This window comes from Symphalangus syndactylus, chromosome 4 (genome assembly GCF_028878055.3).
Source record: "Symphalangus syndactylus isolate Jambi chromosome 4, NHGRI_mSymSyn1-v2.1_pri, whole genome shotgun sequence".
In the NCBI taxonomy this organism is placed as follows: Eukaryota; Metazoa; Chordata; class Mammalia; order Primates; family Hylobatidae; genus Symphalangus; species Symphalangus syndactylus.
In genome coordinates, this window is record NC_072426.2 from 159,602,350 (window position 1) to 159,746,528 (window position 144,179).

The window sequence follows — 144,179 nt, forward strand, 5'->3', positions numbered from 1 at the left end:
ACTGGCGACAGACGTAGAAAACTGTTGCAGTGTGGTGGTGCCAGCCAAAGACCTACCTAACAAGCCAGCTCCCGGGCTCCACTGAGCAAATTCATATAATAACTAAGACCTCCACTGTATCTTTTTCTCCAGGGAAAGAAAACAGTGATCAGTGATCACAAGTCCCCTGTTGGCCTGGGGGTTGTACTTCTCACTGGAGTGGAAGGAACCACCTTTCTGATTTTCATATCTCAATTCTATGAGGTGATTATATCCACTGAGTACAGCTCTGATCTCTGTGCTGTCAGATCAGGTTCTCGATCCTGCATTCTGGAAAACCCAAACCTGGTCTGTGTTGAATTTGCCAAGGTAAAGCCAATCAGCTTTTTCCAAGTGATATTTAGCTTTCTTACAAGCACCCGTTCTTCAGACTGCAGCACACACACACCTCCCCCAACACACACACACCATACATTGGTCACAACTGGAGAATGCAAAACTCAATATTTTGAAAACTTATAAATAAAAGAAAACATTCAAGCATTTATGATGTCATTTTTTACCAACAATTTTAGGGAGTAACCAAATATGAGATGAGGAGAACAGTATATGAAAAGAAACAATAAAATCGAATATAGCAATTTAGCAACTTATCATGAATTAGTGAATGCCACTGATATTTAAATGGCTACTGACACAATTTTTAAAAAGATAACCAGAAATACATGATTCCTGATGAGAAATACATAACTTCAGAAATAGTCTTGTCCTCCCAGAATTAAATAACCCAATCAAGGAAAATCTTATCAAGGCTTTATATTCAACTACCAATTTATTTAAAAAATACTGAAGATGGGGGAAGACATTGTAAAGCAGACCAGGATGTAATTTGGAAAATCCAGACCGTGATTGTCAAAAGTTCTACAGAAAAGATAATCTATTTTCTTCAATAAATAAATTGTAAGAGGAAAAGAAAATGGATGACAATCTAGACAGCAAAATAAATGTAAGCCACATTTTTCTTTTTTTTCTTAGACGGAGTCTCACTCTATCACCAGACTGGAGTAGAGTGGCATGATCTTGGCTCACTGCAGCCTCCGCCTCCTGGGTTCAGGTGATTCCCCTGTGTCAGCCTCCCAAGCAGCTAGGACTACAGGAGCGTGCCACCATGCCTGGCTAATTTTTTCTATTTTAGTACAGACGGGGTTTCACCATGTTGGTCAGGATGGTCTCAATCTCCTGACCTCATGATCCGCCAGCCTCAGCCCCCCAAAGTGCTGGGATTACAGGCATGAGCCACCACGCCAAGTCCAGTGTAAGCCGTGTCTTAACCAATCATACCAGGAGACACATTTGGATCCTGATTTGAACAAATTATTTTTTAAATGACATTTATAAGATGATAGAAAATTTTAATATGGACATGATATTTTATAAGTTAAGAAATTGCTAAATTTTTATATGAGATAGTCATTTGGTGATTGTTTTATTTAGAGTTCTTATCTTCTCGAGATATCCTAAACATTTTCAGGATAAAACTACGTAATGTCCACGGCTTGCTTACTAGGGGGGCCAGGAACTGGCAGGGTGTAGATGAAGCAGGATCATCTTCAACTGATGATTTTGGAACCTGGGTGATGGAAACACAGGTATTGGTATGCTATGAAGTCAAATTTACACATATTTGAAATGATTATTCAATATGAAAATTGAAAATACTATTTTTCATAATAAAAAGCTCATAAATTCACAATAATAGCAGCAATCTGGAAATCCTCAGGTGATATTTGTCACAGAATAATTGATTCAAGGTAGAACTTGTTGGACCCCGTGCTGTGCTGTGTATGAACAAAAGCAGTGTTCATTTTGTAGTTGTCGGATTCTTTTTATAACCTCAGGAAAAAAAAGTGGATAACAGGACTGAAATATAGTGGTGTTACACTGAGAACCATTGAATTTTAAAGGTAGTAAAGAAATTATTAATGACGGTTTTAAGAAATTCTACATACCATATGCTAATAAGTCGTTTTTATGCATTTTCTAGGGTGGTAATTCAAGCAAAATTTGTTAACATTAATGAAGACTATAATTTTTGCCATGTACGCACAAACATCTTACATATCAAGGAGAAATATAGCAATAAGAAGACATTAAAACAGCAGAGAAAAGCTTTCAAATTTATTGTTTATTGGGTACAAAGAGGTATAATTTAAAATATATTTCCAGATTTCCGAAATACATCACCATAACTGAGTTAACTAATACACTCTACTTTGGCCAATGGTATGTATTACCCTAAAAGATCATAGAAAGGAGACTTTGAAGAGACTGATCATCATGGCGGACGGGAGGCAGGACTAGATTGCCGCTCCCGACAGAGCAGCGCGCGGGGCTCGCATTGTGAATTTTAGCTCCAGATCGACTGCAGGAACAAACCAGCAATCCGGAGAGGACCCACAGACCCTCTGAAGGAAGTGGACTGCTCCTGCAGGACCCGGGAGACCCCTGCAAACGTGTGAGTGCCCCGACTGCGGAAGTGGGAAAGGGAGACCCTCCTCTCCCAAACACACCCCCCAACTGGGGAAGCTGAAGGTCTGTTTGCGGGAGAATTTCCAACTTTACCTGGAGCTGAGTCTGTCTGGAGAGCCCAGTGACGTGCAGGGGTAGAGGAAGCAGCGGAAAGGCCAGCCCATTCCTGCTGGCACCGCAGGGATCCATCGGGAGAGGAGGCGGGTAAAACTCCACAGGGAGAAGGAAATCTCTAGCTGAGCTTTGTAACAATTTGAACTGGGTGAGAATCCTCCTGGCCAGAACTAGGGGAGGGCACGAATCCGGTGTGCAGACTCCACAGGCCGGGGAAGAACCAAGCCTTTTTCTCCCGCAGCTGGGAGGCGGGTAGCCTGGGGCAGGTTTTCAAGCCCATATCCCTCTCCAAAACGGACTGGGGGCTGCTGGGGGTTGCACGGTGGGAGTGAGACCGGCCCTTAGGTTTGGGTGGGAGCTGGGTGAGCCCTGTGACTGCCGGCTTTCCCCCACTTCCCTGACAACCTGCATGACTCAGCAGAGGGAGCCATAATCCTCCTAGGTACACAACTCCAGGGACCTGGGAATCTCACCCCCAGCCCCCACAGCGGCCGCAGCAAGGCCCACCCAAGGAGTCTGAGCTCAGACATGCCTACCCCACCCTCACCTGAGGGTCCTCCCTACCACCCTGGTAGCAGAAGACAAAGGGCATATAAACTTGGAGTTCTAGGGCCCCGCCCACCGCCAGTTCCTCTCCACACTACCACAGCTGATGCTCTCTGGAAAGCGCCGCCTCCCGGCAGGAGGCCAAACAGGACAAAAATAGAGCATTAAACCACCAAAGCTAAGAACCCTCACAGAGTCCATTGCACTCTCCCTGCCTCCCATCGCCACCTCCACCAGAACAGGTGCTGGCATCCATGGCTGAGAGACTCATAGACGGTTCACATCACAGGAGTCTGTGCAGACAACCCCCAGTACCAGCCTAGAGCCAGGTAGAATCGCTGGGCGGCTAGACCCAGAAGAGAGACAACAATCACTGCAGTTTGGCTCACAGGAAGCCACATCCATAGGAAAAGGGGGAGAGTATTACATCAAAGGAAAACCTCGTGGAACAAAAGAATCTGAACAACAGCCAAATGAGAAGGAACCAGAAAACCAATCCTGGTAATATGACAAAACAAGGCCCTTCAACACTCCCAAAATCACACCAGTTCACCAGCAATGGATCCAAACCAAGAAGAAATCCCTGATTTACCTGAAAAAGAATTCAGAAGGTTAGTTATTAACCAAATCAGGGAGGGACCAGAGACAGGCAAAGCCCAACGCAAGGAAATCCAGAATATGATACAAGAAGTGAAGGGAGAAATATTCAAGGAAATAGATGGCTTAAAGAAAAAACCAAATCGAAAATTCAGGAAACTTTGGACACACTTTTAGAAATGTGAAATGCTCTGGAAAGTCTCAGCAATAGAATTGAACAAGTAGAAGAAAGAAATTCAGAGTTGAAAGACAAGGTCTTTGAATTAACCCAATCCAACAAAGACAAAGAAAAAAAGAATAAGAAAATATGAACAAAGACTCCAAGAAGTCTGGGATTATGTTAAACGACCAAACCTAAGAAGCATCTGTGTTCCTGAGGAAGAAAATTCTAAAAGCTTGCAAAACATATTTGGAGGAACAGTCGAGGAAAACTTCCCCAGCCTTGCTATACATCTAGACATCCAAATCCAAGAAGCACAAAGAACACCTGGGTAATTCATTGCAAAAAGATCTTTGCCTAGGTGCATCGTCATCAGGTTATCCAAAGTTAAGCTGCAGGAAATATTCTTAGGAGCTGTGAGACAGAAACACCAGGTAACCTATAAAGGAAAACCTATCAGATTTCTCAGCAGAAACTCTACAAGCTAGAAGGGTCTGGGGCCCTATCTTCAGCCTCCTCAAACAAAACAATTAATAGCCAAGAATTTTGTATCCAGCGAAACTAAGCATCATATATGAAGGAAAGAAATAGTCTTTTTCAGACAAACAAATGCTGAGAGAATTCTCCATTACCAAGCCACCACTACAAGAACTGCTAAAAGGAGCTCTAAATCTTGAAACAAATCCTGGAAACATATCAAAATAGAACCTCTTTAAAGCATACATCACACAGGACCTGTAAAACAAAAATAAAAGTTAAAAAACAAAAACAAAAATACCCTAAGTACACAGGCAACGAAGAGCATGATGAATGCAATGGCACCTCACATTTCAATACTAACATTGCATGTAAATGGCCTAAATGCTCCACTTAAAACATACAGAACCACTGAATGGATAAGAACTAACCAACCAACTAGCTGCTGCCTTCAGGAGACTCACCTAACACATAAGGACTAACATAAACTTGAAGTAAAGGGGTGGGAAAAGGCATTTTATGCAAATAGACACCAAAGACGAGCAGGGGTGGCTATTCTTATATCAGACAAAACAAACGTTAAAGCAACAGCAGTTAAAAGAGACAAAGAGGGACATTATATAATGATAAAAGGCCTTGTCCAACAGAAAAAGATCACAATCCTAAACATATATGTACCTAACGCTGGAGCTCCCAAATTTATAAAATAATTACTACTAGACCTAAAAATGAGATAGACAGCAACACAATAGTAGTGGGGAACTTTCAATATTCCACTGACAGCACTAGACAGGTCATCAAGACAGAATGTTAACAAAGAAACAAGGGATTTAAACTACACCTTGGAACAAATGGACTTAACAGATATATACAGAACATTTCATCCAACAACCATAGAATACACATTCTATTCAACAGCACATGGAATAGACAAAGATAGACCATATGATAGGCCATAAAATGAGCCTCAATACATTTAAGAAAATTAAAATTATATCAAGCACTCTCTCAGACCACAGTGGAATAAAACTGGAAATCAACTCCAATAGGAACCTTCAAAACCATGCAAACACATGGAAATTAAATAACCTGCTCCTGAATGATCATCGGATCAACAACGAAATTGACATGGAAATTAAAAAGTCATTTGAACCAAACAACAATAATGACACAACTTATCAAAACCTTTGGGATACAGCAAAGGTGGTGCTAAGAGGAAAGTTCATAGCCCTAAACACCTACATCAAAAAGACTGAAAGAGCACAAACTGACACTCTAAGGTCACACCTCAAGGAACTAGAGAAACAAGGGCAAGCCAAACCCAAACCCAGCAGAAGAAAGGAAGTAACCAGGATCACAGTGGAACTAAATGAAATTGAAACAAACAACAAACAATACAAAAGATAAATGAAACAAGAAGCTGGTTCTTTGAAAAGATAAATAAAATTGATAGACCATTAGAAAGATTAACCAAGAAGAGAGAAAATCCAAATAACCTCACTAAGAAACGAAACAGGAAATATTACAACTGACACCACTGAAATACAAAAGATCATTCAAGGCTACTATGAACATCTTTACATACATAAACTGGAAAACCTAGAAGAGATGGATAAATTCCTGGAAAAGAATACAACCCTCCTAGCTTAAAATCAGGAATATTAGATGCCCTAAACAGATCAATAACAAACAGTGAGATTGAAATGGTAATGTACAAATTACCAATGAAGAAAGTCCAGGACCAGACAGAGTCACAGCAGAATTCTACCAGACATTCAAAGAAGAATTGGTACCAATCCTTCTGACACTATTCCACAAGATAGAGAAAGAAGGAACCCTCCCTAATTCATTCTATGAAGCCAGCATCACCCTAATAGCAAAACCAGGAAAGGACATAACCAAAAACAAAAACTACCAATATCTTTGATGAACATAGATGCTAAAATCCTTAACAAAATACTAGCTAACCAAACCCAACAACATATCAAAAAAATAATCCACCATGGTCAAGTGGGTTTCATATCAGGGATGCAGGGATGGTTTAACATACACAATCAATAAATGTGATATACCACATAAACAGAATTAAAAACAAAAATCACATAATCATCTCAACAGAGGCAGAAAAAAGCATTTGACAAAATCCACCATACGTTTATGATAAAAACTCTCAATAAAATCAGCATACAAGGAACATACCTTAATGTAATAAAAGCCATCTATGACAAACCCACAGCCAACATAATACTGAATCGGGAAAAGTTGAAAGCATTCCCTCTGAGAACTGGAACAAGACAAGGATGCCCACTCTCACCACTCCTCTTCCTCACAGTATTGGAAGTCCTATCCAGAGCAATCAGACAAGAGAAAGAAATAAAAGGAGTCTAAATTGGTAAAGAGGCAGTCAAACTGTCACTGTTTGCTGACGACTTTATTCACCTTACTCCTGCAAGAATGGCCATAATCAAAAAATCAAAAAACAGTAGATGTTGACGTGGATGCGGTTAACAGGGAACACTTCTACACTGCTGGTGGGAATGTAAACAGCCACTATGGAAAACAGTGTGGAGATTCCTTAAAGAACTAAAAGTAGAACTACCATTGGATCCAGCAATCCCACTACTGGGTATCTACCCAAAGGAAAAGAAGTCATTATGCGAAAAAGATACTTGCACACGCATGTTTATAGTGACACAATTTGCAATTGCAAAATCGTGAAACCAACCCAAATGCCCATTGATCAATGACTGGATAAAGAAACTGTGGTGTGTATATATATATGTGTATATGTATATATGTGTGTATATATATATGTGTATATGTATATATATATGTATGTATGTATGTATATATATATATATGTATGTATATATATATATATGATGGAATACTATGCAGCCATAAAAAGGAATGAATTAACAGCATTTGCAGTGACCTGGTTGAGATTGGGGACCATTATTCTAAGTGATGTAAGTCAGGAATGGAAAACCAAACATCATGTGTTCTCACTGATATGTGGGAGCTAAGCTATGAGGACGCAAAGGCATAAAAATGATACAATGGACTTTGGGGACTTGGGGGGAAGAGAGGGAGGGGCGTTAGGGATAAAAGCCTACAAATATGGTGCAGTGTATACTGCTCGGGTGATGGGTGCACCAGCATCTCACAAATCATCACTAAAGAACTTACTCATGTAACCAAATACCACGTGTACCCCAATAACTTATGGAAAAATATAAAAAAAGAAAGGAGACCTTTATATTTAAGTATGTGTAGTGTATATATCTATATCTGCATATACATATCTGCCTCTTTATCCATATAGCTATATTTAGCCATATATATATATATAAATAGATCATAAAAGTAAAGGGTATATATTTACTTGCACTTTCTATGATTTTAGCAAAATATATAACACTGATATATGATTAGGCTGATGCTATTATTTTAAAAGAATCATGGAGGAAGTAAAAGTAAAACCAAAAACTACATAATCATCTCAATAGATGCAGAAAAAGCTTTTGATAAAATCCAACATCCCTTCATGATAAAAACCCTCAACAGACTAGGCATTGAAGGAACGTACCTCAAAATAATAAGCACCATCTGTGACAAAACCACAGCCAACACCACACTGAGTGGGCAAAAGCTGGAAGCATTTCCCTTGAGAACCAGAACAAGACAAGGATGCCTCCTCTCACCAGTCCTATTCAACATAGTACTGGAAGTCCCAGCAAGAGCAGTCAGGCAAGAGAAAGAAATGAAGGGCATCAGAAAGGAAGAAATCAAACTCTCTCTCTTTGCTGGTGATATGATTCTATACCTGGAAAATCCTAAATACTGTGCCAAAAGGCTCCTGGAACTAACCAACAACTTCAGTAAAGTTTCAGGATACAAAATCAGCTTACAAAAATCAGTAGTGTTTCTATTCACCAATAACATTCAAGCTGGGAGCCAAATGAAAAACACAGTCCAATTCACAGTAGTCACATAAAAAATTAAATACCTAGGGATACAGCTAACCAAGGAGGTGAAAGAGCTGTACAAGGAGAACTACAAAACACGGCTGAAAAAAATCAGAGATGACACAAATAAATGAAGAAATATTCCATGCTCATGGATTGGAATAATTAATATCATTAAAATGGCCATCCTGCCCAAAGCAATGTACAGATTTAACACTATTCCTAACAAACTACCAACATCATTTTTTTCACAGAATTAGAAAAAACTATTCTAAGATTCATATGGAACCAAAAAGAGCCCAAATAACCCAGCAATCCTAAGCAAAAGAACAAAGCCAGAAACATCTTATTACCCGGCTTCAAAATAGACTACAAGCCTACAGCAACCAAAAAAGCGTGATACTAGTACAAAAAAGACATGTAGATCATTGGAACAGAGCAGAGAATCCAGAAATAAAGCCACACACCTACAACCGTCTGATCTTTGACAAACTCGACAAAAATAAGCAATGGGGAAAAGACCCTCTATTCAATAAATAGTGTTGGGGTAGCTGGCTAGCCATATGCGAAAGACTGAAACTGGAGCCCTACCTATCGACACATAGAAACATTAACTCAAGATGGAATAGAGACTTAAATGTTAGACCTCAAGCTGTAAAAATCCTAGAAAAAAAAATCTAGGAATAACCCTTCTTGAAATCAGCCTTGGCAAATAATTTATGGCTAAGCCTTGAAAACCTATTGCAACAAAAACAAAAATTGATAATCAGGACCTAATTACACTAAAGAGCTTCTGCATAGCAAGAGAAACTATCAATTGATTAAACAGACAACCTGTGGGAGAAAATATTCACAAACTATGCATCTGACAAAGGTCAAATATCCCAAATCTATAAGGAACAGAAATGAACAACAGAAAAACAAATAACCCCATTAAAAAGTGGGCAAAGGACATGAACACTTCTCAAAAGCATATATGCAAGCAGCCAACACACATGAAAAAATGCTCTACATCATTGATCATCAGAGAAATGCAACTCAGAACCACAGTAAGACACCATCTCACACCAGTCAGAATGGCTTTTGTTAAAAAGTCAAAAAATAACAGACGTGGGCAAGGCTGCAGAAAAAAGGAGATATTTATACACTGTTGGCAGGAGTGTAAATTAGTCCAGCCACTGGTGGAGAGCAGTCTGGAGATTTCTCAAAGAACCAACAGTTGATCTACCATTTGACCCGGCCATCTCATTACTGGGTATATGCAAAGAAAAATCAGTCGTTCTACCATAAGGACACATGTGTGTTCATCACAGTACTATTCACAATGGCAAAAACATGAAATCAATCTATGTGCCTATCCACAGTGGACTGGATAAGGAAAATGTGGAGCATATCCACCACAGAATGCTGTGCAGCCATAACAATGAGGGAATCATGTCCTTTGCAGCATCATGGATGCAGCTAGAGGCCATTATCCTAAGGAAACTAACTCAGGAACAGAAAGCAAATACCGCATGTTCCCACTTACAGGTGGGAGCTAAACATTGAATCCAAATGGACACAAGGATGGCAACAACTGACACTAGAGGCTACTGGGGCTCGAGGCGAGTAAGGGCTAAACTACCTACCGGGGACCATGTCCACTACCTGGGTGATGGATTCAGTCATACCCCAAACCTCAGCATCATGCAAGATACCTTTGTAACAAACCTGCCCATGTTCCTCCTTTTTCTAAAATGAAAGTTTTCAAAAAATAAAATTACGAGGCCAGGCATGGTGGCACATGCCTGTAGTCCCAGCTACTCCAGAGGCTGAAACAGGATTTGGAGTCCAGCCTGGGCAACATAGCAAAATCCTGTGTCTAAAAACATAATAACAATACTATAAAATAAATAATAAAAATAAAAATAATTTTGGGTAAATCTTCACTTAGATTTAACCCTTGTTTGTTTATGTGGCTAGGCGTCTGGAAAGCGGGAAACACAGGCAAGTGTTGATGCTGCAGTCCCGTGTCTGAGATCTGCAGGGTAGGCCAGACCGGCTGCAAACTCAGGCAGGATTTCTATGTTACTATCTTGAGGTAGAATTCCTTCTACTCCCAGAAATTTCAGTTTTTGCTCTTAGGGTCTTCAGCTTATTAGAGTAGGCCCACCCACATTATTAAGGGCAACCTGTTTCACTTTTTACCAGGTCAACTTATTGTAAATGTTAATCCCATTCACAAAACACCTTCACAGCAACATCTATAATGATGTTTGACCAAAGTGGGCACTTGAGCATTGCCAAGTTATACATAAAATTAAACATCACAGGCATATTTTTTCAACCATAAGATTTTTGATTGACAGAGACATTTGGGATCAAAGATTATTTGTGCTATATAATTGAAATAGGTTAATAAACATGGTTTTCATTTTTTAGCAATAAGGAACCATATTTCTACTATGCTACAGAAACTTTGATTACATTAAATGGTTACTTACTGAGCACCTACCACATGCCAGAGACTATGGTAAGTGCTGGGCACATGGCAGTGATGAAGTTCGATGCTGCTCTGAGAAGGCTGTGAGGGGGGAATTTAACCTGGCTGCAGCTGCTGGCTTGCAGGTGGATGGGTGGCCTTTTGATGAGGTGACATTTCAGCTAAGACTAGAATAAGTTAAGACTTTGTCAGGTGAAGATGGAGATGGATAAGAACATTCCAGGCAAAGGAAAGAGCATAAACCAAAAGCTAGGAGTTAAGGAAGTCGTGGAATGTTTAGAGAGCTGAATGGAGTCCCGTGTAGTACATACAGCAAAGAGAAAGAGGTAGAAAATCAAGCCGGAAAGATGAGCTGAGGCCAGACCCTTACAAGCTACACTAAGAACTTCTCAATTTTATCTTGAGGGCAGTAACAAATACATGCACTAATCTATCCTGTTATTTTCTATTATGTCAAAGAATGAAAGAGTGTAACTTATTAGAGAGGGAATGAATGCAGTGTAGAACATTACTTGCTGTCATCTTCATTGTTTCAAAACAGAGCATGTGATTAAACAAATCAATGAAGTATCACTTTATCTTTAAAAAGATGATTCCATTAAAATACAACTTCAGTCTAAAGAAACAGATCCATGTTTAATGTGGTCCCGGTTATGACATTTTTGTTTGTGATTCTGATCACTTCAAGAACCCTGCAGTACGTGCACTTTGTTTTGTGAACCAAAATTATGTGGTTGGCTATTCTCATCTAAAAACCAAAAACTCCTGGAACACCATGAGCACCATGGGTGGGAGCTGGGGTTCAGCTATGTCTTCCTGCTAAAATGACCTATCACTCCCATGCTGGTGCTTAAATCCATTTATTTTTATAAGGGTTCAGAAGTCTTCCGAGAAAAGAATTCGGGGTAGGTACAAGATTGGGGTTCCGATATACAAGCAAGTCTCATAAAGAAGGGCTGGGAGTGGAGAAACAAAAGGCCAATTATAAGGAGTCCTGTGTGGCCCAGGAGTGTCTTCAACCCAATGGAAAAACAAGTGTGACAGTGACTCTGCGGGAGTCGCCAGACTTCAGACAGCAGCAGTCGTGGCTCTTGAGGAACTGGACTCAACCCTGCCATGCTGGCAGCATGCAAGCTTGGAAATGAGCCTAGCAGAAGTGTGGCCTTTGTGGGGGGATCAAAGCAATGGGCTCAGGGCCCGAACTCAGAAGAGGCTGCAGAAGAAAGGGGAGCCTCCGCAGCCAGCTCTGTCCTGCAGCAGCAGCAGCAGCAGCATCTTAGAAGTGACCCGGACAACACGGCTGCAGCTGCGGCATGAAGAGCACGTACTGGCCTCCAAGGGCAATAGGAGGATCGTCCGGAATGTGCAGCGATGCTATGATTTGCTCGAGAAGGGCCTGTGTGCTTGAAGCAGGCTAGTGGTGTGGGTTATTTTGTCTAGGCCTGCCTTGCCCTGAGGCTATTTAACAGAGTGTGGAAAAGAGAGCAGCGAAGCTGTTCTGGGAGAAACGTCATGACTGGCAGTTTGAAACATCTCCTGGAGTGTCACTGTCCCAAGCACAAAGCTCAAGCGTTTGTGGCAAGGCCCTATACTTTATGAAAGCTGGAGCAAATGATAGCAACCCAAACCTTAAAGGAGGCTTCACTCCCCAGTATTTTACTCGCCTTGGATGCTCCACATCAGAGCAGGCCTGTGCTATCGCTGTGAGGACCCGCCTGCGGAGCCAGGACGGTGAGGTGAGGAGGGGACCCAGCCTGGGCCGGCCTCTGTGCCAGAAACAGCCTGTCCCCATAACCACCAGCCATGAGCTAATCGTTGGAATCCCAAAGGAAAACTGGAAGAGAAATCCCAGCGGGTTCCTGGGAGCTCCCCCTTCTCAGCAACTTCTAAACTCCATTTTGCTTATAATCCAGAAACCCAGAGGCTTACCAAGGCAAAAAAAAAAAAAAAAAAAAAAAAAAAAATTGTCTATCTATGCCATTGCCTAAAAGAGTGGATGGAACCTTCCTTATATTCACACCACTGCAGTGCCATTCTAGTAATTTGCCAAGGGAAGTGGACTTCTATAAAGAATGGCTAAGCTACTAATCTAAGAGAGAAATAGTAGCCCCTAATGGTTGCATTCTTATTTAGCTGATAACTGGAATATATGTCCCTTTTCACCAGGCCCCCATGATAGACTATGTGAAGATCTGAATGTTATATACAGTTTCTTACTGTGAGTTTATCATTAGGCTCAGCAGAAAACGAAGAACCCCCCCTAAGGGTTGAGCTGTGGGCACATGACATATTCACAATTGTGGGGAATAAAAAAATTAGTGGATTGAAAATATCAAAATACAGTGGTCAAGAAATTTAACACATTAAAAGAATCAGGAAGAAACTTCAGAAACTTCCCTCGTTACAATTGTCATATTTAATTGTAAAATAAAAACTTCAAATTGACTGCCACTAATTCATCTTTTTGGATAAATTGTGAGGAATTTTTGGTGGAAAAATTATCTAAACCTGGCCTGATAATTATGAAAAAAAATTAATAGAGAAATTTTCTTTCTTTCTTATGTTACCCTATTGTAATCATGTTAATTTCAATTGTACTTATTTCTGCTTAAGATCATATTTCATTTGCGTAAATGAAAAACAAAATCCAATAACTGTAAATTAATTTGCTAATCTTAAGGAAATAACCAGTTCCTTTAAACATGAATTAGACAACGGTTTCACACTATCATATTGCTAGACAGATGAGACTTAAAGAAAGAAAGCCAGTTGCAAAAGACTGTATTTTCTAAATATCTAATTCCTCATGGCATAGTGTGCTTCTGAAAGCAAGTTTTTAATTATTAAAAAAATCAAACGATATCAGACCTTGACTTTATAAATTAGACTATTGATAAAGTGCCTTTTCCGCTTCATTACTGTGAAGAGAATGAGTGTGATAAGGCCCCAGAAGTGTTACTTCTCTTTTGTTAGATTTATTACTTCTAAATCAATTCCGTTGCCTTCTCATGTGTGTTTTCAACTCCCTGAGTGGCCAAAACAAACTTTTTTAAAGTTCTGTTCAGAAAAGCAAATGAGTAATAAGTTACAGTTATAAGCATCAAGGTACAGATGGTTTAAATCTAGAGAGTATTACTAACAGGGCTATGAAAAGAAAATGTTGGGATGATTTTAAAAATTGAAGATCACAACCTGCCATGAATATGTATAAATGATTTCAGTGCCATGCATTATATCCTATAGGGAAGAAAATAGAGCACACACATGAAGCTTAATATTTAAAATGATATTATAGCATGCATGTAGAGAAGTACACGTATCTTAATTGAATGGGTCAATGATTTTTACATATGCACTATACATATATACAATTCCATATTGCTAGCACTCAAAATATTGAACGCTGTATTAGATCCTAGAGCTGACATAAAGCACCACACGCTAGGGGTGTAAGCAACAGAAACTTATGCCTCACAGTTCTGGAGGCTGGAAGTCCAGGATCAAGATGTTGGCAGGGTTGGTTTCTTCTGAGGCTCAGAGGGGGAATCTGTTCCATGCCTCTCCCAGCTTCCAGTGGTTGCTGAGAGTCTTTGGCTTTCCACAGCTCAGAGATTCGTCACCCCAATCTCGCCCTTCATCTTCACATGGACTTCTCCTATCTCTCTTCACAGTCTTCTCTCTTTGCATTTCTGTCTGTATCCAACTTTCTCATTTTAATTAAAACAGCAGTCATACTGGATCAGGGCCCATCCTAGTGATAACATTTTAACTTGATTAGTTCTGTAAATATAATGTCCCTTTCTGAGGCACTGGGGGTTAGGAATTGACATATCTTTTTAGCAGGACACAATTCAACCCATGACAAATGCCTACAACACCTCATATGGATCCTTCCTGCTTCTCAGCGTAGACCAAACCCTCCCCCCAGGGAAGACCAGCGTTCTGACTTGTATCACATAGATTAATTTTGCCTGTTCTTTAACTTCGTGGAATCATACACCGTGTACTCCTTTTTGGGGGCTTCTTTTGCTCAACTTATCTGTGACATTCAGCCATGTTTCTGTAACAGCAATCACTTGTTATTTTACAGCTGTGTAGTATTTATTCTCTTGAACATTTTGGTCGTTTCCAGTTCTTGGCTATTACAGATGATGCCGCCACTGGCTGTGGCACACATTGCCATTTCTCCTGAGCATATAACTGCAGAATAGACGTGCTTTAGTAGATACTGCCATACATTTTTAAAGGATATTGTACCAAACTATGCTCCCATCAACATTTAAAGCTATAGCTAACATTACACTTGTTTTTCTTTTATGGTTGATGTATTTCTTGGTCCTATTTTAAGAAATTTCTGCCTATATTATATCATGAAAAAATTTTATGTATTTTTCCTAGAAGTGTTATCATTCTTCTTTTCATATCATTCTTCTTTTCATATCTTAAAATTGTTTTTTGTGAATGGCAAGAGGTAGGGGATTAAAGATTAAGGTTCATTTTTTGCTTTACAAATATTCAATCGCTCCTGCATTATTTAATGAAAATACCATTTTCCCTTATTAAATTGCATTGGCAACTTTGTTGTAAACTAAATGACTTTACTTATGGAGGGGTGTATTTCTAGACCCCCTGTTCTGTTTCAATTGTTTCTTTATTTTTGCACCAATACCATATTGTTTTAATTACTGAAACTTTATAATAAATCTTGAATATAGTAATGTAATTCCATCAACTTTGAGCTTATTTTTCAAGTTTATCATGCCTATTCTAGGTCTTTTATACTTCCATGCAAATTTTAGAATCAGTACTCAATTTACATAAGAATTAGTACTCAATTTACACAACTTAGACAAAACCTTAATGGGATTTTTCTTTGTATTTCATGTAATGCATAGATTGACTTAGAAATAGTTGACATGTTAAAAATATTGAGTCTTCCTATCCATGAACATGGAATTTCTCTGTTTATTTAGGTTTCTGTAACTACTGTTAAAATATAAACCATTAATGCTGTAGCTGCTTTGGCTGAAATAAAACGAGGATTCTTTGTAATGAGGCAGAGAGGGTAAAACATGTGAAATCCATTGATTGCTTCATTCAAAGGCCAATGAATGCATTAAATAGGTTGAAGCCAGAAGATATTAAATTGTTATACTCTATATATCATTAACATGGTTAGCTTTATTAAACATGAATGTATTCAACATACATGAGAATTATTATATGGAACCATAAAATAATACAAAAGGCTCCCTATTTATCTTGAGGCAGGTATATTTAAAAGAGAACTTTTCTTGTATAAAAAGACAAGTGTTCCAAATTTGCTGTCTTCTTCTATGAGGACAAGTAGCCAGTAGCATGCTGCCTAGCGTAACATTCTCAAACTCAAAGTGTGCATCAGAATCACCTGGACAGCTTGCCAGATACAGATTGCTGGGCCCCACCCCTGCAGTTTCTGATTGAGTAGGTCTGGAGTGTGGCCAATGGTTTGCATTTATTACAGTTTGGAGTGTGGCCAAGGGTTTGCATTTATTACAGTTTCCCATGTGAGGCCTATGCTGCCGATCCAGGTAGGGTACTTTGAGAGCCATTAACTTAGAACTTAGGGATATTTTTACACACACACACACACACACACGCACACACACACACTTAATCTGTACCTTTTAGACAAATGTAACCCCTTAAGAATAAATAAAAATGTAACTGCTTTTTTAAATTGTGGTGAAATATATGCAAAATTTACAATTGTTAAGCGTACAGTTCAGTGGCACTGAGTACATTTATGCTGTTGTGCAACCATCACTACCATCCACTGAACACTCTGTATTATCCCATACTACATTTCTACCCACTAAATAAGAACTCTCCACTCCTGTTTCCTGCCTCCCCTAGTAATCACCATTCTACTTTATCTCTATGTATTCGACTACTCTAGGCACTTCATATAAGCAGAATGATTCAGTGTTTGTCATTTTGCGTGACTTACTTCACTTAGTGTAATGTTTTTAAGATTCTTCCATGTTGTAGCATGTATCAGAATTTTACTCCACCTTATGGCTGAATAATACAGCCGTCTTTTTTAAAGCATGTGTTACCTAGAGAATATTTTGAGTGAATGTGTTTTTGTGATGTAATTTGAGTGCGTTGATAATAATGTGAGTCACATATAGATACTCTTTTATCTTCTCCTTTAAAGTTGAAAACATAATTTACAAACTTGTTTTAAAATCTGTCAAATGAAAGTCTTAAGTAGATTTTAAAATCATTTGTCAAAAATACATCAGCTACCTTATAGTCTGCAAGGACAACTGATTAACATCAGGCAAAATTGAAAATTTCTAAAATCCTCTCCCAATTATTGAATGGAATTGCAAAATGAATGTCAGGATTTTTAAAAGGAACCAGTTTTGATTTCTTTTTGTTAAAGCTCTTCATAAATGATCTTTCTCAGTTACAAAAACTATTAAAATTGAGTAATGATTTTATCAGATAAAGTGAATGTAGGTCTAATTCTTTACATTGCTGTGTACAGAATATTAAGCCAGGATTTTTTAAATAAGGTATTTTCTAACATACTGTTCTTTCTAAATTATTGATCATATTTTTGTGAAAGCAAAAAGTATTTGCTATTATTTGATAACAAATATTTTTAAACATATAATTTAACCTTCATTTCACACTTTTCAAATTTTTATTTTTGCATGTTTTAGATAATAAATAATGCATTAATAGAGTAATACTGTAAAATCCCCACAAGTAAATACATATGTATATATCATAAAGACTCAAACATTCTTATTAATAAATGTGTACAATCAAAAATATATGGACAGAGGTACGTGTGTGTCCCTGCGTATTTCCCTGCTCTAGTATTGAAGGTGTCAAAAGTTGTCTTAGTTTCACTTAAGATGACAACTTTGAGGCACAGAAAATACTTTTCTCCTGAGGGTTAAGGGTAGAGTCTTGAGGCTGTGAGGTCACCTACCCTGAGAGTAGCTTTTATCTTTTGTTGTCTAAAGTATTCAGAATTCAGATACCGCCTCCCTCTCCCAGGAAACAAATCAAGGAGCGCTGTCAGACTGGGTATGTGAAGTGCTGGAGACAGGAGCCATTTCTGCACCAATATTTGAGGTCACATTCTCAATGGGAACAATTATCTAGTGACTCGAAAGTTTTCAAGTAACTACTTGAACATGTGAAGAGCTAACTAACAGCATTTCAGCATGCTGGTGCTTCCAGTAAACCCATAAAGATGAGGATACACATTTATTTTATCCTTCTGAACTTACGCAGAGACATTTTCACTAGCTACAATAGTTACGGTGCGACTGGAAATATGAGAACAGGTAATGTCTATATGCTACCTGGACAGGCCTGGCCTCCAGCCTCCTGTTAACGTGAAACTAGTGAGGGGAAGTGTCAGTGAGGAAGCTGGGCTCTGGAACCTGGGCCTGGGGTAAATGAGGAGCACACACAATGGGAGAAGGCCTAAGAATAGCTTCACAGACTTTGGAAACAGAAGTTATGTGCATTTTCACACAGGCTTCCTGAGAGTAGCCAGCCGAGATAAGGACATTCAGAAATCCGGTGGCAGAGGTGAGGCTCTGTGTGAACCAATTCTATGTTGTTCATCACAGGGCTGGGACTTAGACTATTCTGTCCCCTCCCTCTGGATGTGACTGAATTCTGGCCAAGAAGATAGTGGCAGGAGTGATGGCCATGACAATAGCCTGCCACAAAACTTCTGCATCGCTGCCCACAATTTTTCTTCCCTGTCTACGTGGAAGGCCATGGGATTAGAACAGCAGCTCCGGGAAATGGAAGCAGCCTGGAGTCATTGCTTTCTGGAAAGTTGCCAGGGAAAAACCTAAGGAGGACCTAAATGAGACCATCTTATGAGTTTATTTTGTTAAACTATTGAGATCTGGAGGATTTTTGAAAATTATTATTACTGAAGCACAGCTTAGTTGTTCTGATTCAAACGACACTCCCCTTAATAAGTGATCAGTGTGGCAGCTCCACAGCACACAAAAGGGAGTGTGAGCAAAAAAAAAAAAAAAGAAAAAGTTTGCCTTTCCTGTCTCAGAATTCAAAGTGCAGGTGAGAAACTTCAAAGGGACCCTGGACATGAGGCATTCCCGGGACTTGCCAGAATAGACTCGACTCAAGCCACTCCACTACTTATCACATGCCAGGACTAACGTCACCCTAGGTGCTGACAGTAAGGACACAAGAGGTTTGGAAATGGACAAGTAAAAAGAGTGGGCGGGAAGTTGCCCGAGTTTTGACATCCTTCTATGACACATCTTAGCCATCGACCATTATGAGAATTGAATGAATAAGGTCTGTAGGATTCAAGTGTCTGCATCCACCCCTACTTCGGTTATGTGATTACTGAACTTGAGGAGTAAAGGGAGGAGAGGGCCAGTGGTTAATGTCTCCGTATGTAACCCGGTATTGCGTGCCCCATATGCATACAAAGTATCCATGTTCTGCCTGCAGAAAATCCTGGCAGATAGTAGCAAAATGGGGACAAATGGCATTATTCTATGGTTCTTTGCCTGGGGTGGTTTTATCTGGAGATCCTTACCCAACTCCACCCTCATATAAATCCTTAGAGCTTTACTTTTATTTTTTCCTCATGCAAATTTATAGTATATATGAGAAAACTTGTGACATGTATATAATGCATAGTGATCAATTCAGGGCATTCAGAGTGTCCATCACCCAAGGACAATACATCTTTGTTAGCTTATAGTCACCCTACTCTGCTATCAAATGTAGGATTTATTTTCTTCTATCTAATTATATGTTTGCACCTCTAACCACTTCTCTTTATCCTCTCCCTTACCCCTGCCCAACTCTCCCAGTCTGTACCTATTTTTCCACTCTCCACCTTCACGTGTTCAAATTTTTTAGCTCTTACATGTAAGTGAGAACACATGATACTTGTCTTTCTGTGCCTGACTTATTTCACTTAATGACCTTAAGTTTCATGCATGTTGCTGCAAAACACACGATTTCATTCTTTTTCTATGGCCAGATAGTATTTCATTGTGTGTATGTACCACATTTCCTTTCCTTCCCTTTCCCTTTCCTTTTCCCTTTCCCTTTCCCTTCCCTTCCCTTTCCTTTCTTTTTTGAGATGGAGTCTCGCTGTGTCACCCAGGCTGGAGTGCAGTGGCGCATTCTCGGCTCACTGCAACCTCCACCTCCTGGGTTCAAGCGATTCTCCTGTCCCAGCCTCCCAAGTAGCTGGGACTACAGGCCCACGCCGCCATGCCTGGCCAATTTTGTGTTTTTAGGAGAGATGGGGTTTCTCCATGTTGGTCAGGCTGGTCTTGAACTCCCAACCTCAGGTGATCCACCCACCTTGGCCTCCCAAAGTGCTGGGATTAAGGCGTGAGCCACTGTGCCTGGCCATACCACATTTTCTTTTTCTTTTTTTTCTTTTTTGAGACGGAGTCTCGCTCTGTCGCCCAGGCTGGAGTGCAGTGGCGCAATCTTGGCTCACTGCAAGCTCCGCCTCCCGGGTTCATGCCATTCTCCTGCCTCAGCCTCTCTGAGTAGCTGGGACTACAGGCACCCGCCACCATGCCTGGCTAAATTTTTGTATTTTTAGTAGAGACGGGATTTCACCGTGGTCTCGATCTCCTGACCTCGTGATCCGCCGGCCTCGGCCTCCCAAAGTGTTGGGATTACAAGCATGAGCCACCACGTCCGGCCGTCATACCACATTTTCTTAATCCAATCATCCACTGACGGCTACTTAGGTTGATTCTATATCTTTGCTATTGTGAATAGAGTTGCAATAAATATGCAATGTGGGTAACAGAGTCTCGCTCTATTGTCCAGGCTAGAGTGCAGTGGCGCGATCTCGGCTCACTGCAAGCTCCGCCTCCCTGGTTCATGCCATTCTCCTGCCTCAGCCTCCCGAGTAGCTGGGACTACAGGCACCCGCCAACATGCCCAGCTAATTTTTTGTATTTTTAGTAGAGACAGGGTTTCACTGTGTTAGCCAGGATGGTCTCGATCTCCTGACCTCGTGATCCATCCACCTTGGCCTCCCAAAGTGCTGGGATTACAGGCGTGAGCCACTGTGCCCGGCCTGAAATACTGATTTCTTTTCCTTTGGGTGGATACCCAGTAGTGGAATTGCTTAATCAAATGGTAGTTCTGTTTTTAGTTTTTTTGGGAGATCTCCATACTGTGTTCCATAGCAGCTGTACTAGTTTACATTCCCACCAACAGTGTGTAAGAATTTCCTTTTCTCCACATCCTCACCACCATCTGTTATTTTTGTCTTTTTTATTATAGCTGTTTGGACTGAAGGAAGATGATATCTCACTGTAGTTTTGATTTGCATTTTTCTGATGATTAGTGTATTTGTCTGTTTTCATGCTGCTAATAAAGACATGCCTGAGACTGGGCAATTTACAAAGGAAAGAAATGTATTGGACTTACAGTTCCATGTGGCTGGGGAGGCCTCACAATCATGGCAGAAGGCAAGGAGGAACAAGTCACATCTTACATGGATGGCAGCAGGCAAAGAGAGAGCTTGTGCAGGGAAACTCCCATTTTTTAAAACTATCAGATCTTGGAAGACTTATTCACTATCATGAGAACAGCACAGGAAAGACCCACCCCCATGATTCAATCACCTCCCACTAGGTTCCTCCCATGACACATGGGAATTGTGGGAGTTACAATTCAAGATGAGATTTGGGTGGGGACACAGACAAACCATATCATTCCTCCCTGGCCCCTCCCAAATCCCATGTCCTCACATTTCAAAACCAATCATGCCTTCCCAATAGTCCCTCAAAGTCTTAACTCATTTCAGCATTAACTCAATAGTCCACAGTCCAAGATCTCATCTGAGACAAGGCATGTCCCTTCCACTTATGAGTCTGTAAAATCAAAAGCAAGTTAGTTACTTCCTAGATCAATGGGGGTACATATATTGGATAAATACAGCCATTCCAAATGAGAGAAATTGGCCAAAACAAAGGGGCTACAGGCCTCATGCAAGTCAGAAATCCAGTGGGGCAGTCAGATCTTAAAGCTCCAAAATGATCTCCTTTGACTCCATGTCTCACATTCAGGTCATGCTGATGCAAGATGTGGGTTCCCGTGGTGTTGGGCAACTACGCCCCTGTGGCTCTGCAGGGTACAGCCTCTCCCCTGGCTGCCTTCATGGGCTGGCGTTGAGCGTCTGTGGGTTTTCCAGGCCCCCAGTACAAGTTGTCGGATTCTGGGGTCTGAGGACGGTGGCCCTCTTCTCACAGCTCCACTAGGTGGTGACCCAGTAGGGACTCTGTGTGTCGGCTCCGACCCCACGTCTCCTCTCTGCACTGCCCTAGCAGAGGTTCTCCATGAGACATGCTAGCCCAGCCCCTGCAGCAAACTTCCACCTGGATATCCAGGCATTTCCATACATCTCAAGATTTTTGAAAGTTCTTCCAGTAGTAGAGGAGATGAAGCATGTAGTTCTGACAGGGTTAGGGTTAGAGCCAAAGGCAGCCCAACACTTCAAAGATAAAATGTCTAACTTAAGTAACATGATTCACTTTAAAGATTAATGTGAATTTTTCAATCTATTCCATCTCTTTTTCCTAACCTCAATTTCCCAAACCTCAATTCTTGACTTCTGTGCACCCGCAGACTCAATACCACAAGGAAGCTGCCAAGGCTTGCAGCTTCCACCCTCTGAAGCAACAGGCTGAACTGTACCTTGGCTCCTTTTAGCCATGGCTGGAGCAGCTGGCATGTAGGGCACCAAGTCCATATGAGAACACACTTGAGTGCCTGTGCTTTAAGATTCTAAAGGAGGCCGGGTGCAGTGGCTCATGCCTGTAATCCCAGTACTTTGGGAGGCTGAGGTGGGCGTATCACCTCAGGTCAGGTGTTCAAGACCAGCCTGGCCAACATGGTGAAACCCCGTCTCTACTAAAAATAAAAAAATCAGCCAGGTGTAGTGGCATGTGCCTGTAGTCCCAGCTACTTGGGAGGCTGAGGCAGGAGAATCACTTGAACCCGAGAGGTAGAGGTTGCAGTGAGCCAAGTTCGCACCACTGCATTCCAGCCTGGGCAACAGAACAAGACTCTGTCTCAAAAAAAAAAAAAAAAAGACTAAAGAAAACACTGTTGAAGACTGAAGACTTTGGATTTTGGGGTGGGAGCAACAATGGTCAGAGGTCTAGGTCAGTGAGGTCCAGCTGCCTGAGGCAGTCCTGACACGGGTGGCTGCCAAGCTTGTGACCACAGCAAAAAGTTGCTGCAAACATGCATCCTGCCAGTGCTCACATGGCGGCCTGACCATCTGAGTCTGGACACCTGCTGCGCCCTTTGCTTATCTTTACCCATGTTAACATTTGCCACCAAACTGATCATAAGAGCTCTCTGTGTGAAAACTCTTCAACTGCATTTCATGACGTAGCATTGCTTCCCAATATTTTTGAAAGTTCTTCCAGTAGTAGAGGAGATGAAGCATGTAGTTCTGACAGGGTTAGGGTTATAGCCAAAGGCAGCCCAATACTTCAAAGATAAAATGTCTAACTTAAGTAACATGATTCACTTTAAAGATTAATGTGAATTTTTCAATCTATTCCATCTCTTTTTCCTAAGAAAAAAAATCGCTGTTTTAAGTAATGCTTTAGCCGTAAGTAAAATCATGCTCCAGGAGGATGTGTTGCATGTATACGTGGTTTCTTGTACCGTTCTAAGTATGAGGAAAGACATGGTCTGGTTAGAGAGGCATGGGCCTAAATGACAAAGCCCAAATGTCTTTGTGTGACGTGCGTGACTTTGTGACTCTGCAGTGTGTCTCCAGTCTCTCTGACCAGTCCTAACTTGTGCTGTGCCCTGTGATCCAGCCTTTGACGCTTTGACCGTGTTCTGAATGCCAAGTTCTTTCATTCCTCCATGCCTCTGTACACATTGCTTCCTCGGCCTGGGTTGTCTTTTCTTTGCTTATCCAATTATTAACTTGGTATTTGGTCTTCAAGATTCATTCACATTTCACCTTCTAAACAAAGCCCTTTCCCACCCTAGACACTCGCTCCTTTTCGCATTCTCTCCATTCCTCTCTGTTGTCATGTTACACACCGTATTTCTTTCTATTTCCCCTTATCATACTGGACTTCTTGAGGACAGGGCAGTAGCTCATTTATCTTTGTACCCTCAGTGCAGAGGAAGATGCCTGGCGTATACTGCCTGATCAATAACCAGCTGAATGAGTGACATTTGTTTCTTTTATGCATATATTCCCCATGCAGGTGTTTTTATCTTTCACTTTATTCCAGTATTATTTTTCCAATGTTTTTTGACATCATATTCCTCACAAGCCTACTAAGATATTCATTAACTACATGAAAAGTTTGTTCTTGTGGCAGTTATGTAATGATTCAATGCTGCACACATATAAACAGCACACACTGAGAAATACGATCTCCTTAAGAATTGTTTTCTGCTGCTGATTTGATCTGTATCTCTCAAGACTGCGTTTTCACTTACTTAAATTGAGTGGTTATCCCAGACAGATGGCCCTTACCAATCACAGAAACCAAGTTATTATAAACAAAATCTAATTGCAAAGACAATTTTTGCTCTTTTATTGCATTTTTTAATATCTTTGTGTTATCCATCTTTCAAAACACTGGTGGAAAATCATATGGTTCAACCATTTCAACTATCTCATTGTCTGTGCCCAAGAGATTTAAGGTGGGAAAGAAAACATTGTGTGATTTCCATTTGGAGAAAACTGTTCTGTTTTCATTATGTGCTAGTATTGAAAACATAGCTTCAGAATATTTAGTTATAAATTTCCTATTTAATAAGCTCAGTTTGCTGTCAATTTTTTTCTAGTTACATAGCATAATATTTCTCAAATTTAGATCTAACTGTGTTATTCCCCTGCTGAAATCCTTCCTTGGATGGCCTTGAGAATGACAGTCAAACTCCTGAGCATGGCCTCAAGGTCTTTTCAGCCAGGCCTCATCTGTCCCCCAACTCTGGGTGCACACACCACTATCACCACTCAGACCAGACCACTTATGCATCCCCACATATTCTCATGTCTCTCTACCTTTACACGTGTCGCTTCCTCCACCTATGTTACACACACACACGTGTGCAGTCTCACACACCCATCACACGCACACCCACACCCACACACATTCACACCCACACTCACACCCACTCACCCACACACGCACACACACCCATACTCACACCCACTCACACCCACATGCACACACTCATGCCCACACATGCACACTCACACCCACATGCACACACGCCCACATGCACACACCTACCCGCACACACATGCCCCCACACACTCACACCCACATGCACACACTCACACTCATGCACACACACGCCCACACGCTCACACCCATACAAACTTACGCACACACGTGCACACACAGCCCCACATACTCGCACACACATGCCCACACTCACACACACAAACACACTTATGCCCACAGTCACACACTCACACCCACACTCACACACACACACACAGTTACCCTTGCCCCGTTTATGGCCTATTCCTTCCCAGCTCACCTAAGGGTGGCCTCTTTCTGGAAGCCTTGTCTTTGTTTGGATTTTCAGTGTAACATACAGAGAAATAGATGTATATGGTCAATCCTGAAATTGGTTATTACTGTCTGTTAGTTAAGTCGGCAAATGAAAATACACATTTAGAAATACGCTTATTCGGCCAGGCACGGTGGCTCATGCCTGTAATCCCGGCACTTTGGGAGGCCAAGGTGGCCGGATTAACTGAGGTCAGGAGTTCAAGACCAGACTGGCCAACATGGCGAAACCCCGTTTCTACTAAAAATACAGAAATTAGCTGGGCGTGGTGGCAGACGCCTGTAGTCCCAGCTACTCTGAAGGCTGAGGCAGGAGAATCGTTTGAACCCAGGAGGCCGAGGTTGCAGTGAGCCGAGATCGCGCCACTACACTCCAGTCTGGGCAACAGAGCGAGATTTCTCCTCCAAATAAAAAAAAAAAGAAAAGAAATATGCTTATTTGAATGATTTCCCTTGGCTACACACAAAGCCTAAAGTCGTCAGAATCCCACGTGCTCCATTCCTGTCGTTATTCTGTTAGCTAGGACCTTACATTCACCATCTGTCAGACACGAGGTAAAACCAACCCTGGATCATTTTTTCAATATGAAAGAATTAAAAATAGTGTCATTTTCACCCGCAGCTTGGTTGTTACTATTCCTTCCTGAATAGGGCCATTTGCAGACAGGACTGCTCTCCTGGAGACACTTATGACTTGGTGAGAAAGTAAGTCTTAAACCCGTGTAAGGAAAGGCGAGCTATGCACACGTGTGTGCACGCGTGTAATCACGGCATCAGTGAAGATGCACCCGCAGCGGGGCTGAGGGATCGTCTGTGCAGCTGTGAGTAGCCATCAATACTAGTGTGAAGGAAGGAACGAGGTGGAGTGGATGGGGCAGTTAGAAAGTTTTCAGTGTCATGTCTTGAAAGCCAAGTTAAAGAAGAAAAATACCCAAAGAGATGGGACATCTGTGAAAGGCTCGTTAATTTTCCGGATAATAAATCTGCTGTAATAGATGAAATATGCTGCGTAAGGGGAAGGTGGAAAGGGGAATATAAGGTCGGGCCCAGGTGGTCTGTGTGTGGGGGAAAGGGGAAGGACACAGGGCTGTGAGAGGAAGTGGTGTCAGGCTCCACACATTCTTTGACCAGCCTGATAAATATGGCCGGGAGAGCAGGCCATGCTTGCGCTCAAAGCCAGCCATTCAGTGACATCCCTTCAAGCACAGAATGAGATCAAAATCCATGGTGTGGCATGTAAGGCCCTACAGGCTCTGGCCTTTACCTACCATGTAGCCTACTGCTAAGTCTGCTTCAGCTACAGGGACCTCGGGTTTTTCCTGGATCATGTCGAGCTCTGTCCTGCCACACGGATTTTGCACTTGCTTTTACCTCCGCCTGGCACTCTTTCTCAGCTACTCATGGCTGGCCCTCTCAACCCTTCATGTGGCCACCCAGTATCACCTTGTCGGCAAGCCCTTCTCGACCATTCTCATTCATCCAGCACTGGCCCATCTCCATCCATTTCTAGCCACGGAGACAGATTTATTTTCCTACATCGCACTTGCTCCTACCTGACGTTGTAACAAACGTGTTTGGCTTGTTTACTGTCTTTCCCTCTAATTATACTGCAAGCTTTCTGAGGGCAAAGACTCCCTTCTGTTTACTGATGTATGACCAGAACCTAGACAAATGCCAGCCTCTGAGTGGTGCTCAGCAGATCCATTCTGGAAAATGGCCAGGGCAGCGAATGAGCAGAATGAGTATGGGAGGGGAAGTCGTAAGAATTATGAGAAGTTACACCCAGAGGACTGTAAACAAGGCATAAAGTTTTGGGGGACAGAGGCATCTGGTCTAAGATTAAGATTGGAGAAGTCACCTCTATAAGTCAAGATGAGACTGAAATATGTCTGCTTTTATTCTCAGTTTCTAGCTTCTTCACTCAACAGCAATTTATTCTTTTTTTTTTTTTCAACACTGTGTGAAGACAGGACTGTCTCAGCCTTATTTCCATTGAATTGTCCATATGATAGATATCAGATACCAAAGTGGGTTTGAGGCAGACCTCCATGTGCCAATTCCAAAGGGAAATTGTGAAAAACACGGACCTCTCAGCCAGATTTGAGATATAAAAATGACCAGGATACAGGAGTTCGAGACCAGCCTGGCCAACATTATGAAACCCCATCTCTACTAAAACCACAAAAATTAGCCAGGCGTGGTGGCAGGTGCCTATAATCTCAGCTACCTGAGAGACTGAGGCAGGAGAATCACTTGAACCAGGGAGGCAGAGGTTGCAATGAGCCGAGATCGCACCATTGCACTCCAGCCTGGGCGACAAGAGCGAAATTTCGTCTCAAAAAAAACACAAAAACAAACAAAAAACCCAGGATATGCAGAGAACAGTAATGTTTGGAAATATATTTCTTTGCCAAGAGCCACCTTCTTCATCTCAAGGCTAGTGAAGAGAATCTTCCATAGGAACACCAGAGAGCTCTGCATGTGTTCTTCACAGTCGGGAGGTGCAAAAGATCAGTGTCTGACTCCCATACCAGGTACACAGAAGTTGAAAAATATGCCCACTCCACACAGTTCCGTGGACATTTTCCTCTCCCAGGACTTACTGATCCAAGAGATACATCTGGGGACTAAATGTGAACGACAACAAAACTAGAGAGATGGAGCATTCTGAGTGTTTCCCAAGGGAATTTCTGCAAAAGAGCGAGAAGACCCCAACACTGAGATTCTGTTAAGGGTAGGGTGCTGCAGGAGTTTAACTGAGGGTGCTGGAGGTAATGAAAAGAAAGGACTGTCGCCAGTGTCATAGGAATTGCTATTGGAGGGAACACGTGAGGAATCTTCTAAACATCCCCCAACACATCCATGGGAGAGAAGATTTAACCATCTACCAGCTGCAGGGACGATGAAGCCATAGACAGATAAAGAAATGTCTTATCATCTTATCTCTGCCCCACCACCTTGCCTTCCCCACTTCGACGTAGGCAGCCATAAAATCGGTAGATAGTGATGGGGAGGAAATGAGGGAGGAGGGATGGCGTAAGCCAACAAGCTTCCTTTCTCTTCCCTCTCTCTCTTAACCAGAGGCCGGTGACCACGCATTTCTAGCCTGAGCATAGACGAAAGGGAAGTTCTACTTTAAATGGAGATGCAAGGATGTAGAATTCTCTTCCTCTTTCTCTTCTCATCACTTTCCTTCCTGAACAATTCAGTGCAGGAGGTGAGAGATTGATTATATGCAGGAGAATTGATCAAATAAGCAAACCTATTTTTAATGATTCTTAATACAAGGATTGTTGTATTACTATGCAGGGAGTTACAAATATGGAAAAGAAGATGACTCGAATAACCTGATGATGGTGGATTGGAACTGGAGATACCTGTGTGAACTCAAGCCTCAGATGGACAGATACACATAGATGTAAACGTCTGTATACTTATAGATATTTTCTAGATCTCTGCATTGAGAGCGTCTGGGAGCAGTGTCACCCCAACATCAATGAGCACACCTAATACCCAGGTCTTGCTTCTAAGTAATATTCTCAACTAACAGAAACCAGACCTTCTTGGAGAAATGACTGATTCCAAGAACGGAGCAAGGAAGTCCAAGATGAGGCTGGAATTCTTTGTGTCAGAAGAAAAAGAAGTGCTCAAAAAATGTTGGAGACATGTTAAAAAAAAAAAAAAAAGACAGAGAAGCCAGCTTTAACGCACTCCTACCTGGCAAATTGGAGATAATTTGATCATTAAAATAAATTATAGTAGTAATAAACTATAATCCATTGAATAAAATAGGAAATAAGAGTTAAATAAAAATAAATTAATATATTGAAAATTTGGTGAGGAATGGGATATTTATACAATCTTGATGTACTGTACTACAGAATACATATTAATTACAAAGGGCAGTTAATCAAGTGATGAAATGACTCTCATTAGTTCTGTGCCAACCGACAGGATGCACACGTGAGAACACAGCACCCAGGCAGAGACCAGAACCAGAACCTAATCACGCAGAAACATCAGAGAAGACAAACGGAGATAAACAGTGAAATAACTGTAATCCTCAAATATGAAAGTCAAGAAAGAAGACTGGGGAATTACTCCAAACTTAAAGGCTAAAGAGACATGAAGCATGCTTCTGATCTGGATTACTTTGCTAAAGCAGAAACTAAAAGTTTCAGTGTTAATTTCCTGATTTTGATGGTTGTATTGGCATTTTTAGGTACAGACGAGAATATGCTTGTTTTTAGGAAATACAGATGGAAGTATTGAGGGCTGATGGGTCATGAGGTCAGCAATTTGCTCCCAAACGGTTCAGGAAAAATTTTCTCTGTGCTGTATTTGCAATAATGCTGTAAATTTGTTATTGTTCTTTAAGAATGAGAACATCATATAACTTTCCTCAAGGATCAAAGTTTTCTTTTACCCATCCTAACCCCAAATAAAAGATCTAGAACCTCTGGACAGCCAAGTTACTAAACCGAGCCAGTCTATTACATTAAAATAGAGAATTCATGGAGCCTGCCATGAGATTTCATCCAGCAGCAAAGGAGTTGTGTCTCTTTTTAGATAAAGCTTATCAAAGTAAAAGAACAAATGTATAATAAAGCTGAAATTTGATTACAATTCATGCATTTTCTGCATACCAGTTGCAAAACCATTTATCCCTTCATTTAATACAAATTCTGGTGGATGTTCCATGCCCCAAGTTTGCTAGTTACTGAAGTTAAATAGGCGAATAATAAGCTTGAGTTGATCAGAACATGGTGGAGAAGACTCATGTAAAAAAAGCAACATGGCATATGTGTTGTTATAGAAATATAAAAATATATACATCATATATGGCAGTTGAAAGCCAAGGGAAGGAATAACGAACTCTAAATGGGTAATCAGGAAAGGTTTCACCAAAGAGATGAGATTTTGATCTGGGTCTCCTAATTTGAAAAGAAGTCGGCCAGCAAGGCAAGACAACAGCAGAGGGATGTTGGCAGTGGGGGGGATTCTCAGCAACTTGTGGCCTCTTGAAATGGCTTTTGATGTCTGGGAAATAGGGAAGAGTTCAGCATGAGCAGAAGGTAGTTTACAACACATGGAATAGGGTGAGAAAGAGATTAGGGTGGTGAGGTTTGATTTGTAAGGATACTCCATCCCTGATTCCACTTCTTTCCAAGATACGTATTTCACGTCAGAAAAACACACCAGTGAAGAATCCGTCTCACAGCCATGTATTCCCTAAGGGTTTGGCGCGCTGATAAAGGAAAGCGGTGAGTTGGGGGTGGAGCTTGTCCTCCCTGACTTCAAATGGGACTTCTGGGACTGCGGTTGGAGGTCTTGATGAATTGCCATTTACTCTGCCAAATCACCGCTTGGGTAAAAATTCAAATTGTTTTCCAGAAATTATTAAATGCTGTCTTAAACTCGTATTGCAAATTGTCATAGAGAAAAAAAGAATTACATTCTCCAAACTGGGAATTTATTCAAAAAATTCCATTTTCTCATGTTGTTTGGTTACATATCTCCGAAAGCAGACTTAGCTTTCTCTTTGCTTTTCCTGAACTGTAGCTAAGATGATATTTTACATAGAGATTTAAAATTTCGATATGATCTGAACCAAACAGCTTCCAGCTTTGGGGGTTTTGGGTTTTGTTTTTGTTTCGGTCTGAAGGGGTTGAATCATCTAAGTGTTTCCTTTGTCAAACACGCACATGTAGACAAAGAATAAGAGAAAATTAAAAGTAGAAAGATTTATTACAACCTAGATTTCTTCCATTCTACTTCCTCTAGTTAGCATCACCCACATAGTAACTTAGTTATCTAAGAGTCCTGAAGATAAACTGAACATTATAAGCATTATTTAAAATATTAAACATTGTGAAAACATAGATATAGAAGTTTATGAAGACAATGTTTTCAAACAGTTACATAATCATTTGAATATAGGAATCCTAGGAATTTAATCTTTTCTGACACCAAATACTTTAACAACACCAGGGTATTTGGGTAATCATAGTCCCTCTCCCTCAGGGCTTTCAAATATGCACATTTGGTGAAGTATAGATTGGGAAAACTACAGTGAACACGTTGACATTAATCAGCATATTTAAATGTTTCCTATTGTTGCTGTAATTTGTGGTGCTTTGCTTTTGAGGTGACATGCCGCCCTTGGATTGGAGCACCTTTAAGTTCTAGAAATAGATCTAATGATTGATACATCCAACCGAACTGAAATATGATGTCCGTGCTTGCCGGAGCCTCATCAAAGGTGGTTGAGGATTTCTGTTACCCTTTCAGCTTGTGAAGCACCTGCCATGTGACTCTCTAAGATGATTCTTTATCTGACACAACTGAACATGAGGCTAAAGTGTTAAAACAAGCTACTCATTTCCCCTTCTTTTCTCCTGTGCATTTCATTCTCCCTCCCTTTGAAGGTGACTGTGCACTCACAAATTCTTTTTTTTTTTTTTTTTTTGACAGAGTCTTGCTCTGTCTCCCAGGCTGGAGTGCAGTGGCGCGATCTCGGCTCACTGCAACCTCCGCCGTCCAGGTTCATGCCATTCTCCTGCCTCAGCCTCCCAAGTAGCTGGGATTACAGGCGCCCGCCACCATGCCTGGCTAATTTTTTTTGTGTGTGTATTTTTTAGTAGAGACGGGGTTTCACCATGTTAGCCACACAAATTTGTAAATAGTAGAAGGGGCACTACTTGAATAGGCAGAAGACAGTGTCCTGCAAGTGTGTCTCTCCCTGGGCAACTGGTGTGATTGAGGGAAGAAGTCCAGCATCTGACTAACTTCGCAGGGAGGTTTGCTCAGCACAGAAACTCTAAAGGAAACTGGGGAAGAGACGGCAAACGGCTTATTTCCCACATACAACATCCTGTCATAGTAATAGTATAATAATGGGGGATTTATGAAAGAATATTGTCATGATTTTCTCCTTTTGGGATCAAAAGGAAAGAGAAAAATTGTGTTATACAACATCGTTCTCAGGAGATGTGAATTGGTCTTTAAACTTTTCCGATTTAGTGCTTTCTTGAGCGCTACATCAGGATCACCCAGATCTGCAATGGTCAAGCTACAGAGCAAAGACATCCACTGGGAGTGATCACACTTCACACAGAGGCACTCTGGGCCCTATGAAGCCATCTGAAGAGAAACGTGGGAGGATGCGACTGTGAAAACAGGGACCCCGCAGCACTCGGGAGCCACGGCCGTTTGCAGTCTGCACATTTCTGTCTGGGCACCCAGCGCCATCTCTCCCAACCTACCTGTCTCCCTACTCAGAGTATGATGATTAACCCGGGGCCCTAACCAGGGAAGCTGTGTTCAAGGAGAAGCCAGTGCCTCCGCATCCAACCTGGAAGACACACCAGTGGGTAAAGACAGGGACATGGCTTCCTTCCATTCCAGGACCTTCAGAGCCGGGATGTTGCGTGTGTTCAGCTGGTTTGTCCCCCGAGGGGAGAGGGAGAAGGGAGAACAAATGAGCGGTTGTTAACACACATACAGTGTGGTCTTTCTGTGAACCTGATAAGTAACATCTAACTTCGTGCATAGGACGTGTTAGGATGGACAAGGCCACAGTCCCTTGAGCCTGACCTGTAGAAAGTAACCATGGAAGGGCATGGTTGACCAGTGCTAATGAGTACGGCTTGTGGGGCAGGGCAGGGGTGTAGATCTTGGTGAGACAAGCATGGAGTGACTCAAAGGTGAGTAAAATTACATCTTCGAAAGAAGGATCGCTTTCTCTCATCTCAAGTTAGGAAATTAAAGTTATTGCATCTGTACCCAGCATTAAGCCTAAATTCACAAGAAGGGACTTTAAATATACCATTTTACAGCAGGCATACAGAATGGGTCTCGATGGTCATTAATGAACCAAAATAAAAGGAACTTAATTTAAATGCTTGAAAAGTGACCTGGAGGAAATCTGCTGCCTGCTACAGCTCAGAGCAAGTGTTAATCATCTGAGATACTAAGGTACGTACCTTTGTAAAAGGAAGCAGGTGCAATCTGGTGTGCACTTAAAATTCCCACTTTGAAGAGGGCAAGGTACAGATCATTCTGGATTTATATAAAGTAGTAAGAGTTTGGTTGGGATGGGGGGCAATGAATGAGAAATAAAGTTAGAAAGAGTCCTTGTATAATCTGCTGCTGCTGATGTGCCATAGACCTAGTGCTGTGATTGATTAACTGAGCCCTTTGACCCTAAGGAAAGGAAGGGAGGGAGGTGGGAGGCAGGGAAGGGAGAAGACATGCTTCACCCAATACTAAATTCTGAACCAGCTGAGGGATTCACCGAAGATTCCCGCCAGTGGAGATAAAGCCAGCTTTTATCACTGACAGGGCTGTTGAGACTATGGCTTGATTCCAGGGCACAGTAACTCCCTATCCCTGAATTCTGGGGCAAGACAGGCTTGTCCACCATTCAGAGGCAATGCTGACCAACCATAGGTCTGCGACCCTAAGTTAAAGGGGTGGGAGAACAAAGCAGAAAACCAGGGTGCTCTCAGCAGGAAAGAAGGGGCTTCCCCCACCGCCCATAGGGTTTAGGTTTGTGTCCCTGCCCAAATCTTGTCTCTGTAAAATACAAAACTCTCATGTCTCAGTGTTGGAGGAGGGGCCTGGTGGGGGGTGATCAGATCATGGGGGTGGATTTTCCCCTCACTGTTCTTGTGATAGTGAGTGAGTTCTCACAAGATCTGGTTGTTTAAAAGTGTAGCACTTCCTCCGTCTCTCTTCCCCCTCCTCTTTTCCAGCCATGTGAAGATGTGCTTGCTTCCCCTTCATCTTCCACCACGATTGTAAGTTTCCTGAGGCCTCCCCAGCCATGCTTCCTGTACAGCCTACAGAGCTGTAATCCAGTTAAACCTCCTTTCTTTACACATTACTCAGTCTCAGGCATTTCTTTATAGCAGTGTGAGAACAGACTAATACATTCCCCAAACCACATATCAAATAAGTTCCTCCCCTAACCTGGGCAAAATAAACAGGATGCTTTAGGGGAAAACTCTCCTCCTATAAACTAAAAGATCATGGAATAAAGGCACTTCTTCTCCCTTTCCCCAATAGTTCTGTTGGCTTCCTTCAATTAATATTTCTTGATTTAGGCTGGGTGTGGTGGCTCACACCTATAATCCCAGCATTTTGGGAGGCCAAGACTGGCCAATCTCTTGAGGCCAGGAGTTGGAGACCAGCCTGGCCAACACAGTGAAACCCCCTCTACTAAAAATACAATTAGCTGGTCACGGTGGGGCCTGTAATCCAGCTACTTGGGAGTCTGAGGCAGGACAATCACTTGAAACTGGGAGGCAGAGGTTGCAGCGAGCTGCGATTGCACCACTGCACTCCAGCCTGGGCAACAGAGCGAGAATCTGTCTAAAAAATAACAATACTTCTAGATTTAGTATTTAGCGGTTTGAGAGCCCAAGCAGCCTATAATAATAATATTACAACCACCTGTAGAGAAGTGAAACTTCACCTCTGCCTTCTTAGGTCCTGGCTGGATCTGAGAGCGAAGTTGACATAGGTAGATTATCAGGAGAAAATCATACAAATTTAACAGAGGTTTTACATGACACAGGAGCCTGAATAAGAAAATGAAGACCCAAAGAAATGGCAATACCTAAATGCTTCTATATTAGGTTGAGCAAAAAGAAGCAGCTGTGGAAAAGTAACTAAATTATGTGGGGAGGCTGCAGGAAGATAAACATTATTTTACCACGGTCTGTTTCTATAGAATTCTCTTCGCTATGGCTCCTGGCCGCAGAAGGCTTCTTTTCTCCCGGTACAGGGAAGGGCATCTTTCACATGAATGTTTTTATCTCCTGTTTTTGAGGAGAAAAGGGGAGAATGGCATGCACTTCTTGTATCGGCTGTTCTTCAAGTGTTTCTAACTCAAAATAATCCTTATGCCAAAGTGACATATTTTGGGGTGCACATTCTGGCATCCTTTACCTGTAAATGGATTATTTATTCCAGTGGTCCTCAAATTTTTACAGAACCTTGGCACCATTGCGGAGTGACTGTAATAGCACTCAGGTGTTTGAGTTTCACCCAGTATTACTAAATCAAAATCTGCCAGCAGGAAACCCAGGCACTGAGAGCCAGCCCATAATGCCAAAGGCTTTGTGGAGCCCTTGCTGTGCCCTCGGGATGCAGAATTAAGGTAGAAATGGGCCCTGTCCACAGTCTTGAAGAGGAAACACACAAGTAGGCAAATAAATTCTAGCACAGTGGGAGGCTATGACAGCAGGAGGATGGGAAATGGGCGGAGGAAGCCAATCGCCGGTTTCACAGGGGCTGGTTCTGGCAGTCACGTCTCAGACCCGGAGGATCCTGGAAGGACTGCATTGATTAATGGGCTCCTTCACTTTCTGACTTTGAGTTCTGTTCAGCCAGCAGGACACCTCCACAGGAGACAGAGAAGGAGCCTGGGTGTTCTCCCCATGGCTCCTGCCACAGGGTGGCGTGTGTCAAGGGGGCCTGAGTAGGGAAGCTCCTGACAGCGGGACTCTTTCCTGGTGGCAGCACCACGGGGACAGAAGAACAGGGGGAGGCCCCAGCTTCCCTCTGGACCCTTCAGGCTAGGAGTGGTAGGGGCTCCCCACCACCTGAGCTAGTGAACTCTATACCCTGTCCATTCCTATGCAGACAGCTCCCTTATGAAACTCTCCTAACATTACCCCATCCACATGTGCCAACGATTAGCTGATTTGTACAGGAATCAATGGCTTGGAAGAAGATTCTGAAATCAATCATGGGGGGCTTAGGAACTGCTGCCCTGCCCGTGCTCTTGGTGGCACAGAGGCTGACATCATGCTGCCCATGCTCTTGGTAGCACAGAGGCTGACATCATGCAGAAAATTATGGACATTAATGAATTTGAGTTAACAATAGACTCAAATGAACTGTCACTGAAGTGGAGAATTTCTGGAAGCCATAAACCAATGTGTTTTACTGATATATTCCTCTTCATGAATGTACAATAGTGATACATCATTTTTTAAAATCTTTGTCTTAATAAGTCTACCTATTTCGGTAAGTATAAAGTAAAAATCTTGGGTGATAAGAAAGCACTTTATCACAATTTAGTTGACCACCTACAGTGCTTTAATGGAACAAAGTAATGATAAATCATACAATCAATGGCATTTTAGATTCAATAAAAAATGACAATGGCTTTTGGCATGAGTTCTGCCTAGCCTGGTGTTAATACTGTGTTCCCCGCTTTCCTTCTGCAGAGCCTTGCCTACCCTTAGCTATCCTTTCATTTTCAACATTTCTGAATTACTTTATTTTACACGTGTGTCTTTTACATAGCTCAGGGTTTTGCTTTATGAGTGGCATTTGTTTGTCTTATTTCTACCAAGAATATATTTAATGATTTTCACAAATCCTTTTGTCATAGTTTCCTTTGTTGTCTCTTGGTTGACTGAAATTTATTCTCCAATGGTTTCCTAAAGGAAGAGCCCATGAGAATGGTATTTTCTATCTTAATGCATGTTTAATGGTGTTTTATTGACTTTTTTTTTTTTTTTTTCTGGAGACGGAGTCTCGCTCTGTCGCCCAGGCTGGAGTGCCTGGGGGGTGATCTCGGCTCACTGCAAACTCTGCCTCCCGGGTTCACGCCATTCTCCTGCCTCAGCCTCCCGAGTAGCTGGGACTACAGGCGCCCGCCACCACGCCTGGCTAATTTTTTGTATTTTTAGTAGAGACGGCGTTTCACCGTATTAGCCAGGATGGTCTCGATCTCCTGACCTCGTGATCCGCCCACCTCGGCCTCCCAAAATGCTGGGATTACAGGCATGAGCCACCACGCCCGGCCTTTTTTTTTTTTTTTTTTTTTTGAGACAGAGTTTCACTCTTGTTGCCCAGGCGGGAATGCAATGGCATGATCTCAGCTCACTGCAACCTCCATCTCCCGGGTTCAAGCAATTCTCCTCCCTCAGCCTCCCTAGTAGATGGGATTACAGTTGCCTCCCACCTCGCCTGGCTAATTTTTTTGTATTTTTAGTAGAAATGGGGTTTCACCATGTTGGTCAGGCTGGTCTCAAACTCCTGACCTCAGGTGATCTAACTGCCTCAACCTTCCAAAGTGCTGGGATTACAGGTGTGAGCCACCGCGCCCAGTGTTTTACTGACATTTTTACACAAAAGGACAGTTTGCCTTCAACTTTCCTCTTTTCAGTATTTTGCTGGTGTTGCTTTGTTACCTTTTAGTTACATTTTGCCAGGAGGAAACTAGAGGCTAATCTTTTACCTGCCTTGCAAGTAATTTTCTTTTCTTTTTTTCGTTTTTTTATGTTGTTGTTTTGGCCGTGCTGACTTCAAAACTCTTTATCTTCAAAGCACAGTGATTTTACTAGAATCCATTTCAGTGTTTACGATTCTAGTTCTGTTTTCCTAGGGCATAGTATGCCTTTCAGTATGTTGCTTGTTTCTAATTTCAGGAACATTTTTTGAATTAACATGTAAATAATCATTGTTATTTTTTCTGTAGGATTTTAATTTGTTGTGTATCACAACTCTCATCAGATTTCTGATCTCTCTTTTCTCCCTAGTCCTTTTAATTCTTCCTTTGTTCCCATTTCATTGAATTCGCTTTTCTCATCTGGCGTCTTTATCCATTTGTGCATCTTCAATTTCTATTCTTCCTAGTGCTCCTTTCGATTTCATTTTCTTTTCCTTTTTCTTAAATAATAATTCTGAGTTCTCTACGCTCATGTTTTCTCTACTGTTATTTAGTCATCATTTCCTTAAGTTCTCAAATATCTGATTTGTGATTCTCCTGCATAGAGGTTATTTATTAAGATTTCTTTTCACTTTAAAAATCTGTGCTGTGGCAACATGTTTCTGGTGAGTGTTATTCCTCTATTGAAATTTTGTTGCTTTTCTTTGATGCCCCAGCTCCTTCCTACCTGCTATTGTTTTTTTCCCCATCATTGAATGACTTAGAATTTGTGGAAATTTCGTATATAAAGGAAGGGTCAAGGGAATCCTCAGATTTTTACTGTGAAAGATTCTGCCCTCTGCTGCCATAGAAACAGTTAGATTCCTGCAAGTGTGGCCAGTTATTGTATTTCCCTCTCTCTCCTTCTTTTTTGATATCTCATTTCCTCTAACTCTTTGAGCTAAGCCAAGTTCAAGAAGGCTTCTCCCTTATACTCTGTGTCTCCATCCATTGTTACTAACAAGGAATTTAGCAGTATGTTTCAGTTCAGCTGTATGTTTCCATCATTTTCGGGAAATATGTTTTTCCGAACTTTTCCAAAGATCTGCTACAATTTAGCTCACCTTCAGCTCTTCATTATTTTACTCTTCAATCTTGCTTGCATGCTTCTGCAAGATCTTAGCTGTTTCTAGTATCCTGTGCATACATTTTGTACTAGAGGGAATACATCTATCTCCTAGTTTTGCTCAAAATGGAGGTTTTCCTTTTACGATTTCCAAGAGGAGAAAGGGAGAGATGATGATGTATGCAGCAATGCTCATAGTGTAAATCTACTTAGAAATGTTTTAATTTGATTTATTGGAAATATTTTCTGTGGGAATCAGCTTTTGGTTAATATACTATACAGAGATGCTCCTCGACTTACAATGGGGTTACATCCCAATAAATCCATTGTAGGTTGAAAATATGATAAGTTGAAAATGCCTTTAAAGAATAAGATGGTCAAGATGGTGAAATGCAGAAGTCCTGACTCATGTGCAATGGCCACTACTGGTTTGCAGCTTCATGCTGGGAAGTTATCTCGAGTTTCATCTCAAGAATAATTGCCTTCTTCTCATCAGAAGCAGGAAACACAGAGGAGTGTCTGTAGAAATGAAGAGATGGGAAAACATGATATCCAAAAAACCGCAGGCAACACAGTCCACTGTGCAGTATTGGCTGTTACCCCGATGGTCATGGGGCTGCCTGGGAGCTGCGGCTGGCTGCCCCTGCCCAGCAGCAGGAGGGAATATTGGACAGCACGTCCCCAGCCCTGGAAAAGATCAAAAGTCAAAAGTGGAAGTATGGTTTCTACTGAATGTGTATCATTTTTGCAGCACCCTAAAGTCAAAAAATTAAGTCAAACCATTGTAAGTCAGGGAACATCTGTCTAGCTGTAGGACAATTCTTGAAGAACTAATTGCAGTGCTCCCAGCATGGTGCAAATATTAGGGTAACATTCAGTTTAATTAAATGTCAAATCATAGGATGGAAAATGACAGTAACTTTGTCCAAAAAGCAGATGCAGAAGCAGCATAATCCACAGAAATTTTCCATTTCATTTGCTACCCAGCGGCTCGAAGCCGTTATCTGTTAAGTATTGTTCCAGGGCTTCAGCCTCCCCAACAGATTTCTCCTGTTTTTGCTGTTGCTGCAGAGACTGGCCCCGTCTTCTGAGGGCCAGGCCTCCATGGCGGCTGCACACCTCTGCTTTAAATACTTTTACACTTGCAGAAAAGGACCTTCTTGAAGCAAAAAACACACCATCCTCTTCTGCATGGGCCAATGCTCAACATACAAATGCATGGAAAAAAATTTCCAGGAAGTGATAAACTAAGCATGGGGCAAATAAAACAACACATGACCTAATTTCATCTCTAAGTTTGCTCTTGTGTAGGAAAAGATAAGCATTTCTTTCAATGTTAAGTTGAGGTGGTATCTAATAAATCAGAATGAAAACTCGGCTTTCGTAAAAGCAGTGATTTCTCTTCAAGGAAGGGCTCTGAATACATTGTTACTACTTGAACATGCTGTCCTTCAGGTAGGAGCTGAGGCAGGGCTCACACCTGTAATCCCAGCACTTTGGGAAGCCAAGGTGGGAGGATTGCTTGAGCCCAGGAGTTTGAGGCCAGCCTGGGCAACATAGTGAGACCTAGCCTCTACCCAAAAACAAACAAACAAACAAACAAAAAATTAGCCAGACATGGTGATGCTTGCCTGTAGTCCCAGCTACCTGAGAAGCTGAGGTGGGAGGATCACTGGAGTCCAGGAGGCAGAGGTTGCAGTGAGCCAGGATCACGCCACTGCACTCTAGCCTGGGCAACAGAGAGACACCCTGTCTCAAACAAACAAATAAAATAAAGTAGAAGATGATATCCAAGCCATTTGTGATTTGTTCTGACCTTCCAATCTATGATTTAGGTATTGATTTAGAATGCATCTTATTCATCCCATAAAAATCTCTGCCAATTATTCTTTTTTTTTTTTTTTTTTTTTTTTGAGATGGAGTCTGGCTTTGTCGCCCAGGCTGGAGTGCAGTGATGTGATCTTAGCTCACTGCAATCTCCGCCTCCTGGGTTCAAGTGATTATTCTGCCTCAGTCTCCCGAGTAGCTAGCTGGGATTACAGGTGCCCACCACTACGCCTGGCTATTTTTTGTATTTTAGTAAAGACACAGTTTTGCCATATTATCCAGGCTGGTCTTGAACTCCTGACCTCAAGTGATCCTCCTGCCTCGGCCTCTCAAAGTGCTGGGATTACAGGTGTGAGCCACCACGCCCTCACAGAACAATGTATTCCTTAACTTTTTGTATGCTTTTTTTAGATTGAAAAATTTCAAAATTATAAGCACATTAAATGGTTGAAATTGGACATCAACGTTGAGCTAGAGAAAAATCAATGGTTCCTTCTGATGAGAAAGGAAGCAACAATATATAAATACAGGTCTATGTCTTCATTTCTCCTTGTAACAAAAATGGGGTATTCAGTGTTGAAAATTTGCTTAGACAATTCCCCAAACAACTACTTAAAAAGACCCAGAGGTGGCCACTTGTTCTGTGCCTACATCAGACTCCAAAAAAGGAACAAACACTTTCAGCAATGGTGATTGACCCTCCTATAAGTTTCTCTCATTTTAAAACATGGGAAAATCATCACTTCTCACTCAATAGAAGACGTTAGGTTTAGGGCCGGGCTATGTTTATTTTATCGCTACTACGTAAGCCAACTTTGATTCTGGCCAGAACGATCAGCTTACGTTTATATCAGCTTTAACAAGATCCATAACTGTTTTCCCTCTTTACTAGCCTGGCTATATGTGGGATACAAACTTCTGTGCTTCTCACAAGGAAAAAAAATCCAATTTCAAAGACTCAGGTCTAACCACTCAGGTGACTTTAAAATCAAATTATTCTATAGAATTGTACAGGGTGACAGCAAATTTGTGGAATGATATGATATTGATGTGTATATGAATTTTTAGTTGGAGACTAAACTCTGTTTTAGAAATAGATCCAGTGTTTTTAGAAAATACTTAAATTTTTCCCATTGATCATATAGTTCCCTAAAGTTTTAGCTTCTTAAAAAATCTAAATGGCATTATGCTTTTAAAGAAAGCAAAGTGGAACGTTTGATTATGAAATGTAGGGAATGCTAATGTTTTATAGTTTATGTCTTCAAGAATCAGTTTCAAAGTTGTTTTTTTTTTTTTTTTTTTTTTGAGACAGAGTCTCATTCTGTCGCCAAGGCTGGAGTGTAGCGGCGCAATCTCAGCCCACTGCAAGCTCCACCTCCTGGGTTCAAGCGATTCTCCTGCCTCAGCCTCCTGAGTAGCTGGGAGTACAGGTGCCCACCACCACATCTGGCTAATTTTTGTATTTTTAGTAGAGATGGGGTTTCATCATGTTGGCCAAGATGGTCTCGAACTCCTGACCTCGTGATCTGCCCACCTCTGCCTCCCAAAGTGTTGAGATTACAGGCGTGAGCTACCGTGCCCAGCCCAGTTTCTAACATGTTTTATAACCATCATACAATTGAAACAAGGTGTAACTGGACTCATGAGGTCATGGGTCAATTTCCTGTGAGTGTGGGCTTAGACGATCCAGCTTGTTCTCCTGCTACCCACTCTTAGCATGGAAGGATGAAGCGGGTGACAATCAGCCAACATGTGCTCAAATAGCTAGATGTTCGATATTGAGTAGAAAAATCCTTACACATCAGCTGAGTTTTTCAATGTTTACCCATATATTTTGGCATAGAATAAACTAAATCTGTGATTTTTCAGCATGTTACGGTTGTAGAGTTCATGAGCTATTATTCCACCTCGGGAATACTTTGAGAAGTAAAAGTAAATTTTATTATTGCAGAAGATGCAGTAATATGTAGTATTTTGTTTTAAAACTCAAAACTTACTCAGCAAATGCATGGCATAGAGATGGTGAAGAGGTGATTCAGTAAAGTTTTGGTTTCAAGAAACCCTGGCCCACCTAAATAACCTCCAGGATAGCAAGGTTTATCTTAAAGATAAAAAAGGATCAAAAGGCCCTTGAGAATTAGGCAGCCAGCCCCTCTGTCCCCCTCTCCCTCGTGCAAGATTATCTGCTCCCCACCTATGACTGCTCTCTCCCTTCCCTCAGAGTGGATTCTTCACCACAGCCACTTGTGCTGGCCTCATATGGTCACTTGTGCCCCACTTTATCATAGCTCACTGGCCCCCTTCCCATTTTCTCAGTCCCAGATTATGGACAGATGAATGAGATTTTCACAGTTTACCTTTTCAATGTGGCTCTGAATCCTTAACAAACCCATGGATTCGCTGCCTGTGGCAGAATACAGACGGTCGCAAACTCTTTTCTTCTCCCATCGAAAGATGAAGTCTGATTCCCCTCTCCTTAACACTGGCTTTGCCTTTGAGATTTGCTTGATGCATAGAATACAAGAGAAGTAACTCAGAAGAAGAACTTCCAAGCTTAGGTCAGAAGGAGCCTTGCAACTTCTATCTGGGTCTCTGGTATAACTACATTCTTGCCCTGGGAACCATGAGCTGCCACTTTGCTAGAAAGACCTTGTGAAAAGGCTCTTGGACAACATGGATAGGACAGGAGTCCAGCTGAGTCTTGCCTTCCGATGCCCCCGCCAAGGTGTCAGCTACAGGAGTGAAGCTATCTTGGACCCTTCAGACCAGATCAGCTATCAGCTGAATACCATCCACCATCCTGAGTCAATGCCACGTGCAGCAGCATCAGCCACAGGAGCACTACCCAAAACTCTGACCCACAGAACTATGAAATTTCATACAATAGTTGTTTTAAGCCACTAAGTTTTAGGGTAGTTTGTGATGCAGCAGCAGATGCAACGCCTCTGTTCACAGCGGCTGAGACTCAAAGGGACGCAAACCAAGCAACCTACGTCTACGCCAGCAAGGGCAGTGGGTGGAAGTTTCCTTACAGAAAAGACTGCACGCCATCAGGAATCATAACTGAAATCTCTAAGTTAATTCCTATCCTAAATTTCCCTTGAGGATATAACAAGGAGAAACAGTATTAAGTTACAGCTAGACTCTGGTGGGATTTAGATTAAAAATATAAAAGCACATCTAGACGCTAGATGAGACTAGTGACGTCACGAGCCAGACTGAAACTTAATCACATTAAGAAGCAGGTAATCATATTCAAACGAGATTTGTACTTGGTAACTTAAGGATAATTACATCTCAAAGCCAAGGACTATCTTCGTCAATCTCATGTTTTCATGATCAGCTGAAGCAGAGAAATTAATACATTTTAATGATAAAACTTAGCCTACATGTATTTTGTAGATACTCACTTAAAAGTGAAAAATATTACGCAAAATCAGTTATGCGTAGACATTTTTGGAGGAAAAAAACCTTAAAACTTAGAAACCAGTTACACAGTCATTATTAACTCAAAACAGATCATACTGATATATTTCTCATATTTCATGCCCTTCCTTAAAGACAATGATTTTTTCTCAAACATGAAACATTTCAGCCTTTACATATTTCTCCAGAAACCACCACGAGCATCCATATAGTGTGTTTACTGTCGGGTTTATTCTGACTTGCCTTCATAACCATTGACTCTCAGTTTAGCTTGTTGATTCACAGAAAAAAAAACCTGAATGCCACCAAGAAATTTCCATGGATTGTTAAAAAAATTAAATGTGAAAAGAAGAATCTCCGATCCTTGCTCAATACATTGTCTATTTTTCCCTCGGACTAATTAAGAAAAGCAGGTTAATTATAATGGATTCCAAATGTGCTAACCTCCAGTTAGTATTTTTAAAGTGTTGACTATTTTGGCCAGTCCAAGATGGCCTATTAGATTATAAGCTCCCCTGAGACCCAGAGGCCATGCGTTTCCTGTCATTGACCAGAGACGGAGAAACAGTAAATCTCTGTTCACTTTGGGGGATGTGATAACTCACTTCAGGTGCCAGTGATTGACATTTGCTATTTTTACCATCTAGCATCTGTTTATTGCTTTTTTCTTTTCTTTTTTTTTTTTTTTGAGACAGAGTCTCACTCTGTTGCTCAGGCTGGAGTGCAGTGGCGTGCTCTCGGCTCACTGCAAGCTCTGCTTCCTGGGTTCACGCCATTCTCCTGCCTCAGCCTCCCAAGAGGCTGGGACTATAGGTGCCTGCCACCATGCCCGGCTAATTTTTTTTGCATTTTTTTTAGTAGAGACGGGGTTTCACCGTGTTAGCCAGGATGGTCTCGATCTCCTGACAGGTGATCCGCCTGCCTCGGCCCCACAAAGTGCTGGGATTACAGGCGTGAGCCACTGCACCCGGCCTGTTTATTGCTTTTTTCAAACTGGCTTCTCCTTGAGGAGAACAGCCTCCCCTATTTCATCCATCTGATTTGGGTGGACAGAAGACCCACCTCCAACTGCAAATATGAGATGTCACGGGCTTCATTTGATCAACAAATCTCAACACCTTTGCAGACAGATTTGCTTAGAAATGTCCAAATAGTCTACAGCCAAGGTGGCATGTTTTAGGGCTTCTGGATAAATAAGAGCTTTTATTCTCTGGCTTGCAGGAGCTCCTGAAAAGCAATCTCTTTCTTCTCCTGAGTGTGATGTTGGAGATCTGAAACTACAGTCACCAGTTTGCTGCCAGGTGGGAACATCATGGGCCTGCAAGGGATGCAGCTGAAAGCAGGAAAGATTAGTGACACAGACACAAGCTGGACAAAGCCTCACCTCAGGTGTACATCTGGGCTTTGCAATTTTATGAACCTATAAGTTCTCCTATTCCAAAGATGAGTTGTATTTTGGTTTATGTTTTGCAGCTAAAAGATTTCTAAGTTCTTTTTCACCACAGAATCTTTGACGGATTTAGATATAAACTTCAAGCTCTATTTAGGTCAGTGATTTTTGTCTGTATTGTCCACTGATGAATCCCACTGCCTTGGACACTGCCTGGCAATATTAGGTGCTCAGTAAATATCTGTTGATAAAATGTGCAAACTCAGTTCAGCCTTTAAGAAGATGAATATTGTTAATAACACATGCCTAATGAAAGAATCTGAGTACAAATTCCTAGAATACACACATAAAATTTAAAACACCTAAAAATGCTTAAATACATTTAAAAAAACAAAAAACAAAACTATAACGATTGGTGAGATTTAGCCAATAGTGTGTTGGAACTGGCTTGTCCTGGCTTTGGAGACTGAGCTGTATACATCTCTTCCTGATTCCGCATCCAGTGTCCTCATATTGGCAGCCTGAAATTGACCAGAGGGGCATTTATACCATGGTAATCGGCAAACACTGCAAATGAGGGGTTTATTTCCTCTCCTCTGCCTCACCCTCCCAGAGAGCCAGTTCAGCATTATTTTTCCTAGAAAACCTTTTAGTGTAGTGAACACTTTCTTTTAAAAAATAAAATCTTGCAATTTCAGAGCTGGAAGGAAACTTTGAAGTTTTCAACTTCAGTATCCTAAGTTGACAGGCGAGGAATCTCTCTGTGAGCTAAGTTACAGAGGTGACAGCACACCCCGGACCCCCAATTTGCAAGATCCAAATCACACAGCCACTCCGCAAGAAAAAGCATGGAAAATAATCCAAACACATGCATCTCTAGCGAGATGCCAGGCATTTGTTGGGGAAAATATGTCCCTCCAATTATGCGATGTCAGGGATCACTCTAGATGGGGTTTGTGTGGGTCAAATGTGGTACCAGGACCCCTAGATCCAGCCAGGCCTCTCCCAGGATCACTGTCCTGCAGGGACTGAATACCCAGCCGCAGCCTAGTGTGCTATCTCTGCGAGATGTGTGACATGACTCGGCATTTCCCGCTCTTTCTCAGAGGTAAACTCACACTGGCCCTTGTGTGGCAGGCCAATTCTCCTTGACGATCACAGACAGGCCTCCTGATAGTCGCACAGACAGGCCTCCTGACGGTCACACAGACAGGCCTCCATGACGGTCGCACAGACAGGCCTCCATGACAGTCGCACAGACAGGCCTCCTGACGGTCACACAGACAGGCCTCCATGACGGTCGCACAGACAGGCCTCCTGACGGTCACACAGACAGGCCTCCATGACGGTCACACAGACAGTCCTCCTGACGGTCACACAGACAGGCCTCCATGACGGTCGCACAGACAGGCCTCCTGACAGTCACACAGACAGGCCTCCATGACGGTCGCACAGACAGGCCTCCTGACAGTCGCACAGACAGGCCTCCATGACGGTCGCACAGACAGGCCTCCTGACAGTCGCACAGACAGGCCTCCTGACGGTCACACAGACAGGCCTCCATGACGGTCGCACAGACAGGCCTCCATGACAGTCGCACAGACAGGCCTCCATGACAGTCGCACAGACAGGCCTCCTGACGGTCACACAGACAGTCCTCCTGACGGTCGCACAGACAGGCCTCCATGACGGTCGCACAGACAGGCCTCCATGACGGTCGCACAGACAGGCCTCCTGACAATCACACAGACAGGCCTCCTGACGGTCACACAGACAGTCCTCCTGACGGTCGCACAGACAGGCCTCCATGACGGTCGCACAGACAGGCCTCCATGACGGTCACACAGACAGGCCTCCATGACGGTCGCACAGACAGGCCTCCATGACGGTCGCACAGACAGGCCTCCTGAGGGTCGCACAGACAGGCCTCCTGAGGGTCGCACAGACAGGCCTCCTGACGGTCGCACAGACAGGCCTCCATGACGGTCACAGAGACAGGCCTCCTGACGGTCACACAGACAGGCCTGCAGAGCGCTGCAGTTACACAGACAGATTTCCACAGCACAGCCATCACGTGGAGCAATTAGTTAAACCTAGGGAAAGCAGTGCCCAGACATCAAAGCTAGAAATGAAACATACGGTCAGTAGGAGCCTTACGTGGGCTTCTCCCTAACCTGGAGCAAGCTGAAATAATAGACAGTTTCACATTCCTAGTGCTGGGACCCGTCTCGGGTCCACAAAATCGGAGATGAGTCAAGGTAACAGAGGCAGCTGTTTGAATAGATTCACTGGAGGGCCTAGGGCAGCAATCTGGGCCAAGCTGTAAAGGAGATGAAGTAGAAATGATCACTCCGGTGCCACAGTAGACAGGCCTTGAAGGCACTGGGGCCTCACAGCTCAGTCGGACTTAGGAAGCATTTCTTTGCTCAATCGGACTTAGGAAGCATTTCTTTGCGCAATCGGACTTAGGAAGCATTTCTTTGCTTCTGACCTTCTAGTTGAAACAAAATTCGTTACCAATAGACTGAGGCAATGCTATACTGCATGCGGGCACATAACCCCTACCTATATCAGCACTAAGAAAATTGTAACACTTTGAGTTGGTCTGGTGGAATTATCTCTGGCCTTCTTCCTGTATCCGGTTACAGCAATAAATTCCCTTCTTTCCTAGTTCGTCCGCTTCTTATTACTGGGCCCCGAAACGCAGCAAGAACCGGCTTGGTTCCGCGAACACTTGTGCACCAGAATCGAAGGTAAGGCAATAAAAAACCTTGATCTTTATTATATTCTGTGAGCCAAGAATAATGACCATTTGGGCTTTTTCTGGGAAATAAAATCAATGAACACACATAAGAAGAGATGGAGAAAATTATCTCAAATTTATGACAAAAAAAAAAAAATCTCGTTTTCCCACACCTGAAGATGATAAAACAAGGCATTAAAGTAAGCACAGACTGATGATCCTGGTGTAATGCAGGCTGCGTCTCTTGGTTTTCCCTGTAAGGTGCCCTGCCAGCTCCCAGCTAGGACTCCAGGCATCCTCCACACTCCTCCCTGCCCCAGGCACGGTTTCCTTGATGCTGCGAGGAGCACGTGGAAGGAATAAGGGCACTGAGGTTCACTGCCGTCCCAGAAAAGCTGCTGTCCCTGTTGCTGACGTCTAAGAGTAGTCTGGCACTGGCTGGGAGTGGTGGCTCACTCCTGTAATCCTAGCACTTTGGGAGGCCAAGGCAGGTGGATTGCCTGAGCTCAGGAGTTCAATACCAGCCTAGGCAAAACGGTTAAACCCTGTCTCTATTAAAAGACAAAAAAAAATTAGCTGGGTGGTGTGTGCCTGTAATCCCAGTTACTTGGGAGGCTGAGGCAGGAGAATTGCTTGAGCCTGGGAGGCAAAGGTTGCAGTGAGCCGAGGTTGAGCCATTGCACATTGCACTCCAGCAGCCTGGGCAACAGGCTCAAAAAAAAAAAAAAAAAAAGAGTAGTCTGGCACAATTGAAAAAGCAGTGTAACCCTGATTATGTCAACTTTGTGTGGATAAATCAGGTGTTATTTTCTTTACAGGATTTTCTTTTTTTTTGAGGCGGAGTCTCGCTCTGTCGCCCAGGCTGGAGTGCAGTGGCACAATCTCGGCTCACTGCGAGCTCCGCCTCTTGGGTTCACGCCATTCTCCTGCCTCAGCCTCCTGAGTGGCTGGGACTACAGGCGCCCGCCACCACGCCCGGCTATTTTTTTTGTATTTTAGTAGAGACGGGGTTTCACCGTGTTAGCCAGGATGGTCTCGATCTCCTGACCTCGTGATCCACCCTTTTACCCATACTTAGTTTTTGTGTTTTCCTTCCAGAGGAAAAAAGAAACCAATGCCAATCTAAAAACATGTGGAGTTTCTATAGTCAGTCTATGTTTTCTTGGCGGATCGATTGATCAGTAAGAACTCTGCACTTAGCATGACCTAGGTAATGACATTATTTCCATCATTATTGCATTTTCCCTATTTGGATAATCAATTAAGTCAACAGTATTTAGAATTTTGCTGCTCAGACTGAGTCACTGGAAAAACAAAAATAAGCCAGTGAAAATACAGACCCCAGATCAGAGGCCCAGTCGGGATCAGGCCGTGGCTGACGGAGTGGAGTGGAAGCCGCAAGAACAGGGAGAGGCTCCTGCGCTGGCCCAGGGAAGTGTGCTCTGGCAGGTGCTGCATCTCTCCTTCACTCAGACACCCTATGCTTGAATGCCTGGAACAACTGTCTTCTTCTTTTTCTTTTCTTTTTTTTTTTAGAAGGAGTTTCACTCTTGTTACTCAGGCTGGAGTGCAATGGCGCGATCTTAGCTCACTGCAACCTCCGCCTCCCGGGTTCAAGCGATTCTCTAGCCTCACTCTCCCGAGTAGCTGGGATTACAGGCATGCGCCACCACGCCTGGCTAATTTTGTATCTTTTTTTTTTTTCAGTTGAGACGCGGTTTCTCCATGTTGGTCAGGCTGGTCTCGAGCACCCGACCTCAGGTGATCTGCCCATCTCGGCCTCCCAAAGTGCTGGGATTACAGATGTGAGCCACCACGCACGGCCTCTTTTTTTTTTTTTTTTAGATGGAGTTTTGCTCTTGTTGCCCAAGCTGGAGTGCAGTGACACAATCTCTGCTCACCGCAACCTCCACCTCCCAGGTTCAAGTGATTCTCCTGTCTCAGCCTCCTGAGTAGCTGGGATTACAGGTGCCACCATGCCCAGCTAATTTATTTATTTATTTATTGTATTTTTAGTAGAGATGGGGTTTCACCATGTTGGCCAGGCTCGAACTCTTGTCCACAGGTGATCCACCTGCCTTGATATTTAAAAAATATCTACTGTAAAAATGTGCTTAGTGAGGAACACATATGCACGCTGGCTAGAGAGAATTGAAATAGGCTGTGCATTAATTACTCAAGTTAGTCCAGAAACTGTTCTACAAATGAGCACTGGACTTGGAGAAGCCCACGCCAGCCCTTGACATCCGAGTTACTATAGGAAAACTGCCTGCCTCCCAGGGCTCTTGTTTTCTAATCTTGAAATGAGGAATTGGAGTAAGAAACTCTAATACCCATTTGTATTTTAACATTTATTGGTTCTGAATGTTCTTACCTCCTTGTAGTGCTGAGCTAGTTTCTGCAGATAATCTAATATGCATATTTCCATCAGCTGCAAAAGGCAGGTCTGCTGGAAGAGGGGAGGAAGGACAGGCGCTCACTGAGTAACTCTCCAAGGAGAGTCCTTCAGATATTCTGGCTACTTAACTTAGAAAATTAATATTAAGTATCATTAGCACTGGCATGATTGTTCAAATGACATTATCAATTTCTAATACATAGATCAACAACTCATGCATGGATTCAGCAGTTATTCAGTAGGTGTCAAATGGTCTCTCTGTGTTCAAATATTTGAAGTCTAGTGGTGGGGGTACTATTTAAGCCATCATAAGACAGTACTGCATTAATAGCAAATAAGCTGGTTACATCAGGGAGGAGGAGAGTTCATCTGGACGTGCGTATTTCATAAGGTCCCGAAGGGGAGAGCGGCACTGATACTTGGTATTATAGAATGTATGTGGCTTGAACAAGTGGGGGAGCGTTCAAAGGACATTCCCTGGGGGCTGAGATAGCGAAGGGGGACAAACCTTCTCGAGGAAGAGTGTGCCTGCCAATCTGAACACAATAGAAGCTTCCTCTGGGCCAGTGCAATGGCAGTGTGGGAAGGGAGCCTCGGCACCCACTTCTGGAGACAGGACATGTCAAGCTAAACTGTCAGTGATGACCCACCCATAACTATCATCATAATTCCCAATGCTGTGCACACACGGCATTACCCACGCATAACTATCACACTTCCTAATGCCGCACACACGGCATTACCCACCCATAACTATCATACTTCCTAACCATGTGCACACACGGCATTACCCACCCATAACCATCATACTTCCTAACCATGTGCACACACGGCATTACCCACCCATAACCATCATGCTTCCTAATGCTGCACACGCAGCATTGCCCACGCAAAACCATCATACTTCCTAACCATGTGCACACACAGCATTACCCACGCATAACCATCACACTTCCTAACGCCGCACACACGGCATTACCCACCCGTAACCATCATACTTCCTAACGCTGCACACAGGGCATTACCCACCCATAACCATCATACTTCCTAACCATGTGCACATACAGCATTACCCACCCATAACCATCGTACTTCCTTACGCCGCACACACATGGCATTACCCACCCATAACCCTCATACTTCCTAATGCCATGCACACATGGCATTACCCACCCATAACCACCGTACTTCCTAACAATGTGAACACAGGGCATTATCCACCCATAACCATCATACTTCCCAATGCACTGTACACACAGCACAACTGCAAGTGTTCCCACCTAGTTTCAGTATCATTTTAAACGTTTTCTAGTTCGACTTGGTCATAAAAATAAAGTTTAGAAATCTCTACTTTGTGCCCTTTTTGTAGAAAAGAAATAAAGCATTTCGAAATGTTAACACAGTGGGCTGGGTCCAAAATATTAAACATGGAAACGTTAATGAATAGTAGATACACAGCAATCTTCCCAGCTATGATTCCTGGAGATTTTTTGGACTGAATTCAGACCCGGCATTCTAGACAAAGGAGGGGAAAGAAAGTATGAATGGACAAAAGGCCAAGCTAAGAAGGCTGCAAAGCTTTTTAAATTCCAATTGTAAGAAATAATTTGTTTCAACAGAATGAAGGATAAAAACCATATGATCATTTCAACTGATGCTGAAAAAACATATGATAAAATTCAACATCATAACAAGATAAAAACCCTCAAAGAACTGGGTATAGAAGGAACATAACTCAACATAATAAAAGCCATATACAACAGACCCACATTAGTATCATACTGAATGGGGAAAAACTGAAAGCCTTTCCTCTAAGATCTGGAACATGACAAGGATGACCACTTTCACCAGTTATTCAACATAGTACTAGAAGTCCTAGCTAGCGCAATCAGAGTAGAGAAAGATGTAAAGGACACACAAATTGGAAAGGAAGAAGTCAAATTATCCTTGTTTGCTGATGATGTAATTTTATATTTAGAAAAACCTAAAGACCCACAAGAAGACCATTAGAACTGATAAATTCAGTAAAGTTGCAAGACACAAAATCAACATATAAAAATCAGTAGCATTTCTATATGCCAACAGTGATAATGTGAAAAAGAAATGTAGAAAGTGATCCCATTTACAATAGCCACACATAAAATTAAATACTTAGGAATTAACCAAAGAAGCAAAAGATCTCTGTAATGAAAACAGTAAAACACTGATGAAGGAAATTGAAGAGGACACCAAAAAATAGAAAAATATTCCATGTACATGGATTGGAAGAATTAAAATTGTTAAAAATGTTCATACTATCCAAAGCAATCTACAGATTCAATGCAATCCCTATCAAAATACCAATGATGTTTTTCACATAAATAGAAAAAGCAATCCTAAAATTTATATGGAACCACAAAAGGTCTAGAATAGCCAAAGCTATCCTAAGCAAAAAGAACAAAACTAGAGAAATCACATTATCTCACTTCAAATTATACTACAGAGCTATAGTAACCAAAACAGCATGGTACTGGCATAAAAATGGACACATAGACCAATGGAACAGAAGAGAGAACCCAGAAATAAATCCACACACCTACAGTGAACTCATTTTTTACAAAGGTGCCAAGAACATACACTGGGGAAAAGACAGTCTCTTCAATAAATGGTGCCAGGAAAACTGGATGTCAATATGCAAAAGAATGAAACTAGACCCCTATCTCTCACCATACACAAAAATCAAATAAAAAGAAATTAAATAATTAAATCTAAGACCTCAAACTATGAAACTATTATAAGAAAACACTGGGGGAAAATCTCCAGGACATTGAATCTCCAGGCCTGAGCAAAGACTTCTTGAGTAATATCCCACAAGCACAGTAAACCAAAGCAAAAATGGACAAACAGAATCACATTAAGTTAAAAGGCTTCTGCACAGCAAAGGATATAATCAACAAAGTATAAGAGATGATCCACAGAATTGGAGAAAATATTAGCAGACAACCCCTCTGACAAGAGATTAATGACCAGAATATATAAACAGCTCAAACAACTCTACAGGAAAAAAAATCTAATAATCTAATCAAAAAATGGGCAAAAGATTTGAATAGACATTTCTCAAAAGAAGACATACAAATGGCAAACAAGCATATGAAAAGGTGCTCAACATCACTGATCATTAGAGAAGAGCAAATCAAAACTACCGTGAGATGTCATCGAATCCTAGTTAAAATGGCTTATATCCGAAAGACAGGTAATAATAAATGCTGATAAGGTTGCGGAGAAAAGGGAACCCTTGTACACTGTTGGTGGGAATGTAAATTAATACAACCACTATGCAGAACAGTTTGGAGGTTCCTCAAAAAACTAAAAGTTGAGCTATCATATGAGCCTGCAATCAATCCCACTGCTGGGAATGTGCCCAAAACAAAGGAAATCAGTATTGTAGAGATATCTGTACTCCTATGTTCGTTGCAGCACAGTTTGCAATAGCTAAGATTTGGAAGCAACCTATGTGTCCATCAACAGATGAATGGATAAAGAAAATGTGGTACATATACACAATGGAGTACTATTCAGCCATAAAAAAGGAATGAGATCCAGTCATTTGCAACAACATAGATGTAACTGGAGATCATTGTGTTAAGTGAAATAAGCCAGGAATAGAAAGACAGACATCACATGTTTTCACTTATTTGTGGGATCTAAAAATCAAATCAATTGAACTTATGGACCTAGAGAATAGAAGGATGGTTACCAGACGCTGGGAAAGGTAATGGGGGATTGAGCAGACATAGAGATAGTTAACGGGTACAAAAAGATAGAAAGAACGAATAAGAGCTACTATTTGATAGCATAATAGGGTGACTATAGTTAATAATAACTTAATTATATATTTTAAAATAACTTAAAGAATGTAATTAGATTGCTTATAAATCAAAGGATAAATGCTTAAGAAGATACATACCCCTTCTCCATGATATGCTGATTTCACATTGCATGCCTGTATCACAAGATCTCATGCACCCCATAAATATATACACCCACTATGTATCCACAAATTAAAAAAAAATAGTTTGTGGATTAAAAACAAAATGGAACCCTAGAAATGTGTAACAGTAGCTGTTTTACAGACAGGAATACTAAAGTAGAATACCTCTGCAGTAGGTAGAATACCCAAAAATGTTGAAGTTAATGAGAAAAGCAATGGGGAAACAGCAGACACTGTCTCTTCCCCAGCTCCTGGGCTAGAAGTAGAATTCTCCATTGCTTTTATGATCGTGAACTACGTTTGTAGAGTGCTTTGTAGTCTAAAACTTACCTATAATGTGAATTAATTCTTGCAACAAGACTATGTGGTCTGATTCTCACTTTATAAGTGAAAAAACTTAATCTGGTCAGAAAGTGGTAGTCGAGGCAAGACTTGAACCAAGCTTTCTGGAAGGGATGGAACATGCAGCACAGAGCATTGCTGTTTTCCTCTAATTTTGCAAGCTCTTGTGGGCTATTCTGCTCTGTGGAATTCCACTGTGGGACACAGGGAGGGTGAATTTGATGTTCTGGAGTAGTGTGACTCTCAACTGGTTTGGTGTAAGGACACCTACAACCAAACGATTTCAAAGGCCTTCTAGTTAAAGATAGTGCAGAAAGAGGTTTCCTTTTTAAAAATCTTCGTATCCCCAACCATTAAAGAAAGAATGGATGAAAGGCAAACTCATCAATGAAAAGGGACCAATGCAATCCTGAACCCGCCTTTTGAAGGATACCCTTCATAGGCTCGGAAATCTGAACGCGGGGGATGCTGACGGTCAACATAACCTCTTCAGAGCCCAGTAAACACATTCCCCAAAGGCCATTGCTGAAAGTGAGCCCCAGGGGGAAGCAGGGGGAAATAATGAGGGAATCAGTGATCTCCAGACCTCAGCACTAAGGAGGTGTGGCTAAGAGCTATTATAGCAAAGCGGGTACACCTCCTGAGTGTTGAAAGGGAGGGGAAGGCTGGACACAGTGGCTCATGACAGTAATCTCAGCACTTTGGGAGGCTGAGGCAGGAGGATCACTTGAGCCCAGGAAGTCGAGGCTGCAGTGAGCTGAGATGACACCAGTGCACTCCAGCCTGGGCAACAAAGTAAGACCCTGTCTCTAAAACAAAAACATAAACAAAAACAAACCACAACCAGAAAAAAGAAAGAAAAGGAGAAATAAGTTACCAATATAAAAAAAATGACAGATTTACTAAAAGTATTTTGGAGATGGCAAATCCAAACAGAACTGCTTCACATCACTTCCTCTCCCTTACTCCCCTCCCCGTCCCTGCCTTTGTTATTCCCATTTTTGTTTAGTTAATAATTTATCCAGTACCTGCATGATAAATAATTAAAATGAATAATGAAAATGAACCAACATGGAATCTACTGCAGAGGTTTTAATTGGAAAAAGAATAAAAGCAAAAGGCAGATGAAAAAAATACAATGCAAGATAAATTAACCAAGGAAGCAGAAGAATTCTAATAGCTCTTTCCTTTCAGAGACAACTCTTCCCCTCCAACCCCATGAATTCACAAAGCCAAGGGCTTAAATATATATTAAAATATAGTAGAAGATTATCTAGCAGGCCCCTTGGAAACAATAGAAGATTTTAAAAAATAATAGAAGTTTAAATGAACTGACAGAACTCCAATAATAAAGGAAAGCAAAATATAAAAACTTGATAAAGATAAAAAGCAACATAAACAACAAAATAGAATTTAAAAACTAAAATATGAGGAAACAGTTAACAGCTGTAATGAAGTCATATAGAATAAAATGTAAAAGAAAAACTACAAAAATAATTAGTAATAAATGTGAAACAAAGAGTTCAAATATATTTTGAGTGATGTTCCTGAAAAATAAAGCATTTTTTTTCAAAAATGGAATAAAAAAAAGGATTACACAAGCATCCAGATACAGAAAACAAGTCAGGTTCTTGAGGGAAAAGATCTGAGTAGCCTCAAAAACGTGCACAGTAAGACTAAGTGCCAGAAGGCAGGTCAGCAATGTCTAGAGTTTATAATCATGAATTCTATAGTCAGTTTAGCTTCCTTACAGTTACAAAGAGAACAGACATTTTTAAACATTAAAAGCTGAAGGAAGATAATGATAGTTATTGCTGTGTAACTAAACATCCTAAATGTGGTGTCCTTAGAAACCTCAACTTTTTTTTTTTTTTTTTTTTTGAGACGGAGTCTCACTCTGTGGCCCAGGCTGGAGCACAGTGGCGCAATCTCGGCTCACTGCAAGCTCCGCCTCCCGGGTTCACGCCATTCTCCTGCCTCAGCCTGAGTAGCTGGGACTACAGGCGCCCGCCACTATGCCCGGCTAATTTTTTGTATTTTTAGTAGAGACGGGGTTTCACCGTGGTCTCGATCTCCTGACCTAGTGATCCGCCCACCTCGGCCTCCCAAAGTGCTGGGATTACAGGCGTGAGCCACCGCGCCCGGCCAGAAACCTCAACTTTTATTTTGCTCATGAATCAGACCTGGCTGGCTGGGATAACTCACTTCTGCTTTACTCAGCATCAGCTGAAGAAGCCTGGAGCTAGGGGCTGGGTCATCCGGAGGCTCCCTTACTCATGTGTCCAATGTCTGGGATGGAAAGTTTTGAACATCTGTGAGCTGGAACTGCTGGGGCTCATCTGTTCTCTCTCCATGGTTGCTCCGATATGGTTGCTTCAGAATAGCCTGACTTCCTACATGACAACCCAGGGCTCCAAGTAGCAGGTCATGAAGGAGAGAATCGGGAGGACGCTGCGTCAGCCCTCGTTGTCTACCACGTCATCTTTCCATTCAGTCACAGAAGACCACCCTGACTCAAGGGAATAGGAAATAGATTCTGCTGGATAGGGTATGCCAAGGTTCTGAAAGAACATGTAGGGCTTCAAATATGGATGCAGTCTACCAGAATAATATTGAAAATTCTCAACTGTACAGTGAAATTCAACCAAGAATCAAACTGAGTAGAAAATCCACAGTATAAAAAATGCTAATGTGAATTTTTAATGCATTAGATATTGGATCAATGGTCCAACATCTGGCTCTTCTACCATCTACTTCGTCTGAGTCTTCTGTCCTTGATTCATCCTTCATCCAATCGAGACTCCCGGGTCAACCACCTCCATGAACCTCTTAAAATATCCTCAATTCCTTTTTTCCCTTCTTTTCCAGATGTCACACAAAATCTCAACCCTGCGTCAATTTAACTTTCCCCTTCTCCACTCCTCCCCCCGGGATATCAAGAACTGTTGGTAAAAATCATGAATTTTGGGCCAGGAATGGTGGCTCATGCCTGTAATCCCAGGACTTTGGGAGGCTGAGGTGGGCAGATCACTTGAGGCCAGGAGTTCAAGACCAGCCTGGCCAACACGGCGAAACCCCATCTCTACTAAAAATACAAAAATTAGCTGTGTGTGGTGGTGTGCGCCTGTAATCCCAGCTACTTGGGAAGCTGAGGTGGAAGAATTGCTTAAACCTGGGAGGCAGAGGTTGCAGTGAGCCAAGATCGCACCACTGCACTCCAGCCTGGGCAATAGAGCGAGACTCCGTCTCAAAAACAAAATTATGAATTTTATAGCCAGTTTAGTTTCCTTACATTGTTTTATGTTTACCATAAAACATAAAATATTTTTTTCTTTTGAGATGGAGTTTCACTCTTGTTGCCCAGGCTGGAGTGCAACGGTGTGATCTTGGCTCACTGCAACCTATGCTTCCTGGGTTCAAATGATTCTTCCACCTCAGCCTCCCGAGTAGCTGGGATTACAGGTGCACACCACCATGCCCAGCTAATTTTGTATTTTTAGTAGAGATGGGGTTTCTCCATGTTGGTCAGGCTGGTCTGGAACTCCTGACCTCAGGTAATCCGCCCACCTCGGCCTCCCAAAGTGCTGGGATTACAGGCGTAAGCCACCGCACCCGGCCTATCAAGTCTTTTATACTATACTTACACCTTGTAGCCCACACCCACTCTCAGTGGACATCACACTCAAATTCACAGAGAAAACAGAGACCCTCAGATAGATGCACCCTTGACCCTCCTCCATTATATTTAGAATCTTGGCTGAAAGTGGCAATGATGAGGGTGAGGAACAAAGGTCCATGCCCCCTCCAGACCGTGCTGTAAACCACCTCCACTGCTTCTCAGAGTGGGTGCTATTGGCATTTTGGATAGGGCAATTTTCTTGTTAGATTTTCCCACACATTGTAATACTTTTAGCATCTCTATCCCTAGAACAACATAAACCATTAGCAAGTCAAGTCATTGAAATATGCAGTACATATCCTGAGATATTCATAAAAGCCCCTCAAGGATTGGGACTTGGTTGAGATTTTCAGACCGGTAAACCCTTCGTGTTACAGATGAAGAAACCGAGGTCCAGAGCACTCAAATCGGTTTCCCAGGAGCGTGGTTTAATAGCACTGGGACTGGCAGCCAGGTGTACTGGTGTTATGCCCCAGGATCCTTCCACTAGGCGACAGGCTCTGCTCAACTCCACAGCTGAAACTGTTTATGTTAAAAATTACACTCAAGCTGTAATGGATGTCAAAATAATACCTGATCCAATGAAAATGAGCAAACCTTTATAATAATAAGCAAATAAATAAATATGTCTGTAAGGAGAGGTGTGCATGAATTAAATATTAATTTCAAATAAATATTAATTCTAAAAATGTCTATATTAATGTTTTCTCCTCAAATAGAAAAACTTATACCGGTTAATAAGCACACTATATCCACTCTGATGCTTTTAAATGTCAAAAAATATCATATTCAGTAAAAAATGTTTTCTTTAAAGAATTCCTTATTGCTCTTTCTGCACCACTTATCAAATATCTTATTTTTTTGTATTTTATTTTAAGGTATAGTTGAGTTATTTATCTGAATAGATAAAGTAATATTGAATCTTCTACTCTCATTAGTAACCTAATTCTTCAATTTCTCTAATTTTTCTTGAAGGGTGTGTCATCAAAGTGACTATCATTTTAGCTAAATACATCATCATATATGAGCAAAATTGCATATTGATGGAATTTCTGAAATTTCTTTTACTTTATTTGACATATTTTACACTAAAAAAAATCAATGCAACTGATAGGACTTCTTCTTAAATTGCCTATTTTAAAAAATGTATTAACCCTACAATTGTAAGTAATTTGGAAACCCTGGTACAACCTATACAGTGTTTTTGAATTTGATTCTGAGTGGACAGCTGTAGGATGGAGAATTACTGAGTCACAAAATGAAACATCACAGCACTGACTGGGCCCTACTTCTCATCAAAAGAGGCTCTTCATACACTTAACTCAGCAAGTCACTGCTGAGCGCTGGAAATTGTGGAGCTAGGTCCATCCTCACTCCTCTCCCTGTCCCAAATGGGAGGAGGAAATGCCCAAACTACTTTCTTTCCAAACCTGAGCCGTCTTTTTGTCGCCTCCATCACATGATCAGATTTTTTGTGTGCTCCCTGTACTCATTCTTCCCCCTTTTTCTATCATGGATACATCCCAGCCTTTTACATCAGAAATGTGCTCAGTTTTTTTCCCTCCCCAATCTTCTACTACCCTTTGTTTTCATTTATTCCTTAAACGACTATCCCTTTTCTTTTCCCTCGTTCATTAACAACGTTTTGAGAAAGTCCAACATGAACTTCAAAGCCCAACTGATTACAAACGCTTCCCTCTCTCAATGCTTCCCTGGTCACCATTCAGAATCGGTGCGCCACCAAGAAAACTATCTTTTAGACAGTTGTTACTGAGGGATTGTTTTTGAAGTTAGTAAAATAAAATATACTCCCTGGTTCTCCTGATAATCACGGAAATCATTTGCTATAAAGCTATTTCAATAGAGCAATAATAGAAAAACAAACATCAGGAAGGAATAATGAGCTCTGAGAGGACCCAGGAACATTAGGGGTAGGAAGATGAATTTAAACTGTGCCTCGAGGACAAATAAGGATGTTGCTGACGGTACCAAAGGTGGGGAGAAGAGGACAACAAGACAAACAGCATGAGCAAAGGCATTCAAATACGACATCCATGACTCACTCAATGTATTTAAAGATAAAATATTTAAATGTATTTTGCAGGTGTTACATGGTCCTTAATGAGTTTTCAAATCCTTCAGTATATAATATGCAGGCTTATCTGGTTTTCATTTACACACTGTCTCTGTAATTCTGTCAGATTTGCCTCAAGTGACTTTACCATGGAAGAGGGCCTGCAGGGAAGCACATAGCACAGGTTGCAGGACAGCTTCGTGGCTCTTGGCTAGTTCAAGAATGTATGAGTGGCAGAATTCCATATATTTATTCTCATCCTAACATACTGCATGGAAGCAAGATTGTAAAGAAGGAACACTTGCCTACCTTTAAATACAAAAGGTGATCAATATTTACCAAAAAGAATCCTGCAGTTGCTGTGAACAACCAAATTCATGGAGAACAGTTTGCAATAACAGCTATTAAGAAAACAACTGGTCTGTTATTCAGACCAGAACTCCTGTTGCTCTTTAGAAGATGATAAATGCATGACCCTTTAAATGTATGTGCAAAAAATAAATCTTTTAGAAGACTTTCAAAAATACTTCTAATTTAGAGTTTCTGATCAGCCTCTCAACTTTCATTCCTTCGTAATTCGCTCATCCATAATAATATTTATTAGAATCTACCTCTGTATAAGGCCCTTTCTAGGAGTCAGGGATGAAGTGGGGAATAAGGTAGACCAGGTCCCTGCCCTCAGAGCAACCATATTTTAGGGAAGCTTTTCAAGCACTCCAAGATTGCTAATTATTTTCCTGGCTTCCCACTTGGTTGTTGAGAAACCAAACCAAACTTGGTCTTGGCGTACATTCTTTCTATTCTTTAAAGATTTCGTACATTAGCAAAACACATTCGCTAAAGCAAATAATTTTTCTTGGTTAAGTGACTTGGTTATTCTTATCAAAGATATAGAGACCTTCCTTCAATAAACTATAAACATTTTCAACAAGCAACTAATCACAGTTTATGGTTTTTTCCAAATATGCACAACTTATAGTAGCAAAATATTTGCAAACTCAGTAATTATAAGTTAAACCATAATGATGATGACATATTTTGAAACATTTCTTTGTTTAGTACCTTGAATATGCCACAGACTATCCTAAAAGAAAAAAAGTGAAGATTCAAAAGCAGTGAGAGAAAATTTCCCTGTACAGTACACAAAGTTTTACTTCAGTGGGGTTGGTGTTTTTCTCCAGGAGGCATCTACCAGCACAGCTTTGATCCCTTCACCAACAATATCCTAAAATTCAACCCTTTTATGGTTACAATACTGCCTTTCCAAAGTCATGCCAGCTGGATCTAGCATACAGTTTTTGGCCCAATTTATTTCCTTCCCTCCTTCCTTCCTTCCTTCCTTCCTTCCTTCCTTCCCTTCCTTCCTTCCGCCTGCCCTCCCTCCCTCCCTCCCTCCCTTCCTCTCTCTCTCTCCCTTTTTCTCTTTCTTTCTTTCTTTCTTTCTTTCTTTCTTTCTTTCTTTCTTTTCTCTCTTTCTTTCTTTCTTTCTTTCTTTCTTTCTTTCTTTCTTTCTTTCTTTCTTTCTTTCTTTTCTTTCTCTCTCTTTCTTTCTTTCTTTCCTGAGATGGAGTTTTGCTCTTGTTGCCCAGGCTGGAGTGCAATAGTGTGATCTTGGCTCACTGAAACCTCCACCTCCCAAGTTCAAGTGATTCTCCTGCCTCAGCCTCCCGAGTAGCTGGGATTACAGGCATGCATCACCACGCCCAGCTAATTTTGCATTTTTAGTAAAGATGGGGTTTCTCCACGTTGGCCAGGCTGGTCTCGAACTCCCGACCTCAGGTGATCTGCCCGCCTCGGCCTCCCAAAGTGCTGGGATTACAGGCGTGAGCTACCGCCCTGGCCTCTCTATTTTTAACTGTGCAACAAAAGATATTCCACAAGAAGGTAACTTCAGTTTCAGTTGTTTGTTCTGTGAGAACTTGGTCTAGAGATAGGGTTGGTAAATTGTTAAAAGTGTGTGGTATTTTTAGTCATTTCCCAATTTGCTAAATTACAAAGGACGAGCTTTTTGATAGATTAATGAGTGGCCAATCTGATTGATAAGAAGCTCAAAGACAAGTCTGATCCTCCATTACACATTTTTAATCTTCGAGGCCAGAGGGTTAGTCTTTTCTTTAACTTCTTTTTTAATTAATTTTATTAATCTGTTGCAGATGTTCTTTTGATATATCCACGTTGGTCAAGGAAGATGGACATGAAAGCTAATGTCTTGGTACAAGATTATGTCTAAAGCCCACAACTTAAAATCAGACAGGGTAAACTTCACATAAACTGCATACACCTTGGTATCACTCCTCCTCAAAACTATCACCTCACTACTTACAGACATTCCAGCTTCAGAATCCATGCCTTATACAAGGTGACTGCCACCTCCTGCTCTCTCAAAATACTTCCCCACTTTTAGGTGTCAAAGGAGCAGTAAAGGGTTTAATCTTATAAAAATTCATTTCTGCTAATATGCTAGCCCCTCAGGAAACAGTCTTAAACCATTATAAAATTTGCATTTCTTAACATTTTAGGCGCCATTTAGGTCAGTGGGGGGAAATCTCTTCAGGCCAGCCTTTCGTTTTTGGTGTCACAGATTGTTTCACAAAGATGATAGCAGTTCCAACCAAGAGCGCCAAGGGGCTACTTCCCTCAACACATCAGAATGCACAGGATTAAAAGAAGAGTTTCCCAAAAACATTGTATCTGGTAAACTTAGATTAGGTCGAATCTTCTAACCCAAGCAAAAAGGCATTATCTTGCTTCCATCCTTATTAAAATCTTGGTGTTTGTTTTATAGTTTTAGTCTTTAAGCTCACAAAACCCAAAGGATTTTTGAATAATTCCCAGTAGTTTTACCATGTATAAAAACTGCCTTCAATTTTATAAGCTTCTTTGATCTCTGCTAGGCCAACATGCTGGGGGGATAAATATCAAAATTTAAAAAGAAATTCTCAGCCAGTAAGAAAAGATACAGATTAATTCACTATGTTACTGTACATTCAACAATTCACACAACTCTATTATCACTTTAACATACCATCTGCTGACCATCATTCTTCCTTCTAGAAAGGCTTTAGTGGTAAGAAATTAACTAAAAGAGAAAAGGAACTTTTAACTTGTCCTCACAGAGATGATGGGTGGGAAAGAAGATAAAGAAATTTATTACTGAAAAATATAAACTGGATCAACATTAGTCACACTAAATGGATTGATGCTTGTTTTCCCGAAGTATTTCTTGGTATTTAGAGCTGCATCCCTGTTCTCTGCTCACCCTGAGCTAGGCCCAGCCTCTGGGGTTATGGTTTGAGCAGGATCAGTGCTCCACTAGCCACCTAGTTTCTTTGAGTCTTGAGCATCCTGTTTTTCCCAGGAAGCCAGAGTCCCCTGATTTCTTTTCTGCTTTTTTGTTGTTGTTGTTTTCTAATTTAGAAACAGGGTTGCACTCTGTCACCCAGGCTGGAGCACGGTGGCACAATCATGGCTCACTGCAACCTGGACTTCCTGGGCTCAAACAGTCCTCCTGCCTCAGCCTTCTGAGGAGCTAGGACTACAGGTGCACACCACCTTGCATGGCTAATTTGCTAATTTTTTGTAGAGATGGGGTCTTGCTTTGTTGCCCAGGCTGGTCTCAAGCTCCTGGCACAAGTGATCCACCTGCCTCAGCCTCCTAAAGCTCTAGGATTACAGTTGTGAGCCACCACCACCAGGCCCAGAGTCCCTGATTTCTGGGGCTCCTTTTCAAGTCTCAATAACAGATGACTGTGACAAGATGGATATGTAATCACCTGATTTATCCCTTAACCCTGCTCCCTGGAGCAGAGTCAGCTGGAGAATTCAGAGCTGCAGCGCCCAGGTTTCTCAGGTAGGCAGGCTCAGGTTCCCCCTTTGTATGTGGTTGTTCTTTCCTTCATGGCATGATTCCTTGTTTGTGGTAAGCTCCTAAACTAATATAAGGTTTTAGAAATCATTTCACCAAAGTGGTTGCTTTGGTAAAGGAGAGAGAGATATATATCCAGAAGAGACACAAGGGTGCTGAAAATGTGCTGTTTCTTCGCCTTCTTAGGCCAAGAGTTACACTGTAACATTGTAGTTACAATGATGTGCCTACTTTGTGACAAATTCATAGAAATGTGCAGTTATGATTTGTATGCTTCTGTGTTTTATTTCCATTTTAAAAGTTTAACAGTGAAAGAATGCCAATGCCCCTGTAATCCCAGCTACTAGGGAGGCTGAGGAAGGAGAATCGCTTGAACTTGGGAGCCAGAGGTTGCAATCAGCCAAGATCATGCCGCTACATTACAGCCTGGGCAACAGGGCGAGACTTTACCTCAAAAATAAATAAATAAATAAAAGAAAGCTACACAATGGTATCTGTATGTTATCTTCTGTGATTTGCAAAGAGTTTTCTCTGTACACTTTTAAACACACAGAACATTTCTGGAAAAACATACAAGAACTTTGTATTAATGGTCAATAGTGGGAGGTCAGGAAATAATTATGGGATCTTAAGTATAGTAGAAACCTAACATTTTTATGTAAACCTTTATGTACTCTTTAAATTCCTCAACATTTGTATGCGTATATGTTCGAATAAAGAAATCAACATTTACAAAATAAATAAACTAGAACTGAACTGAACTGAAAAAGCAGGCAGTGTATTAAGGGACAATTTCTTCGGTGTGGACGAAATATTCAGAAATGTAGTAATGGACGTATGTAGCAAAGCAAGGAACAGATTGCAGGAGGTCCAGAACGCCCAACAATGGGCCTAGACTGTGTATTTCCCAAACCGACACTGAGCCTGTCTCTCCCAGCCCGACGCCTTCTCCAGTCTTCCCCTTCTCAGTATTTTTCATCACAAACCAGCCAGTTGTATAGACCGCACGTGGATTACGCAACCACAACCTCTCCTTCTTCCGCGCCGTCACAGTCGTCACTAACTCCTTTACAGTCTAACCCGAATGTCTACTTTTAATACTAATTTTTCTATTTTTTTACTAATTTAGTACCTTCCTTGACGTCCACAGATCCTACCCTCCGCCAAATCACCACCACCTCTCCCCGATATATTACAGTATTCTTCTGACTTGCTTTCTATTTGCCCCGTTGTGTGCCTAAAGAAAGCACTTCAGTGAGTTTACACTGCACGCTGATACCCCCTGAACCTAAAATAAAAGTTGAAAAAAAATGAAGCCATGCTGGTCATGGTCAACAACACCCTAGGGGATGTGGTCCTGCCTCCCTCTCAGCCTCACTTGGAAGCAGTCCTTCGCTCTTCGTGTTCCAGCCACTCTGCTCTTCCCAGTACCTTGAACTTAACTCACTCTGTCCAGAACCCAATTCCAAACCATCCTTGTGTGGTTGGCTCCTTCTGTTTATTTAAGTCTTGATTTAAAAGTTACTTCCAAAAAAGAGACTTGCTCTGATTACATTCAGCTTTCCTGCCTCCCAATCGTCTGTACCACAGCTCCCTGGTCATGGCTTTCCTCTTCTTTCTGCCTCACATATTACAAGCCGCTGTGGGGGTGCAGCAGGGAAGCTACTGCAAAATCCATGGGATCGGCTGGGCGCAGTGGTGGTGGCTCACGGCCTGTAATCCCAGCACTTTGGGAGGCCGAGGAGGGTGGATCACAAGGTCAGGAGATCGAGACCATCCTGGCCAACACAGTGAAACCTCATCTGTACTAAAAATACAAAAAATTAGCCAGGCGTGGTGTCGGGCGCCTGTAGTCCCAGCTACTCGGGAGGCTGAGGCAGGAGAATGGCATGAACCTGGGAGGCAGAGCTTGCAGTGAGCTGAGATCGTGCCACTGCACTCCAGCCTGGGCGACAGAGCGAGACTCCATCTCAAAAAAAAAATCCATGGGATCACTTAGGTACTAACATATTTCCCCCATTTAAATTAGTCCTGAAATTCTCAAGAACAAATGTGCAAGTTAATCCCTTTAGCTCTGTGCCTCTGAAAAAAAGACAAAGAAAACAGAAATGAAAAGAGTAAGTGAACTGAAGCTGTGAAACTGCTAGGCCCTGGGCCCAGAAACAGATAGAAGCACCATGATCTTATTCGTGGGGAAGGACCAGTAGCTAGGCTCACTAAGACCTGGCCAGGTGCTGGGCTCCCAGCCCCAGGAAAGCAGCCTGATGAAGCTGCTGCCTCAGACTTGTGTGAAACTGCACATGTGGGAAGGTGAGAGTTCACACACAGCCTCACTGTCAGCACTGGAGCCCGGCACCCACTCCATGTGCAGTAAGCTCCCAGCACAGTGGGGTAGTCGTCCTGGGTCACCAGGGACAGATGAACAGGTTCTTGAGTTGAGCCTTGGGAAGCACAAGGAGGATACAGGAAAACATTAAGCAGAAGACAGAAGAGATAGAATTATTCTGCTGAAAAATGAAAATTCCAGCCTGGCATGGTGGTGCACACATGGAGTCCTTGTTACTCAGGAGGCTAGGGTGGGAGGATTGTTTGAGGCCAGTAGTTCCAGGCTGCAGTAAGCTATGATCTTGCCTGTATACTCCAGCTTGTGCAAAATTGTGAGACCCTATCTCAAAAAAAAAAAATAATATTTCCCAAACCAAATTCAAAACCAACATTTCAAAACACATGTAAAGAAATGTCACACAAAATTACTAACAATTAGGAAAAAAACAACATCCCATACAAATAAAGCAAGCTGAAAGAAAAACACTTTAAAATATGGACATGAGGATACTCAAAAATGATTATTCTATTAAAAGAAAAGAAATTATGAATTAAGAAGCATGACGTGTTGGCAAGAAAAAGAACCAACTAGAACTCTTGGAAATGAAAATATTGCTTATGGATTTTTTAAAACACAAAAAGCAGTACTTCTAGTTAAATCTGGTAAATTTAACATATATCTTCCTCTGTATTCTCTGCTCACTAAAATAATGAAAAAACAATTTTTAAAGGCATAGTGAAAGACATCAACAAAATTTTTGAACTTGGAAAGTGGATGGACTTATTAAGGCAGAGATATAACTGTGCAAGAAGGAAAGTAACAAGAAGTAAGCCAACATGTGACAGAACCCTAAAAAGTTAAAACATTTGGGTCACAGTGAATTTCTGGAGGATGGTGTGTGGAGTGGGGCTGGGACAAAGTTTATAAACTAAGTGCAGGCACCTTATATCCAAAACGCAAGCCAAAAAAGAGTGGCTTAATTTCTAAAGAGGCGGAACCATAGAAGGTCTGGCCTTGGAGGGATACCAATCTCCGCTGAGGGTCTGTTAAAATGATGTACTGAAAACAGCGATGTTAGGTAGACATTTGCATACCAAATGGAGAGGTCTTCCATCCCCAGCTCACTTCTCCTACTTGGCTCTTAGAATACTGGTCTTAGGTTTCTAACGTACCTCCACCCACCCCACCTCCACAACAGCAACAGGAAACTGGGAGACTCCTCTTGAGAAAACTGAGGAGCTCAAGAAAAAAAGACATTTAGATGCTCCCAATGGAAATGTCAGCATGCCAGATTTCCAATGTTCCTCTAAATTCATTCTGTCTTCTGCACCCTCTTCTCTGCCCTAGGACTCTGAGCTGTAAAGGCTACATAAGTGATCCTCATTGCCCTCTGGCTTTTTACTGGGTTCAACTACTAGGGAGCCCAGCACTAGATGTAAGGGTAGAAGGAGAATATGTCATGAGCACTTATGCACTGGCTCCCCTACATGCAGGATTGCTTTCTGCTGACTGAGCTGTTGATCAGGCATCTTGGTTTCTCTTCCAAGACTCTCATTTTCTAAGCTCTGGTAATCACTTCTTCCCTCCATCCCTTTGATCCCAGGAGTGACAATAAACTCAGAGTATTTCCCAATTCCTTGTGTGTTTTCAACACTCTGTAAATGCCCAACAGGTTCTTTTTGCCTGCTGAACAGATAAAGCCAATTCACTGAGACAACAGTATTGCAGTAGAGAAAGAGCTTAATGCTCACAGGGCTAGACAAGTGGTATGATGGGAGTTAACTACCCAAGTCAGCCTCCCTGAGAACTCAGAGGCTAGGATTTTTATGGATACTTTGGCAGGCAGGGGGCTAGGGAATGGGTGCTGCTGATTGGTTGGGGAGGAAACCATAGGGGTGTAGAAAATGCTCCTGGTGGGCAGAGTCAGCCTCTAGGTGGGGGTCATAGGACCAGCTGAGTCATGAGTCATGGGTCTGGTTGGGGTCAGTCTGTTACCAGAATGTGAAAGTCTAAAAAAACATCTCAAAACACCAATTGTAGGTTCTACAATAGTGATGTTATTTAAAGGAGTAATTGGAGAAGTCACAAATCTTGTGACCTCTGGCCACATGACTACTGAGCAGCAAGATATCATAGGAAAGAAATCTAGGGGACAACGGCTGGATATCATTTAACTACACCTACATCTTAGCAGAGTTCAGGCCCCTCCCATCATCCTAATCTTGTGGCCATTCCTTTATCTTACAGTGGTGGCTTCAGTTCTCAGACAGTGGCCTTTCATTAGTCTTACAAAGGCAGTTTCAGTCCCCAAATAAGGAGGGAGTCAGTTTTAGGGGGGAACTTTTATCATCCTTGCTTCAAAGTTAAACCAGAAACTAAATTCCTCCCATAGTTATTGTATTAGTCTGTTTTCATGCTGCTGATAAAGGCATACCCGAGACTGGGCAATTTACAAAAGAAAGAGGTTTAATTGGACTCACAGTTCCACAGGGCTAGGGAGGCCTCACAATCATGGCAGAAGGTAAGGAGGGGCAAGTCACATCTTATGTGGATGACAGCAGGCAAAGAGAGCTTGTGCAGGGAAACTCCTCCTTAAAATACTGTCAGATCTCATGAGATTTTATCTGCTACCATGAGAACAGCAGGGGAAAGATCTACCCCCCTGATTCAATCATCTAACACCAGGCCCCTCCCACAACACGTGGGAATTATGGGAGCTATAAGATGAGATTTGAGTAGGGACACAGAGCTAAACCATATCAGTTATCTTGGCCCATGCCTAGGAATGAGCGAGGACAGCCAGCCTATGAGACTAGAAGCAAGATGGAATCAGCCATGCTAGACTTACCTTGCTGTCGTAATCCTTGCAAAGGTAGTTTCAATTCCGTCTACATCATTGTAAGTTCTCATTTCACTCAATTTTCCTAAAAATTGTCCTAATTTAAACACTGCCTTTTTTTTCACCACGACTCTGACACTACCAGTTCACTACATTGTCGCCTTCTCAATGAAATCCTCAAGCCCTCAAATTCAGCTCTCACCTACAGAGCATCCAATCAGCTTTTTAGTGGTTCATTTTCAACCATGAATGGACAGCCAAGGATCAATCACCAGACACGTGAAAAATCTTCCAGCATGAAAGATAGACCAAAACGAAGAGGAAAAAGGTACAATGAGATGACATGAGAAGAAAGGAAGAAGAGAGCCAACATCTCTCCAACAGGAAATTTAAAAATAAGAAAATTGAAGAAAAAATAATCAAAGAAAGATTTCAAGAAAAAGTTCCCAAAGTGAAGGACCTCATTGTAAAAACAGCAAAAATAGAGAGATGCTGCTAAAAAACAAGTCACATCACAAATCAGGAGGATGGCCACCTTCTCAACAACTTTGGAGAAATTCCTTACATTTATGAAGAAAAATGACTTGCAACCTAGAATTTTATAATTAACCCAACAATTAATCCAATGTGAGAATGGGATTATAACATTCATAGACAGGTAAATGCTCAAAAATCTGCTGCAGTAGACAGCTTCTAAGAGATGACCCCAAATGTCCCGACCTCCTAGCATTGATGCCCTTATAGGATCTCCTCCCATAGAGTATGAGTTGGACTTAGTGACTTACTTCTAACGAATGGAGTATTCCGCTCTAATGTTAGGCTATAAGAAGGCTGTGACATCCATCGTGGGCACTCTCTGATGTTCTCTCTTGGTTTGCTTCCTGTTGGGGAGGTCGGCAGCCAGGCCATGAGACAGCTCTCTGGAGAGACCCACACAGAAAGGGCTCAATGCTTGCCAACAACCATGTGAGTACGCTTGGAGGAGTCCTAGTATATATTTTTAATATTGCATAGTTTATCAGTTTATTGTAACACTTGTAACCATAATAGGTCTGTTGTCCAATTCACACAGCAAGTCAACATACCGAGATATGGGGCTGCAGCAGAGAAAGGGGTTTCATCAGAGGGCTGCTGAATGAGGAGATGAGAGGAAACCCCAAATTCATCTCCCTGGGAAGTATGAGGGTGGGTTTTTTAAAGAATTTTGGAGTAGGCTGAAGTGTGAAGATCATGGATTGGTCAAAGAGTGCAGGGTGAAATACTGGGACAAGAAGATGAAGAAACAGTATTCCCATGTTGATTTGGCTCCTCTGTGGGGTCTTCGAACTGGTGGCATCAACTATTCCCTTGGAATTCAGAATCTGCTTAAGCACTTCTTAAACACAAGCCTTATGATTCTAAGGTCAGAAATCCTCCCTATAGAAACAGTGGGGATGCGAGTGCTCAGTGCCGGGTGCAACAGCCCTTTCAGTTACAAGGAAGTGGGTCAAAGCACAGCCTGATTAATGCTTAATTACAACAACATTTCTGTCCAGAATTCTTGTTAACACTGTCAGGACAGCCTTATTGTATTAAGTATAATAATCACATTGAAAGTTATTTAAGCTTTCCTCAAAAAGACAAACCACAGATCAGCAGACCATTTGCAAAGCATATAATTAATAGAGGGATAATGTTCAGGATTTGTGAGAGTTTCAAAAATATATTAAAAAGATAACTGAACAGAAAAATTCTCAAAGAAAACAAATAGGCAAATCACAGGAAAAAAACACAAGTGGCCAGTGAAGAGATACCAAAACTTCACTAATAACCCGGGAAATAAAAATTTAAACGAAAGCTGACACCATTTTTACCCATCCATTTTGTACACATTATGAAATCTCTTTTCACCAACCTGATGATAAAAAAGAAAAAAAATATAAAGTCTAACATTATCAAGTATTGTGAAAATTTTGAAAAATGGAAATACTCATCCATCATTAGTGTAGGTATAAACTGGAAAAACCATCCTGAAAGTATTTTTATTATGTCTATGAAAGTTACCCCCCAGAAGTACAAGTTCCACAAAAGAACGATTTTACTTTTTACGTACGTTATATTAATACCTTACACATCTGCACAGTGAGACATGTAAAATAATCTTGTAAGGATAAATAAAGATTAAAAATGGGCCTGGCGCAGTGGTTCACACCTGTAATCCCAGCACTTTGGGAGGCCAAGGCAGGCAGATCACGAGGTCAGCAGTTCGAGCCCATCCTGGCCAACACGGTGAAACTCTGTCTTTACTAAAAATACAAAAATTAGCCGGGCGTGGCGGCGGGTGCCTGTAATCCCAGCTACTTGGGAGGCTGAGGCAGGAGAATTGCTTGAACCTGGGAGGCAGAGGTTGCAGTGAGCAGAGACCACGTCACTGCACTCCAGCCTGGGTGACAGAGCAAGACTCCATCTCAAAAAAAAAAAAAAGAGATTAAAAATGATAGCCTAATTCTTCCTGTTGAAAATAAGGTAAGAAACTTCTCCCCCTCCCTTTTCTTAGAATATTTACTTTAGAAAATTTGTAATTGTAAGTTCCTTTTCTGTCTCCTTGAAAGGTACCTAAATATTTTTGAAAGCCCAATAAGCCTCTTGCCAGCATTATGACCCAGGAATGGCTTTCTCAAGCACCTGGAAATCACCTCTTTGTAAACATCAAGTGAGACAGTGCCTCTGTGGCCCAGTTTCTGGGGGCCTATCTTTGGGGGATGCCTTGCTCCTAGTTGCAAAACTACCTCTTGTCATAAAAATAAATGTTTATTTTTCCCTCATTTAAAAGTGATTACCAGGTGAATTTAGGATGAACCATGTGTAATAAATAGTGCTATCACATTCTCTCACTTGAGGGCTAATTATTATATACCTTGAGAGCATGTATGTAATGAATTGTATCTGCTTGGTTATACAAAGGGGTGAGATTTCTTTCTGTCTTTGCAATCTCTTTGTGGGTTGTCTGTGATGTATAACACATTCTGATTTAATGCCTATTCAATTTTTAAAAACTGTTTTCTTTCTCTGCTACCTTTGTGAAGAGGTTTTCTAGGCTGGGAGAAGATTTCAGTTTAAATTAAATTTCCCCAGCAATGTTCATTATAGCATTCTTTGTAATAGTGAAAAACATAGGTACTTTAAATATCCACTTGTAGAAGAATGATCATAAAATAATACAATGCACTAATATATAGCAGCTAAATAAATAAATTAGCACACTATGTGTCAAAATGAGTAATCTCAAAAACATAATATTCAATGAAAACATAGTTGCAGATAATAGAGGTATGATTTTGTTTCCATAAAACTGAAGATACTAAATATATTATGTATGGTTATATGTAAAAATAGTAAAGATATAAAAATAACAGTAGGGCCAGCATGATGGCTCATGTCTGTAATCCCAGTGCTTTAGGACACTAAGGTGGGAGGGTCACTTGAGCCCAGGAGTTCGAGACCAGCCTGAGTAACACAGGGAGACCCTGTCCCTAAAAAAAAAAAAAAAAAATCAGCTGATTGTGATCGTGTGTGCCTGATGTCTCAGCTACTCAGGAAGCTGAGGTGGGAAGATCCCAGGCGTTCAAGACTGCAGTGAGCTGTGATTGCCCCATTGCACTCCAGCTGGAGCAACACAGTGACACTCCATCTCTAAAAAAAAATAAAAATAAAAGCAAATAACAATAGGAAGCATAACCACCAGTCTGCAATTACCATTACCTGTGGCGCAGAAGGGAGGTTAATCGTTTTGGGAATAAGAAAAAAGACAGTTTGACTGTATCTGTAATATTTTATTCATATGAAGCAACATACAGGTAGATTGCAACATATAGGTAGTAATCTGGCTTTTAGATACAGAAAATAATATGACTTAGATTGGTGGGTGTTCATCATATTATTATCTGTATGTTTTAAATTTTCATGACAATAATATTTTCATAAACAAAAACAGAGTTCCTGGATCAAAGAAAAACCATTTTAGAAGACGTTTTCTTCCAAAAGTTCTACCAGTGAGTGGGAAGTATTTCAAACACATTCCCTACACACAAAATCTGCAGACCTAACTCTCTTTACTAACGAAGAGGAAAGCTATCTCTCATTCTCAATTTGGCAGGGCAATCTCATGATGGGAAACATTTCCTGTGGGTTTCCAGGGGCCAATGAAGAAGTAGAACAAAGTCCTTGCTAGCTGGGTTACCTGTTAAGACCACAGACCCTGCCAGAGCATATGCTGGTCTCCGTGATGCCACGGAATCCAGTAGTCAGCCTGGGGCACCATTCCTGTTACCGGAAAGGGGTCCCGATCCAGACTCCAAGAGAGGGTTCTTAGATCTTGCCCAGGAAAGAATTAGGAGTGAGTCCATAGAGGAAAGTGAAAGCAAGTTTATTAGGAAAGTAAAGGAATAAAGAGACCAAAGTGGGCAGATCATCAGGTCAGGAGTTCGAGACCAGCCTGACCAGCATAGTGAAACCCCGTCTCTACTACAAATACAAAAATTAGCCGGGTGTGGCAGTGCGTGCCTGTAATCCCAGCTACTCGAGAGGCTGAGGCACGAGAATCGCTTGAACCTGGGAGGCAGAGGTTGCAGTGAGCCGAGATCGTACCACTGCACTCCAGCCTGGGCGACAGAGCGAGACTCCATCTCAAAAAAAAAAAAATGAAGAATGTCTCCTGCATAGGCAGAGCAGCAGCATGCGCAGCTGCACTGGGTACACTTACAGTTATTTCTTTATCATATGCTAAACAAGGGGTGGATTATTCATGCGTTTTCCTGGAAACAGGTGGGCATTTACCCCAGAACTGAGAGTCCCTCCCGTTTTTGACCATATAAGGTAACTTCCAGACATTGCCATGGCATTTGTAAACAGTCTGGGGCTGATGGCAATGTCTTTTAGCATGCTAACTCATTACCATTAGCATATACTGAGGATGACTGAGATGACCTTCTTGGTTTTTAGTTTTCGTTTCAGGTTTGGGGGTACCTGTGAAGGTTTGTTACATAGATAAACCTGTGACATGGGGCTTTGTTGTACATAATATTACATCACTCAAGTATTAAGCTGAGTACCCAGTACTCCTCTTATATTTTCTGCTCCTCTCCCTCATCCCTCCCTCCCCCCTCAAGTAGACCCTGCTGTCTGTTGTTTCCTTCTGTGTGTTCATAAGTTCTTATCACTTAGCTCCATTTACAAGTGACAACATGCAGTGTTTGGTTTCTGTTCCTGTGTTAGTTTGCTAAGAATGATAGCCTCCAGTTCCAAAGACGTCATCTCAGTCTAGAGGTCACTTTCATTGCCATCTTAGTTTTGGTGAGTTTTGGCTGGCTTCTCTACTGTGTCCTGTTTAATCAGCTGGATCTTTGTAACCTGTATCTTGTGTCAACCTCCTCTCTCATCCTGTGACTATTCCTCCTGGGAATGCAGCCCAGCAAATCTCAGCCTTATTTTACCCAGCTCCCGTTCAAGATGGAGTCACCCTGGTTCCAATGCCTCTGACATTCCTATCTTTGTTATTATTGTGAATACTTTTTTCAAAGTGTAATATATTTATGATATCAGTTATTACGTAGCCCGGACACTGAGATAAACCTTGTTAGCATCTGCTGCTCACTCTGGATGCCTGCCCTGGTAGGACAGCCCTTATGACTCCCATCCTACTCTGCTTTTCTATTGTCCTGTAACACATTGAGGAGGCCAAAGAGATCCTAGAGATAACCCATCCTCGGTCAACACATTTTCCTCTCCCCTTTTCTTCTCTCCTCTTCTTTCTCTCTCTCTCTTTCTTTCTTTCTGACAGGGTCTCACTCCGTCACCCTGGCTAAAGTGCAGTGGTACAATCTCAGCTCACGGCAGCCTCGACCTCTTGGGCTCAAGTGCTCCTCCCACCTCTGCCTCCCAGGTAGCTGGGACTACAGGTGTGCACCACCACATCTGGCTAATTCTTTTGTATTTGCAGAGATAAGGTTTTGCCATGTTGCTCAGGCTGGTCTTGAACTCCTGGGCTCAAGCAATCCACACACCTCAGATTCCCAAAGTGCTGGGACTACAGGCATGAGCCACTACACCCAGACTCCTCTTTTCAAAGGTTGTCCTAAAATGTTCTCAAAAATAAAATAACTATCAATAAGCTGCAGTCTTAACCCCTATTTCTTGCAGCTGGAAGGTACCAGAATATGCCATCCCAAAATATGCCTCATTGGCATGTGGATTATATTGAGCCAAAGGCAACTGAGAACCAACAGAGGAAGGAAAGGCCCTTTACCTTCTCCCAACTACCTGCAAACAGAGTATACATTTCCCCCTTTTGTAACAGAAATATCCATTTATAAAGGACATTTTTGTCTCTAAAGGTGTTGCTATATCAGGAAGAGAGTCTCTTCCTGTTACCTGGAAACAACACTTACCCGCACAGCAAGACCACACTGATTTACCAGGAATTTCCCCTCCCTACCTTCCAGAATTCCTCCTCCCACCCCTCCAAAGCCCCATGTTCTTTTTTTAAGCCTAAAATGGTATAGAAACCTCAGTCATCTGACCACTTCCTTAAGTGTCAATTTTTTGTGAAACTCCCATGCACACATATATAATTAAACCTTTTTTCTCTTGTTGAGATGTCGTTTTTCAGTTTAATTTCCTGGGCCCCAGCCAGAGAACCTAGGAGAACAGAGGGAAACGGTTTGCTCCTCCTCTACACTGCCCCAAGATATTAACAGGATGTAAAAGCATATTCTCAAGCCCTCATGATATAGGGTTTTTCTTCTCGGTCACTTTGCAAGCCGGGGATCCCCAGCCGGCAACGCTCCAGTTCACCTGTGTTATAGCTTGTACCTGCGTTTGCAAGTTCCCGAGCTCTTGTATTGCGCTCAAGAAAAATGAGGAAATGCTGGACACTGAAGTGTAAGGAGGGTGGAGAAGAATTTTATTGAGTGATGGAGCAGCTCTCGGCAGAGAGGGGACGCGGGAGTCGTTCCTGACCTCCACAGTCGAGTGGTTCTTGTGTGGCTGGGTCCAGAGCTTTGTATGGACTCAGAATAGGGAAGTGCATGCTGATTGGTTTGTGAGTATGCAAAAAAGGTTAAAGCAAAGACATCACTCAAAGGTGGGCGTGACAGTGTAGAAAACCAATTAGGAAAGGGTAGGTATAGGTAAAATAGGTGAAGGGTGGGGATTAATCAGAGGAAAGCGTGCCAAATGGGAAAACAAGTTCTCAGTCTAGTTTGAGGATTGAACATGTGCTTGGCCTTTAGGCTTTAAACTGTCTTCAGCTTGGAGGTGAGGTTTCACGGGGACCTGCCCCTGTTGACTAGGCATGTGACTGCCTCCTGCCGCTCTCACTCACATGGAATTATTTTCTTCAATGTTTAAATGTTTTTCACTTCTACTTGGCAGCTTTTCCTTTATCTAGTGTTCATTGTTTTAGTAGTTCTTTCAAAACAAATTGATTGTGACCAACTTTTAGAAGCATTAAGGGAAGAGTGGGACACATCTTTGTCTATGATCCTTAATATAATACTGTTTGTGTTAGGGCTTCATGGAAACTGAAAAACGAAGATATTTATCATGAATTTAGATATAAAAGTTCATCAAAACTTTGTCCTAATGAGTACAGTACTTCTGAAAAACATTCTCCATTCTTCGAGCAAGCTTGTACTGCGCATACACTGTTCTCAGGGCTGCCAGCATAAAGTGTAGGGGAGAAAAACATTCTCTGACTTTCTACCCATCTTAGTTTCATGGGCTAGGGACTGACAATTAGACAGACAAAAGATAGATTAGCAAGAGAAAAACAAACAGAAATTCATTAATGAGTGCATTGCCCATACACACAGGAGTACTCAGTAATGAATAGGTCAAACAGGTGGCTAGAACCTGGGTTTATATTTTACCATCTTAACAAAAGAACAAGAATTTTATAGAGAAGTAGCAACACAGGGGAAAGAGGCCTTCAGTTCTAGGGCCAGCACATTGTGGAAAGGTACATCGATGGAGTAAAATAAGGGAAGACAAGGGCTATTAGTATGGTTCATTCTGTAGATTCCTCTCTTACACAGATTCTCTGGGCTGGGAAGGGTCTCTAGACAATTACCTCTGGCCATTAAGTTATCCTGCCCTTCCTGGTAGAGAGGGGGAGGTCAGAGAGCTTTTCTCGCATCTGTTCTTTTTAATTGCTTTCAGCTCAAAATAATCCCACTTCAAAGTGGCATATTTTGGGGTGGCACATTCTGAACTCCTTCAAAACAAGGGAGAAAAACATAATCCCTGACTCGGAGTGTAAAGTACAATGAAATAATTCATATTCCAAAGGAATTCGATCCCTTTGATAATCAGACTTGGGTTTCCACCAGAAACTGATACAGCTATTAGTTAAGAACTGGTTGCCTGGACTTACAGGAAATGACACTGTGGACACTCAGGCAAGAAACTCCAGATTCTCTGGAAAGGTGACTACCACAATGTTCCATTTAGAGTTCAACCATTTGGAGATGTACATGACAGACTTCTGTGCACTCTCAATTTTTGCAAATATATGAAGAACCACCCCCTGCTGAGCTTTTCCCTCGGTAGAGTGTGAAGGTAAACCCTCACCCCAAAATATGGCTCCCTGATATCACAAGTATTTTGAATTAAAGCCCCTTAGAGATCAACAGACACTGGAAGAGGCTTTTCTCCCATCTCTATAAAGACCAGATGAACCTACCAAGAAGAGCCTTTTTTTTAACTTCTCCTCCTGTTATCTCAATTATTTATTGCAGAAAAGATTAAGAATGAAACCACAGGCCGGGCCCGGTGGCTCACGCTTGTAATCCCAGCACTTTGGGAGGCCGAGGCGGGCGGATCACGAGGTCAGGAGATCGAGACCACGGTGAAACCCCGTCTCTACTAAAAATACAAAAAATTAGCCGGGCGTGGTGGCGGGCGCCTATAGTCCCAGCTACTTGGGAGGCTGAGGCAGGAGAATGGCATGAACCCGGGAGGCGGAGCTTGCAGTGAGCCGAGATCGCGCCACTGCACTCCAGCCTGGGTGACAGAGCGAGACTCCGTCTCAAAAAAAAAAAAAAAAAAAAAAATGAAACCACACCTGAACTGACTCCATAAGCTATTATCTGTCTCTTGGGTTTATTCAGCTTCCAAAGGGAACCATTTCCAGGTTAGTCTCCATTGCCCAATCCATTCATTCTTCCTGGTAATCATTTATTGCCCCTGAACAGTTATGTCTATTCCCCACCCACCCATCTCCTGAAATGAGGCCATACAGGTATCTGGACTCCATTGCGATACTGGGCAGTCACCCTGTGAATCTCCCTGTGCACATGTTAATAAATTGGTATGCCATTTTTCCAACTGATCTTCCCTTTGTCAATTGATTTTTCAGGGAACCTTAAGAGGACAAAGGGGAAATTTTCTCTTATCCCCTGCAAGTGGGAAGGGTGAATATTCACAGCCAGCTAACTTAAGGAAAAATCTCACAGAAAACATGACTGGCTGAAGCCTAAAGCAAAATAAAATCTTCAAGGGGTCTCAGAGCCACAAAAAGTAGTAGGAACGTGGTGATATCTCTGTCCTGACAAGCATATGGCCTCATCATTTCTCTATGAGGACGTCAGAAGAGGCTCCCTGATGATTCGATCAGCACTGCTGTCAGGCACCATGTTCAATTGAGTGTTCCTGATGAATTAATATTTTAATGAAGTTAATATAAGGGTGGCATTAATAAAAGGGTGCTCTTGCCGGGCGCGGTGGCTCACGCCCATAATCCCAGGCAGGTGGATCATCTGAGGTCAGAAGATCATCTGAGGTCAGGCCAGACCAGCCTGGCCAACGTGGTGAAACCCTGTCTCTACTAAAAACACAAAAATTAGCCAAGCATGGTGGCGGGCACCTGTAATCCCAGCTCGGGAGGCTGAGGTAGGAGAATCACTTGAACCCGGGAAGCGGAGGTTGCCGTGAGCCGAGATTGTGCCACTGCGCTCCAGCCTGGGCGACAAGAGTGAAACTCTGTCTCAAAAAAATAAATAAATATTTTTAAAAAATTAAAAGGGTGCTCTTACCTAAAGGCAAATCTCATTAGCATAGACAGACACCAAAAATAGTTCTTTATGGTCAAGAGATGTTTATATTTGCCTGTTATCTATATAATTGTTGGCCTGCTTAGACATAAATTTCCCCTTCATTTAGGTACATTAAAATTATAAAGAAAAATTTATCTTGGAGATTTCCATTGAAAGGGAGAAAAAAACCTTTATTCCTCTACTCTCCTAAATTCTCTGGCTAGACCTGCAAATCAAACTGACAGATTAACAAAAGAAAAACAAAGTTTTAGTTACACACATATGTATGGATGTTTCACAAAGAAATGAACTCAAGGAGGTGGTCAGATAATTGACGCTTATGTACGCTTTAGGCCAAACAAAGCAAAAGACATTTGGGGCTTCTGAGTGAGGGAAGGCAAGTTATGGAAAGAAGAATGAGGAAATGCAGGTAAACGCAGCCTGTCTTGCTATGCAGGTGAGTGTCTGAGGTGGAAAGAGTTGTCTCTGTGGCCAGATGCAGTGGCTATGCCAGTAATCCAGCCTTTGGGAGGCCAAGGCAGGAGGACTGCTTGAGCCTAGGAGTACAAGACCAGCCTGGATAACATGGTGAGAAACTGTCGCTACAAAAAAGAAAAAAATTAGCCAGATGTGGTGGTGTGTGCCTGTAGCCCCAGCTACTCAGGAGGCTAAGGCAGGAAGACCACCAGAGACAAGGAATTGGAGGTGTCAGTGAGCTAGGAGGGTGCCACTCCTCTCCACTCTTTAGTAACAGAGGAAGATCTTCTCACTAAAAATAAAAATATAAATAAAGAAAAATTATTTGTAATTCCAGCACTTTAGGAGGCTGAGGCGGGAGGATTACTTGAGCCTAGGAATTTGAGACCAGCCTGGGCAACATAAGCAGATTCTGTCTCTACAAAAATTAAAATTAAAAAAATTAGCCAGGCGTGGTGATGTGCTCCTGTAGTCTCAGCTACTCCAAAGGCTGAGGTGGGAGGATCACTTGATCCCAGGAGGCCAAAGCTGCAGCGAGCTAAGATTGCACCACTACACTCCAGACTGGGCAAGAGAGCAAGACCCTGTCTTTAAGAAAAAGGATGGGGCTTTTCTCCAGGAGTAGCTGTCTTCCGGGTACAGAGGCCCCTTTCCCGATGGAAATTACCTTCGTTAAGTGTAAATTCCCTTTATAAAAGGGGAGGTTGATTTTTCACGCAGACAGGGAAGGTAAGGAGCTTTTCCTTCATCTGCTGGCTCTCAATTACTTAGTCAAAAGAATCCCTATGCCTAAGAAGCGTATTTTGGGGTGGCATATTCTGGTACCTTTCTCCATCCTCCCTTTCAGAGCCCCATATCCCGCTGGGCAACAGCTCTTCACCATTAGGATCTGCTCTTGGTTCCTTATTTGAGACCAATCAATCATTTGCTGTTATGAATGCTTCATGGTGAACCTCTTCTCTAATGATGGAATGAAAGACAAGTTATGGAATTCTAAATCTTAACAGGCAGCTTTGTCTTGACCACTGAGATTCTACACAACCCAGTGTGTGGCTTACTGATATCCAATTCATTCATTTGGTAAAAATCAATTATCTTAATTAACACTCCATAAGTATTGCCAGTATCTACTAAATCTAACTTAGGTTTTATTTATGAGTTTGAATGGAAGTAATTCACCTCAACATGTCCTAGAATTTCAATTTTTCTGCATGACATCAGAGAGAGTATGATAGAATTTATTCTTTATTGCATTAAGTCTGGCAGAGTATCACTGGAAAGTCATTCCTCCAGAAATATTTATTGAAGATTCTCGATATGCCAAAATTTTTATGCATGGAAGATAGGAGAAAGGCTGCATGAGGGTCTATAAAATCTTTTGAAAGTTAGTTATTTCATTGGGAAATGAACCATGGGACCATGTTAATTAGCTCGGATGACATTCTTTAATGGTAGAGTCAGTGCTGATAAAAAGCAAAGGACTGGAAAATGTAAATACAGCATTTAAAATCTAATTCCATGTCAGTGCTCTGGGACTCCCTTTCGTTAGGTTCTCTCTCTAGGGGAAGTCTTTAATAAGTCTTTATCAAGTACATTCTGAGGGGCCACATTTTCTACATTTGCATTAGGAGATTGAAAGTAGGTTTATAAGTTTTAAAGATCAAATTACTTCTATGCATTTTATGTGCCCCAATTTCAAGTGTAAAGGGCACATACAAAACTGTGAAGAGGGAGAGATGGCAACTGGACTTTACATAATGCTTGAAATAGACACACTGATGATCCTGAAGACATTTTTAGATATCTAAAGGCAAAAATCATTGAAATAGAATTTAAGTGAAACAAGAAAATTTTTAATTTAATTTATATTATATATATTTAGTACATATATATTTAAAATCATCTTGTTTCACTTAAATTCCATTTCTCATATATATATATATATATATGTATATATATATATATATATATATGTATGTGTGTGTTTTGGTAGAGACAGGGCCTTGTTTTGTTGCCCAGGCTGGTCTTGAACTCCTGGCCTCAGGCGATCCTCTTGCCTCAGCCTCCGAAAGTTCTGGGATTACAGGTATGAGCCACTGTGCCTAGCCAGGCAGTTTTTTAAAAGAAATTCATCTTCACATTGTGACTATCAATGTATCATACTAATATCTGAAAAGCTCATACAGATTCAGAGTTCAACCACCTCACTCCCCTAACTGCCCCCCTACAAAAAAAAAGAATAAAAAAAGAACAGTGGTCTCTTCTATTAAAGAAAAGAAAAACAAACCTAGGAGAAACTAAGTTTGGAGACAACAGATGATCTCTTGCTACTGGAGGCCATATCTTCCTAAGGAAAGAGAGCATTGCCACTGCCTCGGGCTCCAGTCATGCAGGTGGCCCTATCTGTAAGTTACTCGGTCTAACTGAAGCAAACTGCTCCTCCCAAAACAGTGAGAAGAGTGCCTGGTAACCAAATTACACCTTGCTGCTTTTTCTGCTCTCACTCTTTTCTTCTGGTTCACATGAGAAGAGAGGATTCTGAATCATAAACTAGATCTAGAAGACGTACTGGCTGTAGTTTTTGGTTAGTGAAACATAAACAGAAATCTATTTTGATTTGTATTCTCATTCTTAAATCAACTTTCTCAGACATATCAACACTTTTTTTTTTTGGCCAAAGTACAATATGGCAAATATAATTTACTATTTCTTATCAAATTAAGATTGTGATCTATCTCAAGGTCACAATTAAACATGACATGTGCTTTTTAAAGAATAATTTTAGTTACAAATATATAAATAAGGCCACCTGTAATCCCAGAACTTTGGGAGGCCAAGACTGGCAGATCACTGGAGGTCAGGAGTTCAAGACTAGCCTGGGCAACGTGGCTAAACCCCATCTCTACTAAAATACAAAAATCAGCCAGGCATGGTGGCACGTGCCTGTAATTCCAGCTACTCAGGAGGCTGAGGCAGGAGGATCACTTGAACCTGGGAGGCGGAGGTTGCAGTGAACCAAGATGGTGCCACTGCACTCCAGCCTTAGTGACAGAGTAAGCCTCCATCTCAAAAACAAACAAACAAAAAAAGAAATCACAAATATATAAATAAAAGAAACAGAACTAGTGAAGCTCAGCTCGTTTCCTAAAAAGTAACAGTGAAACTGGAAAAGGGAATCCCAGATTCACCCACAGCACTCATTCCCACAGCTGCTGGGAGGGTCAATGGATTCAATTCTGCTTCCTCCAGCCTCTCTCAGGTGCAAGAGAGGAAAAATATCTTCCATCTACTGTTCTAAGTTCTCAGCTGGGAACCCCTTCACAAAAGACAGATTAATAAGAGAAAAAGCATAGAAATTTAATTAATATAAGTTTTACATGACATGGAGATGTCCATGAGAAAATGAAGACACAAAGAAAGGGTTAAACTGGGGTGTGTTTCTGCTGTTTGATGAAGAGTGGAAAGTCCTGGGGAAATGTGACAGGACAGAGTATGGGCTAAGAGCATGGGCTAAGAGTACGGGCTAAGAGTATGGGCTAAGAGCACGGGCTAAGAACACGGGCTAAGAGTACGGGCTAAGAGCATGGGCTAAGAACACGGGCTAAGAGTACGGGCTAAGAGCACGGGCTAAGAGTACGGGCTAAGAACACGGGCTAAGAACACGGGCTAAGAGTACGGGCTAAGAGCATGGGCTAAGAACACGGGCTAAGAGTACGGGCTAAGAGCACGGGCTAAGAGTACGGGCTAAGAGCACGGGCTAAGAGTACGGGCTAAGAACACGGGCTAAGAACACGGGCTAAGAGTACGGGCTAAGAGCATGGGCTAAGAACACGGGCTAAGAGTACGGGCTAAGAGCACGGGCTAAGAGCACGGGCTAAGAGCACGGGCTAAGAGTACGGGCTAAGAGTATGGGCTAAGAGTATGGGCTAAGAGTACGGGCTAAGAGCACGAGCTAAGAGTACGGGCTAAGAGTATGGGCTAAGAGTATGGGCTAAGAGTATGGGCTAAGAGCATGGGCTAAGGGCATGGGCTAAGAGTATGGGCTAAGAGTATGGGCTAAGAGCTATGGGCTAAGAGTACGGGCTAAGAGTATGGAATAAGAACACGGGCTAAGAGCATGGGCTAAGAGTACGGGCTAAGAGTACGGGCTAAGAGTATGGAATAAGAACACGGGCTAAGAGCATGGGCTAAGAGTACGGGCTAAGAGTATGGAATAAGAACACGGGCTAAGAGTACGGTCTAAGAGTGGTAAACTGGGGGACACTCGGCAGGGCTCATTTGTTCTAATTACTCTCAATACCCCTCTGTCTTTGGAGATAAGAATGTTGTCTTCCAGGTCTAGGAAGGCACCTCTCACATGAGGGTCTTATCACCTGCTTCAGGAAAGAAGGACAGAGACAGGTCAGAGAGACCTTGCCATTTCTCGAATTCCTTCAGCTTAACATATTCACTATGCCAAGGTGCCATATTTTGGGGTTGTCCTGAACCCCATCAAAGGCATTGATTGCTAGGGCACTCTCCCATAAACTTTCTGCACCCAAATCTCAGTCTCTAAGACTGCTTTCTAAGAAAACTGTTTTGTGTCTGTGTACATGTAAGTCAGTAAATACAAAAATCAGTGAAGAGCAACGCATCACAATGCTGAAACATCTTGCAAAGAAGTAAGATTAAGGCGATGAACTTGAAAATCATTTTGTAATTGTCTTACAAAATACACATCCATGTTATCCTTGCAATTTTGTTTTCCATGTAAAACATGTCACATGACTGAAAAGTTTCTCATTAACCTATTAAGAACTAAAAACCACCATTGAGCTCAACCAGGTGTTCTTATTCTCATGGTCTGACATGTCTTCCTCTCCTTCACCACTCTCCTTCTTCCCCAATAGTCTCTAGACGTTCAGTTAACTATGGTATGTGCTCTTTTTCTCAAGGCCAAGTATTTCCAAGTCTCCTCTTATATGATGTCTTATATAAATAAATGTTTAAAGTATATCAATATAAAATTGAGAAAATGGAAATATTTACTGTTCCTATCACTTCGTCTTTTCAAAGCCAACTTTAACAGCAAACACTATTGGCCTTGCAAGGCAGGAGATCTGAAGACGGATATATTAAATAAACAATTTTGATATGTACCATGAGCCAAGATAATAACATAAGATTGTGAACACTCGCTGGGAAAAATAACGATCTAATGTAGAAAATGACAGGATATTTGAGAAAATATAGGTATTTTTCTGGACAAAAGTAAACATTAATGTATTTATGAGATGTTTCTCACTGAGAAGTAAACTCTGACCCTTTTTCTCTCTTGCCCAAATTCCTATCTAAGGGGCCTGGGGAGTCATGGCTACAAATCAAAACATCTCATCAGGTGGGCTTTATTTCACCCTATATAATGTGGCTCACTTTCCAACCCAACACTGGCATAACATCACATGAAAGATAAAGAAAGAAATCAAAATATTTTACCCCAACAAATATGTAGGGTTTTTTGCCATATTTTAAAATGGCCCTGCAAAGTCTTTTGTGGGGGAAATTTTGTGTCTGTGGAGAATCTCTGTTAACATAACTAAATCTTCCCCTTCCAGGCCCTCCTAATCCTGAAGAGATTAATTGAGAATCTATTTCTATTTTTTATTTTTATGTTTGTGTTTTTTGAGATAGGATCTCACTCTGTCATTCCACAGGCTGGAGTCCAGTGGAGGGATCTCAGCTCACTGCAACCTCTGCATCCTGGGCTCAAGCAATCAAGAGTCCAGCACCTTTTAAAGGTTTGAATAGGTGACATTCACCATCTATTGTATCTAAGGGCAGCCACCTATAAGATTTCATAAGAACCTCAGTGTCCACAGCCCCTTATCTTAACCCAGACACTCCTTTCTATTGCCTCTATTATTCTATTTCGATAATAACTCTTTTAACCAATTGCCAATCAGAAAATCTTTGACTCCATCTACGACCTGGAAGCTCCCTCTTAGAGCTGTTCTGCCTTTTTGGACTAAACCTCATGTGTATTGTATATGTCTCCCCAAAACATAAAAAACCAAGCTGCAGCCCAACCACCTTGGACACATGTTCTCAGGATCTCTTGAGGCCATGCCTCCGGCCACGGTCACTCATATTTGGCTCAAAATAAACCTCTTCAAATACGGAGCTTGGCTGTTTTTGTTGACACGGTGGGGATAAAAAAACTATTACATAATATTTGGCTGTACTGACTGAGTTATAATTTACAAAGGACAGAATTCAGATAAATAAGAAGGAAATTCTAGAGAGGCGGCCTTGTTGACTGACCATCTTGCTATCTGAAATGTTCGATTGTGGGAAGTGGAAATGAACTCTTTTCCTACACACCACAGATGAGGCTAAGAGTGGGCAACAACTGGCCATGTACTACAAGCAGATGGACGGCAGAGATAGCCAGGACCTGGACAACCTTGGTACCCTAGAAGGAGACACACTACCTGTGAAGTATATGTACCCAAAAGACAAAAATTATCTGAATCTAATCAAGGACTTAGATCTAATAAATGGTTTCAAAAAATACCAATGAGAGCTGGGTGCAGTAGCCCATGTCTGTAGTCTCAGCTACTCTGGAAGCTGAGATGGGAAGATGGCTACAATCACGCCTGTGTACAGTCACTGCACTCCAGCCTGGGCAACATAGTGAGTTCGTCTGGTAAAAAATACACATGTAGGTGATGAAGGAAAATGATGCCATGGGGACATAATCAACAAAATCTAGAATTGGAAATTTCTAGATGTAAATTATCAGGTTTCTTCAACAAATAGCAAGGAAAAAAGAAGACAGAGGGAAATCACAGATTAAAGCAAGATGATACATAGGAAGCAAGTGTGATATGTGGTCCTTGTTTAGATCCCAATGCAAACAAACCAAATATAAAACAAACATTTCTGAGAATTGAGAAAATTTGCACGCTCACCAGATATTGGATTATATTAACATTATTGTTGATTTTAGGGATATTAATAATATTGTGTTTATGTTAAAGAAGGAATCCTTACGTTTTAGAAATATATGTTGGAGTGTTTCTGGATGAAATGATATGATGTCTGGAATTTCCTTTAAATAATTTGGGAGGTAGGAGGATGGGTGGAAAAAGAAACAGATGAAATAAAAGTAGACAAATGGCAGTGATTGTTGAAGGTGGGTGATGGCTGTGCAGGGTGCGTGAACTGAAGAAAATGACGGAGGTGATTTTTTTTTTTTTTGAGACGGCGTCTCTCTCTTCGCCCAGGCTGGAGTGTAGTGGCGTGATCTTGGCTTACTGCAACCTCTGCCTCTGGAGTTCAAGTGATTCTCCTGCCTCGGCCTCCTGAGTAGTTGGGACTACAGACGTGTGCTACCATGCCCAGCTAATTTTTGTATTTTTAGTAGAGACGGGGTTTCGCCATGTTGGCCAGGATGGTCTTTATCTCTTGACCTTATGATCTGCCCACCTCAGTCTCCCAAAGTGCTGGGATTACAGGTGTGAGCCACCTTGCCTGGCCTGACGGAGGTGATTTTAATCCATTTAGAGGTTTATTTTGCCAAGGTTGAGGAAGCACCTGGCAAACAAAGACATAAGCCACTGTAGGATCTGTGGCCCACCCTTTTTCCGAAGAGGATTTTGAGGGCTTCAATATGAAAAGGGGAAAAGGAGGCAAGAGGGGAAAAGAGGGAAAAGGAGAGGCAGGGTTGGTCATTCTTTAGAATCCACATGAAAAGGAGGGGGTAGATGAACCGTCAATTCTGTATTCATCTACTGCTCAGTACATCTGTACTTTACATAAGACAAGGTGAACTTCAGTGGAGGAAGCAATTGAATATGCATTCATCTCAGGGTGGGTGGGGGGATAATTTCTAGGCTCCTCTTGTCCCGTACTCTTGAAGATAAACTGCTAATTTACGTGGTCAGAGTGAGGGAGGCCCCTGTGGAAACATGTGACCTTCTATCTGTAGCTATTAGTTTAGGAGCAAAAGGAAAGGCAGGGTTTTTTTGTTTTTTTTTTATGACTCAGTTTTCAAGCTTAACTCTTCCATTGTGGCATAGCAAACTTGGGCTCCCAAGATTTTGTCTTCCTTTCATAGGAGAAAAAAATAGTTTCTTTTCTCAATCCCTTAAGTTCATAAGTGGGACAGATTCCTGTTAGCAGAAGACAGATTAACAAGAGAAAAAAAAAAGCATTTTTATTTACATGTGTGTGCCTATCCCATGGGGAGAAAGCTGAGTTCAAAAGTAAGGTGGCTTAGGGTCCTGGCTTACATAGAAAGGTGGCTTGGGGTCCTGGCTTACATAGCACATCTAGCAAAGAACAATATACTCAGAAGTGACAGGACAAAGGACCAAGCAGCTCCAGGCTCCCAAAAGTAGGACAAGTATGGAAAGGTAATAAAGCCTGCTCCCAGATTCCTCTGGCCCTGCTGGCGCCAGCCCCTGCACTGGTAAGTTAGTCACTATTTACATCTCTGCCTTCAGGCAGATAGGGGAGGCAGAAGCTTCTCTGCATTTTTTCACGGCAATTTTTATGGCCTGCCTTAGGTAAGATAGGGCAGCTCAGACAGTCCTTTCCTGTAACTATACTTTCCACCTGCTAAAGAAACATATTTTGGGGTGAGATATTCTGGTGTTTTTCAGATGTATGGGGGTTCATAAGATTATTTTCTCTCCTGCTGTGTCTAAAATTCCACAATGAAAAAGTTAAAAAATCTCTACTGTAATTAAAAGTAAACTGAAAAATATTATAGTTATAGTGAATTAAATAATTGAAGTTTTCATATAAAAATGCAAACTTTTAGAATCTATGCATCTGAAGGATTTTTTAAATCTAAAAATTGAATATACTTAATATGTAAATTATGTTCTTTTCTAACCTAGGATGCTACTTATTAAAAACCTAAATTATTGCTATAAAGAAAATAATAGAGTTTTTTTAGTTCACCTTAATTATATATTTTATAGTTTGGTTTTTTGTTTTGGGGTGTTTTGGTTTTTATGTATTTTATTTTTTTTTTTTTGAGACAGGGTCTTGCTCTGTCTGGAGTGCAGTGGTGCAATCATAGCTCTCTGCAGCCTCAACCTCCTGGGCTCAAGTGATCCTCCCACCTCAGCCTTCAAGTAGCTAGAACCACAGGTGATCGCCACCACACCTGGCTAGTTTTTGTGTGTTTATTTATTTATTTTTTTGGTAGAGATGTGGTTTTGCCATGTTGCCCAGGCTTTAATTATATGTTATACAGGGACTATCAAAGACACTATCAGTGTATACATGCTAGAAGCCAATATAAGCCACTTCAAACAAGCAATGTACCTACATGAGAGCTTTTCAATCTAAGTTGTAAGGCTTGGTCAGAGTTGTGCCTGAAATTATTGAATTTTATTTCATTTCTTATGCACTATTATAGCATTAGTAAATGTATTATGCACTATTATAGCATTACAATTCTTACGAAATAAAATATACTCTGTATATGATAAAACAGATGCTGACTTCTACAGAAACTCTTCAATTTATATTACCCCAGCAAAATATCAGCAATAATGGCTAACAAGAATGGAGTACTTTCCGTAGTGTCTAAGGGATTACTGCATTACATTAGCGGAGTGGTATTATTAGTGCTGAGGAACCAGCAGATGAGAGGGTTCATGAAGGAACCACTAGGTTCCAGAAGTGCTGGGGTGGGATTGGAGCTCAACCTCTCACTCCAGATCCTGCCTTAATCATCATTCCAAAGACTCTCCTTATGACAATAACAATTAGTTGAACTCACTTTCTAGAATCCAAAATTGCAATGGTTCTCCAAATTAATACATTGTATCATGAAGTAAATTCACCTTATTTATCACTGTTTTGCTTTCATCCACCAGTAGAGGGAGTACAAATTCACCTATAACTGAGTCCAAATCCCAAAAACAGATTGAGGGAATGATAGGATCAGGCAGGAGTTTAAATCTTGTATTTTTATGTGTTAAGGAATCCGAGGTGGCAGAGGTTGGGTGAGTTAATGCAGTTACATGGTTGGCCAATGGTGGGGCCACATGAACAATTCGCACCCCCTGGCTTCCAGAACGGGCTGGTTTTACCACTGGGGAGGCTGGTCCTTTCAGTGGATATCAGGTTTCCTTCCCAGCCTGCTGGGTGGTCATGTGGAATGTTTCAGAAAGCCAAGCTCAGTTTCCTGCAAGAAAAGTTAGTGACCACTAGTTTAAGATAAATTTTTATTTGGCTATGGTGAAACAGCTGATGATATGATTCCCTAAAATGAACATTAATTTAGCAAATTAATATACTGCACAAATAAGTATACAAAAGCAAAACTGAGAGCTAAATGAAGACAAAATTCCTCCCTGGGTCTTTCAAAAACACAATATCAGTTGAGAACTAATTGACTGTTTACAACTGGAGGTGAGAAGGGTGTATTCACAGATGTCTGCCTGAGATCATTGGATAAAGGGACGAGTTCCAGTTAAATTTTGAAAAAAAAAAAAAAAAAAAAGGGGGAAATAGCAGGGCATGGTGGCTCACAACTATAATCCCAGCCCTTTGGGAAGCCAGGACAGGCAGATCACTTGAGGCCAGGAGTTTGAGACCAGCCTGGCCAACATGGCGAAACCCCGTCTCTACTAAAAATACAAAAATTAGCCAGGCATGGGCGGCTGTAGTCCCAGCTCCTCGGGAGGCTGAGGCAGGAGAATTGCTTGAACCTGGGAGGCGGAGTTTGCCGTGAGCCAAGATCGTGCCACTGCACTCCAGCCTGGGCGTCAGAGAGACTCCGTCTCAAAAAAAAAAAAAAAAAGGTGTGGGGAGAGGGGGAAAAAAACAAAAAGCTGACCCTGAAAGTCTCCTTACTACTGAGTTTCAGAGACAAAAACTCCAGCTCCCCTGTTGTGTATGCTCATGACTGGCTCTCCTTCTGCCTGCCGTACACTTTGCTAGGGCGGGGCTGACTCTGTCCTTAAGGGCAGGACTGTCTATGACACTGCCTTAAGTTCCACCTCTTCTATGTCTGGGAGGACACACCTGTTTCGTGTTCATTTGCATTCCCAACTTACCTTTCTTCTTTTCCTGGTGGCCACGGGAGGTGCTTTGTCGGCTGGCAGGCCCATTCTGGGTATTCTAATCCAGGCTATTGACTAGGTTTGGTAGCTATTCTCATTCTCATTCTACTTCTCATTCATTCTAATTATCATTCTACTATTTTTTACTTAGATGTAGTTTTCTTGGTAAGAAAGGCCATGGTAAGCAGATGTAGTGTGCACAGTAAATACGCAGCCCTTCTGAGTTCCTGGACGCCAGTAGCACCATAGTCACCCATAACAGCCACATAACAGCCACGCTTAGTTCTAAGAGTGAGTAGAGTTGGACCAAGTTGTGAAACTTCAAGTTTGCTTTTGTTTTTAGTCAAGGCCTAACCTAGGCTTGGCTGGGCACTTTTTTCAGGGTGCTAGTGGTTGTAGAACCTCTGAAGCAGCGAAAGGTTTATTCGATTTGGCCAAGGCCAGAGGGTGGGAGAGAAAATCTAGCAATCCTGATCTGCCTGTGGACATAATTGAGGCTTTATGAGGAAGGTGGGGATGCGGGAGCGGCGATCCCATGACCAAAGCTGCTTGCCTTCCTCGGTCCCTTGGCCAGATGAAACTTCTGGATGCCTTCAAGGACGTCTACCTGACCAAAGGATCTTGTTCTTTGAAAAATAAACAAAGCCCGGCGTGGTGACTCACGCCTGTAATCCCAACATTTTGGGAGGCCAAGGCAGGTAGATCACTTGAGGTCAGGAGTTTGAGACCAGCCTGGCTAACATAGAGAAACCCCATCTCTACTAAAAATACAAAAATTAGACAGGTGCGGTAGCACGCGCCTGTAGTCTCAGCTACTTGGGAGGCTGCAGCAGGAGAATCGCTTGAACCCAGGAGGCAGAGGTTGCAGTGAGCTGGGATTGCGCCACTGCACTCCAGCCTTGGTGACAGAGTGAGACTCCATAAAAAAAGAAAGGAAGGAAGGAAAGAAGTTAGGACGGAAGGAGAAAAACAAGCTCATCAATCTCGCAGGCAGACCCTGGAGGGTTAGGATATGAAGGTAATCAATTATTACCAAATCCCCTCCACCAAAATGACTCCATGCCAGCAAGTGTGCACGGGGAGAGGAGAGGACAAAGAGAGAGGAAAATAAGCAAAACAAACACCTTAGGGTTTTTGTTTGTTTTTGTTTTTTTTGAGACAGAGCTTCGCTCTTGTTGCCCAGGCTGGAGTGCAATGGTGCGATCTCGGCTCACCGCAACCTCCACCCGCTCCCGGCAACCCCTGCAACCCCACACCCAGGTTCAAGTGATTCTCCTATCTCAGCCTCCCGAGTAGCTGGGATTACAGGCATGCACCACCATACCCAGCTAATTTTGTAATTTTGGTAGAGACAGGGTTTCTCCATGTTGGTCAGGCTGGTCTTGAACTCCCGACCTCAGGTGATCTGCCTGCCTTGGCCTCCCAAAGTGCTGGGATTACAGGCTTGAGCCACAGCCCCCGGCCTAGGGATTTTATACTATAGGCTCAGTTACACTAGGCTGGTCTCCTTTTGCCTTTCAAGGCCAAAGACACGTACGTCCAGGAAGCCGTGTTGCACCACCTACATGCCGTAAAGATAAAAGAATGCACGTATCTAGGCTACTGCTGTCATGTCTTCATTTCTGTTTTTTTCTTTTTGAGACAGAGTCTCACTGGAGTGCAGTGGTGCAATCTCGGCTCACTGCAACATCTGCCTCCTGGGTTCAAGCAATTCTCTTGTCTCAGCCTCCCGAGTAGCTGGGACTACAGGTGTGTGCCACCACACCCAGGTAATTTTTTGTATTTTTAGTAGAGACGGGGTTTTACCGCATTAGCCAGGAAGGTCTCAATCTCCTGACCCCATGATCTGCCTGCCTCGGCCTCCCAAAGTGCTGGGATTACAGGCGTGAGCCACCATGTCCTGTCCCATGTCTTCATTTCTGCAACCAACACCTCCATGCTCAGGTTTTCCAGTCTTCCAGCTGTGATCTTTCTCAAGACTGACACTGGGAGTGAAGTAAGCCCAAAACTCGTCCCAGGGAAGGAGTGACAAATACACCTACCCCCTGCAGCCCCCACAGCCCCAATTCATTGATAACAGCTCTCTTTCCACCATTCAGTGATCACAGCTCTCCTTCCACCATTCATGGATCACAGCTCTCCTTCCCCCATTCAGTGATCACAGCTCTCCTTCCACCATTCATGGATCACAGCTCTCCTTCCCCCATTCAGTGATCACAGCTTTCCTTCCACCATTCATGGATCACAGCTCTCCTTCCACCATTCAGTGATCACAGCTCTCCTTCCACCATTCAGTGATCACAGCTCTCCTTCCACCATTCAGTGATCACAGCTCTCCTTCCACCATTCAGTGATCACAGCTCTCCTTCCACCATTCAGTGATCACAGCTCTCCTTCCACCATTCATCAATTACAGCTCTCCTTCCACCATGCAGTGATCACAGCTCTCCTTCCACCATTCATCAATTACAGCTCTCCTTCCACCATTCAGTGATCACAGCTCTCCTTCCACCATTCAGTGATCACAGCTCTCCTTCCCCCATTCATTGATCACAGCTCTCCTTCCACCATTCATCAATTACAGCTCTCCTTCCCCCATTCATTGATCACAGCTCTCCTGCCACCATTCAGTGATCACAGCTCTCCTTCCCCCACTCATTGATCACAGCTCTCCTTCCGCCATTCATTGATCACAGCTCTCCTTCCCCCACTCATTGATCACAGCTCTCCTTCCGCCATTCATTGATCACAGCTCTCCTTCCTGCTGAGCTTGGGTGTAGTCTCAGAGTCCTTCTCAACGTAGCATTCCAGACAGCCACCACCAAATGTGGTTTGACACTCAAGTAACACACTTTTACCATTCCTGCCTGTCAATGTGAACCAGAACTGGACACCAGTTAAAGTGGCGGAGATGGATTTTAGAGAGAAACTGAACTGCTGTAACAGGGGAAAAGAGACTTCAGCACAGATCTCAGCTCAATTTGAATACAAGGATAAGTGGGAATTTATCACTGAACAGCAGGATGGGAGCGTCAGTGGATGGAAAGTCACTAAGAGGAAACATCAAGGATAGTAGGTTCTTGAGAAACTGACTTAACAGGGTCCTTGCTGAGAGCAGGCTGGCAGGATGGGATATCAAGAGTTGGGAATTCTTTTGTAGGAGAGGAAAAATATCTTTTCTCCTACCCTTCAGAGTTTGTGGCTGGGGACCCCATAATAAAAGACAGATTAACCAGAGAAAAGCATAGAAATGTATTTAATATAAGTTTCACAAGACATAGGAGCCTTCATAAGAAAACAAAGATCCAAAGAAATAGTTAAACCTTAGTGTTTGTATGCTAGATTGGATGAAGAGTGGAGAGTTCTGAAAAAATGTTTGAGGACAGAGCAGGAGCTCCATATAGTCAACTGGGGGACATTTAGCAAGTCTCATTCACTCAGATTCCTCTCAGCGTCCCTCCATCTTTTTTTGTGAGATGGAGTTTCACTCATGTTGCCTAGGCTGGAGTGCAATGGTGCGATCTCAGCTCACTGCAACCTCTGCCTACTGGGTTCAAGCAATTCTCCTGCCTCAGCCTCCCAAGTAGCTGGGATTACAGGCATGCGCCACCACGCCTGACCAATTTTGTATTTTTAGTAGAGCTGGGGTTTTTCCATGTTGGTCAGGCTGGTCTCGAACTCCTAACCTCAGGTGATCTGCCCGCCTCAGCCTCCCAAACTGTTGAGATTGCAGGCGTGAGCCACTGCGCCTGGCCCTCTCCATCTTTAAAGTCAAGGACGCTCCTTCCCTCTCGGTATAAAGAGGTCACCCCTTACATACGGGTTGTATAATCTGCTTCAGGGGAAGGTCAGAAAATCGTTTCACCAATTCCTTCAGCTAAAATATTCAATATACCAAGGTAGTACGTCCTGAACTCTGCCACTCTCTAAACTGACATGGCAGGATTTGTGATAAAACTGAACTCAGCGAAGATGAACACAGAAGCCCACGGATGACACCTGATGGAGAAGAGGGTTCGGAAGAGCGTGGCCACAGTCCAGTTAAGGAGAAAGTCTTTGTCACGCCCCAGAGTTAGGGTACACAGCCCTCCCTAGCTAAGAAACTGTAAATAACTCTAAAGCAATCCATCTGCAGCTCCAGGTAGACAACGTCACCTGCACCATCAGCCGCTTTTGACACCAGGCAACTCTAAGCACCTCGGCATGCTGAGTGTTTTGAGCAGAAGGAGGTTGAGAGGGTCACAGAAGCAAGAAGGTCTCTCCAATCTTCTCCTGCCCTCCTTTCTCCTAATCCCCTTTCCCTCTAAAGCAGGTCATAGAAGCTAGAATTCTCCTCCCCTGAAGCAAGCCATCAAACTCAGGAACCTCACTTTCTGAGTTCCTCGCTACTCCAGTGAAGACCCTCATGTGACAGGTATTGTGTCCTATACCTGGGGCGGGGGAAGGAATTCATAGACACAGAAAGAATCGGAACAAACAGGCCTAAAGGAGTTCCCCCAAGTTTATTATCATTAGATCACACTCCCTTTTATCCAATCATGCTTCTCTACAACTATCTATGTTTTTTCATCAGACTTAGCATAAAAATACACAGTTTTCCTTGGTTCTTTGGGCCTTCATTCCTGAAGGCCCCTGTGTGACATGTGACGCTTTCATTAAATATATCTGTTAAGGTTTTCTCTTGTTAATCTGTCCTGTTATGGAGGTGTCAGCCACGAGCTGAATGGGTGAAAAAAAGAGATTACTTTTTCTCCTCTACAGGGCTCAAGGCTCAGAAAGGTATTTTTCAAAAAAGAACTTGAGTTCTTTTTGAGTATAGCTCTATTTAGAGTATAGCTCTATTTAGAGTATAGCTCTATTTCATTTTTTCTCAGAGACTATATACACAAAATTGAACAAGCATTTTATAACTTGTTCAAGAAGGCAAAAATATAGGTCACTGAAAACATAGTCTTCTTGAATTACTTTTTTTTTCCAAACTTTAATTTAATCCTTGGAATAGTCACATCAAGAAAAGCTTTTTCTATCAATTTTCTTACCAGTTGAACCCTCTTTTGAAAGTGGACTGTCAGTTACACAGCTCTGCGTTTCAACTAATAACCTATCTTGCAGCTGACATACAGGAATGCGACTGCCATACAAGAAAGAAATGTTATTTTTCTTTTCTATGGAATTGGGTCCAGAAAAGTGCCTGTGAGAAAGGCTTTTTGCATGTACATTTGTCCTGGCACTTTTTCCTTATTGAAAATTTAATGGCGTGGGCCACCTATTCATACTCAGATCAACTCTGGGTACTTATCCCAGTAGCTATGATAATTAAGATTTTACTTTTATGGGCCGGGCGCGGTGGCTCACGCTTGTAATCCCAGCACTTTGGGAGGCCGAGGCGGGCGGATCACGAGGTCAGGAGATCGAGACCACGGTGAAACCCCGTCTCTACCAAAAATACAAAAAATTAGCCGGGCGTGGTGGCGGGCGCCTGTAGTCCCAGCTACTCGGAGAGGCTGAGGCAGGAGAATGGCGTGAACCCGGGAGGCGGAGCTTGCAGTGAGCCGAGATCGCGCCACTGCACTCCAGCCTGGGTGACAGAGCAAGACTGTCTCCAAAAAAAAAAAAGATTTTACTTTTATGACAGTCTAGCAGAGCACAGGTTTTATATTCAATATTCTGCCACTTGACAATTCTTTAGCCAGCTTTTCCCAACTTCCCTTCTCACAAGACTCCACCCCCGATTCTGATTCAGCAAGGCTGAGATGCAGGCTGGAGTCCTGGTATTTACAAAGAACTGCAAGTGATGTTTATAATCAGAAAGGTTTTGGAAAGCACCACTCGAGGCAAATATTCAGTTTGAGGGTTTAAAAGATTTTCAAAACAAATCTAAAGATTTTAGTTCATTTTTATTTTTATTTTTTCGAGACAGGGTCTGGCTCTGTCACCCAGGCTGGAGGGCGGTGGCATGATCATAGCTCACTGCAACCTCAAACTCCTGGGCTCAAGCCATCCTCTCTCCTCAGCCTCCCAAGTAGATGGGACTATAGGTGCATACCACTACACCCAGCTAGTTTTGTTTTCAGATTTTTTGTAGAGATGGGGTCTTGCTGTGTTGCCCAGCCTGGTCTTGAACTCTTGCTGTCAAAGGATCTTCCCGCCTCAGCCTCCCAAAGTACTGGGATTGCAGGCGTGAGCCTCTGCGCCTCACCAAAACTCAAGATTTTTCAATACAGCACACACACCACAAAGGACAGCCATGACGGTTGCCCTGGTGAAGAGGTGAAAGCATCTGCCAGCTGCCGCTGCCTCAGCCTGCCCCAACCCCATGCAGCCCTGCTCCTTCTCTCATTAGAAGCGGCAGGGGAAGGCACAGTGGGGAAAGGGGTAGGGATGCTGCGAGCATCCCCAGAAACCGTTGCAGCGCCTCCTGCCCGGCAACAGTGGAGCCGCTGCACTCCACCAAGGCAGCCGAGGGCTCCGAGGACCAGACCAGAATACACTTCCATACGCACTTCTTCCACAATTCTTTGAGTGAAGCACCACCCTCTGTACAGAATCATTGTAATTATTCTTGTGTCTCTCTTTTGTCTCTCTACAGTGGCTTTGGTCATAGCAGGGATTCCAGAAACAAGGACACAAGCATCTGGCTTGAGCAAGGAGGCTGCTGGCAAGACTGAGGGTGGCAGAGCTAGGAGGATGAATGTGTGGGGAGTGGACAGGCGACAGGAAGAGAAGGAAAGAGAGAAGGAACAGACCGGAGAGAGCCCCTCAGTGGCCAGTACTGAACTTTCCCGAAACCTGTCCTCCTGGCAGAACCGTCTCTCCTAGCTCCTGGAGGTGAAGCCAACCCCAGGCCAGAGGCTACAGCAAGCAGACGTCATGGTCGCTGCCTGCACCTCCCATGGTGGCTTTCACAGCTTCCCTGCCAGCTCCAAGCCTACCCTAAACCTCTAAAAAGCATCTGAGGAGGCAGCTTACATTTGGGATTAAAACACTAGTGTTACCCCTGTCAGAAAAATTTGCATCATTCGTGTGGTGAACTAAAAATAAAATCTTAAGCCCCCCACTGATCAGACCCCCTCTTGGCCAAGGGAACTCCAGAGAAAACCTAAAACTGAGTTCCCGGCCATCACCGGAAGGGAGGTCAGGCATGTCTCCTCATACCCGCTTTCTTTTGGAGCTTAGACATGACAACTGACCAGCATTCCTGTAAAAACAGAGATCAGGAGGCTGACAAAACAGACTCTCTGTCATAATAAGAAGCCAAATTCTAGGCCAGGAACAGTGGCTCAAGCCTGTAATCATAGCACTTTGGGAGGCCGAGGCGGGTGGATCACGAGGTCAGGAGACTGAGACCATCTTGGCCAACATGGTGAAACCCCGTCTCTACCAAAAATACAAAAAATTAGCCGGGCATGGTGGTGGGCACCTGTAGTCCCAGCTACTTGGGAGGCTGAGGCAGGAGAATTGCTTGAACCCGGGAGGTGGAGGTTGCAGTGAGCCGAGATCGCATCACTGCACTCCAGCCTGGGCAACAGAACGAGACTCCATCTCAAAAAAAAAAAAAAAAAAAAAAAAAGCCAGATTCTAAACAGGATGTAAAGCCGGCAGTCTTGCTGAACAGGTCGTGTTGTGGCTGACTCTGACACAGCATCCTTAGCTTTTTTTCCTTTTTTTATTCTCCACAGGGCAAGTCCTAAGCATCCTTATCTTAACTGCAACAGTCCATTCTGCTAACTCCAAATTTTTAGACAAAGTTTTGATCCTTTCACCAACTGCACATTAAAGAATCTCGGAATCTGCCTGTGACCTGGAAGCCCCCACTTCAAGATGTCCTGCGTTTCCTGGCCGGGCCAATGCACACCTTCCACGTATGGATTTGTGTTTTGCCTCCTCGAAATGTGTAAGACCAGACTGTCACCCGGCCACCTCAGGAACACTAAGACCACACTGTCACCCGGCCACCTCAGCAGCACTAAGACCACACTGTCACCCGGCCACCTCAGCAGCACTAAGACCACACTGTCACCCGGCCACCTCAGCAGCACTAAGACCACACTGTCACCCGGCCACCTCAGCAGCGCTAAGACCACACTGTCACCCGGCCACCTCAGCAGCGCTAAGACCACACTGTCACCCGGCCACCTCAGCAGCGCTAAGACCACACTGTCACCCGGCCACCTCAGCAGCGCTAAGACCACACTGTCACCCGGCCACCTCAGCAGCACTAAGACCACACTGTCACCCGGCCACCTCAGGAGCACTTGCTCAGGACCCCTTGAGACTGTTTCCCTGGGCTGTGGTCACTCATATTGGCTCAGAATAAACTCTTTAAAATATTTTACAGAGTTTGGTTTTTCCCACTAGCAATGTCAACCTAAAAGGTAGAAGCTGAAACAAAATTAATGTAGTAGAGTTTATTCGGGCTAAGCTTGAGGATTGCAATCTGGGAGCATAGATTCAAGTTGCCCTGAATATACATCCCAATTGGCAGAAGCTGTAAGTGGATTTTTTTTTTTTTTTTTTTTGACAGACTCTCACTCTGTTGCCAAGCTGGAGTGCAGTGGCGCAATCTCAGCTCACTGCGACTTCCACCTCCCGGGTTCAAGCAATTCTCCTGCCTCAGCCTCCTGAGTAGCTGGGATTACAGGCACGTGCCACCACACCTGGCTAATTTTTGTAATTTCAGTAGAGACGGGGTTTCACCATGTTGGCCAGGATGGTCTAGATCTCCTCACCTCATGATCCACCTGCCTTGGCCTCCCAAAGTGCAAGGATTACAGGTGTGAGCCACCGTGCCCGGCTTTTTTTTTTTTTTTTTTTAACAGGGTCTGGCTCTGTCCCCCAGGCTGGAGGGCAGCCTCAAACTCCTAGGCTTAAGTGATCCTCCTGCCTCAGCCTCATGGGTAGCTAGAACCACAGACACATGCCACCGTGCTTGGCTAATTTTTTTTTTTTAATGTTTTTGTAGAGACAGGGTATCACTATTTTGCCCAGGGTGGTCTCAAACTCCTGGCCTTAAGTGATCCTCCTCAGCCTCCCAAAGTGTCGGGATTATAAGCATGAGCCACTGTGGCCCTGCATAGGTGGATTCTTTTTTTTTTTTTTTTTTTTGAAGTCTGGTTCTGCTGCCAGGCTGGAGTACAGTGGTGCCATCTTGGCTCACTGCAACCTCCGACTTCCTGGTTCAAGTGATTCTCCTGCCTCACCCTCCCAAGTAGCTGGGATTACAGGCATGCACCACCATGCCCAGCTAATTATTGTATTTTCAGTAGAGACGGGGTTTCACCATGTTGGCGAGGATGGTCTCAATCTCCTGACTTTGTGATCCACCCACCTCAGCTTCCCAAAGTGCTGGGATTACAGGCGTGAGCCACCGCGCCTCGCCAGGTGGATTTTTAAAGGCGTTAAAGGGGGACGGAGAGCGGGCTGACACAAAGTGGCTCCTCAGGAATTCTCACTGGTCTACAGAAATAACATTGATTATGGTGGGTCATAGCGTCCGGGCATGGCATCCTTAGGTACATGTATAGCTTCTGTGGCAACAGCAAGCAGTTTCGAGAGATGAATTGCGAGATCAAAAGGGGCAGCAGGCTGCGGTTGCCATCTCATTTTAACATCTCTCTGAGTCTGACAATTCAAAGGACTTGCATTCCTCAGACAAAAGTTCCCCGCCCCTCCCCTCCCCTCCCCCGTTCCCTCCCTCTCCCCTCTTTTCTTTTCTCCCTTCCCCTCCATTCCCCTCCCCTCCCGCCTGTCTTCTCCCCTCCCCTCCCCTCCCCTCCCTTCCCCTTCCCTTCCCCTTCCCTTCCGCTTCCTTTCCTTTCTTTTCCTTTCCCTTTTCTTTCCTTTTCTTGAGGAGACTCCAGGAAAGCGAAAGACAGAATTATGGTAACTTTCTTGAGCAGAAAGTTCTGAGGCGAGGGAAAGCCCTTCTGTGTGATGCGCGGGAGGCTGCACAGACCTGGGTGGCTGCCCACAGCTTCTGGAGCCTGGCCGCAGCGCCTCTGAAGGCAATGTCACATAGGGAACAAGCCACCAGGAAGCCAGACAGGCACAAGCACGTGGACGCTTTCCACCTTCAAGATCCAGGGCCACCTTCCTGCCCCCTGGGGACACAGCGGCCTCCAGCCCCTAGAGAAGCTCCAGGGGGGAGACTGTCAACCAGGTGACCAGCACCGCGCTCCTGGGCAGCCCGGGACCAGCTGTAAAGTGGTGATGGCAGGAGAAACCCTACAGGGACTGGCTCACACACACACACACGGGGACTGCCTCACACACACACACGGGGACTGCCTCACACACACACACGGGGGGACTGCCTCACACACACACACGGGGACTGCCTCACACACACACACGGAGACTGCCTCACACACACACACGGGGACTGCCTCACACACACACACGGGGACTGCCTCACACACACACACGGGGACTGCCTCACACACACACACGGGGACTGCCTCACACACACACACGGGGGGACTGCCTCACACACACACACGGGGACTGCCTCACACACACACACGGAGACTGCCTCACACACACACACGGGGACTGCCTCACACACACACACGGGGACTGCCTCACACACACACACGGGGGGACTGCCTCACACACACACACGGGGACTGCCTCACACACACACACGGGGACTGCCTCACACACACACACACACACACACACGGGGACTGCCTCACACACACACACGGGGGGACTGCCTCACACACACACACGGGGACTGCCTCACACACACACACGGGGACTGCCTCACACACACACACACACACACACACGGGGACTGCCTCACACACACACACGGGGACTGCCTCACACACACACACACACACACACACGGGGACTGCCTCACACACACACACGGGGACTGCCTCACACACACACACGGGGGGACTGCCTCACACACACACACACACACACACACGGGGACTGCCTCACACACACACACGGGGGGACTGCCTCACACACACACACACACACACACACGGGGACTGCCTCACACACACACACGGGGACTGCCTCACACACACACACACACACACACACGGGGACTGCCTCACACACACACACGGGGGGACTGCCTCACACACACACACACACACACACACGGGGACTGCCTCACACACACACACGGGGGGACTGCCTCACACACACACACACACACACACACGGAGACTGCCTCACACACACACACGGGGACTGCCTCACACACACACACGGGGACTGCCTCACACACACACGGGGGGACTGCCTCACACACACACACGGGGACTGCCTCACACACACACACACACACACGGGGACTGCCTCACACACACACACGGGGACTGCCTCACACACACACACACACACGGGGACTGCCTCACACACACACGGGGACTGCCTCACACACACACACGGGGACTGCCTCACACACACACGGGGACTGCCTCACACACACAGGGACTGGCTCACACACACACACAGGGACTGGCTCACACACACACACAGGGACTGCCTCACACACACACACAGGGACTGCCTCACACACGGGGACTGGCTCACAAGTTTGTTTTTTTTTGTTTTTTTTTTTTGAGACAGAGTCTCGCTCTGTCGCCCAGGCTGGAGTGCAGTGGCGCAATCTCGGCTCACTGCAAGTACCGCCTCCTGGGTTCACGCCATTCTCCTGCCTCAGCCTCTCCGAGTAGCTGGGACTACAGGCGCCCGCCACCACGCCCGGCTAATTTTTTATATTTTTTAGTAGAGACGGGGTTTCACCGTGGTCTGGATCTCCTGACCTCCTGATTCGCCCGCCTCGGCCTCCCAAAGTGCTGGGATTACAAGCGTGAGCCACCGCGCCCGGCCGGCTCACAAGTTTTAAGTGAAAGGAAGCAATCAGGAGTTCCTTCCTCTTTTAGCAATTTGAAACTCTAAGAAAAAGGCTACAGTGTGATATTAATGTCTCACCACTCCCACCCCCTTTTCAAGTGAAATAAAGAATACAAGGGAAGCCAGAAAAATGCTGAAGATTTTGGCAATGAAGGGTCTGACCACAAAGAAAGCCAGTATGCCACTTGTGTGGGTTTTTGCAGAAAGAGTAAACAGCCTTCCTGCAAGACGCAGGCTGGAGAGGGTTCCGTTTTCAGGGCTGGCTGCCGCAGAATTGGCTTAGGCTGGATGGACTGAGCAGGGCATGGGGTCTGAGCCGAGTGGCATGAGCCAGGCGTCCAGAGCAGACACGGGGGCGTGCACGCCATCTCCAGAGTCACACAGGGCTGTCCATAGGTGGCCACTAGGGTAGGTCACGCATAAAAGTTGCTTTGTATCTGCAGCACGAACAAGACTTAAAGAAAGATCTGTTTTATAAAGACGAAGCAGTGCTAAGTATGTCATTTAGGATGAAGAAGGAGGCAGGGAAAGCGTTCGTTTTAGAAGTGCTGTGAGGACGGTGCAGGACGCGGTGGGGCGGGGGGAGGGTACCTTCTGCCTGGATCTTCCCTCCCCTCACTACTGTGCTGCCCTGCCTGCGTGCCCTCACGCCCAGGCTAGTTTCCACGGTGCAGGACGCGGTGGGGCGGGGGGAGGGTACTTTCTGCCCGGATCTTCCCTCCCCTCACTACTGTGCTGCCCTGCCTGCATGCCCTCATGCCCAGGAGGGTGCGTTCCGCCTGGATCTTCCCTCCCCTCACTACTGTGCTGCCCTGCCTGTATGCCCTCACGCCTGGATCTTCCCTCCCCTCACTACTGTGCTGCCCTGCCTGCATGCCCTCACGCCCAGGAGGGTGGGTTCCGCCTGGATCTTCCCTCCCCTCACTACTGTGCTGCCCTGCCTGCGTGCCCTCACGCCCAGGCTAGTTTCCACTCTGCCAGAGGCAGTGACGATTGGATCCGCTGATGGCAGCATCTTGGAAACAAGAAACTGACAGGCCTCTGAATATGCCATCCTAAAATATGACTGTCAGAGACCAGACTATACCACCCCAAAATATGACTGTCAGAGACTAGACTATACCACCCCAAAATATGACTGTCAGAGACCAGATTATACACCCCAAAATATGACTGTCAGAGACCAGATTATACACCCCAAAATATGACTGTCAGAGACCAGATTATACACCCCAAAATATGACTGTCAGAGACCAGATTATGCCACCCCAAAATATGACTGTCAGAGACCAGATTATACACCCCAAAATATGACTGTCAGAGACCAGATTATACACCCCAAAATATGACTGTCAGAGACCTGATTATACACCCCAAAATATGACTGTCAGAGACCAGATTATACCACCCCAAAATATGACTGTCAGAGACCAGATTATACACCCCAAAATATGACTGTCAGAGACCAGATTATACCACCCCAAAATATGACTGTCAGAGACCAGATTATACACCCCAAAATATGACTGTCAGAGACCAGACTATACCGCCCCAAAATATGACTGTCAGAGACCAGATTATACACCCCAAAATATGACTGTCAGAGACCAGACTATACCACCCCAAAATATGACTGTCAGAGACCAGATTATACCACCCCAAAATATGACTGTCAGAGACCAGATTATACCGCCCCAAAATATGACTGTCAGAGACCAGATTATACCGCCCCAAAATATGACTGTCAGAGACCAGACTATACCACCCCAAAATATGACTGTCAGAGACCAGATTATATCACCCCAAAATATGACTGTCAGAGACCAGATTATACACCCCAAAATATGACTGTCAGAGACTAACCAGACCATGACTTCCACACACGCCTCTTCGTCTTAAGGATCATTTGGAGCTGGTTATTTTGAGAAACTGCAGATGCAGGAGAACCTTTAGAAACAGAAACTTACCATTTTGTAAAGGAAATGTCCGTCCATAAAGGAGCTGTCCATTTGTAAGTGTGCCTTCCTCTGTGTACCAGAGAGAGAAGAACAACTAGATCTCTAGACTCCTGAGCCATGGAGAAGGTTTCTAAGCCCGAAGTTTAAACCACCTGTTTGAGATCAACTCCAGAGACATACTCAGTTCTCTGGGTGCCTCCCAAGTACACACGAGCTACACATACTAATAAACTTCTGTTTGTTTTTCTCTTCTGACTCGGTCTTTGTTACAGGGAGTCTCGGCTAAGAAGGTTGGAGGGCAGACAGAAAACTCGTGTTCTGCCCCTCCCGGAGCGAGTGTGTGTTCCTCTGCACTGATGGATGTGCCTGTCTCCAGAAAGGGCAGCCTGTAGGTACTGAGAGCAGAAGTGGAGCTTCTAAGAGAGCAGTGACAGCCTCACACCTCCTCCCTGGCCCACCCTCACCCCGTCCCCTGCACCTGGAGCCACTGGAAGACAGAGGAACCGTCCCTTAAGAATCTCCTGGAGGACTTGTCGACCCCATGGGGACACGGTACAAGGCTGGAGAGCAGCTCTGTGTTGAAGAGGAGGAGAGAAAATCCCATTTCCTCCCAGTCTAAAGAATGAGCATTCCCAGTGGAAGCAGAAAGCAGATCCTTGGCCACACACAATCCTCCCAGAAGAGTCAACAGGATTGTGCTTAGAAGTGGCTTCTACCTCAGCTCAAAGCTGACTTTCAGCAAAAGGTAGGTTTTTGCAATTTAAAGCAGTGACAATTGAGTTAGACAAGGTTAGCCTTAAGTGATTTAAAAAATGCTTTTATATAAGATCTCATTTAATCTTCATTGTGGTTCTTGTAGAAAGGAATCAGAATTTAAGGCACCAGCGCGAGGTTGGAGAGCTATTACGTGATGGAGCTAGGATTCTGACCTAGTCGGCTTAACATGGAGGGGCTTAATAAAGACAAGTGATCTCTGAGTCCAAATACAAGCAAAGCCAGCTCATAAAAGATCTGCTTTCAGATTTTAATCCTTGATGAAGGGAAATGTTTAAAAATTTCCTAAAAGCAAAATTGACAAGACAAATCCAAAGAAAATCCTGTCTTATCCAGTGTGGCCTCGAGGTCCAACCACATCCCCTGAACCTGGTGCCTTCGCTTTTGGGTACATTCAGTAAAGGAGCCACAGTCTCAGAATATATGGGGTGGTATTTTTATTGGGAGCAGGGGTGGAGAAGTTGCCTCGAAATATATACAGATTAAAAATGTATATATTTCAAATATATTTAACAAAATTTATAGCTAAGCAAATATTCCCTACAATCTACTAAAAAAAATGTAGAAATTATCCACAAAGAATTTAGGACTTCATCTATTTTTAGAGGAGGAAGCTGTTAGCATGCTGTGTTCAGAATAAATACATTCAATTAATAAATTAATCATGTAATCTTTGATTAAGATTATCACCAATGAAATATAACTACACAAATAGTAATGATTCAACTATAGCTTTGCTTATTGCAATGGAAAGGATGATCTGGATATCTAGATACCCTCCTGAAAACCTTGTGAAACCTGTGACTATCCTCTTTATCCCTCTCCCCACCCCCGACTGGGGGAGTCAATTATTTACCAAACACAGCGTGCAGCTGGTCCATGGCAGAGGCAGCGGGAACCCAGCACTATCTGCCTAAAGATGGTGACCTGCTTATGGGTGGCCGTGGTCCGCAAGTCACCAGTAGCTTCGGCACACGGGTCTATCTTCTGGAATGACCAGGCCTCCCTGCGTAGGCCTGAGTCTTCCTGCACAGGCCCAGGGCCCTAAGGCTGCACAGGTGCCCGAAGTCCAGTCTGCAGATATGTTGGGATCAAGGCATTGCATGTGCTTCTGCTAAGGCAGTGCTTCCCATACCACTGGCAGGCAGCAAGATCACTTAGAGAGCTTGTAATTCCTCAGGAAATGACCTTCAGGCCTCTCACAAAAAGTATCAAAGAACTGAAACTAGATCACCACACCAGATGCCCGACCCCTCATTCACCATGATCGCTTCCTTGCCCCTTCCAAGTTCCTGTGTTCTTTTTGTTTTGTTTTGTTTTTTGACGGAGTCTTGCTCCGTCGCCAGGCTGGAGTGCAGTGGCGCGATCTCAGCTCACTGCGACCTCCGCCTCCCGGGTTCAAGTGATTCTTCTGTCTCAGCCTCATGAGTAGCTGGGACTACAGGTGCACGCCACCACACCCAGCTAATTTTTGTATTTTTAGTAGAGACGGGATTTCTTATCCAGACTGGTCTCGAACTCCTGACCTCGTGATCCGCCCACCTCTGCCTCCCAAAATGCTGAGATTACATGTGTAAGCCACCGCAACCAGCCTGAGCCTCCGCGCCTGGCCCTGCTTTCTTATACATGTTATATTTCTTGCCTGCTATATAAACTCCTGGTTTTGATCAGTGAGGGAGATGGATTGGAGACTCAGCTGGCATCTCCTCAGCTGCAGCCCCCTATAAAGAAGGCTTTAATAGCCTCTTCCTTGGCAGTACTCATCATCTCAGTGACTGGCTTTCTGTGCGGTGAGCAGCAGGACTGAGACCAAACCCCTGGTGTTTCAGTAACAATTTTCCTACTTTTTTTTTTTTTTTTTTTGTAGAGACAATGTCTTGCCATGTTGCCCAGGCTGGTTTCAAACTCCTGGGATCAGGTGATCCTCCCACCTCAGCCTCCCAAAGTGCTGGGATTACAGGTATGAGCCACCACGCCTGGCCCCCTAGTGAAATCTAAAATTGCAACACTCTTTTTTCTCACAGTTTTCTCGTGCCATTAATTCTCTCTTCTACTTCTCTAAAAACTTTAATCTACTCCACTGTTCCTAACATTTTAGTTTTTGTCTGACTACACTGTCTTGCCTACCCCATATTTGAACCACTTTTTCGCTACTGCCCCCAGCCCCTATTGCCCTAACAGATCCCCCATCTTCTCAGACCCGCGCAGTGGAGATGAAGCCTGGAGTTACTGCCTGTGCTGTGCAAAGCAGGCCAGGAGCCCACAGTTGTCCTTAAAGCCCCCGTGTTTGTGACGTTCACCTTGGCCAGGCCTTCGCCCCTAACTTCATTTATCTGTTCTTGCTCAGCTTATATCTTCTCTTATCCCACTGCAATATTCATGGCTGAGACCCCATAACAAAAGACCGATTAGCAAAAGAAAATCATGCAAATTCACCTAACCAAAGTTTTACATGACCCAGGAGCCTTCAGAAATGAAGGCCCAAAGAAACAGGGAACACTGTATTTCTATGCTCAGGATGGATGAAGAGTGGACAGTCCTGTAGGATGGTTGGACAAAGGGAAGATGAGCTAATGGGAATAACCTGGGGAGAACTTAGCAAGGCCGATTTGTTCAGATTCTGCTTGGCGTTGCTGGGTCTTCGTTCCTTTTCTCTAGGTATAGGGAGGAGGAACCTCCGGAATGAGGGTCTAATGACCTATTTTAGAGGGAGGCCAAATCATTATTTTAGGACCTGCTTTGGAGGAGAACAGCGGGAGAAGGTCAGAGAGACCTTCCTGCTTCTGCCCCACGCTCTCCTTCCGCTCTTTCGTCTCCATGGTCCCCGCCCTTCTTTACCCTCCTGTGCTCTTACCATCCTCCAGGATCATACTCAACCCATTAACCCTTTTTCTCCTCTCTTCTGGATTGTTTGCCCTAGGCCTCCCCATAAACCTTTCTTTTTTTTTTTTTTTTATTATACTTTAGGGTTTTAGGGTACATGTGCACAATGTGCAGGTTTGTTACATATGTATCCATGTGCCATGTTGATTTCCTGCACCCATTAACTCGTCATTTAGCATTAGATATAATCTCCTAATGCTGTCCCTCCCCCCTCCCCCCACCCCACAACAGTCCCAGGAGCGTGATGTTCCCCTTCCTGTGTCCATGAGTTCTCATTGTTCAATTCCCACCTATGAGTGAGAACATGCGGTGTTTGGTTTTTTGTCCTTGCGATAGTTTACTGAGAATGATGTTTTCCAGTTTCATCCATGTCCCTACAAAGGATACGAACTCATCATTTTTTATGGCTGCATAATATTCCATGGTGTATATGTGCCACATTTTCTTAATCCAGTCTATCGTTGTTGGACATTTGGGTTGGTTCCAACTCTTTGCTATTGTGAATAGTGCTGCAATAAACCTTTCTTAATAAATCCTTCTTTCTCCATCCTGTGTCTATGTCTACTTTCAACCATTTTTTCTCCTTAAATATTTAATTCACCATCTTTACCTACATGCTTATTTTATGCATTATTACAACATTATATTTTCAGCCCCCATAGTTTCCTGAAGCTCTTTTACAACTGTTGTAAATAATCTTCTAGCAGCCAAACCCATTTTTCGTTCCCTCATTATGGAGGGTTTATAGTTAGGAAGCAGCCACCACTTCCACCACTGAGCTGGCATTGGCGATACGACAATGAACAAGATACAAATGGCCTTTACCCTTATGGAGCACACAGTCTGTGGCAAAGAAAGCAAGAAGATAATCAATTACAGATCAACCTGGGTAACACAGGGAGATCTCAACGCTGCAAAATAAAAAAAAATTAGCCAGGCGTGGTGGCACATGCCTGTGGTCCAGCTATTTGGGAGGCTTAAACAGGAGGATCATTTGAGTTGGGGAGTTTGAGGTTGCAGTGAGCCATGATCATGCTACTGCACTCCAGCCTGGGTGAGACAGCGAGACCTTGTCTATAAAATAATAATAATAATAATAATAACCAATTAAATTACAGCATAACAAACGCCAGGATGGAGAAATAATGGGAAACCGTGGGTGCAGAGGAGGGAGGTCTTTAAGGCAGATCAACTCTCTTTGGCATTTAGTTCTTAATACTGTTCTCCCACGTGGCTTGTAGGACCTACACTCCCCTGAGACTTCTCCTATCACTCCTACTTAGTTTTAGTTTTTTTCACTCCTCCATTTCCCCAACTATCTTTGAAATATTTGTGTTCCACAGGACTTTGTCATTTACACCCTCTTCCCTTCTCTTTCTAGAGGCTTCCTGGAGCGTGTTCACTGCTTGAAAACCTGATGAAACTGACATCCGTCTCCAGCCTGGAGACATTCTCTTGCACACTCAGCTATATGATGGGCTCCTCAAACTCGAAAGGCTCGGGAACTGAGCTCATTATGTTTCCTCCCAGTCCTTCTCCTATTATCTGTCCTACTCTAGTTAATGAAATTTTCACCTCCCTATTTGGAGCAAGTCAGAAAACTGAGAGTCAACCTATATTTCTCCATTTGACTTATTCTCCGCCTTCACTGGAGGCTGTGCCACTTACGAGCACATACTCTAAAGCCAGATGGTGTGGACTGAATCACAGTTCTACTGTTTGCTAGAAGAGTGACTTAGGTAAATTACTGCATAGCTCTGTGACTCCATTTCCTCATCTGGGAAGTGCATTATTAAGAATCTGGCTGGCCTCTGTCCCCAGGTTTTGGGAAGTAACCTCTAAAGCCCTGCCATTTCCCATGCTCTAGGAGTATCTTCGTTATTCATGGGGGGCTCCTTGGACCACACTTGATAGTTTATGTGAACACGATGACTTGGAATGGAGGCTGGTCAAGACAGAAAGGCCAACCATGTGATTAAGGGGTCAAGGGCTTTGAACCATATTTTCGTGGCCTGACCTCTGAGGAGGAGAGGGGCCAAAGACTGAGACACATGGGCAATGATTCGATGAATCATGCCTATGTAATGAAACCCCAATAAAACTCACAAGAACTCAGGGGAGCTTCCCTGGTTGGCAATTTCCTCTGTGCATTGCCATACACTGAAGTGCCGGAAGGGTAGCATGTCCTGAGGACAAGGGCAGCTTCACAGCTGGAACCCTCACAGATCCCCTTCTATGCATCTCTGCCTTTCACTGCTTCTGAATCACATCCTTTTACTGCAATAAAACTGCCATCATAAGTACAGTGCCTTCCTGAGTTCTGTGAGCTGTTCTAGAAAATTGTTGAACCTCAGGGAGTCTGTAGGGACCCCTGAATTGGTAGCCAGCTGGTTAGGAGTTAGGGTGGCTCCGGAGGCCTCCAAACTTGCAGCTGGTGTCTGCCGTGAAGGCAGTCTTATAAAGAACTGTGCCCTTAACCTGCGGTTTGGCCTAACTCCAGACAGGGAATTGTTGACAATAACGCCTAATCCATATGGTTACTGTGAGAATTAAATGAGCCAATACAGATAAAGCCTTTGAATAGTAACTGTCATAAGTACAAAATGAATATCACCTATTTTTATTTTTATTTATTTATTTTTATAGACAGAGTCTTGCTCTGTTGCCCAGGCTGGAATGCAGTGGCACAACTGATCACTGCTCAGTGCAGCCTCAACCTCCTGGGCTCAAGTGATCCTCCCACTTCAGCCTCCCAAGTACCTAGGACTACAGGTGCACACCATCATGCCCAACTAACCTGTTCAATTTTGTAGAGATGACGTCTCACTCTGTTGCAGGCTGGCCTCAAGCTCCTGATGTCAAACAATCCTCTTCAGCTTCCCAAGGTGCTGGGGCTGATGTTACCCCCCTTTAGAATTGTTGCCTTGCATTAGTGTAGACAGAGCCACACCCATGAGGGGTCTGCATTCCCAGGGTCTTCCCAATGGGCCTCCACTGGGTGCCCATAGAGAAGAATGGTACACAGCAGAAAAGCAGACAGAGAGAGAGAGCTTCATGTGGCAGCACACAGACATAGATCCCCACCTCCTTTCTAGAACTTTCTTTCATACAACACAAAAGCATGAGGCCACTGTGGGTGGGCAGGTAATCCTTTTGTCCCCCAAGGCTTGTGAAAAGATCTTCTGTTGTTTGTTTGTTTGTGGTAGGGTGGTTAAAAGCAAAAGCCATCTGCCCCTGGATCATGCACCAATATAAAACAGAGGTCTGCTACCAGTGAGCCAAGAGCAGGAAGCTTTCTCCAAAGAACCCCCACAGATCCACAGATACAAGCAGAGTTTGACTATGAGACAAAGGCAGAAATACTGAGAAAACCCCATACGTGAGGTCCAGGCTAACAGGGATAGCCTAAGATTGAGGCTGCACCAGGGAAATTAAAAAATGCCTCTTCCACACCTCAAGTCTTTCACGGGAAAATAAGCAATTACAGTTGTTTACTCTTGGGAGGGAGGAATCGAATGAAAAGAGAGACATCTTTTGTAGTACGGGCATTCAGGATCTGCCAAAAGATAAAGGTGAAACAGTAACATTGAGAAAAACTCTCCAGCACGCCAGGGCCTTCACTAATACAAGGTATCAGAGCCCACGACTGGAAGAACTTAAAGTTTGAACTAACTGTAATTATAGCAGCAAGAAAACCCAAACCCAACTCAAACCAAACTTCCACACAAGTGGCCTGGCAGAAAAAGTACGCCTGTTTCTGGACATAAAACATTTTAAAAGTCCCTTTATTACTATTGTTCTTCTACACACAATGTCTGATGGTCAATTTAAAAAAATACATATATGTATGATGTGTAAAGCAAGAAAACATCCAAGTTACCATCAAGGGATAAAGCAATCAACAGAATAAGGCCCAGAGATGAACAAGATGCTAAAACAATCAAACAGGAATTTTAAAATAACCATGATTAGCACAGGACAAAAAGATCAACTCTCATCACTTCTATGTAAAATGTATTTAAAATCTTAAACAGTAAAATAGGCAATAGACAGAAAAAAAAGGCACACAGACTTAAAAAAACAAAACTACATTCATTACCTGACTGCATACAAATTCCAAATAATCTTTTTTAAATGCTATTGGAGTAAGTGAATCTAACAAGGTTGTAGAACTTAAGGCCAATATATAAAAATCAAATGTCTTTTTATATACTAGCAATGAACAATTGGAAATTCAAATTTTAGGAAACATCATTTACCCTAGTATCAAAAGCATGAAATATTTGGAGATAAATCTAACAAAAATGTGTAAAAAATATTGTGAAAATTACAGAATATTGATGATGGAAATTAAAGCACACATAAAAAATAAAGCAAACTACCATGTCATGAATAGGAAGACTCAATATGGCTAAACTTTTAGTTCTTCCCAAAGTGAGCTATAGGTTCAATGGAAATCTAAGTAAGGCTTTTTTTTGGTAGAAAATAGCAAAGATGATTCCAAAATTTACACGGACTTAACCTTGCACTATATCCAAAATTTAGCTCAAAATAGACAGCAGGCATAATATCACACCTAAAATTATAAAATCTTCTAGAATGAAAAAAGAAAAATCTTTGTAAACTTGTGCTAAACAAAATGAGGTGTAAAATGATATAATAATTTGGGGGAGCAAAATAAGCAGTTTATTATTAAGTTAAAAATACTCTTACCACACAAGCCAGAGAGATACTCCTTTTCTAAGTATTTCCCCCCAAAAAATGAAAACGTATCCATAAAACTAAACTGCAAATGAACAACACAAGGTTTACCTGCACAGTGTCATGGCACTATGGGGCTGGCAAGGTAGTAGCATAGCCACAGTGCCAAGGCAAACTTCTCAAACCTCTCCGTGCTTCAGTCCCTAGAGGGAACTCAGCTACAGGTGATGCCCGATCAGGTTGAGGTTTGGAATGGACCCTGGATACTGGCATTTTTAAAACTCTTCCCAGGTGGCTGGGCATGATGGCTCATGCTTGTAATCCCAGCACTTTGGGAGGCTGAAGTGGGAAGATGACTGGAGGCCAGGAGTTTGGGACCAGCCTGAGCAACATAGCAAGATCTCGTCTCAAGCAATAAATAAATATTCTTCCAAGGCGATTTTGCTGTGCTGCTGGGTTTAAAGCACTAGCAGGACAAGACAGTCTTTGTTTATAGTATATATGTGAACACATTGCAGGAGGGAATATCATCTACAAATTAGCACTTAAAAACATTCAGGAAGAAACATACAAAGGAGCAAAGAATTACATATTCAACATGTTTTGTGCTCTAGAAGAAATTAAACAGAACATGGAATCAAACAACAATTAAAGATAAAATAGGTCAAAAGAGAAATTGGAGAGTAAAGAAAGCAAAGGAAGGACAAAACACCATCAGAAACATCCAGGAACAGAACCATCAGCTGCCAGCAAGTCAGTGTCAGCGAGGGAAGACCTGAAATACTAGCAAAGAGGAAGAAGACAAAGATTAAAGACATTGAAAGGAAAAGATATGGAAGACAGACAAGACAGAAAATAAAGCAAAACATAACATTTCTCTCAAATTTCAAACACGTGACAGAAAAGTGTTAATTTAGAGAGGTAAAATTCAACAGAAAATTAAAAGGCATGAAAATGGCTAATTAATATGTGGAAGGATTCTGTGTAAATTTAGAAAAATGAAAACAATGTATTCAGCTGGTGCAAAAGTAATTGTGGTTTTTGCCATTAATACCTCTATGCAGATCACATCATCAACAATTGAAAAGATCGATGTGTGGGCAAAGGTGTAAAACTAGAAACTTGAATATAATGTTGAATAAAACTATCATTTTCAATTCAAATACCACTTTACTTCAGCACATTTATCTTACACATACACTCGCAACTAGGAAAGGAATATGTACAAGCAAAGTCACTGTGTCATTTTTAGTCATTGTAAAAACCAGAAAAAATCTACATTTTTGTTTGTGGATGATTGGTTTAAAATCATGGAATATCCATATAATGAAAAAGGTAGGTGTTCACTGGAAAATACAGTAGCTGTCTATGTTGATAGGGAAAGATCTTCAAGATTGCTCAAGTGACACAACGGATATTTAACATTACCTATGAATGCATACCCTCCCGTTAGGGAAACAGGAGCCTGGGAGAGTCAGGGTGACACCACTTTAAAATCAACTCCATCTTAAACCTAATGAGGCACATTCCTTGCCAGTTACCACCTGTATTAGCCTCTTCTCATGCTGTTAATAAAGACATACCCTAGACTGGATAATTCATAAAAGAAAGAGGTTTAATTGACTCCCAGTTCCACAGGGGTGGGGAGGCCTCAGAAAACAGAATCATGGCAGAAGGGGAAGCAAACACATCCTTCTGCACATGGTGGCAGCAAGGAGAAGTACAGTAAGGAGAAGTGTGAAGTGGGAGAAAATCCCTTATAAAGCCATCAGATCTCGTGAGAACTCACTCATTATCACGTGAACAGCATGGAGGTTACCGCCCCCACAATTCAATTACCTCCCACTGGGTCCCTACCATGACACATGGTGATTATGGGAACTACAGTTCAAGATGAGATTTGGGTGGGGATACATAGGTGGGACACAGCCAAACCATGTCACCACCCGTGGTCATAGGATGTTAATAGCTGAGAAAAACGCCTAATGCCTGCAAGGACAAACTCTTATGACAGCAAAATGTCCCAATGTCCCAATAGTACATAACAATATATGCTTTTAAAGATAATTATAGTCATGCTGTGGTGTGCTTGTGCACTAAAATACCAAGGACAGCTTTCTTTAAACCAACGAGGAATAAAGTTTGTCACACTGTCAGCCCGCTGGCGTGGAGACATAATGTAGCTTAGCTTTGACATAGATAAGACCCCTATATAAGAAAAACTTAAGACCAAGATGAGGGGTTCCTCCTCTTGCTTTCTGAGGATGCCCTACTTTGTATCTGGGTAGGTTTCAGTAAACTCTGTCTCCTCACTGCACTCTGCGACTCACCTTGAATTCTTTCCTGCACAAGATCCAAGAACCCTTACTTGGGGTCTGGATTGGAACACCTTTTCCTGGCAACACTCCTATTACACTTGAAATTTCAATCGTATGCCTGTATTTCTTCTTTTTCAAATGTTAAAAATTTATATGTTTTCCATGCAAAAAGAGTTGGATTTTTTTTCAGTTTTAGCTTTTCATAGAGAAAAATTATGAACTAGAAAATTAGACTATCAGAGAGACTCATAGTTTCACCTCGCTAAGATTTCATTCTCAAACACAGGCCATTACTTTTACTGGAATTAAGAAATTATATAATCATATTGGAACTAGTGTTGAATAATTTTATTTTTGTTCACATAAAGAAACATGAATAAAATACACAATAACTATAATTTAAATCTGAAACAAGCACTAAAATTATGTGCACAGCATTCATTTTGCTATTCTGCTGCAAACAGAATATTTTCTTTTCATAGAACCTGCAATGAAGGTCTCAAAGGAGTCTTGTGTGGAAGGGCATTGAAGGGGACATGAAATTTTAACTAATACCACGAGCTCACATGCTTCAAACCCAAACTTGCTTATAACCAACCAATGTCACTTCTTAGAGAACAATATTACAGGTTTTTAGTATTGTGCTATTGTTTTTCCTTAAATTACGTTTTGTTATCTGAAATCCCAATTAATGGTTTTAGCTTTTTTTTAATTTTTGTGAGACAGGGCCTCAAACTGCTGGGCTCAAGCGATCCTCCCACCTCAGCCTCCCAAAGTGCTGGGATTATGGGTGTGAGCCGCCACACCTGGCTAATGTTTGCTCTGGACATCATACGACTTGTTAGCATAATCATAAGGAGACCCTAAAAATACATATTTTAGCTGCTCCCAGAGTCTCTCTGTGTTTCTACAGGACAGTGGGAAACTGATGTAAATAATTAAGAAGCAAATTAATTATTTGTCAATTATGTACCCATCCTGTCTTCTAGCATGGAGACTTAAATGCAAAGCAGAGGCAGCCAGTTGCCAATCACTTTTACAAGCTTCATTCTTAAGTTGAATTAGGAAAGACTAAGACGTAACCAGATGTATGTATTATCAAGTGATGAAAGTTATCTACTTTTTAAAACACTTTTTGATTTAGTCCTCCTAATTTTCCTATGATTGCAACTCCCAAAAAGAATCATAACGTAAAACCTACACCTAAGAAAATTCTGTTCTGATGCAGGGGAAATTCATCTACTTGCAAAAGCACACTGCAGGATTGCAATTCAGATGTCAAGTTAACCCAATGAGTGATTTGAACACACACACACACACACACACACACACACTTGCTTTGTAAATTAAAAATCTGGAGCAAGCCACAGAACATGGTCCCTTTCAGAACGGAGTGTCTTTGTTCTGCATAGCTCCTGTCCTGATGGTGTGGGCACCTCTAAGTGGTCTCTCCATTGTGCTGGACCTGGTTGCTGTAACTAACAATGGGTGGCTCTCCTGGTCTGAAATCTAATGAGCATGTTAGTCACCTGCAAGCCTGCTCTTATTTAAAAGTGCTGGTTCACCTCCCTTTTTACATCGTCAAATTAGATCCCCTTAGAGAAATGCCAGAATGTTCAGTTGGCACATTAACGCTGAATTAAAACTAGCTACAATTTCTAACTTGCAGACGGTGGTGAGGACCAAAGGTAATAACAATGAATTTGTCATTCAGCCACAAGGGATTGATGCAGCCAATTAAGGCTACACTCTGCCCGTGAGATTCTGCTCAGGTTTTCGACTCCATCGACTAGGGGAGATCATTGGAAGGCATGATTTCTTCCATTTACATCACACAGAACTCCTGCAAAGGGGTTTTCACTCCACAAACACTTGCGATGGCTCTTATTATGTTCCAGACACTGCTTGAAGGCCTCTACAACTATTAACTCATCTAATCCTCCCAACAACACTTAATGGTGAGTACTATTACTCCGATCACTTAAACATGAGGAAACCTGGATGCTAAGTAACTTGTCCAAGGTCCCACAGCTAGTGAATGGCACCGCTGGGATGTGAACACAAGCACTGTGACTTCAGAATCCAGGTTCGCCCTGACTTTGCTACACCACTCCTGTGCTCGAGATAAAGCTGGGTTTCCAATCTCCGCATTATTGACATTTAGGGCCAAGTAATTATTTGTTGTTGGAGGCTATTCTATACGTTGTAGTGTCCGTGGCCTCTACCCACTAGGTCCCCGGAGTAACCCTCTCTCCCCCTACCTGTGAAAACCAAAAATGTCTTCAGATACTGCCAAATATCTCTTTGGGGACAAAATCATCTCACTGAGATATCATTCTCTATGTCTGTCATAGAAACAGAATGACTAAAAAGAAGAAATAATAGAAAAACGTGGGATTACTAAAAACAATCTTAGTATGTCCGTCTCTGTACATTTTGAGATAGAATTATTAGGAAATACCTCAAAACAGTCCTTTTTTTTTTTTTTTTGAGACAGAATCTCTCTCTGCTGTCCAGACTGGAGTGCAATGGCACCATCTCGGCTCACTGCAACCTCCGCCTCCTGGGTTCAAGCGATTCTCTTGCCTCAGCCTCCCAAGTCGCTGGTATTACAGGCACCCACCACCACGCCCGGCTAATTTTTTGTATTTTTTAGTAGAGATGGGGTTTCGCCAAGTTGGCCAGGCTGGTCTTGAACTCCTGACCTCAGGTGATCCACCTGCCTTGGCCTCCCAAAGTGCTGGGATTACAAGCGTGAGCCACCTTGCCCGGCCTCAAAATAGTCCTTCTTTTGGCTTTTATGTTATCTCCCCTTCCTAGCTTTTTTCTTTTTCTTTTTCTTTTTTTTTTTTTTTGGCTTAGGCAGCTAGGAAGCACAGAGCTCTATTTTCACCTGAAGCCACCAGTATTTGAGGAACTATGTGCTCAATATTGTTAGATGCCGCATATGCACAGAAATATAGGAAGTTACACGGATTTCAGCCTAGTTGAAGAAAAGCATCGACAGGGAAATTAGAAGCAGTCAAGCAGCCAGAACAAATGTAAATGTTACCTTATGCAGCCTGTGGGAATGAAGCACAACAGGACATGTGGGTGCGGTGGTGAGCAGGGCCGGCTCTACTGAGAAGGTCGGTGAGCAGAGTCCGGAGCGGAAAAGGCAAAGGCGAAGTGGCGTCCAGCAAGCTCGCCATGTTGAGAAGGTAACACAGTGAAGCCCCGCCCAGCTGGGCTGAAGGCGCAAACCGGAAGGAACGTGACCCACAATTGGAAGCGGGCAACAACGAGCGTTGAAGGCTCGTGAGCAAGACCAGGAAGCGTGCTCGCCTCGGCAGCGCATGTACTAAAATTAGAACGGTACAGGGAAGATTAGCAGGGCCCCCGTGCAAGGATGGCACGCAAATTCCTGAAGGGTTCCAAATAAATAAATAAATGAGTAAGAACAGGAAGTGGTACTGGGCGTTTCAGGAATAATAACGAGCAGCGGGGAACGAGGGCCCTGCGGGGCTCATGGCGAGTTACGGAAGTTGTTACTAATCTGCCTTGTGAGGAAGACAGAGATCGAGGTGTTGGCAGTGAAATGCAAAGTAAGGGGTGATTAAGGGAAAATATTTGAAATTGAAGAATTGACAGGGACCGATGGTTTGTTAGGCATTGAAAATAATAACAAACGTGGTAGGCTGCTTCTCAGTGAGCTCCCACTCTCCCCTTTCTCCTGGGAGCCACACTGCTGTGGGAGATCTTCCCCCAGTGTGGGCTAGACCTACTGACTCATTTCTAATGAACGGAATATGGCAGAGTAAGGGGTCACTCTTACAAAAGAATGTGGCTTCCACCTGGGGTGTGAGAGGCCTCCGGGGAGACCCGCATGACAATGAAATGATGTCCCTGGACCAGCCAGAGAGGACCAGAGAACCGTCAGCAGTCCCACGAGTGAGCTTGGACGTGAATGCGTCCCCCCATCCCCCACGTTCAGCTGTGAGATGACCGCCGCCCTGGCCACAGCCTTGACTGCAGCCTTGTGGAGAACGTGGGCCAGAGGATGCTGCTAGGCCACGCCTGGACTCCTGAGCCACAGGGACTGTGAATGGATCAAAGTGTGCTGTTTGAAGCCGCTGAATCCAGGGGGCATTAGTTACACAGCAATGGAGAAAATGTACAAGCTTACAAGACGAAAAATAACTTTCATCTCAAATATAGGACACCAGTTTATTCAGTTTACATATTTGGAGATACGGTTTTTCTGAAAATTAACCAAAGGGGGTATGAGTAAAGAAAAAGAAATATCGAAGCAAGGAAAGGAAGAGGGCCCACATCTAATAGAGGGAATGTCGTTGCCCTTTAGTACAGAAAACAGAGATCTCTCTTCCACGGGTAACGGCTCTCCTGTCTTAGCCATCTACTTGCTGTCCCCAGCATTATGCAGCGACTTGTAACTGGACTATGTTCAGAAAATTAAAATGACATATTCGAGGTAAATATCTAGGAACATTTCAGACCTTAGGAAGTAGAAGAAATACCTCCTGTCTACAATCTCCATATTTCCTAATAGATAATGCAACTCATTCTGCTACATGTCAGTTAGTTAACTAGCAACACCTTTTCCAATGCTGCCCAGTGCAGGAGTTCTTTGAAAGAATTACTTGTTTCAAAGAGGTCGAAGTGCAGAGTACAATGGTGGTCGCCAGGGGTTGGAGGCATGGGGCAAGGGGAGAGGTTGGTCAAAGGGTGCATAGTCTCAGTCAGGTAAGATGAGCGTGTTCTGGAGACCTATGTACGAGACAGTGCTGTCAATAATAATGTATTATTGTATACTTGAAATTGTTAAGACAGAAATGTTCTCACCACAAGAAAAACCAACAACTATGTAGGTGATGGATGTTAATGACTTTGACTGTGGTAACCGTTTCACAGTGCGTGCATATATCAAAACTTCCCACTGTGCACTGTAAATATACACAATCTTTGCTTATACCTCGATAAAGCTAGGATGGGAGAAGGAAACACTATTATAAATCACAGCACACTTGAAGGAAAGAGGAACAGACACCTATTTCAACATGTAAGATCACAACAGAAAGAAGAATGTGAGTTCCATGAAGGCAGGCATTTGCCTTGTCATCATAGTCCCAGGCCCTGGCGCATGTTAGATGGTCCCTAGTGATGGGGTGAGTATAATTAATAATGGAGATGAATACTCAGGGTCCTTAAACATATGCACAAAGCGAACACACTTTATCCTCTATACAATTCTATATTAATTAGCACTCTTAGTTTATAAGCTTACTAACCATGTTTTGATGAGTGATTCTGTCATTCAAACTTTCAAGCCCATTGCCAGAAACCAAAGCTATTGGTCAGTGTGTTAGTGGTCTCCAGGGAAACAGGAGCAATGGGATGCACGTGGTGGATAATTTCACACGTCAGCTTGGCTGGACCAGGATGCTCAGATATTTGGTCAAATGTTATTCTGGATATTCCCGTGAGGGTGTTTTTGGATGAGACTGATGTTTCAATGGGTGAACATGGAGTAAAGCAGACTTCTCTCCATAATGTGGCGGGGGGGCTCATCCGAGCAGCTGAAGGCCTGAATGAAACAAAGGCTGATATCCCCCAAACAAAACACGCTTCTGTAGCAGATGGCTGCCGGCTTTAACTGCAGCAGTGCCTCTTTCTTGGTCTCCAGCCTGCTGGCCAACTCTACAGGTGCTGGCCTTGCTAGCCTCCGCAATCTCGTGAGCAAATTCCTCAAAATAGATCTCTCTGCACATCGTATCGGTTCTGTGTCTCTGGAGAGCCTTAACACAATATGTGTGTGTGTGTGTGTGTGTGTGTGTGTGCACATGCACATTCACATATAGTTTTTTTAGTAATTTTTAATTATTTTTTAATAATTTTTTTTAGAGATGGGGTCTCACTGTGTTGCCCACACTGGTCTCGGATGGGCTCAAGCAATCCTCCCACCATGGCTTCCCAAAGTACTGGGATTATAGGCATGAGCCACTGTGCCCAGCCTAAAGAGATGTGTTTTAAGGGAAGGTCTGATTCTGCAGTTCAAGTCTGAAGGCCACCTGCTGACAGAATTCCCTTTTCTCAGAGGGCGGTCGATTTTCTCTTAAGCCCTTCTTCAACTGACTGGATGAAGGCTGCACACGTAATGGAGGGGAATTGGCTTCCTCAAAGCGTACTGATTTAAATGTTAGTCCCATTTTAAATATATCCTTACAGAAACATCTGGAATAATGTCTGACCAAATATCTGGGTACAGTGATCCAGCCAAGTTGAGACATAAAATTAACCACCACGGCCTACATTTTTATCTTTTTGGCTGCAATTCTGTCAAAGGCTTCTGCTCTTCATAACATCTCACTCACTAGCTTCATGAAGCCATATGATACAAACCTTGCCTGTGTAGCCTTCACTTTTTTCCAAAAGAAGTCTATTAAATTCCAATCAAGTATCTTCTCCTCCAAGCTCAGTGGCTTGGGCCTCCAACAGCTGTTGCCCATTCCTATCCATCTCCCTGAGCTACCCTGGCATTCTTATCAGGACACTGGAGGAATCTATGTATGTGCTTGTAAAGATTCAGCACCCAAACATGATAGAAATCACGGTGTTCACACTGTATCTATATATCTGCCCATCCCTTTAAATCATTCCAATAAACCAGATTAGAATCAGTAATAGGACTCAGCTGCTTTCTTTACACCATTGATGCTTCTGGTTTAAGGACCATCAATGGTATAAAGAAGGCAGCTGAGTCCTATTACTCAGCTGCTGGGTATAAAGAAGGGAAAATGGTTTGAGGATGCTAGACATCCAACTAACATCCTCAAACCATTTTTCTTTAACTTCTAACCAAAATGCCGAGAAAATCAGGGGGGCAAGGTTAACATTAACAACATAAGACAGACCACCTAATGTCAGACTCTGCGTGGCGTTCATGGCAATAATAACAAAGATGAAGCTTGCCTGAGAAAAATCTTGGCCAGAAATCAGCACATCCTACCTAAGGACAGTCCATCAGAAACAGACCACTTGGAAAAGCTGGAAGTGTTTGTTTTCTGAAACTGAAGTACCTGTAGCAACTGGCCCAAGTTCTGGAGAATAGAATTAATAGAAGGAATCAAACTTATGCTATTTTAGGTTTCTTTAAGAACCCCATAGTGTGGCCGGGCGCAGTGGCTCATGCCTGTAATCCCAGCATTTTGGGAAGCCAAGGCAGGTGGATCACAAGGTCAGGAGTTCAAGACCAGCCTGGCCAATATGGTGAAATCCCATCTCTACTAAAACTACAAAAATTAGTCAGGCATGGTGGCGTGTGCCTGTAGTCCCAGTTACTTGAGAGGCTGAGGCAGGATAATTGCTTGAACGCGGGAGGTGGAGGTTGCAGTGAGCCGAGATTGTGCCTCTGCACTCCAGCCTGGGAGACAGAGGGAGACTCTGTTCACCACCCCCCCGCAAAAAAGAACCCCATAGTGCAATTATATGTATCCAGGACCTTACCCAGAAATGAGAGGAGGAGGTGCCTGCCCACTGGGAGTGTCAGCAGAGGGCTTTGCTTCATTCTACTCTCCAAGACCCTCACATCTAACCTGCTCCCCCTGATATCCAGGCCTTTTCACCTGAAGCCAAAGCGCTATTGCCATGCAGCTTAGGCTTGCACACAATAATGACTTGCTTATACGTTTTTGTAAATGTGCACTTAGGTCTAATTAGTGGTTTTCCTGTGGACAGGTGATAGACCTGTGCTGACTTTTTTTTTTTTTTTTTTTTTTAAGATGGAGTCTCACTCTGTCACCCAGCCTGGAGTGCAGTGGCGTGATCTCAGCTCACTGCAAGCTCCACCTCCCGGGTTCACACCATTCTCCTGCCTCAGCCTCCCGAGTAGCTGGGACTACAGGCACCCGCCACCACGCCCGGCTAATTTTTTTGCATTTTTAGTAGAGACAGGGTTTCACCATATTAGTCAGGATGGTCTCGATCTCCTGACCTCGTGATTTGCCCACCTCAGCCTCCCAAAGTGCTGGGATTACAGGCATGAGCCACCGCGCCCGGCCCCTGTGCAGATTCTTTGGGTCATTTTTGTTTGGTCCCTCGTTCATTCTGTAACATTCTAAACTCTTGCCAAGCTGCAGTGAGCAGGTTCTCTATTTGCCTTCTATCTGCTGATCATCTTTCAGTGCTGTCTATCTCTTGTAGGATAGCACAGAATAACTTCCCTCAGCCACAGCTGAAGCACCCTCTACACTTGCATAAATCAGCTATATATTAGCCAGGTGTGGTGGTGTGCACCAGTAGTCCTAGCTATTTGGAAGGCTGAGACAGGAGGATTGCTTCAGCCCAGGAGGTCAAGTCTGCAATGAGCTAGGATTATGCCACTGCATTCTAGCCTGGGCAACAGAATGAGACCCCATCTCTTAAAAAAAAAAAAAAAAAGTCAGCTGTATGTCTGTGTCCCCTTCCTCAATCCATGCCCCTATTATTGTCCTTTCCACACCAATTCTATTCCTGCCCTCCCTCCATCAGCCTCAAATTTTTAGAGCTTGCACAGACCAAATAGTTATCTCTCTCTACTGTATTGCTATGTGAAAATGACAGACAGTGGTTTCTTTCTCCCATTTCCAGTCCCATCTTTTCAACACCTAGACAGCGCCTACAAATCTTAGGATGGAAAAGTGGAGAGTAACCTACATGGAATCCATGGAAAAGCTAGTATTTCAGAAAAAAATAAATGGGGGATCATCTAGGAATCTCTAGAAAAGAACATATCTCTCAAAGTTATCTCTGTCAAGATCCAAAGAGTATATCAACAATTTCTTGGTATCCTAAAGATATTTTATCCTCTATTAATGTATTGGTTATCCATTGCTCCATAACAAATTGCTCCCAGATTCACGGCTTAAAGCAACACCCATTTACTGCCTTGCATTTTGGAAGCATCAGGAATCAGGCTTAGCTGGGTCCTCTGCTTCAGCTCTCACTAGACAGCCATCATGATGTCAGCTGGTGGCATTCTCACTTGAGGCACAAATGGGGAAGCATTCGCTCCCACACTCAGGTTGTTAGTGGCATTCGTTTTCCTGTGGTTGCAGAATGGAGGTCCCTGCGTTCATCCAACTGTGTGCCTGAGGCCACTTTCAGCTCCTAGAGGCTGCCTGTGGCTCTTGAGGACGCCTACAGTTCCTAGATGCTGCCCACAGCTGTTCGCCACACGGGGCACCTACTTCATCAAGCCAGCAAGAAGAGTTTCTAGAGCAAGTCGGCTAGCCAGCCAGAGTCTTCTAGAACATAGCATATCATGGAGCAAAACCCCAGCCCCTTCGCCATACTCTGTTGGCTATACAAAAGACAGAGGTCCCACCCACACTCAAGGAGAGGGAATCATACAAGAATGTGAATATCAGAGGGTGGGGATTGGGACTCCACCCTAAAGCAGGCCATTACCATTAAAGAAGAGAAGAAAAATCATAAGGAGAGAAGCAACTTAAATGAAAATTTGGCAATATTAGATTTAAAAAAGTAATTATGCTGCAAAAAATCAAATCAGTCATGTGAAAAATAAAGTTTCCCAAGAATGCATATGAAATGACTGAAAAGATGAAAACAAGTGAGAAAATGACAGACGATGTACAGAAAAGAGAGCCAATGTTTGGAAAAAACTGGTGTTCCTTCAGAAATCCGAGAACAAATGCAACAGAAGCAATAAGCAAAAATGATGTATATAATGTGTACGAAATTATATATGGATGTAAATCAAGATATCTAGATATTAGAAGAACACTTTCCACATAGGAAGCTACATCTCTATGCCTCAGTTAAGATGGTGTACCATATGCAAAGGAAAAATTGTGTAAAGATAGACATCCATCTTGGAAGAGTCCGAATGAGAATGATAAGGATTGCACCCTGAGAAGTAAGGCAGAAAACAAGCAGTTTCCTTTAGAGGATTAAGCTGGCCTCATATTCCTCCTCCTGTAGCAATAAATGCCAAGGCACAGAGAATATTTTCTATAGACTTTTAGAGAGGAGAAGACTGATAGGCCATGAATTTAATAACTGTCTTCTGTGCAAATGTTGGAGACAAAGTTAAACGAGAATTATGAAACAATGCTTACATCTCCCTTAAAAACTGTCTTGAGAACCAAACTGAACAATTAGCAGCAGGAAACATATGAAACAAGAACGGCAAGCTGTGGAATGAAAAATGTATGCACTAATATATAATTATTGTAACTAGTTCTAAAATAAAAGGTAAATATTAAATCTTTAAAGAAGATACACAATTTTTAAAATAATTTGAACCTAAAACTACAGATTAAATTACAAAACCCAAAACATCATATTCAAGCATTGACATATTACAAACCCATAATATTAGCCAGTTTGTGGGTAGCCCAAAACACAGTGGAATGGAATAGAAAACCATCAACGGATTCGTGTTTTCCATAAGACAAAGGAACCAAGCATTTATGTGGAGAAATCTAAGTAAACAGGTTACCAAAATTGTCTCAAGCATAGAAAACTTCAGTAGATCAAAGGCCTTGAAAAAATTTAAAAATAACATGTCAAAAATCTCCAGGAAGAGATGAGCAAATTCTACCAAAACCTCATGGGATAGACATTTTTGTTAAGATAAAATTCACATAACATAAAATTCACCGTCTTAACCATTTGAAGGTGTACAGCTCAGTGTTTTCACATATATCCACAATGTTCTACAACCATCACCATCAATTTCAGAACATTTTCATCACCCCAGAAACAATTAAGCATTAAACAGTCACTCCCCATTCCCTGTCCCACTAATCTACTTTCTGTCTCTATGTGTTTGCCCATTCTGAACACTTCACAGAAATACAATCATATGCAGCTGACCCTTGAGCAACATGGGGTTAGGGAAGCCAACCTTTCGCACAGTTGAAAATCTTCATATAACTTTGGACTCTCCAAAGACTTAACTACTAATAGCCTGCTGTTGACTGGAAGCCTTACAGATAACATAAAGAGTTGATTAACATGTACTTGGAATGTTGTATGTATTAGATACTGTATTATACAATAAACTAGAGAAAAGAAAATGCTATTAAGAAACTCTTCAGGAAGAGAAAATACATTTACCATTCATAAGTGAAAGTGAGCAGGCTGAGGAGTGAGTAGGCTGAAAGTGAGTAGGCTGCACCTCTGGCATCACTTCAGTCCATTCACACACTCTCCAGTAAGTTCATTTTGCCTCATCCTTAGTTTTTTGGAGTGATTTCTTGGAAGGAAGAAGGAAGGGAAGGGAGGGAGGGAGGGAGGAAGAAAGGAGGAGAAAGGAAGGAAGGAGGGAGGGAGAGAAGGAAGGAAAGAGGGAAGGAGAGAGGGAGGGAAGGAGAGAGGGAGGGAAGGAGAGAGGGAGGGAAGGAGAGAGGGAGGGAAGGAGAGAGGGAGGGAAGGAAGGAAGAAGGGAAGGAGAGAGGGAGGGAAGGAAGGAAAGAGGGAAGGAGAGAGGGAGGGAAGGAAGGAAGAAGGGAAGGAAGGAGGGAGGGAAGGAGAGAAGGATGGAAAGAAGGAAGGAAGGAAGGAAGGAAGGGAGGGTGGGTGGGTGGGTGGGTGGGTTAGTGGGACTAGCTATAGTCCCTACTGTGGCGATCAGTGTTAAAGCCAGAGGTGATACTCATCATTTCCGCCCCCACCACTCATCCTAAATCCCCTCACCTTTGGTCAGCATTGGTGCTAATTACGTTGCTTACTTGGCAGAAAAACCCAATATTCACCCCTGATTACCAAGTCCTTGTGAGACTAAGGTTGCTGCAGTTGCACATTTATGGTTATTAATGAATATTCAGCAATAACAGTTTCCCTGGTGAATATCCTAACTTCCAGATATACTCCTTCCAGCCAGGTTTTGTACCGGTGACTTTTTTTTCCATGTGATAATCAGAGTCAATAAGACCCTACATGTATAGGAAGTCATTTTGTTGCCTAATGGTCTACTGGTATGAGGAGCGCCAAATGACCAGAGAGCAGTCATAGCTTTAAGTTTGGCAGAACCTCTACCTCTTTCTGGGGCAAGCATCTCCCTCCTGGGCTGTAGTGCAGCTGAGCCTGAAGTTTCAGCATGGGGAGCACCAATTCCCCGAGTGGGTCTCTGGATCTAACCATGAGAAGGAACATCCCTGCTTCCACTGCTGGGTCCTGTGCCATGCCTGCTACCTACTGAACATCCAACCCCAAATCCTGACTATTGGTTCTACGTACAGTCCCCACCTCGAAGGTCAGAGTCTCAACTCCACTGGATATCATTCCAAGCTTGTGTGTCAGCAGCACTTTTAAGAGGCTGTATTAGTGTGCTAGGGCTGTCATAACAAAATACCAGGCTGGATGGCTTAAACAATAGAAGTTAATTTTCTCACAGTATGGAGGCTGGAGTCCAACCTCAGGGTGTAAGCAGGGTTCGTTTCTTCTGACTCCTCTCTCCTTGGCTTGCAGGTGGCTGCCTTCTCACTGTGTCCTCACACGGTCACCTTCCATCTAGGAGTGTTGTCTGTACCCTAATTGCCTCCTTATAAGAACACCAATCATTTGGGATTAGGGCCCACCCAAATGACCTCATTTTATCTTAATTACCTCTTTAAAGGCTCTGTCTCCAAATATAGTCACATTTTGAGTTACTGGAGATTAGGACTTCAACATATTACTCTTGGGAGGACACAGTTCAGCCACAGCAGAGGTCATTCCAACATTCTGTCTTGGCAGCAGGGTCCAGGTGATGTGACAATGTTATTCCCCCTGTCACACATCCTTGGGCATAAGGAGAAATCCTTGATGCAAAGAGATCTCACTCAGTGTTCCATGATGATAACTCTGGCACTCGATGAAAATTGGGTAGTGCTGGCCAAGGCACCACAGTAGGGAAGGCATGTCTGGAATATGTGTCAATACCCCCTCTCAGTTAAAAGTGTCCAATGTAATCAGCTGGACACGGCATGGTGGTTTGGTCTCCTTGGGGGCTGGTACACAGTGAAGATTCAGTATCCCTCTCTGCTGCTGATGAGCATTCCGCAGTGGCAGTCACAAGATCAGCCTGGGGGGCAGGGAACCCATGCTGTAAGGCCCACACAGAGACCCTCTTCCCACCACTACAGACACCCACGCCATAGGCTCCCCCACACAGAGACCCTCTTCCCACCACTACAGACACCCACGCCATAGGCTCCCCCACACAGAGACCCTCTTCCCACCACTACAGACACTCACGCCATACGCTCCCCCACACAGAGACCCTCTTCCCACCTCTACAGACACTCACGCCATATGCTTCCTGTGCAACCATGAGGGTCGGCTGGAGGAGAAGCAGGATCCCTCCTCTGAACAAGTCATCCAATCCACCAGATGGTTTGGGGCTTCCTTGCTTTCTGTGTTCCTACTCTCATGGGTCCATCCATATGTCTCCTTCCTGGACATCCTTGCTTTTTTTCCAATTTTAATTCTTCCAGGCCCTTAACTAACCAGCTAAACTATTTGAAATTGCCCAATACCGTGTTTATCCTTGTTTCAGGCCCCTTTTCCTTTCCCATGATGTTGGTGATCAGGTGCACTGTTTGAATTCTGCTTACCAGGAGCGTTTCTCTTCACCGTTGCCCTTCAGTGTGCCCTGAGTGGGGCTGTGACGCAGCAGTAATCTGCTCCTGCCAGCTTCCTTCTCCCAAACATCCATGAACCACGCCCAAGTTTTCACCTCTTTGTTCACACAACATGAGTGAAAGAAACAAGACACAAAAGGGTGTGTACTGCATGGCTCCATTTAAATCTAGCCAATAACAGGTGAAACCAATCCCTGCTGAAGGAAGTAACGAGACTGATTACATGTGTGGGAAATGGTAGGGATGACTGCAGAGACGCACGAAGGCTTCTGGGTGTTAAGGAATGTTCTGTTTCTTGATGTGCATGCCAATTACACAGCAGGGTCACTCTGGGAAAGTCACCAAACACTACACTTATGAGTGGTACATGTTCCTATATGATTGTTAAACTTCAATAAATTTTAAAAACCAAGCAAACAAAAACAACCACAGAGTTCAGTCAGCTTACTGGATGCAAAATTAACATGCAGAGATCAATTTTAATTTCCTGATGAGGCACAACAGTAAAAAATTAAATGTTAAATAGACACACTCAAGAGCAGCAAAAACAAAAGCATGTAATTAGAAATAACCTAATAAAAGATAGGGAGGAAATTATACTTTATTGAGTGACATTAAAGAAAAGTTCATAAATCAAGAGACATGCTTTCTTCATGGACTTAGAGACTCAATATTGCAAAGATGTAAATTGTGTACAGATTCAATTAAAATTTAATTAAAATTGTAACAGTTTTTTGAGGGGGGAGGGGACTTGACAAGTTTATTCTATGCAAAGAACCAAGACTTACCAAGACACTCTTGAAGGTAGAGAAATTATCTCTTGCAGCCATCAAGACTTATTAACTGCAATAATTAAGATAGAGTGGAATTAGCACAAGACTAAAACAGAATTGAAATCCCAGTCACAGCCTCACACTTGACATCAGAACATCTGATCTGTGATAAGGTGGTGCTGGGAAAAAGGGGGAAGGACAGTCCCGTGAATAATTGGCACTATGACAGGTAGGTATCCATATCAAAAAAGAAAGTGGGTCTTTACTTTATACAAAAAGCAACCTCAGGAGAATTACATACATAAATGCAACGGGCAAATAATAAAGCTGTTAAATGAAAATAACGTAGGAAATTATAATCTCATTGTAGGGAAATGTTTTTTTCTTTAACAAGGTACCAAAGTCACTAACCATAAAGAAAAAAATTAATACGTTTGACCATATTAAATTGAGAACACCTGTTCACAGCATAAACAGAGTACAAAGATAAGGAACAGGCCAGTCACAGTAGGTCATATCTATAATCCCAGCCCTTTGGGAGGCCAAGGAAGGAGGATCACTTGTACCCAAGAGTTTGAGACTGGGCTGGGCAAGATGGCAAGAACCTATCTCTTAAAAAATAAAAATAACATAAATAAAATAAAGATAAGGCACAAAATAGAGAAGCTATTTGCAACAAATACAACTGACAAATGACTCATGTAGAAACAACTCCAACAAATCAATAAGAAAAGGCAAGTGACCCATTAGAAAAATGGGGCAAACCCTTGGGCAGGCATTTCACAAATGAGGAAATCCCAATTACCAGTAAATGCTTGAAAAGCATATTGTTAATGGGACTAGATGAGCAAGAAGTGGCAAGTACATTGGATGATTTGATCATACACATGCATGCCAGGGCACCATGTCAGTGAGGATTTCAGCGGTCCAGCGGCCTGAGACACGCTGGGCCATCTGCACCACAGAGGACACATTTATATCTTGCAACTCTCACCTCTAGGAAGGAAACACAATTCCTGGCAGATCTCTTCAGATTCTGGAGGCAAATTACCTTATACTAATGCTACTCTAACCCATACATTGGTTGATTAAAAACCAACCAACCAACCAGCCAACCTGCCACCTTTGTGTGGTTTCTAGAGCAGAAACGGGCTGGGTGGCAGCTGCAGACTTTAGTATAAGTGGTTCTGCTTCCAGGGCCATACAACCCTGCACACACCACTATGGTAATATCTCTGGTGTGATGGAAAGTATGTAGAGTTTATGGCAAGTCCCAGTAGGAGAATCACATACAGACCCCGAGGGTTTAGGGCACATCCATGCTGTCTGCGGTGTAGAGCTATATGCTTTTTTCAAAAGAACTCCTAACATGTTAGTGGCTCCTGATAAACACAGAGAGCTGGCCATGAGACAATGACAGTGCTCCCAGAATTGCTCATAGAAGCTGGCTTCTGCCAGATTCACTGAGTCATAGGTCAGGTGGGCCTAGGAGGATTCCATCACGACATGGAAGTGATACCTCCAGGATCAGGCACCAACTGGTCACAAGGTACAAGGAAACTCTCAGAGCAGATAGCCCAGAGCTCTGTGTTATTCATGACTGTTGCAGTCAGGGTGCCACCCTTTCAGCTCACACCTATGGCTGCTTGAGGCCGCCAGCTCATGGAGAACAAAGACTGAGCTTGGTTCATACGTGATTGGCTTGATACGTGGGTGCAAGCAGAAAATGGATTGCAGCTGCACTACAGTTCCCCCATCACAGGTAGTCCTGAACAGTAACTGATCCAGGTTGTCAATATCAGGAGGTTTATTGAAGGAAATGACAGACAGAAGTGTAATCTTGGGTGGCCACAAGACAGATACATCTTCACACCACAATTCCCCAGATCCAGGGCTTATATCTTGGGGAAAACTGTATGCGCCATAGAAGGAATATGTAGGTGGCTATGGCATCATGGCACTTACAACGAAGAGGTGTTCCTACCTAAAGAGTCACACATCCACTAGACATTCTCGGGGAGGGAGGCATTCCCAGACTAAGGGTTAGTCACGTGGATTAGCATTTAAAATAAAGTCATTCTTGTCCCCGCTGTAGCAATAAAGAGAAATCTTCCCAATATGAGTCATCCACTTTGTGTGGATAGAGAAGGGACTGGAATTTGGAATATATGTAGGCTCATGGGCTATCTGTGTGGCAAATGGTTTGGTTGGTTGATTGGGCTGGAAGAAAATAAGCAGCAGATTGAGAATAAGAAGATCCGGGAAAGAGACAAATGGAAGGCCCTCAGAGTGGGCACAAAGTGTGCAGATCTTTGCACCACATATTTATCACCAGCAGAGAGCCAACCTGGGAAGAGGTTCCAAACTACCAATGAGAATCACTTGGCCGGTTGACACCAGCCAGCCTCAGCCATCTGCCATTCATGTTCAGGAGTAACAGGCACATGAATGGGCAGCCGTGGTGGCAAGGTGGGAGGCTATGCCTGGACCTGCTGGCATAAGCTCCCGTGCACCAAGGCTAATCTAGCTACTGCTGCTGCTGAACATCCAGCCTGCCTTCAAGAGAGACAGATACTGAGACCCTGATATGGCGCCATCCCTTGAGGACTCTAACCAGCCACTCGATGGTCTTTTGAGCTTGGAAGGCACAATTCATCTTGACTAAAATTGGTACGTGCTCAAGATACACCCTTTCTTGCCTAAGGGCAGTTAGCTGGCACTAACATCTGAGGACTTTCTGGAATGCTTGTTCCCACTGACACAGGATCTGGAATAATATTGCCCTACTTTACAGCAAAAAACCCTACTTTACAGTAAAAAGGTGCCAGTATATGACCATGAAATCCACTGGTCCTGTTGCATACCTGCCACCTAGAAACCCCCAGCCTGAGAGAGTAATGAAATGTCTTATTGAAGACGCCACTGATTCACCAGTGTGGAGATGGTGACCTGAATGGATAGGGTATCGTTCCCTGGGACATGGTATCCTCTTAAACAATTGATTATTTGTTAGATTTGGGTTAGTAAATTACATACATGGGTCCAGAAACCAAAGGGTGCAAGTAGAATGACAACACTTACCATTATGTCTGAAAACTTGAGGAATACGTAGTTTCTGTACCTGTAACTCTAGGATCTGCAGATGTACTAGTTCCCAAATGGGAAACTTCTGCCAGAGGACACAGACAGGGTCCCACCTTGTCCCTTTAGACTCCAGGGTCAAGAGCCCACCAAGAAAATACAAATGCTGTATGATTCCACTTACATAAAATACACAGAGTAGTCAAACTCAGAGATGGAAAGCAGGATGGAGATTTCCAAGGGTTGTGGGGTGCCAGGAAGGGGTAGTAAGTGTTTAATGGGTACAGAGTTTCAGCTGGGGAAGACAAAAATGTTCTGGAGATGGATGGTGGTGATGGTCCCACAATACTGGAATTTCTTAATGCTGCAGAACTGTGCCTTATAAATGGTTAAAATGGTCAATCCTAGGTTGTGTTTACCTTACCGCAATAATACAACTATACATACACATACAGACATACACCTGGATGAGACGACCAGGGAAGGAGGGGGGTTTTGCAGGGGCAATTGTTTCTGATCCACAGGTAGACATAGGGCCACTGTTACACTGCAGGCAGGGAAAATATAGTTGACACCGAGATGATCCGCCTGGGCATATTTTTATACATCCTCGTTCAATTTTTACAATAAATGAACAAGTGCAGCAGCTATGGTTCAAGAAGGCCATGGTGACCAGAGGCTCAGACCCTTCAGGGAGGAGGCTCAGGGTCACCTTATCAAGTAATTACTGCAACAAAAAGAAGTGCCAGCTGAGGGTAAGGGGGGTCTGAAATGGCTCTTGAAAGGGGGAGTTGGTGAATTATTGCCTGAAAAACAGCTCCAGTGGCTGTCAATGCACTTCATCCCGCTATCCTGGAGTTTTCCTCAGAAAGGAAGCCCAACAGAATTCTGTAAGAGCTGCTTCCAGAGCCTGTCGGTGGCAGACAGATCTGCATGGAGCAAGGGGTGGGCCGCAGGGGGTATTGTGTTGCACGCTGGAGAGAGGCCCTCCTCTAAGACAAAGGCACTCATCCCCTAGCTTCTGGGAGTATCCACAGCTAACAATTCCTAGCTGAGTCCTTTTCTAGGCCATGCCCTAGCTTAAGGATTGCTGCACCACCTGAGATCATGCCTTCTTCCCGAGAGAGCAGCCCATGTCCCATGACTGCTGGGGTATAAAGGCCTGGACCCCTTGGCACAATTTGAGACAACTCTAAATATCTGTTTCTGCTCCAGAACTCCCCGTGGGGTCAATGAAGGCCTTTGTGTGAGGTCGTTGCAACTGAATTCAATGCACAGTCCCCAGATGTGTTTAGCCTGAGCACACTTCTAGGAAGATCTCTTGCACACCAGACTCCCTGTCTTGGGGAACTCAATCTGCAGCATAGATCGCGCTCCAGTGTAGCTCCAAGGTGCTGTTTCCTGACTCCTTCATCTTTGCGAGAATCTTTGAATTCGTGTATAATTTTGGCTGTGGGTTTGTCATAGATGGCTTTTATTACCTCAAGATATGTCCCCTCTATGTTGATTTTGCTGAGGGTTTTAATCATAAAGAGATGCTCGATTTTGTCAAATGCTTATTCTGCATCTACTGAGATGATCATGTGATTTTTGTTTTTAATTCTACTATGTGGTGTATCACATTTATTGACTTACGTGTGTTAAGCCATCCCTGCATCCCTGACATGAAACCCATTTGATCATGGTGGGTTATCTTTTTGATATGCCATTGGATTCGATTTACTAGTATTTTGCTGAGGATTTCTGCATCTATGTTCATCAGGAATATTTGTCTGTAGTTTTCTTTCTTTGTCACGTCCTTCCCTGGTTTCAGTATTAGGGTGATACTGGCTTCACAGAATGATTTAGGGAATTCCCTCTTTCTCTATCTTGTGGAGTAGTGTCAATAGGATTGGCCCCAATTCTTCTTTAAATGTCTGATAGAATTCAGTTGTGAATCCATCTGGTCCTGGACTTTTTTTGTTGGTAATTTTTTTATTACCATTTCAATCTTGCTGCTTGTTATTGGTCTGTACAGAGTTTCTATGTATTCCTGGTTTAATCTAGGAGGGTTGTATATTTCCAGGAATTTATCTGTCTCTTGCAGGTTTTCTAGTTTATGTGCATAAAGGTGTTCATGGTAGCCTTGAATGATCTTTTGTATTTCTGTGGTATCGGTTGTAATATTTCCTGTTTTATTTCTAATTTAACTTATATGGATCTTCCCTCTTCTTTTCTTGGTTAATCTCACTAATGGTCTATCAATTTTATTTATCTTTTCAAGGAACCAGCTTTTTATTTCATTTATCTTTTGTATTTTTTGTTTCAATTTTGTTTCGTTCTGCTCTGATCTTGATTATTTCTTTTCTACTGCTGGATTTTGGTTTGGATTGTTCTTGTTTCTCCAGTTCCAAGAGGTGTGACCTTAGATTGTCTATTTGTGCTCTTTCAGACCTTTTGATGTAGGCATTTAATGTTATGAACTTTTCTCTTAGCACCGCTTTTGCTGTATCCCAGAGGTTTTAATAGGTTGTGTCACTATTATCATTTGGTTCAAAGAATTTTTCAATTTTCATCTTGATTTCATTGTTGACCCAATGATCATTTAGGAGCAGGTCATTTAATTTCCATGTATGTGCATGCTTTTGAGCACTCTTTTCGGAGTTCATTTCCAGTTTTATTCCACTGCGGTCTGAGAGAGTACTTGACATAATTTTGATTTTCTTAAATTTACTGAGCCTTGTTTTGTGGCCTATCATATGATCTGTCTTGGAGAATGTTCCATGTACTGATGAATAGAATGTCTATTCTGAGGTTGTTGGGTAGAATGTTCTGTAAATATCTGTTAAGTCCATTTTCTCTAGGGTACAGTTTAAGTCCATTTTTCTTTGTTGACTTTCTGTCTTGATGACCTGTCTAGTGCTGTCAGTGGAGTACTGAATTCCCCTACTATTATTGTGTTGCTGTCTGTCTCATTTCTTAGGTCTAGTAGTAAATGTTTTATAAAGTTGGGAGCTCCAGTGTCAGGTAAATATACATTTGGGATTGTGATATTTTCCTGTTGGACTAATTCTTTTATTATATAATGTCCCTCTTGGTCTTTTTTAACTGCTGTTGCTTTAAAGTTTGTTTTGTCTGACATAAGAATAGCTATTCCTGCTTGCTTTTGGTGTCCATTTGTGTGGAATATCTTTTTCCACCCCATTCACCTTAAGTTTATGAGTCCTTATGTGTTAGATGAGTCTACTGAAGGCAGCAGAAACTTGGTTGGTGAATTCTTAATCCATTCTGCCATTCTGCATCTTTTAAGTGGAGCATTTAGGCCATTTACATTCAATGTTAGTATTGAGGTGTGAGGTACTATTCTATTCATTGTGCTATTTGTTGCCTAAATACCTTGTTTTTTTTTTTTTTCATTGTGTTATCATTATATATGTTCTGTGAGATTTATGCTTTAAGAAGGTTCTATTTTGGTTTATTCTGAGGATTTGTTTTGAGATTTAGAGCTCCTTTTAGCATTCCTGTAGTGCTGGCTTGGTAGTGGCAAATCCTCTCAGCATTTGTTTGTCTGAAAAAGGCCATATCTTTCCCTCATTTATGAAGCTCAGTTTCACTGGATACAAAATTCTTGGCTGATAATTGTTTTGTTTAAGGAGGCTGAAAATAGGACCCCAATCCTTGCTAGCTTGTAGAGATTCTGCTGAGAAATCTGCTGTTAATCTGATAAGATTTCCTGTATAGGTTACCTGATGCTTTTGCCTCTCAGCTCTTAAGATTCTTTCCTTTGTCTTGACTTTACATAACCTGATGACAATGTGCCTAGGCAATGATCTTTTTGCGATGAATTTTGCCCAGGTGTTCTTTGAGCTTCTTGTATTGGAATGTCTAGATCTCTAGAAAGGCCGGGGAAGTTTTCCTTGATTATTCCCCAAAATATGTTTTCCAAACTTTTAGACTTCTCTTTTTCCTTGGGAACATCAATTATTCTTAGGTTTGGACATTTAACATAGTCTTAAACTTCTTGAAGGCTTTGTTCATTTTTTATTCTTTTTTCATTGTCTTTGACAAATTGGGTTAATTCGAAAGCCTTATCTTTGAGCTTTTAAATTCTTTCTTCTGCTTGTTTAATTCTATTACTGGGACTCTCCAGTGCATTTTGCATTTCTCTAAGTGTGTCCTTGAATTCCAGAAGTTGTGATTTTTTTTTTTTTTTTTTGAGACAGAGTCTCACTCTGTCACCCAGGCTGGAGTGCAGTGGCACAATCTTGGCTCACTGCAACCTCTGCTTCCCAGGCTCAAGCAATTCTCCTGCCTCAGCCTCCCGAGTAGCTGGAACTACAGGTGTGTGCCACCACATCCAGCTAATTTTTGTATTTTTTTGTAGAGATGAGGTTTCATCATGTTGGTCAGGCTGGTCTCGAACTCCTGACCTCCTGATCTGCCTGCCTTGGCCTCACAAAGTGCTGAGATTACAGGTGTGAGCCATCGTGCTCAGCCGTGATTGTTTTTTATGTATGCTATCTCTCTCACTGAAGAATTGTCCTTTCATATCCTTTATGGTGTTTGTGATTTCTTTAAGATGGACTTCACCTTTCTCTGGTGCCTCCTTGATTAGCTTAATAATCGACCTTCTGAATTATCTTTCTGGCAATTCAGGTTTTGTCTTGTTTTGGTCCATCACTGGTGAGCCGATGAGATCTTTTGGGGGTGTTAAAGAACCTCGTTTTGTCATATTACCAGAATTGTTTTTCTGGTTCCTTCTCATTTGGATAGACTATGTCAGAGGGAAGATCTGGGATTCAAGGGCTGCTGTTCAGACTCTTTTGTCCCGTGGGGTACTCCCTTGATGTGGTGTTCTCCCCCTTCCCCTAGGAATGGGGCTTCCTGCGAGCTGAACTGTAGTAACTGTGCTTGCTCTTCTGGGTCTAGCCACGCAGCAGAGCTACCAGGCTCCAGTCTGGTACTTGGGAGTATCTGCAAAGAGCCCTGTGACATCAACCATCTTCAGGTCTTGCAGCCGCGGATACCAGCACCTGCTCCGGTGGAGGTAGCAAAGGAGTGAAGAGGACTCTGTGAGGCTCCTTGGTTGTGTTTCTGTTGAGTGTGCTGGTTTTGTGTTGGTTGGCCTCTAGCCAGGAGGTGGTGCTTTCAAGAGCACATCAGCTGCAGTCTTATAGGGAGGATGCAGACTTGACCTAGGGGGACCTGGCTAAGTATTCGGGTTTCCCATGCAGTGGGCAGGGCCATAGACCTCCTAAGAGAGGATGACCTTTGTCTTAGTAACCAGGGCGGGTAGAGAAAGGCCACCAGGTGAGGGCAGGGATAAGCCTGTCTGAGCTCAGCCTCTCCTTGGGTGGGGCTTGCTGCCGCTACTGTGGGGGATGAGAGAGTATGGTTCCCAGTCCAATGGAGTTATATTCCCAGGGGGATTATGGCTACCTTTGCTGAGTCATACAAGTCACCAGGGAAGTTGGGGAAAGCCAGCAGTCACGGGCCTCACCCCACACCCACGCAGCCGGCAGTCCTAAATGCTGGTCTCACTTTCACTGTGAACCCCCAACAGTACCGCGTCTACTTCCAGGCAGCTAGTAGCCAGGACTGAGAACCTGCCCCAGACCATCAGCCTCCCCTCTTGGAAAGCAAGCGGACTCACAGTTTTTCAGCGTCTCAGGGAGCCTGTAGTGGCGATCCAGCTTCTTCAAATAGTCTATGAATGATCTTGGCTTTCCTGTTATATTCCTGTGCTAGTTCTGGGTGTGGTGGCATGTGTCTGTAGTCCCAGCTACTTGGGGGGCAGAGGCAGGAGGATCACTTTAGCCCAGAAGGTTGACGCTGCAGTTAGCCGTGATAGTACCAGTGCACTCCCCTGGGTGACCTGCTCTAGTAGGTTTGGAGAGAGCTCACCTGAGTGTTGGTTGTTAAAAAGAGTCTAGCACCTCCCCGCATATCCCACTCCGCACCCTGCTTCTCTCCGCATGTGACCTGCACACACCAGCTCCCCTTCCACCATGAAGAGAGGAGGCTTGAGGCCCTCACCAGATGCACATGCTGGCGCCATGCTGCTTTTACAGCCTGCAGAATCATGAGCCACCTAAGCCTCTTTTCTTTATAAATTACCCAGTCTCAGATATTTCTTTATAGTAACACAACAACAAATGAAGACAATGAATGACTCTAATTTTAAAAATGCTCTCTGAAATGGACCTATGTCAACAATTAAAAAGAACTCAGTATTTCTAAATTTAAGTTTAAACCAGGATAAGTGCATCACTTTAAGGAGGTAAAATGTATATATCCTTAATCTTAATTTTATAGGGTCCCATCGTCTCCAGGCGATCCCTAAACTAGATTTGTGTCCACAGTTCTTTTTCCAATAAACCTTGTTAAGCTGAAATAAAATAAAGAGCTAACATAAAGGATAATCACAATAAAGGCATCATTCCTCAGAAGGTCACCAGATCGCTCCTGCTTGGAGTCTTGGCTTACATGTTACCCTTTCTGAAAACTTCCTTTTCATGTTAGCCTATAGACTTCATACCATGAACAAAATGCAATTTCAGTCAAATGAATTCCTTACTCTATTTCTGTCATCTCACTAAACTATAAACTCCTGGAACATGGAGAAAATGTCTGCTTTGCTTCTATGTCTCTAGCACCTAGCTTAGCCTGGTTATACATCATTCATATTTCTTAAAATTTTGCTAAATGTGTAGTTTTAAACCCAATACAGTTCTTATGTTTATTTTTTAAAGTCTGATTAAAAACGTTAAATGATATCATAGATTCAAGTACGCTTATCTCTGAAAAGATTCAAAACACGATGCTAAATGAGTAGCAAAAATGAAGACGTTTTTAAGGGATAAAATAATTTTTCTAAATCAAATTATGCACTTTTTTGCATTTCTTTACTCAAAAGTGAAGATGCTTTTAAATGTTTATTATCAATAATTCTCAGAAAGAAAATTTTTTCTTGTCTTGCATTCTTATTAGCTTATTCATCAATGTTTATTCCACCAATATGAGCACACGTAGTTTTTAAATTCCTTTATCATCAGAAAAGGTTGTATTGAGATAATGAGTCTTGGTAGAAAAGAGTCCTCCTGAAATGCCAGCAGCCCATTAGGGTTTCTTACTTAATAACCTTAGCAACCACCAACACTTTCCACAGTCCTTAACGACCTTTCAGTTTCTATGGACAGTTTTGGAGTAGGGCAGATGCTTATGATATGGTTACCACAAGAAAATTTGTGTATTTTTAAGATGCTGGGAGAAAATTTTCTGACAGAGACATTACTTTCAAGAGCTTCTGAAGAGCACCTATTTTTGTGTGAGCCATTATGGTACTTATAATTGAGTTCTTAGATTCTCACCTTTAAAGGGAGTAATACCTTTGTTGAAATTATTATTTATTTTGCTCCTTTTTTTTTCTCTCATTTGTAATCAGGAAAAAGAATGGTTAGGTTGATTAAAAGTTACAGCAGTCTACATACATTTCTGAAAACTTCATCAACCCATAGCCAAATATTTTTTCCAGTTTTCAGGGATGGCATTTCTCCTTAGAATCCAAATAACAATAAACAAAACGCTGATTCTGTAGGCAACAGGCAGGCCATTTTACTGACAGGAATCTTCCAAACATAATTCCTGTTAATTTTGAAGGCTGCCCATGTCATGTACAAATCCATCCTCTTGACTATCTTTCCTGTGAGTGTGGGTGCCTTAAAACTCAGTTCAGGAGCTTGGTCGGCCCCTTCGTGTCTGACTGGTGAGCGCCTATGGCTTGACCAAAGGTGCTCAAAGCAGAACAAGAATTTCTGTTTTCATTTCCCCCTACTTTTTTTCCTACTGATTTGGATTGAATGAATTTCCATTATTTCTTTGGCTGTTATTGTTGTTGTTTTATTATGCTATTTTTTTTTGTCTAGTAGTTACCATCAAATTTTCTAATATACATTTTATATTTTCTATTGGTTTATAGAATTCAGGTCCAAAAAATTAAGAGGAAAACTTCAACATGTTTACATTAAAATAATCTGAAATTTTCATTGGTGATTATTAATTTTAAAAGTATGCATCAGCAATTATTTAGACATTATTATGTTTATTGGTCTTTTTATGTTACAAAGAGTCTAGTACCTCCCTGCATCCCCTGACCCCGCACCCCCATTCTCTCCCCATGTGATCTGCCCACATTAGCTCCCCTTCCTCCATGAATGGAGGAGGCTTGAGGCCCTCACCAGATGCACATGCTGGCACCATGCTGCTTTTACAGCCTGCAGAATCATGAGCGACATAAGCCTCTTTTCTTTAAAATTACCCAGTCTCAGATATTTCTTTTTATTATTATACTTTTAAGTTCTAGGGTACATGTGCACAACGTGCAGGTTTGCTACATATGTATACATGTGCCATGTTGGTGTGCTGTACCCATTAACTCATCATTTACATTAGGTATATCTCCTAATGCTATCCCTCCCCCCTCCCCCCACCTCACAACAGGCCCTGGTGTGTGATGTTCCCCTTCCGATGTCCAAGAGTTCTCATTGTTCAATTCCCACCTATGAGTGAGAACATGCGGTGTTTGGTTTTTCAGTCCTTGCAATAGTTTGCTGAGAATGATGGTTTCAGATTCATCCACGTCCCTACAAAGGACATGAACTCATCATTTTTCATGGCTGCATAATATTCCATGGTGTATATGTGCCACATTTTCTTAATCCAGTCTATCATTGTTGGACATTTGGGTTGGTTCCAAGTCTTTGCTATTGTGTAGTGCCGCAATAAACATATGTGTGCATGTGTCTTTATAGCAGCATGATTTATATTCCTTTGGGTAAAACACCAAAAGCAATGGCAACAAAAGCCAAAATTGACAAATGGGATCTAATTAAACTAAAGAGTCTCAGATATTTCTTTATAGTAACACAACAACAGATGAAGACAATGAATGACTCTAACCTGATTCAGTCTTGGTAGGTCATATGTTTCCAGAAATGTGTCCACTTCATCTAGGCCATTCAATTTGTTGATGCACAATTTTTCACAGTACTTTCTTATAAGCCCTTTTAATTTTGTTAAATTGGTTATAATATCCCCTCTTTCACTTTCAATTTTAGTTACTTGAGCCTTCTTTCTTTGTATCTTAGTCATTCTAGCTAAAAGTTTTCAATTTTGTTCATCTTTTTGAAAAATCAACTCAGTTTCATTGATTTTTCTCTATTGTTTTCTATTCTCTAGTTTATTTCTGATCTAATCTTTATTATTTCCCTCTTCTGCTAGCTTTGAGTTTAGTTTGTTCGTTTTCTATTTCTTCGAGGTGTGAGTTAGGTTGTTGATTTGAGATCTTTCTTCTTTTTTACCATAGGTATGTACAGCTACAAATTTCCTTCTCAGCACCGCTTTCACAGCATCCCAGAAGTTTTGGTATGTTGTTTTCATTTTTATTTGTCTCAAACTATTTTCTCATTTTCCTGTGATTTCTTCTTTGACCTACTGTTTAACAGTGTGCTAATTTCCACGTATTTGCGTATTTTCCAGTGTTCCTTTGCCACTGATTTCTAGTTTCATTCCACTGTGGTTGGAAAGGATACTTCGTATTATGATTTTAACCTTTTTACATTTATTAAGACTTGTTTTATGGCCGAATGTGTGGTTTACCCTGGAGAATGTTCCATGTGGACTTGAGAAAATTGTGCATCTGCTGTTGCTGAGTTCCACGTGTTTCTTAAGTAGAGGAGACTGTCCTATCAATGTCGTTAATATATCTTTACAGATTTATGTCTTTAATCCATCTCTATTTAGTATGTGGTAAGAAGGAATCCAACTTAATTTTTTATAGAGTCAGTCGGTTTTTCCCACATTATCCAAAAAAAAAATAAATGACACTTATCTTCAGTCATTAAAATGAAGTCCCACCTATAGCATACAACGAATTCCTTTACTTGCATTTTTCCTCTGTATTATATAATTTCTAAAAGCATAGTTTGTCTTAAACAAACCGATTCATTACAAAGTAATTGACATGTCTCTTAATCTTTGCTCCCCCCTCTATCTTTTTTTCTTTCAAATACATGTTAGAGTGGTTTCTTCGTACTAAAGATTTGGGTAGAGTTTGGGTTTTGCTGATTGTCTCCTGCGATGTTGTCTAGTATGCTTTCTTGATCCCTACATTTCCTGAAAATTTCTAGTTAAATCAGATTCAGGTCTGAGTTTTAGGAAAGTGAGACTACTTCCTAGATGGTGGTGTGTATTTGCATCTAGTTGTCTCTTTTGCTGATGTTAGCAGCTGCACTGCATTCTAATTAGGTGTGTTCTGTCCCCTTCCTGCTACACGGGAAGCACTTGGGACAATACATGCTGTGTTCATCACTTTCTCCCTACCACCGAGCACTGTTTCTGGAAAACCAAGGGATCCAATATTATCTAAATTTTCAGTGAATACAGGAGCTCATGGTTCAGACTTATCTCTTCTACTAACTCTAACAGATCATTGACAAGATGCTTAATTTTTGTGAATCTTATTTTCACAGTCTGTAAAATGAAGGGATTGGCATTAGCATGGCCCCTAATGTCCCTTGAATGATTCTACAACATGGTCATGCAAAGGTCAAGAAGATAGGCTGTCTTTTTCCTCCAGAAGTTGCAAGAAATAAAGGACTCCATCCTATGCATATAGACTGACCAAGAAATGTTTTCTGGGGGTCTTTTTTGTTTTTTTTTTTTTTTGCAGAAACACATTTGATTTGTGCAACAAATCTGTACTTAGAATAGAATAGCGTTTGTTGGTTACATATATCAAAATGAAGCAATGTTCAATTATGTTCAGTTCCATTCCATGATGGACTAGAATATAACAATGTAATATATATATTATAATGTAGGTATGCACATGAACACATATGAATAACTAATTTAAATTCTGCTGAGAAAAATGCCAAAACCAAAGAGACAGGCCTATTGTCT

At 42.7% G+C, this 144,179-nt stretch overlaps 1 non-coding gene across 1 annotated transcript; it reads left to right on the forward strand.

Moving 5' to 3' along the window:
• Positions 1-119,075: 119,075 nt before the first annotated feature.
• On the forward strand, positions 119,076-119,182 carry LOC129481394 (U6 spliceosomal RNA). The gene has a single exon (XR_008657400.1). It is a non-coding gene; the product is annotated as a U6 spliceosomal RNA (small nuclear RNA).
• The last annotated feature ends 24,997 nt before the right edge of the window (positions 119,183-144,179 follow it).